Source organism: Rhinoraja longicauda, chromosome 10 (genome assembly GCF_053455715.1).
Source record: "Rhinoraja longicauda isolate Sanriku21f chromosome 10, sRhiLon1.1, whole genome shotgun sequence".
In the NCBI taxonomy this organism is placed as follows: Eukaryota; Metazoa; Chordata; class Chondrichthyes; order Rajiformes; family Arhynchobatidae; genus Rhinoraja; species Rhinoraja longicauda.
The window spans coordinates 7,030,206-7,135,130 of NC_135962.1; the positions used below are offsets into that span (position 1 = coordinate 7,030,206).

The window sequence follows — 104,925 nt, forward strand, 5'->3', positions numbered from 1 at the left end:
ACCCAGTCAATTAACCTACATACCTGTACGTCTTTGGAGTGTGGGAGGAAACCGAAGATCTCGGAGAAAACCCACGCAGGTCACGGGGAGAACGTACAAACTCCGTACAGACGGCACCCGTAGTCAGGATCGAACCCGAGTCTCCGGCGCTGCATTCGCTGTAAGGCAGCGACTCTACCGCTGCGCCACCGTGCCGTCCTTTCTCTTTCTCACACACACAAACAAATATCACTTACTGCTGGAAAAACCATCAACCCAGTGAAAGATGCCTCTGATCTTCATGAAACTAGTATTCCAGAGCCATGTCCCTCAGCAAAATGCCCACTACTGTAAGGCTGGTACCGTTTCAGAGGGACATGTAAAAAGCTGCAAGTCTCGCTTTCCCTCTTGTGTTCACCGCCCTCATTGATAAGTATAAGAAGGCCAAAGAAGTGCTTACACCACCCCTGCCATCACACAGATGCCAACATATAGGTGTGCTGATTGGGCCTGTATTTGACATCCAGATTCAGGAGAAGTTAGACTGGGGAGAACAAAGAGAAAAATGAACAACAACTGAAGGCCTTGAGCCTTGATCACAACTGAATCTTGATGTGATGGAAGAGTGGGCAAAATAATCTTTGCCCCCTCCTATCCAAATCAACTTGGCATGTCCTCTAGGTGGCACTGGAATTTCCGGGTGACTGTACCTAAATGATGCATTAAGATATCAGTTTTATCCTTAACTATGATACTGTGTGGTGTTGGTGACAGACTCCAGCCATTAAACTGCAGGCTATAAATAGTAAATACAATTTCATCAGCTGATTTTACCAATTAAACACTTAAATGCCAACAGTAGTGTCAATTCTCGCCACAAAGTGTTGAAACCTCCAAGTACTTATGACTGATGCTGCCCATTAAACCCATTGGACCATCGTGAACTCTACCCATAAAAGTGCATTGCTGAACCAGAAGCCATTTGTAGCACAGTAAGCATAGAGGCAATGGGGAAACAATTTGGTGTAAATTACGTACCAGGCAGCTGGGTTTTGGATGAGCTCAGTAAGTAAAAATACAAGGTGTTAGTTCTTTAGACACCCAATGCCCAAAAAAAAAATATTGGTGATTCTTCTCCAGTCCAAGTGATTGAGTCCAGAGTTCAAGTTCCATTACAGTTAAACTTAATTTATTTTCTCTAAACCAACCATGGGCCAAACCATATTCAAATGTTAACGAGTTTTAGTGGGAACAGTTTCCACCGCCGGTTTCTAGATAGCACACAAATCAACCAGATGTTCCGCATTTGATGATAACAGATGCCATCCATTAGCCCTCGGGAACAGCAAGGCCGCCCAACTAAATGGTACAATGAAGTAGCATGCTTCAGAGTTAAGATGTCTTTCTGATTCTGGTCAGATGAGCTGGGTACCACTCAATGCTAAAGATATAACTGCTTGTCTGCCAGATGGAGTAGATATCCACCCATCTCGCCCAACAAATGAATTATCTTCCTTTTTGCAAACAGAATCCCTCTTCCTTTTCATCAGGGATAGGCTTATCCTCGATTGTCAAGATCATTCCAATGACCTACTCTAGTGATAGTTCCTCTGTTCCTCTCTTCCCCTCCCCTTCCTAGATCTCCCACTGTCTTCCTGTCTCCACCTATATCCTTCCTTTCTCCCACCCCCCCTGACATCAGTCTGAAGAAGGGTCTCGACCCGAAATGTCATCCATTCCTTCTCTCCTGAGATGCTGCCTGACCTGCTGAGTTACTCCAGCATTTTGTGAATAAATACCTAGTGATACAGCAGGTTCTCATCGGAACACGAAGAATCAGGCACCATATACTCCCATGAAGTGTTGATCAAGCAGCCCTAGATTATGGATTTGATTCGATCCCCAGATCCCCTGACCAATACACTTAAAAATAAATCTAACACAAAAGTGCAGCCCCTACCAGCTCCAATGAATTTTCCACACTTAATTGAGACAAGGTGTTAATCAGGCTGGATGCTGTGGGTATAATCTAGAGAAAGAAGTATGTTCTGTGGAGTTAGAAACAAGCGCTGCGAATAGCAAGGCTGTGGTTACATTAATTGACATCGGGGTTGTCAACTTTCCGGAAATCTAATCATGAGATATCCCTACCATAGTGTGAATGTTGTTGTGTTTTCATTCCACTGTTATTCCCGCAAAAACACATGAGCCCTTCAATTCAGCATTCTTGGTTGTAAGGGTTAATTTTCGATTTCACTTCTTGTTTGGGGACCCACTATAATTTGCCTCTGCCACAACACATCAGCAAGAGATGTGATCTCATTGACCCTTCTCTCTGCATTGGACAAATTTAACAATAAGGCTGTTGTTCATTCATAAGGCTCTCGAACACTGCACAACACTAACCACAAACCCTACCTCAGGAACTATGATCTAACGTAAATTGTTTTGCAGAAACAAGGAACTGCCGATTCTGATTTATACAAAAGGACACAAAGTGCTGGAGTAACTCAGCGAGTCGGACAACATCTGTGGAGAACATGGGTAGGTGAAGGTTTGGGTCGGGACCCTTCAGGAAATTGTTTTGGTTGCTCTACCTGCTCAGTTTTGAACTGCTTGGGTCTGGTTATCCAGCTTACAGGTTATTCATTTCTTGATGATTATATATTTATTTCTAGTCCCTCTCTTCTCCTCCTTCCCAGATCTCCCTCTATCTTCCTGTCTCCACCCATATCCTTCCTTTGTCCCGCGCTCGGTCCGCATTGGCCAAACTGATCTCCCGGTGGCCGAGCACTTCAACTCCCCCTCCCATTCCCAGTCTGACCTTTCTGTCATGGGCCTTCTCCTGTGCCATAGTGAGGCCCACCGGAAATTGGAGGAACAGCACCTCATATTTCACCTGGGCAGCTTGCAGCCCAGTGGTATGAACATTGACTTCTCCAACTTTAGATAGTTCCTCTGTCCCTCTCTTCTCCTCCTCCTTCCCAGATCTCCCTCTATCTTCCTGTCTCCACCTATATCCTTCCTTTGTCCCGCCCCCCCGACATCAGTCTGAAGAAGGGTCTCGACCCGAAACGTCACCCATTCCTTCTCTCCTGAGATGCTGCCTGACCTGCTGAGTTACTCCAGCATTTTGTGAATAAATATATTTATTTCTTGTGTTAGTGAGCTTGCAAAGTTGCAACAAGTCAGTCTGAAGAAGAGTCCTGACCTGAAACGTCACCTTCTTATGTTCTCCAGAGATGCTGAGTCACTCCAGCACTTTGTGACTTTTAAAAGAAATTCATTGTTCTGTTGCTGGTTCAAATGCCAATTAAACACTCTTAACTTTTGAACTCACGAACTGATTGCATAGAACTAAGCAACTGGAGTTCCAGCACTTGCGACAATTAACCTATCTTTTCAAACTAAGCAATGTCAGTTCACAGAACATGCAATTTCAATAAAGAAAAAATACTAACAATGCTAGAAATAGCAGGGTTGGCAGCTGCAGTGAAAATAATGCTCTCGATAATCTACCTGAAACCCTTATTCCACCTTCATCCTCAACGATGTTTTTTTATATGCAATTTATGTTAATTTGTTTCATGATACTTAAAAAAACAGAATTAAAATGTTTACGCTTTCTCGACATGGCACAGCTTTAGGTGTCTTGAATCCAAAGCCTAAAGGTTAAAACCGTCCTCCAGAACTCACACTGCAAACACCAGGAATGCACCAACAAAACCATTTGCTGCTGCACTCAATCAGCCCGCACTTAAGTGGCTCAGTGGGTAGCTCTCTCTCTCTCATTCAAACCCCACTCCAGAGCACTAAAATCTATGCTTACATTTCAGATGAAACCACAAGCTGTGATCTTATCTGCTCTCTCAGGTGAATATGTATAAGAAAATATACAATTCTGAAGAGGAGGCAGCATCCTCAGTGTGCCAAAACATATTCTAAAACCAGCATGTTAAATAGATTCTATGCGCCACTCTGCTGCTTTGCATCTGTTGTTGTGTTTATCATTACTGTATATTGTTTACTCATGTCCGCTTCATGCAAACAAGGAATTTAATTGCATCCTGGTCTGCTGTACATGACAATAGTTGAGTTTAGAGATGGAGCGCGGAAACAGACCCTTTGGCACCCCAAGTCTGCACCGACCAGCGATCCCCGCACATTAACACTATCCTACGCACACTAGGGACAATTTACATTTTATACCAAGCCAATTAACCTACAAACCTGTACTTCTTTGGAGTGTGTGAGAAAACCGAAGATCTCGTGAAGAACGTACAAACTGTACAGACAACACTCATAGTCGGGATCGAACTCGGGTCTCCAGCAATTATTCTTAATTGTTAACTGTATGTTTGTGTTGTCATTTGTGAGCAGAGCACCAAGGCACATTCCTTGTATATGCACATACTTGGCCAATAAACTTATTCAGTCATTCATTCAGCGCTGTAAGGCAGCAACTCTACCCCTGCGCCACCGTGCTGCCCTAAACTAATCCCAGTCTGAGGTTTTTTGGCATTTATGATTGTAGGAAATTGCTGGCCCCTAACAATTTTGTGGGTATATTTCCACCTCAAGAACCACAGTGGTTCACCACCGTCTTCGCAAAGGCAATTAGGGATGGTCAATTAAATGCTGGCTCAGCTTACAAAGCCCACATTCCTTGAATAAATTTGTTTAAAATTGTCATGTTCCTGCATTACATCCAATACTATACTTCAAAAGAGTGTTTTATTGGCTGCAAATTGTTTTGGGGCATTCCAAGATAATTAAAAGTATTATACTAATGCAAGGACCTGAAACGTCACCTGTTCATTTCCCTCCAGAGTGGGAAATTTCCCTGCCTGACCCACTCAGTCCCTCCAGCAGTTTTTTTTCTCATATAAATGCAAACCTAGGATTGGCAAGAATACCTGTGATGTTTCTCAAATGGTAAAATCCTGCTTCACAGGAAAATTAATTTCTCGGAAGTGGCAGTGCAGGACCTCAACCTAAAAACAATTAACATTTAATAGTTAATGCACGGTCTATGTTTCTATGTTCTATGTCTAAATATGCACCTTGTACCATCTTTATTTTGCCTTAAGTCATCTATCCATGAAGCCAAAGCATGGAAGATTGCACCAAGCACTGTTTTATCAATTGTGTCACATATCTGTGCACCGGCTCCTTACATTTATACTGCTAACAACTTGGAAATGGTTAATTGAAATAGTAAAGCTGGATATCTTTCAATGAACAGGAGCCTTCCAAAGCTTTTCCAAATTGCTCAGCCAAAAGCATTTGATCACATCTCTGTTATGTTGATGAAGGATCATATGAAAACTAACTTTGACATTTTGTGCTTACCTTGTTATAACACTATCACAAGAAGGAGCACAACATATGATGATAGACAATAGACGATAGTTGCAGGAGGAGGCCATTCGGTCCTTCGAGCCAGCACCGCCATTCAATGTGATCATGGCTGATCATTCTCAATCTGTGCCTCAGAAGGCAGCGGAGGCCAATTCTCTGAATGCATTCAAGAGAGAGCTAGATAGAGCTCTTAAGAATAGTGGAGTCAGGGGATATGGGGAGAAGGCAGGAACGGGGTACTGATTGAGAATGATCAGCCATGATCACATTGAATCGCGGTGCCGGCTCGAAGGGCCGAATGGCCTCCTCCTGCACCTATTGTCTATCATCATATGTTGTGCTCCTTCTTGTGATAGTGTTATAACAAGGTAAGCACAAAAGTTAGTTTTCATATGATCCTTCATCAACATAACAGAGGAGATGTGATCAAATGCTTCATTGACGTGAAGCAGAAGATATATTCTTAAACTGTGGCCCCTGGATCTGGACTCCCCAACATTGGGAACATGTTTCCTGCCTCTAACGTGTCCAACCCCTTAATAATCTTATATGTTTCGATAATTAGTCGTAGACCACTGATTAGTCGTAGAAAGCACATTCATGGGAGCCAGATACACAATCTTCCCTTTCCCTGTTTTCAAATGACAATTAGTGTAATTTCTAGTGATTTAATTAAGATAATGATGCCAGTGCTGAGACAATGGTCATCTATTTGGGAAGCAAGTAAAAGTAACAATTTGTGCTTACCCTGAGAGCCAAGTGCATAATGCCCCCATAGATCTGGAGTTCTAATTTATGGGAACAGAATGGAAAATAAATCACTGATGCCTCAGGAAACACTTCTTTGTAGAAATGTAGCATTGTGTGGTGGCCAGCTCTGGCAAAAAGCTCTTTATGCTCCTAAGCAGATGGGGCAGTGTTGCCAGCTCTGATTAGACTTATTCCTGGACATTGAGTTACAATCCATCTACCATTGTGCAACAGAAAATGTTCGCTGATCTTCAAATCTCCATTTTACGTTCTAACTCGTTCGGGTGCTGCTCGAGCAATCTCCTTCAGTAATTTACTCACTATGATCGGCACATCTTTTATGTGTCTTATCCAGTCACCTTTTGCCTCCTGTTATTATCAGCAGCACAATTTCAACATTTGCTACAAGCAAACCAGTGGCATCTCTGCTTCCGAGTCAAAAGGTGCTTCGTTGCTCCAAGCACACAATGGACATTAGCAGACAACAGTGGCGCTGGGGAAAATGTGGTTTGGCCTTTCATATGGTTTGTGACAGTCCAACTAACCCATCAGTTGTGCAGAAGAACCATGCTATTGATTGCTAATAACAGTTCATCAGATTTCAAATCATTCTCCAAGAGATTGAATGTAATGGTCATGGTCTGACCACAACAATATATCTTCTGCTTCACGTCAATGAGCATGTTGGATGTTTTATAAGAAAATAACTGCAGATGCTGGTACAAATCGAAGGTATTTATTCACAAAATGCTGGAGTAATTCAGCAGGTCAGGCAGCATCTCAGGAGAGAAGGAATGGGTGACGTTTCGGGTCGAGATGCTTCTTCAGACTGATATTTTTGTTCCCTCCACCCACTGTTCCTTGTTAGTTGACGTTCAGAACTTTTTCCAGTGCCAAAATGTTGATTTCCCCTTTTTCCACACACATTGCCTTACTTGTTTTTTACCTAAAGAGAAATCTTGCAGCTACATGTTATTCTTTAAATATTTCTCTTTCCCAGGGCTGTGGTGATTTGTATGTAATTCGCAAGCTGCTTGTGAGAACACTCACCTTGGGATCTTGTGCATTGCACTACACCGAAAGATCCTTGCAATTTTTCAGCTCGACCACTAGAAGGTGCAGATGTTCCAAATGAAAGGACCTGCGTGAACCAGTGGGCGGAATACATACGAAACATTTCGAAGCAGGTGTACACCGTTCAGCCCATGGGCCAGGTCCAAAATTCAATAAGATCAAGGTTGATTCATTTTTTCTGCATTAACCTCATATTGACTTTGATTGATTTAATGTCTAAAATTATATTAAGATCTTTAATACAATACCATACAATACAATATATCTTTATTGTCATTGTACAGGGGTACAACGAGATTGGGAATGCGCCCCCGTACGATGCAATAATTTAATTAATTTAAACAACAACAACCCAACAAAACAAATTGTAACAGTTTTAAGACAGAATAAAGTGCAAGTAGGGCGGCACGGTAAGTAGGGCGGCACGGTAGCGCAGCGGTAGAGTTGCTTTACAGCGAATGCAGCGCCGGAGACTCAGGTTCGATCCTGACTACGGGTGCTGCACTGTAAGGAGTTTGTACGTTCTCCCCGTGACCTGCGTGGGTTTTCTCCGAGATCTTCGGTTTCCTCCCACACTCCAAAGACGTACAGGTATGTAGGTTAATTGGCTGGGTAAATGTAAAAATTGTCCCTAGTGGGTGTTGGATAGTGTTAATGTACGGGGATCGCTGGGCGGCACGGACTTGGTGGGCCGAAAAGGCCTGTTTCCGGCTGTATATATATGATATGATATGATATCTGTGCCGGATCACTGTGCGATGTGACCATCCGGCTCAGCAGGACCGGTTCATAGCAGCTATGGCCCTGGGGATGAAGCTGTTCCTGAGTCTGGAGGTGCGGGCGTAGAAGGCCTTGTATCGTCTGCCCGATGGAAGGAGTTCGAACAGACTGTTGCAGGGGTGTGAAGTCTTTGTGGATGCTGGTGGCTTTTCTGAGGCATCGTGTGTTGTAGATGCCCTCCAAGGCTGGTAGCTGTGTTCCGATGGTCCTCTGAGCTCTATGGACTACCCGCTGAAGAGCTTTCCTTTCTGCCTCTGTGCAGCTGAGGTACCACACAGGGATGCCATGTGTTAGGATGCTCTCTATGGTGCAGTGGTAGAAGGTCGTCAGCAGCTGTTGGGGTAGACCAGACTTTTTCAGTGTTCTTAGGTAGAACAGTCGTTGCTGTGCCTTCTTGACCAGCGCAGCAGTGTTAAGGCGGCATGACAGGGCTGATGGGGTGACATATAGATGGTGGTGAGTAGGGAGGGGTTTGTTTGGACAATAGACAATAGGTGCAGGAGTAGGCCATTCGACCCTTCGAGCCAGCCCCATCATTCAATGTGATCATGGCTGATCATTCTCAATACTGAGTTGTGTAGCAACCTCTTCTCATGGACGAAAGTGAATTTCTGGAATCTGCTCCTGTGGAGATTTGTGGAGGTTAGATCACTGTGGTTCTTTAAAGAGCTAGTGGATACATTTTTTTTTTAAGATTGGGGAACTTAGGGCTAAAGGGAACTGGCACAGAAGAAGAGATGAGGATTGGGGCAGATCGGCCATTATCATATTGAATGAACCTGAAAGTGCCAAATGGCCTATACCTGTTCCTGTTTTTTTAAACTGCTTGTAATATATTCAATGACTGAGCCTCCATAGTTCTTTCAGTCCTCTGGGTGATGAAAGGAACTGGGGTGTGTTGGTGGTACAGGATTCCCAAAAAGTTAATTTGCAAGGTAGACACAAAATGCTGGAGTAACTCAGCGGGTCAGGCAGCATCTCGGGACAGAAGGAATGGGTGATGTTTCGGGTCGAGACACTTGTTCAGACTGATGTCAGGGGAGGGGGCGGGACAAAGATAGGATGTAGTCAGAGACAGGAAGAAGCGGGGAAGCACGGACTACCTGAAGTGGGAGAAGTCAATGTTCATACCGCTGGGGTGTGAACTGCGCAAGCACAGGCTCAGCAATCGTTTCGCTGAACACCTCCGCTCAGTCCAACTCAACCAACCTGATCTCCCGGTGGCTCAGCACTTCAACTCCCCCTCCAATTCCCAATCTGACCTTTCTGTCCTGGGCCTCCTCCATTGTCAGAGTGAGGTCCAGCGCAAATTGGGGGAACAGCACCTCATATTTCGTTGGGCAGTTTACACCCCAGCGGTATGAACATCTACTTCTCCCACTTCAGGTAGTCCTTGCTTCCCCTCTCTATCCCCTTCCCAGTTCTCCCACCATTCTTCCTGTCTCTGACTACATACTATCTCTGCCCCGCCCCCTCCCCTGACATGAATCTGAAGAAGGGTCTCGACCCGAAATGCCACCCATTTCTTCTCTCCCGAGATGCTTCCTGACCCACTGAGTTACTCCAGCATTCTGTGTCTACCTTCGATTTAAACCAGCATCTGCAGTTTTTTTCCCAGTCAAATCAGTAGTGAGGAAGGCATATGCAATGCTAGCATTTATTTCAAGAGGACTAGAATACAAAAACAGGGATGTAATGCTGAGGCTTTATAATGCACTGGTCAGACAGCATTTGGAGCATTGTGAGCAGTTTTGGGCCCCACATATGCTGGCGTTGGAAAGGTTCCAGAGGAGGTTTACAAGAATGATCCCAGGAACTGTTGGGTGAACATATGATGAGCATTTTTGTCACTGGGCCTGAACTCGCTGGCGTTTAGAAGAATGAGGGGTACTGTCATGATGATGAGACATGATAATGGTATGCAAATATCTTTACCTTTGTATCAGCTGACTTGGAGGTCAGATGATGTGTGTGCTATGTAAGCCAAGGCAGGAGGCCAAGGTCGGCAGAGATAATAAACAATAGACAATAGGTGCAGGAGGAGGCCATTCGGCCCTTCGAGCCAGCACCACCATTCAATGTGATCATGGCTGATCATTCTCAATCAGTACCCCGTTCCTGCCTTCTCCCCATACCCCCTGACTCCGCTATCCTTAAGAGCTCTATCTAGCTCTCTCTTGAATGCATTCAGAGAATTGGCCTCCACTGCCTTCTGAGGTAGAGAATTCCACAGATTCACAACTCTCTGACTGAAAAAGTTTTTCCTCATCTCAGTTCTAAATGGCCTACCCCTTATTCTTAAACTGTGGCCCCTTGTTCTGGACTCCCCCAACATTGGGAACATGTTTCCTGCCTCTAACGTGTCCAACCCCTTAATAATCTTATACGTTTCGATAAGATCTCCTCGCTCCAGTCTTTCAACGTATGACAGTCCCGCCATTCCGGGAATTAACCTAGTAAACCTACGCTGCATGCCCTCAATAGCAAGACATAGAGACTAAGAAATGTAACCTGTAAATATTGTGTCAGTATCATTATTCCACATCAGAGGCGAAGATGTGACAGGGACCTCATTGAAACTTACTGAATAGTGAAATGCCTGGATAGAGTGGATGTGGAGAGGATGTTTCCACTAGTGGGAGAGTTGCGCCAGAGGCCATTGCTTCAGAATAAAAGGACAGATCTTTAGAAAGCAGGTGAGGAGGAATATCTTTAGTCACAGGGTGGTGAATCTGTGGAATTCATTGCCACAGATGGCTGTGGAGGCCGTCAATGGATATTTTTAAGGCGGAGATTAACAGATTCTTGATTAGTGAGGGTGTCAGAGGTTTTGGGGAGAAGGCAGGAGAATGGGGTTGAGAGGAAAAGATAGATCAGCCATGATTGAGTAGACTTGATAGCCTGAATAGCCTAATTCTGCTCCTATAACTTATGAAGGCCAATCTACTGTTTCACAACGTTAACTGTTTGCTGAACCTGCACATTTGTTTTGATGATCCATATTCACCTGTATTCTCACTGCAGCCTACAATACCATTAAGCTTTGTGTAGTCAGCAAACCTGCATTTACTGCATGATCCTTTAATGCAATAGGTTTTGAAACATTAGCCATTGCTGGTTTATTGTCATACCTTGTAATACAGTTTTGCATATTACCATACCCAATACGTGCCTTTGTTGTTTGTTTTGTTCAGAGTATGACTCAGTTATGCCAATTGCCTTTGTTCAGGAAGGGGAACAAAGGCAACGGAAAATTCCACCAAGGACCAGGTTTGGACAGCTGGAGGCAGCTCGGGATTGGCAGATGCTGGTGGACGTGGACCAACGGCTTACGGTTCCATCAGAGATAGCCATCACCACTTGAGGCCTGATCTTGTCCTCTGGTCCAACTCTCAGCGTACGGTGTCTTTTGTGGAGCTCACAGTCCCTTGGGAGGATGCTGTGCAGGAAGCCTTCGAAAGAAAGAAACTGCGATATATAGAGCTTGCAGCGGAGGCAGAACAGTGGGGCTGGAGAGCAAAGATCTGCCCGGTAGAAGTTGGATGTCCCGGCTTCGTGGCAACATCAACTGTAAGACTGATGAAGGACCTGGGGATCAGCGGACAAGCCCTACGCCAGGCCATCAAGGAAACATCAGGGGTGGCAGAGCGGAGTAGCCAGTGGCTCTGGCTGAAGAGGAAAGACCCCATCTGGTCTCCCAAATAAGCCGGCTAGGCAGATGCACAGGAGGGTGGCTCTGGGACGCCAGACGCTAAGCCTACTGGAGACGTCGTGGGCCCAGTCAGCGAAACGTTGATGAAAGTAGGAGCCTACTTGATAACCCCAATGACGTGTCTGCCCAGCCTTTCTCAACATCAGAGGAGTGTAGGCGAGTGCTTAAGCCTCCCATCACCAATGGGAGCAAGTTAAGAGGTGGCACTTTGGATTTTAACATCACGTCCTGTTTTTGGGGATTAAATAGTTTCAATCTTTATATCAAATTCAGTCATATTCTGATAATGCCTCTTAACTGTCAGATTTTCAATGTTCTATCTTATTATAGATCTCTAGATCTAAATATATCTGTATCCTTGCTCTTTTTAGATCAGTATGTGGAGGAACTCTCTGCCCTATTCCATGAATTTGTTCCTCATATTTTTGCTGCTAATTTGACTTTCGCGGGTCTAAATGTAGATTAAAGTTGTGAAACCTTAAATCTCTTAAAATTGTTTACCCTTGTGACATGCACCTCTCATTTATTGGTTGAAACAAGGCCCTATATTACTCGTACAGTCCTAGTAATATTTGTTTCCCATTTGGTTTTGTTACTTCCATCAAATTGATACTGGTAGAAACAAGGACTTGCAGTTGCTGGTTTACAAAAACAGACACAAAGTACTGAAGTAATTCAGCAAGTCAGGCAACATCTCTGGAGAACATGGATAGGTGTTGTTTCAGGTCAGGACCCATCTTCAGTATTGATTTATTATTGCCAGGTGTACTGAGCTACTGTGAAAAACTTTCCATTTCCTGATTTCTGAGCCAAGTTCTTCCCATTCTGCTATTTTTTCCCCATTCTTGAAAATCAGGACTATCTCAGCTCCTTTTCCATTTAGCGTATCTCCTCTAAAAGTTAACCATTTTCTACGTTCCCTTTAATTACACCAGGGTCCCGTTTCCCACATTCCCTTTAATTCCACCAGGGTGCTGTTTCCCACATTCCCTTTAATTACACCAGGGTCCCGTTTCCCACATTCCCTTTAATTACACCAGGGTCCCGTTTCCCACATTCCCTTTAATTCCACCAGGGTGCTGTTTCCCACATTCCCTTTAATTCCACCAGGGTCCCGTTTCCCACATTCCCTTTAATTACACCAGGGTCCCGTTTCCCACATTCCCTTTAATTACACCAGGGTCCCGTTTCCCACATTCCCTTTAATTACACCAGGGTCCCGTTTCCCACATTCCCTTTAATTACACCAGGGTCCCCTTTCCCACATTCCCTTTAATTACACCAGGGTCCTGTTTCCACACTCTCTTTAAACTTTGTACGTTCCCTTTTCCACGATCAATTTATATTCATTAGGGTCCTCCTTCCCATGCTCCCTTGAACTGGTCTAAGCTGCTATGAACCGGTCCTGCTGAGCCGGATGGTCACATCGCACAGTGGACCGGAACAAATCTACTTGCACTTTATTCTGTTTTAAAACTGTTACAATTTGTTTCATTGGGTTGTTTAAATTAATACAGACTAGCTAATTAATTTATTGCATCGTATGGGAGGCGCATTCCCAATCTCGTTGTACCCCTGTACAATGACAATAAAGATATATTGTATTGTATCTAACTAGAGCCCTTTTCCCCATGCCTCTTTATGCTCAGCAGGGCCCCGTTTCTAGCGCTGCCTTATCCCAATTCCCATGCTCCTTTAAACGCACCCAAGGCGTTTTTTCCCATGCTCCCGCTATACTTCCTGAAGCTTTGTTTCCACTGCTCCCTTCAAACACACATAGGCCTAGTTTCCCGTGTTCCTTTAAGCACACAGGGGCCCTGATTCCTGATTCCTGTCATCCCTTTAAATACACCACTGCCTATTTCCCACATTGTCTTTAAACATACTGGATTTACTGGAAATATATTATAATCACTGTGTAACATCTTTTACAAAAGTGTACTGGGGTATCAGTAGGAGTAATAGCCGAAAGTCCAGAAAACATGCCAGTTTGGCACCACCAAGACATCACAGTGTCGGATAATCTGTTTTAATCTAGTCTCTGAAAGTAGTTGTTGGGCATAAATTTCCACATAAATTTGAAATAAATAATTTGCTGTTAAACACACAAATGTATTAAAAAAAAAATTAATGTCAATTTAATTTAAAATTAGACAGCTTCCCCGTCAGGTCTAGAGTCAGGCAGGGTTGCCCTCTCTCCCCTGTCTTGTTCGTCTGTTGTATTGAGCCCTTTGCCGAATCCATCAGGAAGGATGCGAGCATAAGAGGAGTGACATTGCCAGGCAGTGGGGGCACTCAGGTCAAGGCCTCCCTTTACATGGACGATGTCGCCGTCTTCTGCTCGGATCCAGGGTCGGTCCGCAGACTGATCAGCGTCTGCGACCAGTTTGAGTTGGCCACGGGGGCCAGGGTGAACCGCAGGAAGAGCGAGGCCATTCTCTTTGGCAACTGGCCAGACCGATCTTCCATCCCCTTCACCATCAAGCTTGACTTCTTGAAGGGGCTGGGCATCTGGTTCGGGAAGGCTGAGGCGTGTAACAAGAATTGGCTGGAGCGGATAGCCAGGGTGGGGAAGAAGCTGGAGCTGTGGAAGCAGCGCTCCCTCTCCTTCACAGGAAAAAATCTGGTCATCGGGTGTGAGGTGCTCTCGGGGCTGCTGTACTTGGCGCAAGTGTGGCCCGTCCCTCCCTCCCACGCCACGGGGATCACCCGGGCCGTCTTCCGCTTCATCTGGGGGTCGGCGATGGACCGGGTGCGACGAGCCACAATGCACAAGTCGGCAGACAACGGGGGTAAAATCGTGCCCAACGTCGCCCTCATCCTGATGGCCACCTTCGTGTGTGGCTGCATCAGGCAGAGCGTAGAGCCAAGGCACGTGGGCACCAAGTGCCACTACCTGCTGAGGTTCTACCTGTCCCCGGTGTTGCGAAGGATGGGCCTGGCGCAGATGCTACGCAATGTGCCAGTCAGCTGGACATTGCCGCACCATCTGTAGCTCGTGGAAAGGTTCTTCCGGACCAACACCTTTGACCACAAGTCCATCGGGCAGTGGTCAGCACGGAATGTCCTGCAGGCACTGCAGGGGAATGACTCCATGAATCCTGTGGCGTGGTTCCCAGAGCAGATTTGCAAAGAGAGTCTGGAGAGATTTGCAGGGGTCCCTGTCACGATTTATTCCGAGCAGCTCCGTCACAGAGGACTCTGATCTACGGACTGTTCCCAGGGTCGCATTCAGAGACTGACATCGAGTGCTGCTGGAAGGTCATCAACTCGGTGAAAGACGCTCTTTGGTCTGCCCGATCCTTGTTCACCTCCCAGCGGAGCGAGCTGTCCGTCAAGGAATGTTGCTGACTGGGCCCGCTGCAGACTGCAGGAGTACGTGCTGAGGGACGCACTGAAGCTCGGTGCAGCCAATGCCAAGGCCCTGTGGGGGAGGACCACAGTCTAGGGTCCTTCCGCTGCTGGACATGAGGGGCAGGGTGTGGTGGAGAGAGACGCCCCTCCAAATAAGGGATACTGTGTAAATGTCTGTAAATTTGGAAGTGAATTCATGTATCGAATGTGTAACCTCCGGAAATGTCGGATGGGTGTGTTAAAAAAGAAGATGTTTTGTAAATATTTATTACTTGAATAAAGTATTTTTTGATATTTAAAAAAAAAAAAAAATCTTCTCTCCAGAGATGCTGCCTGTCGCCCTGAATTACTCCAGCATTTCGTGTCTATCTGCCCTTAATACTTTAGACTGCTCTCCATCTGCTCATTACCTGGTCATGTCATTGCCACCAGCCCACCAGGTCCTGCAGGAACTGCAGCAATTAGTACAATCAGGTCAACTGATCTCTTGAGGAAATTTTAATTGCTGGACTGGAAAGATGGCTAGTGAAAGGCATAGCAACTTGGGAATAGCAGCAAGAACTTCAGAGAGACCTTATGAACGTGCCACAGACAAGGCCGTTGGGCAGTAGTTGCTGTCTGCCTGTTAAAGCTAGGCTAATTAGCACTCCATCCTCAGCTAACGATACAATAGAACTTTATTTATCCCAGGAGGGAAATTGATCTGCCAACAGTCATGAAACACAAAAAACATCATATATATGAAATTAAAGTGATGAGTGGAAAGGCGTGGGGGATATGCAAAGATTGGGGAGGGGGGAGTCAGTCTCAGTCTAACCCACGACAGAAGGGGGAGGAGTTGTACAGTTTGATAGCCACAGGGAAGAAGGATCTCCTGTGGCGTTCTGTGCTGCATCTTGGTGGAACCAGTCTGTTGCTGAAGGTGCTCCTCAGGTTGACCAGTGTGTCATGGAGGGGGTGAGCTGTGTTGTCCAGGATGCTCTGCAGTTTGAGGAGCATCCTCCCCTCCAAGACCACCTCCCATGAATCCAACTCCGCCCTCAGGACGGAGACAGCCTTCCTGATGAGCTTGTTGATCCTACTGGCGTCCGCAGCCTTCGCCCTGCTGCCCCAGTCATAAAATGGCGGCGCTGCCCTAGCACCTGCGGCTTACCTGCGGTCCGTTTGTCTTTGTGTTTTTTTGTTGTTTTTTGTCTTAATTGTAGTGTTTAGATGTGATGTAGTGTTTTGTGGTTGTGTACTATGGGGGTGGGGGGGACTGTAAAATTGTCTCTTCCGAACGGAGACCCGACCTTTGTTTTCTGGGTCGTGTCTCCATTCCCGCGGCGGCCTACCATCGGCCAAACACCTGGAGCTGGCGGCCTCCACCTGGGACCACCCGGGCTCTGGTTCGCAGAGTCCACGGACCGGACTTACCATCTGCGGAAGCTCGCAGCCCCCTGGGTGGGGGCCGACATCGGGAGCTCCAGCAGCGGCAGCATCCTCACCCGCCCCGGATCGCGGGGCTTGGGTTGGCCCGCCGCGGACCTTTCACCGTCCGGCGCGGCCTGGAATATGCCGCGTGATTTTCTCCGCCCGGTGGGGGCTTCAATGTCGGGATCCCCGACGTGCAACGGCAGCGTCTTCGCCCGCCCTGAATCGCGGGGCTGGGGTCGGCCCGCTGCGGACCTTTCACGGTCCGGCGCAGACTGGAACGTGGCAACTACAACAGCCCGACCGCGGGAGAAGACGGCGGGGGAAGAGAAAAGACATTCTGGCCTTCCATCACAGTGAGGAGGTGACTGGAAGAGACTCACTGTGACGGATGTTTCTTTTTTTGTTTTGTGCTGGTTTGTGGTTGTGTGTGTAATTGCTTATTTTATTGCTCTTATTGTTGGACTGTGGATGACGAAATCTCGTCCAAAAGACTTGTTTTTTTTGGATGACAATAAAGGTAATTCTGATTCTGATTCTGACAGCGACGAAGATGGCACTGGCTACCACCGATTGGTAGAACATCTGCAGCATCTTACTGCAGACGTTGAAGGAGCGGAGCCTTCTCAAAAAGTACTGCCGGCTCTGTCCCACGTACAGGGCCTCAGCGTTCCCGGACCAGTCCAGTTTACTGTCCAGGTACACTCCAAGGTATTCTTACTCCCTGGTAAACTGGTTAACATTTACAGGATGCGGCAATGATGGTCCAATTCTATACTGCTATCATTGAGTCCGTCCTCACCTTCTCCATCATGGTCTGGTTCGGCTCAGCCACCAAGCATGACATCCGGAGGCTGCCAACGGATCGTTCGCACAGCCGAGAAGGTTGTTGACTGCAACCTTCCCCCCATTGACGAACTGTACACTGCAAGGGCCAGGAAGCGAGCAAAATCATCTCTGACCCCTCTCACCCTGGCCACAAACTCTTCGAAGCACTTCCCTCTGGAAGGCGTCTCCGGACTGTCAAAGCAGCCACAGCCAGACATAAAAACAGCTTTTTTCCCCTGAGTGATAGTTCTACTCAATAACCAAAATCTGTAGTCTCTTTTTGGCTCTGGTTTATTTCACCCACATGTTTAGACCGTAATGTTGTATCCTTATTGTTTTGATGTGGTTATGCTTTATTCTTAATTGTTAACTGTATGTTTGTGTTGTCATTTGTGAGCGGAGCACCAAGGCACATTCCTTGTATATGTACATACTTGGCCAATAAACTTATTCATTCATTCATATGCGAGGACTGAGGGTGGGACGAACACTTTTCCCTGGAGGGACAGTGCTGATACAAAACCCTCCCATTAACTCCTCATACCCTTCAAAAATACAGACATACGTGGGATCAGTAAGCAGTAAAACAAGCAACTTCACATTCTGTGCAGGAAGGAACTGCAGATGCTGGTTTAAACCGAAGATAGGCAGAAAAAGCTGGAGTAACTCAGCTGGCCGGGCAGCATCTCTGGAGAAAAGGAATAGGTGACATTTTGGGTGGAACTGAGAGTCGGGGGAAAGGGAAATGAGAGATATAGATGGTGATATAGAGAGATATAGAGCAAATGAATGAAAGATATGCAAAAGGTAATGATCAAGGAAAGGTAGAGCCTACACTGGTCCATTCTTTGCTGTGGGCTAGGTGATAAGGAGTTATACAGACAATGAAACTCAACAGGACAACAGTGAAACTAGTATGATGACTAGGGTGGGGGAGGGACGGAGAGAGAGGAGACGCAACGGTTACTTGAAGTTAGAGAAATCAATAATCATACCCCTGGGTTGTAACTGCTCAAGTGAAATATGAGGTGCTGTTCCTCCAAAATGCGTTTGGCCTCACTCTGACAATGGAGGAGGCCCAGGACAGAAAGGTCAGTATGGGAATGAGAAGGGGAGTTAAAATGTTTCACATCCGGAAGGTCACGTAGGCCAAGGTGGACTCAGCGAAATTATCGCCCGGTTTGCGCTTGGTCTCCCCGATAGAAGTCCACACCCGGAACAGCAGATACAATAGATGAGATTGGAGGAGGTGCAAGTGAACCTCTGCATAACCTGAAAGGATTATCAGATTCCCCGGATGGAGTAGGTATAGAGACAGAAACTGTTCCCTCCCAACTCCCTGGTTAACTCATCCCTTCCCACCCAAACCGCCCCTTCCCCAGGTACCTTCTCCTGCAACCGCAGGAGATGCAACACATGTCCCTATACCTCCTCCCTCGACCCTGTCCAGGGACCCTGACTGTTCACTCTGGGCTTCCTCCATTGTATGAATATTGATTTCTCCAACTTCAAGTAACCCTTGCATCTCCTCTCTCTCTGTCCCTCCCTCACCCTTGTCATCGTATTAGTTTCACTGTTCCCCTGTTGAGTTTCACTGTCAGTATAACTCGTTATCATCTAGCCCACAGCCAACACCAGACCATTGTGGGCTCCACCTTTCCTTGACCACGTCACATTTTTGCATATCTCATTAATTTGTTCTATCTCTCTCTATATCACCCTCTTTATCTCTCCTTTCCCTTTCCCCCGACTTACCAGTCTGAAGAAGGGTCTCAACCCAAAAACATCATCTATTCCTTTTCTCTAGAAAAGCTGCCTGATCTGCTGAGTTACCCCAGCTTTTTGTGTCTAACTTCAAATTATTACAGTCTTGGGGTGCAGTCCATCTGTCCTCTCGACAAACTTGAAAGTTCCTGTTCTGAAAGGAGTCCTAGCCAGGCCAACATTAATCTTTCAAGCAACATTGCTCAAGAAACCAAATCCCTAGGAACTGCACCATTGCTGTAAGACATCTTTAACCTGCGGCAGCTTACAACCCCCGAGGTATGAGTATTGAAGATAGACACAAAATGCTGGGGTAACTCAGCGGGACAGGCAGCATCTCTGGAGAGAAGGAATGAGTGATGTTTTGGGTCGAGACCCTTCTTCAGACTGGGTATGAATATTGATTTCTCTAACTACAAGCAATCCTTGCATCCCCTCTCTCTCTGTCCCTCCCCCACCCTATTTGTACTAGTTTCACTGTTGTCCCAGTGAGTTTCACTGTCTGTATAACTCGTTATCACCAAACACACAGCCAACAATGGACCGTTACCTTGGTCATCATTACTTTTTTGCAAATCTTTCATTCAGTTGTTCTATATCCCTCTATATGACTGTCCTTCTTCCCTGACTTGCTGTTATCAGACAACTGAACCATCCTAACACAACCAGAGAGCAGTGCTGACCTACTATCTACCTCAGTGGTGACCCTCGGACTATCCTTGATCGGACTTTGCTGGCTTTACCTGCACTTAACGTTATTCCCTCATCAAGTATCTGTACGCTGTAAATTGCTTGATTGTAATCATGTATTGTCTTTCCGTTGACTGGATAGCACGCAACAAAAGCGTACCTCGGTGCACTTGACAATAAACTAAAACTCCCAGTCTGAAGGATCTGGACCCTGACCCGCTGAGTTACTCCAGCATTTTGTGTCTATCTTTGGTGTAAATCTTATGGAAACATATAAGATTCTTAAAGGATTGGACAGGCTAGATGCAGGAAATACGTTCCCCACATTGGGGGAGTCCAGAACCAGGGGCTCACAGTTTAGACAATAGGTGCAGGAGTAGGCCATTCGGCCCTTCGAGCCAGCACCGCCATTCAATGTGATCAGGGCTGATCAGTCAGTCTGAAGAAGGGTCTCGACCCCAAACGTCACCCATTCCTTCTCTCCTGAGATGCTGCCTGACCTGCTGAGTTACTCCAGCATTTTGTGAATAAATATTCTCAATCAGTACCCTGTTCCTGCCTTCTCCCCATACCCCCTGACTCCGCTATCCTTAAGAGCTCTATCTAGCAGTTTACTTGTCTACTATTATACTAGTTGAACTAGTCAAACTAGTCTAAGAATAAGGTGTTAGGCCATTTAGGACTGAGATGAGGAACAACCTTTTCACCCAGAGAGTTGTGAATGTGTGGAATTCTCTGCCACAGAGGGCAGTGGAAGCCAATCAGGCACGGTGGCGCAGCGGTAGAGTTGCTGCCTTACAGCAAATGCAGCGCCGGAGACTCGGGTTCGATCCTGACTACGGGCGCCGTCTGTACGGAGTTTGTACGTTCTCCCCGTGACCTGCGTGGGTTTTCTCCGAGATCTTCGGTTTCCTCCCACACTCCAAAGACGTGCAGGTTTGTAGGTTAATTGACGGGGTAAATGTAAAAAAAATTGTCCCTAGTGGGTGTAGGATAGTGTTAATGTGCGGGGATCGCTGGGGCATGGAGTCGGCATTCGAGCCAGCGCCGCCATTCAATATGATCATGGCTGATCATCCACAATCAGTTGTCCATGACAGTTTCTATCAGCATCTGCAGTCCCTTCCTGCTGCTCTCCCCACCCCAAGACTGGACTCACCGGCCACGCCTCGGGCCTTGCTCGCCGCGTCTCCATGGCAACGCGCGGCGGAAGGGAAGGGGCGGGTTCGGCCGCCGGAAGTGTGCATCTCCGCTGGCCCGGAGCCCTGTTCAAGCTCCCCCCCGCCGCCACACCATCCACGTCTCCATGGCAACGCGCCACCGGAAAGGAAGGGGCGGGTCCAACCCAGCCGCCGGAAGTGCGCTCTTCCGCTGGGCCCGGGGCCTTGTTTAACCTTCCCCCTCCCCACCACCACACCGTCCATGTCTCTGGCGATGGCCGCTCTCCGGGCCCTCCGTTACTCGCCGCTACTGACACTCAGCGGGCGATGGCCGCAGTCCGCCATCCGGGCGTTCGCTCCCGGTCACAAGTACTCGAGCAGCCTGCCTGTTATCGATGATGTGGTGAACGGGCTGACGGAGGAGCAGCGACAGGTAAACCAGTCACTGACAGGCAGGTAAACCAGTCACCCACAGGCAGAGGCAGGTAAACCAGGCAGAGGCAGGTAAACCAGTCACAGACAGAGGCAGGTAAACCAGTCACAGGCAGAGGCAGGTAAACCAGTCACAGGCAGAGGCAGGTAAACCAGTCACCCACAGACAGAGGCAGGTAAACCAGTCACAGGCAGAGGCAGGTAAACCAGTCACAGGCAGAGGCAAGTAAACCAGTCACAGGCAGAGGCAGGTAAACCAGTCACCCACAGACAGAGGCAGGTAAACCAGTCACTGACAGGCAGGTAAACCAGTCACCCACAGACAGAGGCAGGTAAACCAGTCACAGACAGAGGCAGGTAAACCAGGCAGAGGCAGGTAAACCAGTCACAGACAGAGGCAGGTAAACCAGGCAGAGGCAGGTAAACCAGTCACAGACAGAGGCAGGTAAACCAGTCACAGGCAGAGGCAGGTAAACCAGTCACAGGCAGAGGCAGGTAAACCAGTCACCCACAGACAGAGGCAGGTAAACCAGTCACAGACAGAGGCAGGTAAACCAGTCACAGGCAGAGGCAAGTAAACCAGTCACAGGCAGAGGCAGGTAAACCAGTCACAGGCAGAGGCAGGTAAACCAGTCACAGGCAGAGGCAGGTAAACCAGTCACCCACAGACAGGTAAACCAGTCACCAACAGACAGGTAAACCAGTCACCCACAGACAGGTAAACCAGTCACCCACAGGCAGGTAAACCAGTCACCGACAGACAGGTAAACCAGTCACAGACGAGGCAGATAAACCAGTCACCCACAGAGGCAGGTAAACCAGTCACCCACAGACAGGTAAACCAGTCACCAACACAGACAGGTAAACCAGTCACCCACAGACAGGTAAACCAGTCATCGACAGACAGGTAAACCAGTCACCCACAGTCAGACAGGTAAACCAGTCACTGACATACAGGTAAACCAGTCACCAACACAGACAGGTAAACCAGTCATCGACAGACAGGTAAACCAGTCACCCACAGACAGGTAAACCAGTCACCCACAGTCAGACAGGTAAACCAGTCATCGACAGACAGGTAAACCAGTCACCGACACAGGCAGGTAAACCAGTCACCGACAGGCAGGTAAACCAGTCACCCACAGACAGGTAAACCAGTCACCCAAAGACAGGTAAACCAGTCACCGACAGAGGCAGGCAAACCAGTCACCCACAGACAGGTAAATCAGTCACCCACAGTCAGACAGGTAAACCAGTCACCCACAGACAGGTAAACCAGTCACCAACGGAGGCAGGCAAACCAGTCACCGACAGACAGGTAAACCAGTCACCCACAGTCAGACAGGTAAACCAGTCACCCACTGACAGGTAAACCAGTCACTGGCAGACAGGTAAACCAGTCACCCACAGACAGGTAAACCAGTCACCGACAGTCAGACAGGTAAACCAGTCACCGACAGACAGGTAAACCAGTCACCGGCAGACTGGTAAACCAGTCACCGGCAGACAAGTAAACCAGTCACCGGCAGACTGGTAAACCCGTCACCGACAGAGGCAGGTAAACCAGTCACCGTCAGACAGTTAAACCAGTCATCGACAGACAGGTAAACCAGTCATCGACAGACAGGTAAACCAGTCACCCACAGTCAGACAGGTAAACCAGTCACCCACAGACAGGTAAACCAGTCACCGACAGGCAGGTAAACCAGTCACCGACAGGCAGGTAAACCAGTCACCGACAGGCAGGTAAACCAGTCACCGACCGGCAGGTAAACCAGTCACCGACAGACAGGTAAACCAGTCACCATCAGACAGGTAAACCAGTCACGGACTGACAGGTAAACCAGTCACGGACTGACAGGTAAACCAGTCACCGTCAGACAGTTAAACCAGTCATCGACAGACAGGTAAACCAGTCATCGACAGACAGGTAAACCAGTCACCCACAGTCAGACAGGTAAACCAGTCACCGACATACAGGTAAACCAGTCACCGACATGCAGGTAAACCAGTCACCGACAGGCAGGTAAACCAGTCACCGACTGGCAGGTAAACCAGTCACCGACTGGCAGGTAAACCAGTCACCGACAGACAGGTAAACCAGTCACCATCAGACAGGTAAACCAGCCCCCAACAGAGACAGATCAGTAACCCAAGCTCACCAAGGACTGGTAACCAGTAGTTGATCAGAGACAGAGATTAGCGACCAGTAGCTCACCAAACCTGTTTTCCCCTCTGGTGGGAATGTCAAAGACCAGAGGGCATGGTTTCAAGGTGAGAGTGGCAATGTTTAAAGCTGCTGTGCTGGGCAAGGGTTTTACCCAGAGATGGTGGGTGCCTTCACTGCTGGGAGTGGTGGAGGCAGACACCATAGTTTTTAAGAGGCTTTTAGATAGGCACATGGATATACAGGGAATGGAGATATATGGATCTTGTGCGGCCAAAGAGATTCAATTAACCCAGCATCATGTTTTGCACAGACAATGTGGGCAGAGATGCTGTTCCCGTGCTGTACATTTCTATGTTCTGTGTCCAAAACAAAGCAGATACAAGTAAGCAGATAACCAGTAGCTAACCAAAGCTCACCAGAGATGGTTAACCAGAAGGGAAAACCAAAGCTCACATAGGACAGGCAACAGTGAGCAGTTTTTGGCCCTATATCCGAGAAGGGGAGGGTCCAAAGGAGGTTTTCAAACATGATCCCAGGAATGATTGGGTTATCAGTCTGAAGAAGGGTCTCGACCCGAAACGTCACCCATTCCTTCTCTCCTGCGATGCTGCCTGACCTGCTGAGTTACTCTAGCATTTTGTGAATAAATACCTTCGGGTTAACATATGATGAGCCTTTGAAGGCACTGGGCCGGTACTTGATGGAGTTTAGAAGAATGAGGGGCGACCTCATTGAAACTTGCCGAATAGTGAAAGGCTTGGATAGAGTGGATGTGAGAGGTTGTTTCCACTAGTGCGAGAGTCTAGGACCAGAGGCCACAGCTTCAGAATAAAAAGACATAACATATAACATAACATATAACTACAGCATGGAAACAGGCCTGTCCGGCCCTACCAGTCCACGCCGACCATTCTCCCTGACCTAGTCTCATCTACCTGCACTCAGACCATAACCCTCCAATCCCCTCCTATCCATATACCTATCCAATTTACTCTTAAATAATAAAATCGAGCCAGCCTCCACCACTTCCACCGGAAGCCCATTCCATACAGCCACAACCCTCTGAGTAAAGAAGTTCCCCCTCATGTTACCCCTAAACCTTTGTCCCTCAATTCTGAAGCTATGTCCCCTTGTTGGAATCTTCCCCACTCTCAAAGGGAAAAGCCTACCCACGTCAACTCTGTCCGTCCCTCTCAAAATTTAAAAAACCTCTATCAAGTCCCCCCTCAACCTTCTACGCTCCAAAGAATAAAGACCCAACCTATTCAACCTCTCTCTGTAGCCTAAGTGCTGAAACCCAGGCAACATTCTAGTAAATCTCCTCTGTACCCTCTCCATTTTGTCGACATCCTTCCTATAATTTGGCGACCAGAACTGCACACCATACTCCAGATTCGGCCTCACCAATGCCCTGTACAATTTCAACATTACATCCCAACTTCTATACTCGATGCTCTGATTTATAAAGGCAAGCATACCAAACGACTTCTTCACCACCCTATCCACATGAGATTCCACCTTCAGGGAACAATGCACAGTTATTCCCAGATCCCTCTGTTCCACTGCATTCCTCAATTCCCTACCATTTACCCTGTACGTCCTATTTTGATTTGTCCTACCAAAATGCAGCACCTCACACTTATCAGCATTAAACTCCATCTGCCATCTTTCAGCCCACCCTTCCAAAAGGCCCAAGTCTCTCTGTAGACTTTGAAAATCGACCTCACTATCAACTACTCCACCTATCTTAGTATCATCTGCATATTTACTAATCCAATTTGCCACACCATCATCCAGATCATTAATGTAAATGACAAACAACAGTGGACCCAACACAGATCCTTGGGGCACTCCACTAGACACTGGCCTCCAACCTGACATACAATTGTCAACCATTACCCTCTGGTATCTCCCATTCAGCCATTGTTGAATCCATCTTGCAACCTCACTATTAATACCCAACGATTTAACCTTCTTAATCAACCTTCCATGTGGAACCTTGTCAAATGCCTTACTGAAGTCCATATAGACAACATCCACAGCCTTGCCCTTATCAATTTCCCTGGTAACCTCTTCAAAAAATTCAAGAAGATTAGTCAAACATGACCTTCCAGGCACAAATCCATGTTGACTGTTTCTAATCAGGCCTTGATTATCCAAATAATTATATATATTGTCCCTAAGTATCTTTTCCATTAATTTTCCCACCACAGACGTCAAACTAATAGGTCTATAATTGCTAGGTTTACTTTTAGAACCTTTTTTAAACAAAGGCACAACATGCGCAATGCGCCAATCTTCCAGCACCATCCCTGTTTCTAATGACGTTTGAAATATTTCCGTCATAGCCCCTGCTATTTCTGCACTAACTTCCCTCAATGTCCTAGGGAATATCCTATCAGGACCTGGAGACTTATCCACTTTTATATTCTTCAAAAGTGTCCGTACCTCCTCTTCTTTAATCCTCCTAATTTCCATCACTACTCTACTTGTTTCGCTTACCTCACATAATTCAATATCCTTCTCCTCGGTAAATACCGAAGAAAAGAAATTGTTTAATATCTCCCCCATTTCTTCCGGCTCAGCACATAGCTGTCCACTCTGACTCTCTAATGGACCAATTTTATCCCTCACTATCCTTTTGCTATTGACATATCTGTAGAACCCCTTGGGGTTTACTTTTACATTACTTGCCAAAGCAGCCTCATATCTTTTTTTCGCTTTTCTAATTTCCTTTTTAAGATTCCTTTTACATTCTTTATATTCCTCAAAAACCTCATTTACTCCCTGCCGCTTATATTTATTGTATATCTCCCTCTTTTTCCGAACCAAGTGTCCAATTTCCCTGGAAAACCACGGCTCTTTCAAATTATTATTCTTTCCTTTCCACCGAACAGGGACATAAAGACTCTGTACTCTCAAAATGTCACCTTTAAATATCCTCCATTTCTCTATTATATCCTTTTCATAAAACAACAATTTCCATTTCACTCCTTTTAAATCCTTTCTCATCTCCTCAAAATTAGCCTTTCTCCAATCCAAAATCTCAACCCTTGGTCCAGATTTGACCTTCTCCATAATGATATTGAAACTAATGGCATTATGATCACTAGACCCAAAGTGCTCCTCAACACATACCTCCGTCACCTGACCCATCTCATTTCCTAACAGGAGGTCCAACACTGCCCCTTCTCTGGTAGGCACCTCTACGTATTGCTGCAAAAAACTATCCTGCACACATTTTACAAACTCCAAACCATCCAGCCCTTTAACAGAATGTGATTCCCAGTCTATATACGGAAAATTGAAATCACCCACAATCACCACTCTGTGCTTACTACTAATATCTGCTATCTCCTTACATATTTGCTCTTCCAATTCTCGTTCCCTATTTGGCGGTCTATAATACACCCCTATAAGTGTTGCTAAACCTTTCTCATTTCTGAGTTCCACCCAAACAGCCTCCTTAATCGAGCCTTCTAGTCTGTCCTGCCAAAGCACTGCTGTGATATCCTCCCTGACAAGCAATGCAACACCCCCACCTCTTGCCCCTCCGATTCTATCACATCTGAAACAATGAAATCCTGGAATATTTAATTGCCAATCGCAACCCTCCTGCAACCATGTTTCACTGATCGCCACAACATCCATTAGAAGGGAGATGAGGAGGAATTTCTTTAGTCAGAGGGTGGTAGATCTGTGGAATTCATTGCCACATGGCTTTGGAGGCCAAGTTAATGGATTTTTTTTAAGGTGGAGATTGACAGATTCTTGATTAGTACGGGTGTCGGGGGTTATGGGGCGAAGGCAAAAGAATAGGATTGAGAGGGAAAGATGGATCAGCCATGATTGAATGGCGGAGTAGACTTGATGGGCCGAATGGCCTGATTTTGCTCCTTGAACTTATGAAAATCGGTGGTGATCATTTAACTAATCGGTAGTTGAACTTCTTTGTTTAATATGTTGCTAATGTGAAGTTCTGGTATGTGTGGTCTGGATGTACCCAATAGGCCAGAATATATAAATAGGAAAAAAATAAAGACGAATGGAATTAGAAGCAGAAATAGCAGTTGTGATATAGAGAACATTTGTTGGGTTCCTGGGCATAACCAGAAGCCAACTGGTGACAAGTGTTCAGCAACTAACTAGAGATTGGTTTGAGTTGTCGCGGGCAAATAGTGGAGGTAACAAATAAAATAAGGTGGATAAGTTGGCAGTACATAACTAGACATATATGAGAAAAACACTGGAAATATTGACTATGGGGAGAGTTACAGATAACCTTGCAGGTCAATGATCGTTAATCAGAACTGGGCAATCACATTCTGATAACCAGATATTTTGTCTTTTTATTATTGTCGTGTGTACCGAGATTCTGGGAAAACCCTTGTTTTGCACGCTATCAAGATAAATCCTATCATGCATGAGTGCAGCAGATCATGCATAAAGAAAGGAAAGAGTGTGCAATATAGTACTACAGCTACTAAGACACTGCAGATGAAAAATGTGCAAGGTCTACAGCAAGGTAGATTGGAAGATCATGAATATATTAGGTTATGAGAGGTCTGTTCAATAGTCTAATAACAGTCAGGAAGAAGCTGTCCTTGAATCCGGTGGTATGTGCTTTCAAGCTTTTGGATCTTCTACCTGACAGGAGAGACGCAAAGAGGGCTATGGTGGTCTTTAAATATGTTGGCAGCATGAAAGTGAGTATAGAATGGGAGGAAGGGGGTGGTGGGAGTCTGATTTGCATAATGGACTGGGGTATGTATTCCATCCCCTTTCTAAAGTCAGTGGCGAGCTGTTTCCTTTTTGCGGGAGAGATTGTTGACTTAACACCATGTTACTGAGCTTTATCTCCATTCTGTACACTGTGTTGTCGTTGTTTGAGATCCGCCCCACTACGGTGGCGCCATTTGCAAACTTGTTATTTATAGGGAGTAAGGCTGAGAATGCATCATCATGGGGCATCGATGCTGACAATTATCATGGAGGATGTTTTATCATCTATCCTCACTGATTGTGGTCTCTGGGTTAGGAATCACAGATCCAGTTGTAGAGAAGGATGCTGACTCCCAGGTCCAGGAGTTTGGAGATATGTTTGGCTGGGGTTGTGGTGGTAAGGGGAGACCTATAGTCAATAAATAGGAGTGTGTAGGTGTCCTTGTAACGTGGATGTTCTAAGCTTGTGTAGGACCAGCAAGATGGTGTCTGCCATGGACCGGTTATGACGGTAAGCATATCAAGGATGTCTGGAAAGTTGGCGTTAATATGCGTCATGACCAATTTCGATGCACTTCTTAATGAGAGATGCCAACAGTAGTCGACAAGGCCAACGATGGAGACAGAGCAAACAGCCAGAAACTAACTAGTGGCCAGTCATTGTCAGTGGACATTGAAACTAAGAGCAAACAAGCAACCACATAGAATACAAGGCCTCAATTGACCATTTTGCTTCTGTTTGTGACAAAGGAGGAAACTATTTGAGTCTGTTGTGTCATTACTGAATACAAATGAGCTATTGAGGATGATCCCACTCAATAGTCTGAAGAAGGGTCTCGACCCGAAACGTCACCCATTCCGTCTCTCCCGAGATGCTGCCTGGCCCGCTGAGTTACTCCAGCATTTCGTGTCTACCTTCAATTTGAACCAGCATCTGCAGTTATTTTCCTGCACAACAGCACAGCGTGTTGCCTTGTAAGTTAGATAATGTATGTTCATTCAGGAACTATTTAAACAGTGTTTCTGTCATCACAAGTCTTTCAGCCAGTAGTATTACCCTTGAATGACAGCTACTTTCCTCCACCTCCACCACCCCCCCCCCCCCCCCCACCCCCACCCCCTAAACCTGAACTTGCACCTATTTCTCCCCTCCACCAATATTCCTTCTTCTGCCTTTACAATTTGAAACTCTTCAATCCCTTTGTCTCACACCTTCTGTTTAATCTTTGGCCATTGTTCCAACATTCTGCCTTTCAACCCCCCCCCTGCCTGTGTCCACCGTGTCCTGCCCTTCCTCTTTCCCAGTTTTGATCTTCCCCTTCTACAATTAGTCTCAAGAAAGGTCTCAACCCGAAGTGCCACCTATCCATGTTGCTCTACAGCTATGCCACCATGCTGCCCTTAGTTTGTGAACTAAACGGGCAGCACGGTGGTGCAGGAGTAGAGTTGCTGCCTTACAGCACTTGCAGCACCGGAGACCCGAGTTCAATCCTGACTACAAGTGCTGTCTGTACGGAGTTTGTACGTTCTCCTCGTGACCGCGTGGGTTTTCTCACAGATCTTCGGTTTCCTTACACACTCCAAAGCCGTCCACGTTTGTAGGTTACTTGGCTTGGTATAAATGCAAATTGTCCCTAGTGTGTGTAGGATGTGTTAATGTGCGGGGATCGCTTGACAGTGCGGACACGGTGGGCCTAAGGGCCTGTTTCCAAGCGGTATCTCTACACTAAACTTTTTAAAAAGTAGACTCCACGGCAAAAAAACACTTCCAAAACAGTTTTCTCAAGCATGGTCTCTAGCTCCCAATTCCCATTAGAACTGTTTCATTGTTGTCTTCTGGTGCGAGCACTCAAGGAGATTTACTTGAATAGATATATAAACCTGAAGGCTATAACAGATGAGTTGATTGAGATCTATTGTGAAGCCATTTATTTGTCTATGCCTTCTTAATTTGGCTGAGGAAGAGTAGGAGTAATTAAGAAATAGGTCATTTGTCCATTTCAATATGTTTGCCATTCACTAAGATCATGGCTGATCTTCTACCAGCACCATTTTATAGTATTGTCTCCATATCCCTTAAATCCCTTTTAATACCCAGCAAGCTATTGATTTGTATGTTGAACAACCTCGGTGATTAAGCTTCCACAGCTGTCTGGGCAGAGAATTACAAAGTTTCTTCATCATCTGAATGAATACATTTCTCCTCATCTCAGTTCAAAATGGCATCCTCCATATCCTGACCCCGTGACCTCTGATCCTCGACTCATTAACAGGGGAAACATTCTTCCTCCATCCAGCTTGTGGAGCCCTTTAAGAATATCAATGAGATACCATCACATCCCAGAAAACCAGACCATTTGGACTGAGTTTGCTCTCCGTACAGCAAATCCCCCTATTTCTGGGACATATAGTACATTTTTGCTGCACTCCCTGTGTATTCTAAGTTAAGGATACACAGTACTCCAGGTGCAATCTCAACAAAGCGCTATATAATTGTAGTAAGGCATCTTTACTCCTGTACTTGCATCCTCTCAAGTCCCCCTCCCATTCCCAGTCTGACTTTTCTGTCATGGGCCTCCTCCAGTGCCATAGTGAGGCCCACCGGAAATTGGCCGCCTAGCAGAGCTGGTTCTTACCCTCAACCACTTCTCCTTTGACACCTCCCACTTCCATCAAACCAGAGGCATAGCTATGGGCACTCGCATGGGCCCTAGCTACGCCTGCCTCTTTGTCGGGTACGTCGAACAATCCCATCCCCGAACTCTACCTCCGCTACATCGACGACTGCATTGGTGCTACCTTTTGTACCCATGCAGAACTCACTGACTTCATACACTTCACTTCCAATTTCCATCCTGCCCTTAAATATACCTGGACTATCTCCGACATCTCCCTCCCATTTCTGGACCTCACCATCGCCATCACAGGAGACAGACTAGTGACGGACATTTACTATAAACCCACTGACTCGCACAACTATCTGGACTACACTTCTTCCCACCCGGTCCCCTGCAAAAAGTCTACCCCCTACTCCCAATTCCTCCGTCTACGCCGCATCTGCGCCCGGGATGAGGTGTTTCACACTAGGGCGTCAGAGATGTCCTCATTCTTCAGGAAACGGGGCTTCCCCTCTTCCATTATAGATGAGGCTCTCACTAGGGTCTTTTCTACATCCTGCAGCTCCGCTCTTCCTCCCCCTCCCCCCACTCGCAACAAGGACAGAATCCCCCTCGTTCTCACCTTCCACCCCACCAGCCAGCGGATCCAACAAATCATCCGCCAATATTTACGTCACCTACAACGGGACCCCACCACTGACCATATCTTCCCATCCCCTCCGCAGAGACCGTTCCCTCCGTAACTCCCTGGTCCACTCGTCCCTTCCAACCCAAACCACCCCATCCCCGGGCACTTTCCCCTGCAACCGCACGAGATGCAACACCTGTCCCTTTACCTCCACCCTCAACTCCATCCAAGGACCCAAACAGTCTTTCCAGGTGAGACAAAGGTTCACCTACACCTCCTCCAACCTCAACTATTGCATCCGCTGCTCTAGATGTCAACTTATTTACATCGGCGAAACCAAGCGCAGGCTCGGCGATCGCTCCGCTCAACACCTGCGCTCGGTCCGCATTGGCCAAACTGATCTCCCGGTGGCCGAGCACTTCAACTCCCCCTCCCACTCCCAGTCTGACCTTTCTGTCATGGGCCTCCTCCAGTGCCATAGTGAGGCCCACCGGAAATTGGAGGAACAGCACCTCATATTTCACCTGGGCAGCTTGCAGCCCAGTGGTATGAACATTGACTTCTCCAACTTTAGATAGTTCCTCTGTCCCTCTCTTCCCCTCCTCCTTCCCAGTTCTCCCTCTATCTTCCTGTCTCCACCTGTATCCTTCCTTTGTCCCGCCCCCCCTGACATCAGTCTGAAGAAGGGTCTCGACCCGAAACGTCACCCATTCCTTCTCTCCTGAGATGCTGCCTGACCTGCTGAGTTACTCCAGCATTTTGTGAATAAAATCCTCTCAATACAAGGCAACCGACAATTTCCTTCCCTAACCGTCTGGTGTACCTGCTATTGGCTTTCAGTGATTTGTGTGCAATGATCCCCAAGAACGTCAACATTGCCCGATCTCTCAATTTAAAAATACTCTACTGTTCTGTTTTGGGCACCAAAGGGGATAACTTCACATTTTTCCTCATTATATTGCATCTGACGCGTTCTTGGCCACTCATTCAGCTTGTCTGCATCCCCTTGAGGCTTCCATAAATCCTTCTCTACTGACAATCCCTTCAAATTTTGTATATCAGTAAGTGGCAAGCTCATTGTTTCTCTTCCTCTCTGGAGACCTGGTTGATTATACAGTAAGTTATGCTATCATCTTTACCACTTGAATATTAAGGATCTTATGCATTCAACAAGGAAAATCGAAGCAGAATTGTCCTTGTAATCTGCTCTATTTCTCTTTTTTCCATTTTATTGCGATTCTTCCAGCCTGAGTTTTCTGTCTATGTGCATGAACGAATGAAACTCTACTGTTTAAATTCGAGCAATAACTATTTTGTTTTGTTCTTTCATTTCTCTTCTAAATAGCTTCGACAGATGGTTCAGAAATTCTGCCAAGATCAGCTCGTTCCCAAGGCCCAGGATATCGATCAGAAGAATGACTTTCCAGAGTTGAGGGTAAGTAAACATGATGCCTCATATCCTTCTCCATCAGTCACTGGTTTATATCTGGAAGTTTAAAAGTAGATGTTAATATAATCCCCTAAAATACCAAACTTCTTTTAAAAAATAAAGTTTTACAACAGAGGTGAAATTGGGTTGAAGTACTTTAGTTTTCAATCAAGAGCTCTGTCTGTATTTCTGAGTTATACCTGTGGCATTTTGCAAAAAGTGCCAGTGATTGTGCTTCCTGCTATGATCTAGATATCTTTTTCTTTCAATAGACAATAGACAATAGACAATAGGTGCAGGAGTAGGCCATTCAGCCCTTTGAGCCAGCACCGCCATTCAATGCGATCATGGCTGATCACTCTCAATCAGTACCCCGTTCCTGCCTTCTCCCCATACCCCCTCACTCCGCTATCCTTAAGAGCTCTATCCAGCTCTCTCTTGAAAGCATCCAACGAACTGGCCTCCACTGCCTTCTGAGGCAGAGAATTCCACACCTTCACCACCCTCTGACTGAAAAAGTTCTTCCTCATCTCCGTTCTAAATGGCCTACCCCTTATTCTTAAACTGTGGCCCCTTGTTCTGGACTCCCCCAACATTGGGAACATGTTATCTGCCTCTAATGTGTCCAATCCCCTAATTATCTTATATGTTTCAATAAGATCCCCCCTCATCCTTCTAAATTCCAGTGTATACAAGCCCAATCGCTCCAGCCTTTCAACATACGACAGTCCCGCCATTCCGGGAATTAACCTAGTGAACCTACGCTGCACGCCCTCCATAGCAAGAATATCCTTCCTCAAATTTGGAGACCAAAACTGCACACAGTACTCCAGGTGCGGTCTCACCAGGGCCCGGTACAACTGTAGAAGGACCTCTTTGCTCCTATACTCAACTCCTCTTGTTACGAAGGCCAACATTCCATTGGCTTTCTTCACTGCCTGCTGTACCTGCATGCTTCCTTTCATTGACTGATGCACTAGGACACCCAGATCTCGTTGAACTCCCCCTCCTCCTAACTTGACACCATTCAGATAATAATCTGCCTTTCTATTCTTACTTCCAAAGTGAATAACCTCACACTTATCTACATTAAACTGCATCTGCCATGTATCCGCCCACTCACACAACCTGTCCAAGTCACCCTGCAGCCTTATTGCATCTTCCTCACAATTCACACTACCCCCCCAACTTAGTATCATCTGCAAATTTGCTAATGGTACTTTTAATCCCTTCGTCTAAGTCATTAATGTATATCGTAAATAGCTGGGGTCCCAGCACCGAACCTTGCGGTACCCCACTGGTCACTGCCTGCCATTCCGAAAGGGACCCATTTCCTGCATCTTTTACATTCAAATCCATGGAGGAAGCCTATTCTTTGTCCACATTTCAAGCGTGCCCTCCTACCACACTCCCCTCCCACCCCGTACCCTATTTGATATACTTCCTTCATTTAATAGTAAGGAGAGACGTTATCTTGGATGCTGTAGAATCTGTATGGGTAGAACTACGAAATAGCCAAGGGAAGAAAACGCTTGGAGTTGTGGATAGACCACCAAATAGCAGTAGTGAGGTTGGGGATAGCATCAAGTAGGAAATTAGAGATGCGTATGGCAAAGGTACAGCAGTTATCATGGGTGACTTTACAGACAAATTGGGCTAACCAAATTGGTAGCAACACTGAGGAGGAGGATTTCCTGGAGTGTATACGGGATGCTTTTCTAAGCCAATATGTAGAGGAACCAACTCGAAGGCAGGTCGTCCTAGACTGGGTACTGTGTAATGAGGAAGGATTAGTTAGCAATCTTGTTGTGCAAAGCCCCTTGGGCAACAGTGACTATAATATGGTGGAATTCTGCATTAAGATGGAGAGTGACACGGTCACTCAGAAACATGGGTCTTGAACTTAAAGAAAGGTAACTGATGGTATGAGATGGGAATTGGCTAGGATAGACTGGCAAATGATACTTAAAGGGTTGATGGTGGATATGCAATGGCAAAGATCTAAAGATCGCATGGATGAATTACAACAATTGTTCATCTCTGTCTGGCTTAAATATAAAATGGAAGGCAACTCAACCGTGGCTAATGGGGGAAATTAGGGATAGTGTTAAATCCAAGGAAAAGGCATATAAATTGGCAAGAGGAAGCAACAAATTGAGGACTGGGAGAAATTTAGAATTCAACCGAGGAGGACAAAGGGGTTAATTAAGAGGAGGGGGGAGGAATAGAGCATGAAAGAAAGCTTGCAGGAAATACAAAAAATGACTGTAAAAGCTTCTTTAGATATGTGAAAAGGAAATGATTAGTGAAGACAAATGTAAGTCCTTTACAGTCAAAAACAGGCAAATTTATAATGGGGAAACAAGGAATTGGCAGACCAGATAAACAAGTTCTTTGGTTCTGTCTTCTCTAAGGAAGACACAAACAATCTCCCAGAAATACTAGGGGACTAAGGATCTAGCGTGATGGAGGAGCTGAAGGAAATTCACATTAGTCAGAAAATGTTGTTGGGTAAACTGTTGGGATTGAAGGCAAATAAAATCCCCAGGCCCTAATGGTGTGCATCCCAGAGTACTCAAGGAGGTGGCACTAGAAATCGTCGATGCATTGGTGATCATTTTCCAATGTTCTATAGACTAGACTAGTTCCTGTGGACTGGAGGGTAGCTATTGTAACTCCACTTTTTAAGAAAATATGGAGAGAGAAAACAGAATTAAAGACCAGTTAGCCTGACATCAGTAGTGGGGAAGATGCTTGAATCGATTATTAAAGATGTAATAGCAGTGCATTTGGAAAGCAGTGACAGGGTCAGTCAAAGTCAGCATGGATTTATGAAAGGGAAATCATGCTTGACTAATCTTCTCGAATTTTTGGGGATGTACAAGTAGAATGGATAAAGGAGAGCCAGTAGATGTGGTGTATCTGGACTTTCAAAGAGCCTTTGACAAGGTCCCACATGAGATTAGTGTGCAAAATTAGAACGCGTGGTATTGGGGGTAGGGAATTGACATGGATAGGAACTGGTTGGCAGACAGGAAGCAAAGAGTAGGAATTAACGGGTCCTTTTCAGAATGGCAGGCAGTGACTGGTGGGGTGCCGCAAGGCTCAGTGCTGGGCCCCCAGTTATTTACAATATATATTAACGATTTAGACGAGGGAATTAAATGTAACATCTCCAAGTTTGCGGATGACACAAAGCTGGGTGGCAGTGTGAGCTGCGAGGAGGTTGCTATGAGGCTGCAGGGTGACTTGGATAGGTTGGGTGAGTGGGCAGATGCAGTATAATGTGGATAAATGTGAGGTTATCCATGTTGGTGGCAAGAACAAGAAGGCAGATTATTATCTGAATAGTGTCAGATTAGGAAAAGGGGAGGTGCAAAGAGACCTATGTGTCCTTGTACACCAGTCATTGAAAGTAAGCATGCAGGTACAGCAGGCAGTGAAGAAAGCGAATGGCATGTTGGTCTTCATAGCAAGAAGATTTGAGTGTAGGAGCAAGGTGGTCCTACTGCAGTTGTACAGGGCCCTGGTGAGACCACACCTGGAGTATTGTGTGCAGGTTTGGTCCCCTAATTTGAGGAAGGACATTCTTGCTATTGAGGGAGTGCAGTGTAGGTTCACCAGGTTAATTCCCAGGGTGGTGGGACTGACATATGATGAAATAATGAATCAACTGGGCTTATATTCACTGGAATTTAGGATAAGAGGGGATCTTAAAGAAACATACATTTTTTAAGGGATTGTACAAGCTAGATGCAGGAAAAATGCTCCTCATTTTGGGGGAGTCCAGAACCAGGGGTCACAGATTAAGAATAAAGGGTAGGCCATTTAGGACCGAGGAAATACTTTTTCACCCAGAGAGTTGTGAATCTGTGGAATTCTCTGCCACAGAAGGCAGTGGAGGCCAATTCACTGGATGGTTAACGGAATCAAGAGATATGGGGAGAAAGCAGGAACAGGGTATTGATTGTGGATGATCAGCCATGATCATATTGAAAGGCTGTGCTGGCTCGAAAGGCCGAATGGCCTACTCCTGCACCTATTTTCTTTGTTTCTATGTCTCCTTTCTTCCTATCTCTCAAAGTGACATCCTTCTCATCTTGAGCAAAAAACACAGTGCTGGAGTAACTTGGCAGATCAGGCAGCATGTGTGAAGAATAGGGATAGGTAACATTTTGAGTTCAGATCCATCTTCAAAGTCTGACTCAAAACGTCGCCTCTGCACGTTCTCCAGAGATGCTACCTGACCTCCAGAACTTTGAATTTTGCTCAATATTTCCACATCTGCAGTTAATTGTCTCGCCTTTCCTTCTTCCTGACCTACATTGAGATAATCTCTTGCATTCCTTTCATTGTCTTAAGGAAATATTCCACTTCTATCTTCCCCATTTCATAAAAAGCATTCTTTTCATATATTATGAAGGTGATTGTTAGTTCATTTTTGTCATAGCTTCATCTTCTCCATGCTGTAAAATTGTAAAAACGATCTCTACCTGAAACAACACCTATCTGTGTTTTCCAGTGATGCTGCCTGACCTGCTGAGTTACACCAGCACTTTGTATCCCATTGCGTAAAATTGGTTATCTGTCAATTTTAAGGGTCTGCCCCACTTCGTCGATTTTTAAGGCGACTGCCGGCGACTGTCAAAGTCGTAGCAAATCGCCCAAAAAACCAGTGACTTTCTCCCCCTACGACAATGTCTATGACAATGTCTACGACGAGCTACGACAACCTACCGCCTAGTCGACGGCAAGCTAACGACAACCGGCGACCCATTCATCGCGACCTAGGACGTCCACCTACGACAGCGACTACGACAAGCTACGACAACTGAAGTCAACCTACCTCCACCCTCGACAAGCTACGACCCTGTCAGGTCACAATTGATGACAACGGTAGCCATTTCATGTAATTTTGGCGCCAAAGGGGTGCGGGTAGTGCCTCCGATCGTTCTGCATCATGGCTTCCAGGAAGCAACATATGATGGCGTTGCTCTTACATCAAATGCAAGCCCTGCTGCTTGCAGCGGCTCTCGCGCTTCAAATACTGAAAAAAAAGAATGGTGATGAGGAAGCCCAAGAAGAGGTCTGTGTGGTTGAAGCCCTTGTCCCTGAAGAGACCCAATGCAGTGCAATGTCAACATAAATGAAAAGAGTTCGCTTTTCAATGCAGTGCAATGCTTGTGTTTGTTTTATTGGTCAAAATAAATGAAATTAAAATGAAAGAGATGCCATGAGAAACTACTCTGAAATACCATAACTTCAAACATCAATCTTTTGTCAAAATGTCCAAAATTTACTTTATTCAAACAAACAAAATTCTTATAAAAGGTGGATGAACGTCGTCAGCACCGGCGACAATCTAAGTCACTGGTGACAACCTGGCGACAAGCTATGACAGTGCCCATGACAGGAGACGATAAGCTACGATCATTGGCGTCAAGCCAGCAGTCGCCGAAAATTTTCGAGCAGGGAGAAAATTCCGTGGCAACCAGAAAAAAGCTACGACTCTTTGGAGACTGCTCATGACCATGTCCGCGACCACCGGCGACCGTGCGGTGACAGCCTAGTCGCCTGTAGTCGCCTTAAAATCGCCAAAGTGGGACAGGCCCTTAAGTCTTCATGCCTTGCGTACTTCACAACTGAGCAATGGTAATATTTTGAGAAAGCCAACAGATAGGCATTTTTGGCAGTCAACTGAACAGTGTTATGCAGGTAACATCTGGAATGTTTAACTCTCAGTTCTCTTGAATGTCACACCATTAACCGCATAACAATTTGGAACTGACTGATCTCCCCAAGTAGACGTCCCTGCAAAATATTTGAAATCCCGTAACCATTTCTGGGGCATGTGCATATCCTTCAATTCTTGACAAAAAGAGCTAGAACTGAATACACCTTAGCCTTTTAAAATAAATAACTTGTGACTGATGCAATACTTAAACCCACATGCTTCACCCTACACAGGAATGGCAATTGTTATGTGGTTATTTTGCACCTGATTTGAGATGATGCTACGTTCAAATGATCTGTTGACCAAGCATTCCAGACATTAACTGAACCCTCCCTTTTGCCCTGTTTCTTTATCTCTCCTTCTCAACTACAGTGATACATTATCATCATATCATATCATATATCTACAGCCGGAAACAGGCCTTTTCGGCCCTCCAAGTCCGTGCCGCCCAGTGATCCCCGTACATTAACACTATCCTACACCCACTAGGGACAATTTTTACATTTACCCAGCCAATTAACCTACATACCTGTACATTCTTTCCATTTGATTTGCTTGTAGCTTTATGGAAACATTCTACTTTTCTCAAACTTTCCCATTTCATAGAGGCATCATTTGCTTTCACTCTTGTTTTGTGGAGGCAATATTATTCTCTTCTTTGGCATCTCCTTCAGCCAGTTAAATTGCCTGGCTATCAGTCCAAGGAATCATTTATCTGCGCTGAGCAATCCTAAGATTCTTAGAATTGCTCTGTGACTCTGCTTCCCTTCCCTCCATGTCTTCTCTCCTGCAAAATCCACAAATCCATGTTTTTCTGAATTGTTATTACATTTTGTACTATAATTCGTTCTGTTATTGTTTTTGTTATAATTACTGTTTGATCCATATCTTTGTTTCCCATTCCTTCAAGCCAGAGAGAGTTCAGCCTGCGATTTTCCATCATCTATATACTAAAACTCTCGTTTGTTATCTTGTTTGTGACTGAACTTCAGCCAAAACGCTACACGATAGTGTGACAATTTTAGGCCCACCTTACTCACCATTGTCACTTTAGTGATAATGCAAGTAGTTTTATTGAAATCGGTGTTATATTTTTAAAGTTATTCACATTTTAAAGTTTAAAAGGAGGGGAGGGGGAGGGGGGAGAAGGGGGAGGGGGTTTGAGGAGAGAGGAGAGAGGAGGGTGGGGGAGGACAAGGTGCTGCACCAATGCAGGAGAGGTTTGGGCCCAACGGGTCCGCTTTGTCTAGTTTAGTATTAAAATTGTTTGACTGCAAATGTCTAAAATAAAGCCTGAACCTCATCACTAGATAATCAACAACATTGCATGTTATGATCATTGCATTTTAAGTTTGCTTGCTGCAAGAGCTCTTTTGCAAACCGCACATAAATGAATCCTGTAACACCGATCTACAGGAAAACTGACACTCCGCTATCCGACTATTCTGAAATCCTAATTCGCCGTCATCTGGCTCCCCAGGTAGTTTTCCTGTGGATACTTTCTGCTCGTCAGGGTCCAGGCCCCAGCATTCCCTTTCAACTAAGCTGATTCTGTGAACTATCGATGATCACATTCTGTAACTGGTCGGTGAGGACTCGGTGGGCCGAAGGGCCTGTTTCCACGATGTATCTTTAAACTAAACTAAACACTCTTAAGTATTTAGTTTAGGTTAAAGATACAGCGCAGAAACAGGCCCTTTGGCCCACCGAGTCCTCACCGACCAGCGATCCCCTCACATTAACACACCAGGGACAATTTTACACTTATACCAAGCCAATTAACCTACAAACCTATAGGTCTTTGGAGTGCGGGAGGAAACCGAAGATCTCAGAGAAGGCCCACGCAGTCATGGGGAGAACGTACAAACTCCGTACAGACACCACCCATAGTCGGGGTCGAACCCGGGTCTCTGGTGCTGCAAGCGCAGTAAGGCATCAACTCTACCGTTGCGCCACCGTGTGTTAAGTTATTAATAAAAATAACATGCAATGTCTGAAAAATCTGCGCACCAGTAGTACGAATTGCCGAGTGTGCTGGAGTATTGGAGTTTTACTGGGTGTTCCAGTATGTCACGAGGTTTGGGTTTCATGGTGAGGTCTACCTGTCAGTTTTATTTATGTCCCTATTCCCTCCTTTTGATGTTTAGGAATTCTGGAAGCAGCTTGGTGATATTGGAGTTCTTGGGATCACTGCCCCTGGTGAGTTACAGCAGCCTCATTTCCCATTGGGTTCACTTTGCTTTTCACGGCAGTAATTTCAACTATTGGCTAGTTTCTGAGAAAGCACTCCTTGCAGAATATGATGTTATCAAGTCATCTAAAGAGGTGCAAAGGCTTTTGCATTTAATCTTGTCTAGCATTTAAATCCAAATCTGGGGGTTCATAGGTTCTAGGAGTAGAATTAGGCCACTCGTCCCATCAAGTCTACTCCGCCATTGTCGCATTCTCAACAGGATTTTTTTGAATGGAATGATGCCCTTCTCTTGGATAGTAAGAATCCCATCGTACTGATTGAAGTTGATTGTCCTGACCCACGTTTCATTCCTCAAACAATAAACAACCACTGCTGGCATCTTTAGAACTATTGCTCCCATTTTAATGTGTTCGTATTCAGCTGACGTGTAATATGTGGGGGGCACTGAATATTACAGTTGTTTGAATGGATTGGCCTGTGTTTTTTCATTTGTATTGTGTTATCGGGTAGATCGTATAGTTACTGCAGTAAGTTTTGGAATAATTAATAATTGTTTGAGTTGTGAGGGTGAGTCACCTCCATAGAAACATAGAAAATAGGTGCAGGAGTAGGCCATTCGGCCCTTCGAGTCTGTACGCACCGCCATTCAATATGATCATGGCTGATCATCCAACTCAGTTTCCCGTTCCTGCCTTCTCCCCATACCCCCTGATCCCTTTAGCCACAAGGGCCACATCTAACTCCCTCTTAAATATAGCCAATGAACTGGCCTCAACTACCTTCTGTGGCAGAGAATGCCACAGATTCACCACTCTCTGTGTGAAAAAAAACTTTCTCATCTCGGTCCTAAAAGACTTCCCCCTTATCCTTAAACTGTGACCCCTTGTTCTGGACTTCCCCAACATCAGGAACAATCTTCCTGCATCTAGCCTGTCCAATCCCTTAAGAATTTTGTAAGTTTCTATAAGATCCCCCCCTCAATCTTCTAAATTCCAGCGAGTACAAGCCGAATCTTGCTTCATCTCACGCTGTCAATAATTTGTTCTATTTCTTCACTTCTTGCCTAGCTTTCCCTGAAGCACACATAAGCTACTCTCCTCATTGTTCCCTGGAGTCGATGTGTGGCTTGCTTGACGAGGTTGGAGGATTGGGTAGTGTTCTTGTTCGATGAAAGTTCAGTGGGCTTCCTGTTTAAGTGATCCCATGGTGTTTTGCAGTTGAGTACGGAGGAGCTGGAGGTGGCTACTTGGATCATGTCCTCGTTATGGAGGAAATATCCCGAGCTTCTGCTGCTGTTGGCCTCAGCTATGGAGCTCATTCCAACCTGTGCATCAATCAGCTGGTGAGAAACGGCAACGAAGATCAGAAGGAGAAATATTTACCCAAGGTAAAGCTGTAATTGCCAAGTTGCTCATCGATTAATTCTCTTTAACAACCTAGCCGCTGTTACTGTAATTAACAATCTACTCCTGCTGGTTTTTATTCACAAAATGCTGGAGTAACTCAGCAGGTCAGGCAGCATCTCGGGAGAGAAGGAATGGGTGACGTTTCGGGTCGAGACCCTTCTTCAGACTGAAGAAGGGTCTCAACCCGAAATGTCACCCATTCCTTCTCTCCCGAGATGCTGCCTGACCTGCTGAGTTACTCCAGCATTTTGTGAATAAATACCTTCGATTTGTACCAGCATCTGCAGTTATTTTCTTATACTCCTGCTGGTTTATCTGCCAATCTTATCTTCTCCATGCCAATTCTGCTATCTGTTCCTTTGTGTCGGTATCTTTCACCATTGCTGCCATTGTGTTAAAGTTCTTGACCTTGTAACAAATAGACAACCACACTAATCGATTTAAAACACAAAATGCTTGCCCACTAACGCCCAGGCGGGAAGTGGCAGAGCCGGCTACTAGTATGTAGCTATACTTGCCAGATCTGAGCACCCACTTGAGCAATAGCAGGAAACAGCTTATTTTTATTATGGAGGTGACATGCAAAATCCACAAACAGATGGCTTTACCATATATGGAATAGACCTGCTCCAAGTTAGCCATCTGAGCTAAACTTTCTGCATAAGTTCCAGTGTTCAAGGTACACTCCAAAGACGTACAGGTATGTAGGTTAATTGGCTGGGTAAATGTAAAAATTGTCCCTAGTGGGTGTAGGATAGTGTTAATGTACGGGGATCACTGGGCGGCACGGACTTGGAGGGCCGAAAAGGCCTGTTTCCGGCTGTATATATATGATGATGATGATGATGATGATAATAGAGGTACACAATAGAGGCAATTATCACATTGGTGCAACCGGACATGAAGGCAGTTTAGGTCCTCGTTACATTGGGACATCCAACCATGTACACAATAGAGGCAATTATCACATTGGTGCAACCGGACATGAAGGCAGTTTCGGCCATTAACATCTTCCATGCAACTGACCACATACACAATAGTTAAGTATCTCTGCAACCAAATTAGCTGTCTGGGCGTGACTTCTGCAGTACACACATATTTTTAGCCACATTTTCTTTAGTCAAGCATCCCATCAACCTCTGCAAGTCAAGGCTAGTTAGCCAACTTTATCATTGTGCCAGTCTTTATATTCAGGGTTCCCTCCAGTCTACACATTTTCATATTGCCGTATGCCCAAGAATATTTAATTCCCCAAATTGATCACTGCAGCCAAGTTTCTACAGTGGCTATAAGGTCAAACCCATTTTTCTAATTTGGTTGTCTTTATCATAGATACAATTGACATTTATAGAATTTTAAACTTAGAATTTTAAACCACTTATTAAGGTCTTTCACCACTTTTCAGAAGGAGACCATTCAGCTCATTTATTTAAAGCTAGCTCCATAAGAACAATCCCATCAATTGCATTCCTTTTCCCTAAAGAACTATAAATTATTCTCTATCACATGTTCATCAACTCCATTTTTTTCTTGAATTGATCTTATTCATTGGTGCAATAATCCTGTCCAGCTTTCAGTCCCTCCCAACAGTAGCTTTGTTATATTTTGCCCAAATGGCTATTTTGCTTTCATGGTCTTAAATTTTCTCTTTAAATTTATACTTCAGGCTGCCTAGGTTTTACTGGACAATGCCAATCCCATTTGAAACAACCCTTTACCACCCCAACTGAGACAAATCTGCATGAGATAACCACTTATGAGGTGTTTGCACAGTAATCAAACTGAAGCAGAACTGAGAGAACCATTCCAATAATCTTTTATGTTCAAATCCTAAGGAGTCTGTAATAAAAAGAGTCTTCTAAGTGCAGCACGGAAACAGGCTTTTCAGCCCAGCAAGTCCATTGCCACCCAAGAAGCACTTAGTGTAATACTAATCCCATCCTTCCCCTTATTATCCTCTCACATGCCCATTAACTCTTGCCAGATTCTACCACTCATCAATGTACTTGGGGCAGTTTAAGCTCCAATTAAGGTCCCCAATCTGCACAGTTTTGGGATTTGGGAGGAAACTTGAGCGTTACAGAACAAAGATGTAATCTTTACATTGACAGTGCCTGCGGTCAGGAATGAATCCGAGCCACTGGAGCTGTGCAACCATGTACCTTCGAACTGCTCATGCACCAGAGTGGAGCAGTTCAAAGTTAAGTTGTTACCAGTTATACAGTGTGTTCTCTCCAATGATAACGCAACTCTACCTAGCGTCATTGTGTTTCAGCAAGAGCAGAGGACTAGGGATGTGAGTGAGGCGACCTCTAACTGTACACTTGCAATGCCTGACTTCATTTTGTCTCTTGTAAGGAGACTTTTGCTACTGCTTTCCTATCAGCAAGCACTGAATGGTGTAAATTCATTGGAAGGTGTGGAGTTCTTTATTGACTTTGCAGGGTAGATATGGAATTGATGGTTCCCCAGGTTGGGATGTCCAAGTCATTCTAGACAACATTGAGAAGAAATTCCTTTAATGAATGTTTGGCATTCTTTACCTAAGAGACTGTGGAGTATCATTTGTTAAGAATATTTAGGATGATGGATAGATAGATTTTTAACTGTTAAGAGTATCAAGGAATGTATGGGGCTAGTGCAGATACTGTAAGTGTGATGAGATAAAGGCTTGTATTTCTTATGTACTCGTGATAACTAAAGTGATAACATAACTGCTGCAAGGTTTGTTCAGTTACAGATTATACATTTGTCTCACCTTCCACCCCACCAGCCTCCCCCTCGTTCTCACCTTCCACCCCACCAGCCAGCGGATCCAACAAATCATCCGCCAACATTTTCGTCACCTACAACGGGACCCCACCACCGGCCATATCTTCCCATCCCCTCCCCTCTCTGCGTTCCGCAGAGACCGTTCCCTCCGTAACTCCCTGGTCCACTTGTCCCTTCCTACCCAAACCACCCCATCCCCGGGCACTTTCCCCTGCAACCGCACGAGATGCAACACCTATCCCTTTACCTCCCCCCCTCAACTCCATCCAAGGACCCAAACAGTCTTTCCAGGTGAGACAAAGGTTCACCTGCACCTCCTCCAACCTCAACTATTGCATCCGCTGCTCTAGATGTCAACTTATTTACATTGGCGAAACCAAGCACAGGCTCGGCGATCGCTTCGCTCAACACCTGCGCTCGGTCCGCATTGACCAAACTGATCTCCCGGTGGCCGAGCACTTCAACTCCCCCTCCCATTCCCAGTCTGACCTTTCTGTCATGGGCCTCCTCCAGTGCCATAGTGAGGCCCACCGGAAATTGGAGGAACAGCACCTCATATTTCGCCTAGGCAGCTTGCAGCTCAGTGGTATGAACATCGACTTCGCCAACTTTAGATAGTTCCTCTGTCCCTCTCTTCCCCTCCTCCTTCCCAGATCTCCCTCTATCTTCCTGCCTCCACCTATATCCTTCCTTTGTCCTGCCCCCCTGACATCAGTCTGAAGAAGGGTCTCGACCCGAAACGTCACCCATTCCTTCTCTCCCGAGATGCTGCCTGACCTGCTGAGTTACTCCAGCATTTTGTGAATAAATACCTTCGATTTGTACCAGCATCTGCAGTTATTTTCTTATACATTTGTTACACGTTTCTGACTGATTCTATTAAATTGTTGTCCCAATTAGTGAGCTGATAGCAGTTAGGGAAGAGTGCCCATGTTCATTTCTGGAGAGCTGCCATTCAGAACAGGAAGTAGTAACAGCTGGAGGATGCTTTCTAACTTTATTAACAATGTACCATCAGTTCCGTAGGGGTAGCAAAGCATGCATAATCAAACACCAGCTGTTAATAACTGCATTGCAAAGTTGAAACAGGCTGACATTATGATCAAATTGCCATAAAGGTTGCTGGAATTTCAACTTGACTGCATGGAGTTCCTCTGTTTTATTTTTGTTCTAAAAATAAGGCTGGTAATCGGGTTAAAATCTCGGAGAACCACAAGTTAGCGACATTTTAAAAGGATATTGACACAACGTACAAGATAGCTGTTCCTGACCTTGACAATGACCCAAAATCTCTTAAATGTGTGGGTTTTTGGTTTATCCATATCAGGATGTGGGTATTGCTGGGAAGGCCGGGATTTATTACCAATCACTAATTGCCATGGGCAAGGAAGGGGTGTGGAGACAGACTATAGGCGTTTTTGATGAAAACAACGAGCTGCACAGTATGCCACTGCTGAGGGACTGAAGGTTCAGTGTGATGGCAATCGTGGGTTGCTTTGTCCTGAATGGTGTCAGGCTACTTTAGTATTTTTGGAGTGCCATTCATCTTGGTAAATGGAGTGTATTCCATTACATTTCTGACATGCCTCGTGAATGGCAGGAAAGCTTTGGGATATCGAGAGCCACAAGTTTACTTGTTGCACGGTACCCAAGCTCAGAGCTGTTTTTTATACGGCTCGGTCATTTGGATTTCTGATCCACGATGATACTCGGGATGTTAATGATGGGAGTCTTGGTAATAGCAATGTCATTGAGTGTCAAGTGTGGGTAATTCGACCCTCTACTTTCGGACAGAAGAAAGGAATCGACCTAAAGCGTCACCCATTCCTTCTCTCCAGAGATGTTGCCTGTCCCGCTGAGTTACTCCATCATTTTGTGTTTATCTGTGGTCTAGATCTTGCTGAATGCTGACAGGCTGCTTCATTTCATTTTCTGAGCAGTTGTGAATGTAGTTTAACGTGTTGCAATCATCAGCTAACATTCCTGCTTATGACCTTGATGGAGGAAGATCCGTAATGAAGCAACTGAAGGTAGTTGGCCTCGGATCTGAGGGGGTCAAGAATTGAGGGTGTTTAATTGTCATATGCGTTAGGAATGGAACAATGAAATTCTTGCATGCTACAGCTTTACAGGCACAATAATGCAACAATATATCAAATAAATATATGATAATCAATAATACAATAAATTGTAGGTAACCACACAATAACAGTGAAATACGTCGTGTAACCTAAGCAAAGTCAATACTAGATGTTGTTGGGCTAGGGTTGTGCAGTGTTGTTGAAGTGCTTGGTCTTGAAGCTGTTGAGTCCACCACCATCCTGTCAATGAAGACAGTTTCGTAAATCCTCAGCTTTCACTTCCTGAGACCAACCTTGTTCTTGCCGGTTGAGAAAAATTCACCTTGTTCTGGCACCATTCAATCAGATTTTCAATTTCATATTTATATTATTTTCATATTTCATATTTCCGATACAGCGCGGAAACAGGCCTTTTCGGCCCACCAAGTCCGCACCACCCAGCGATCCCCGCACATTAACACTATCCTACAACACACTAGGGACAATTTTTTTTTTTTTAAACATTTACCCAGTCAATTAACCTACATACCTGTACGTCTTTGGAGTGTGGGAGGAAACCGAAGATCTCGGAGAAAACCCACGCAGGTCACGGGGAGAACGTACAAACTCCTTACAGTACAGCACCCGTAGTCAGGATCGAATCTGAGTCTCCGGCGCTGCATTAGCTGTAAGGCAGCAACTCTACCGCTGCGCCACCGTGCCGCCTCCTGTAATCGAACTGTAATTTCCCTCCTGTAATCGAACATCATCACCTGTTGTTCGTGAAACAACGGTGGTATTGCCAGCAAATTTAAAGATGTCATTGGACCTGTGACTGGCTACACGGTCATGGTATAGAGAGAGTAGAGCAGGGGGCTCTGTGCTGATAGTCATTGAGGAGGAAGTGTTGGTGCCAATTCATACTGATAGAGGTCTTCCAATAAGCAAGTTATGGTTCCAAATGGCTAAGGACGAGCAGAATCCTTGTTCCCTGAATTTGATGATACATTTAGAGGTAACGATGAAGCTGTATACCAAGCTGGAACTGATGTGTAGGAAAATAACTGCAGATGCTGGTAGACACAAAATGCTGGAGTAACTCAGCGGGCCAGGCAGCGGATGATCAGTGCCCAGCGAAATCTCAACCATTGTTGATCAATTATTGTGAGTCAAGGTTCATACTAGCACATGAGTTGATATGCATCATAACCAACCCCTCAAAGCATCTCATCACAACACATGTGATTACCACAGTGAGTAGTCATTGAGACATTTCACCTTGGTCTTGGGCACTGGTATGGTGGATGTCCTTTTAAAGCAGCGGGGGCCTCATACCGTGGTAGTCATACCGTGGTAGTGAAAGGTTTTGACTTGGTGTGACATCAGTTTCTTGATGTCACACCAAGTCAAATGCAGCCTTGTTAGTAAAAGCAGTCACTCATGCATTGCCTTTTGGAATTCAACTCTGGTCCACATTTGGACTAAGGTTGTATTAAGGCAGATAGCATTGTCAAAACATTAATATATAGCAATGAGCAGATAATGGGTGAGTGAGTGCTGCTTAATGGTGTCACCTTCTTCACTTTGCAGATGATTGAGAGTAGACTGGGTGATAATCATCTGAAACACAAAATGCTACAGGACCTCAGCAAGTCAGCCAGCATTGGTGGAGGGAATGAACAGGCAATGCTTTGGGTGGGACCTTTCTTCAGACCCGAAACATTGCCTGGCCATTCCCTCCACAGATGCTGCCTGACCCAATGACTCCCTCCAACTTTCGGTTTTGCTCAAGATCCCAGCAAGTGTAGTTCCTCGTGCCTTGATAATTAACTACATTGGAATTATGGTGCTTTTTGTGGACACTATAACTAGATAATTTTTTGCATTGCCAGGTAGACAGCATGTGAAGAGAACTTTTTAAAGCATCACCTGTCTAACCACATTGCAACTAGAAATAACTTATTTTTGTTATATTTATAAGTTGTTCTTACAGCAGCTTCTCCTCCGCATACTTGACACCTCACTCCAATTGATCAGTGAAGCAAATTTCCATCTGTTTAATTTTCTCTCTTCAGTTAATCAGTGGTGATCATGTGGGAGCTCTCGCAATGAGCGAACCAAATGCTGGGTCGGATGTCGTCTCAATGAAGATGAGGGCAGACAAGAAAGGTTTGTGGAAGCAATGTCATGATGGCTGGCGCCACAAGACATGGATTTTGAGTATTGCCGTTCGGTATCTACTTTTAAAACTAACCCAGGAGGATAGGATCAAAATTACCATGCAAGACAAGTCTGCACTCTTTTAACACTTCCCTAAGTGGGTGCATTACTAGCAACAAAAAACTGCCCATCAGTTAGTTATACTTTTCTCTCACAGTGTGGCCGTTATGCTATCACAATTGACTTTATTTGTTACATGTCTCCAAACGGTAATTAGAATTGTTATGATAAATCTAGTATGGTCTGCATCATTTATCCACTCCATACCACATTTCAACCCATCCGAAGTTTGTCCACAGCAAATGACGCAAAGTGAAGTTTGAATCAATAATGTCTTTATTCTACATTAGGGCAGAAGTTGCAGATTAGCTGGCATGGCCAGTATAGTTATGTTTGCACAATGGTATAAATTGTAAAATTGTTTTTTAATTCACTTTCCAAAAGCCAGTGGCGAGATCAGTACTTGTTTCCCGTTTCTAGTTGTCCTTGAACTGATGCTGATAAAATGCCTTCCTTGAAAATGCCTTCATTGCATTCTTTTGGGTAAGGTTGGCCCTCCATGCTCTTGAGGAGGGAGTTCCAGGATTTGGACCAAACAACAATGAAAGACCAGTAATGTATTTGGGTGTTTCCGTAAATACGGGTACCAACCTGTGACATGGGTGGCCAAATTTGAAAGTTATTAAATTATAACGAAATACCACAGCATTAAAAATGGGCCTACCTATGGTACTTTTGAGCTAATTTGAGATCAAAATAGACCAAAATTTAATCCATTCAAAATTTGAAAAAAAGAGGGGGGAAAATTATTTATTATTTTTAAATATTTTTTCAAATATAAATAAATTAGAAGGACTATAGTAACCTTTCAGCAAATTCAATGTTAATTTACTCAAAATTTGCCTGGAACCAAAGGCATCTGTGTAGACAGGACCATACTTTCAACAATACATGGTGTTATCTAGAACCCGATCACGTTCGATTACCTTCGCTGCAGTGCACACATTTTACAACAACATAGCAACAAGCAATGAAAGTTTAACGGAATTTAGATTTTAGATTTAGAGATACAGCGTGGAAACAGGCCCTTCGGCCCACTGGGTCCGCGCCGCCCAGCGATCCCCGCACATTAACACTACCCTACACACACTAGGGACAATTTTTACATTTGCCCAGCCAATTAACCTACATACCTGTACGTCTTTGGAGTGTGGGAGGAAACCGAAGATCTCGGAGAAAACCCACGCAGGTCACGGGGAGAACGTACAAACTCCGTACAGACGGCGCCCCTTAGTCAGGATCGAACCTGACCTTAAACATTTCTATAGTAAACTAGAAGCGACATTTACGAGAAAACGAAAAAGTGCAAATTGATTTTTACTAAGCAATGATTCCAAGCAAAAAAAAAAGTAGACACGGCGTTCTTCAGAGTTGGGAGTGCCCGCAACGTGACCACTTGGATACTGTCTCTTATACTGATTTCTGAACTCCCTTGCAAAATGTCGGCACGTTACCCACCACGAGGCCCGCCCGGGTCATTACAATCGCGTGGTTTGAATTTTTTTTTAATCGCGATGTGTGCAAAAAAAAAAACCCGTTACATCATTGACGAGGTCGGAAAACGGGAGGGACGACAGAATTAGACATCGATAAAATAGGTGAGCAAACTAGAGTTTTATTTCATAGAAACATAGAAAATAGGTGCAGGAGTAGGCCATTCGGCCCTTCGAGCCTGCACCGCATAGCAACAACAACATAGCAACAAGCAATGAAAGTTTAACGGAATTTAAACATTTCTATAGTAAACTGGAAGCGACATTTACGAGAAAAGAAGGAAAAAGTGCAAATTGATTTTTACTTGGAGAGCATGGAGGGCCAACCTTACCCAAAGGAGTGCAATGACTTAGGAAGGCATTTTATCAGCATCAGTTCAAGGACAACTAGAAACGGGAAACAAGTACTGATCTTGCCACTGGCTTTTGCAAAGTGAATTAAAAAACAATTTTACAATTTATATCATTGTGCAAACATAACTATACTGGCCATACCAGCTTTCATGATTTAAAGTTTGATTCATTATTAAGCATTTCAATAGAAAGCTTAAACACAAGATATAAACAATTGAAAAGAAACAATAAATATAAAAATGGTTATACTGCTTTTAAATCACACATTTCACACATGACCAAAGGGGCACTGCTACTCACGTTTTGCTGCAGAAACTTCAGGCATCGGAAGACCATCAAATCAGGTGATAAAAGATAAAAATCATAAACATAATCAATTTGGCTTGCATTGGGTTACTTAATTGCAAAATTAATGTGATCTTTCTGGTATAAATTAGCCTAAGGATTTGATGAAATCCTGCTTGAAAAATGTCACAAAAAACGGCAAGAAAACGCAGGGATATGTCTGATATTTTTCTTTGTAAGAACAGATTTATATATTTTTACTTATAGACAATAGGTGCAGGAGTAGGCCATTCGGCCCTTTGAGCCAGCACCACCATTCAATGTGATCATGGCTGATCATTCTCAATCAGTACCCCGTTCTTGCCTTCTCCCCATACCCCCTGACTCCGCTATCCTTAAGAGCTCTATCTAGCTCTCTCTTGAATGCATTCAGAGAATTGGCCTCCACTGCCTTCTGAGGCAGAGAATTACACAGATTTACAACTCTCTGACTGAAAAAGTTTTTCCTCATCTCCGTTCTAAATGGCCTACCCCTCATCGCATTTTGGCTATACGCCATGATCTATACTACTTAAAATACAGGCTATGAAACAATGAGATTATTACATAAAAAAACAGGAAAGTAACCTTGGTTTGTAGACCTTCAGTTTCACTACTGAGTGCTGTATTTACGGAAACACTCACTTCCAAGTTGGGATAATCTGCACTTGGGAGCAGAATCTGCAGGTAGTGGTGTTCCCATGACCCTGCTGCCCTGTCCTCGATGGAAGTGGTCCCGAGTTTGGGAGGTGTATTTGGAACAACGTGGACGAGTGCTTGCTGTACATTTTGTAAATGGGGCATACTGCAACCACTGTGCACCACTGGTGAGGGAAGGAATGTTCCGGGTTTTGTGGAGTCAGCGAATTGTGGACGCAGCCCAGACCATCACTCAAACAAACCTGCCTTCTATTGATTCAATTTATAGCTCAGGCTGGCTGCCTCGGCAAGACCAGCAGCATAATCAAGGACGAGTCGCACCCTGGCCACTCCCCCTTCTCCCCACTCCCTTCAGGCAAAAGGCATAGAAGTTGGAAAATGCACACCTCCAGATTCAGGGACAGTTTCTTCCCAGCTGTTATCGGGCAACTGAACCATCCTACCACAATCAAAGAGCAATGCTGAACTACTATCTACCCCATTGATGACCCTCAGACTATCCTTGATCGGTCTTTGCTGGCTTTACCTTGCACTAAACGTTATTCCCTTATGTATCTATACAGTGCAAATGGCTTGATTGTAATCATGCATTGTGTTTCTGCTGACTGGTTAGCACGCAACAAAAGCTTTTCGCTGTACCTTGGTACACGTGACAATAAACTAAACTGAAACTGAAGAGTGGTGTACTAGTGCCATTCACTCAGGCTGCTTATACCTGGGCAGTGGCAAGCTTCAGGGAGCTATTGGAACTGCAATCAATGGTCTTTACTGAATATTTGTTACAAATTCCAGATGACTGATCAGAAATATTGCAGCTGCCATGGTTGGATTTGAATGTGGGTCTCTGGATTTTAGTATGGTAGTGTAAATGTAGTGCCACCACTGAATCCCTCTTTCTCCCAGTGTGGCATTTCCCACATTGATACTTTGTCAATGTCAGAAGGTAGTTGAGGCCAGTTCATTGGCTATATTTAAGAGGGAGTTAGATGTGGCCCTTGTGGCTAAAGGGATCAGGGGGTATGGAGAGAAGGCAGGTACGGGATACTGAGTTGGATGATCAGCCATGCTCATATTGAATGGCGGTGCAGGCTCGAAGGGCCGAATGGCCTACTCCTGCACCTATTTTCTATGTTTCTATGTCTTATTCAAAGTGAGGATTGTGTTGTAATCCTTTTCAACATTTCCACTTTTCTTTTTGCAGTTCTTTTTAGTTGGCTGACAGCCTACCCCCAAAGATGTGACTGAGTTGACGGTGTTTGTGTTTAGGTTCATTCCAATCTGTTCACACTTTGTCTCTGGAGAAGGCTGATTCTAAATAGTTTCCTTCACCATCTGACATCTATTGAAACTTAGATTCACAGCTCGCATAAGACCTTGGTTGAACCATCGCACTCCAAATACCTTTTGAAATAGCTCCCATCTGACACTTATTCGTAGCAAAATGGGCAAAGGATCCTGAACCATGCAAATAAGTTTACGTTTAAGAACCCAGGAAACGGATTAGTTTTGGGAGATGTTCTTGCATTTAATGTAGCTGGGGTTTAATTCGTCGGTTGGGAACATAGACATCTTATTCGAGCAATGTACCAGTGAACCACGCTAACCAGCAGGGAAGACGTTAGAACAGCAATGGCAGGTATTCCTGGGAATAATGCAGAAGTTGCAGGATCAATTCATCCCAAAGAGGAGGAAAGATTCTAAGGGGAGTAAGAGGCACCCGAGGCTGACAAGGGAAGTCAAGGACAGCATAAAAATAAAAGAGAAGTATAACATAGCAAAGAAGAGCGGGAAGCCAGAGGTTTGGGACCCTTTTAAAGAGCAACGGAAAATAACTAAAAAGGCAATACGGAGAGAAAAGATGAGGTACGAAGGTAAGCTAGCCAATAATATAAAGGAGGATAGTAAAAGCGTCTTTAGGTATGTGAAGAGGAAAAAAATAGTTAAGGCAAATGTGGGTCCCTTGAAGACAGAAGCAGGGGAATTTATTATGGGGAACAAGGAAATGGCAGATGACTAAGGAAGATACAAACAATCTCCCAGATGTTCTAATGGCCAGAGGGTGACGGAGGAACTGAAGGAAATTCAAATTAGGCAGGAAATGGTGTTGGGTAGGCTGATGGGACTGAAGGCTGATAAATCCCCAGAGCCTTATGGTCTGTACTTAAGGAGGTGGCTCTAGAAATCATGGACGCATTGGTGATCATTTTCCAATGTTCTATAGATTCAGGATCAGTTCCTGTGGATTGGAGGGTAGCTAATGTTATCCCACTTTTTAAGAAAGGAGGGAGAGAAAACAGGAAATTATAGACCAGTTAGTCTGACATCAGTGGTGGGGAAGATGCTAGAGTCAATTATAAAATACGAAATTGCGGAGCATTTGGATAGCAGTAACAGGATCGTTCTGAGTCAGCATGGATTTACGAAGGGGAAATCATGCTTGACTAATCTGGAATTTTTTGAGGATGTAACTAGGAAAATGGACAGGGGACAGGGATGTAGTGTACCTTGACTTTCAGAAAGCCTTCGACAAGGTCCCACATAGGAGATTAGTGGACAAAATGAGAGCACATGGTATTGGCGGTCGGGTACTGACATGGATAGAAAATTGGTTGGCAGACAGAAAGCAAAAAGTGGGGATAAATGGTCCCTTTCAGAATGGCAGGCAGTGACTAGTGGGGTACCGCAAGGCTCGGTGCTGGCACCGCAGCTATTTACAATATACATTAATGACTTGGATGAAGCGATTAAAAGTAACATTAGCAAATTTGCAGATGACACAAAGCCGGGTGGCAGTGTGAATTGTGAGGAAGATGCTATGAGGTTGCAGGGTGACTTGGACAGGTTGTGCGAGTGGGCGGATGCATGGCAGATGCAGTTTAATGTGGATAAATGTGAGGTTATCCACTTTGGTGGTAAGAATAGGAAGGCAGATTATTATCTGAATGGTGTCAAGTTAGGAAAAGGGGACGTACAACGAGATCTGGGTGTCCTAGTGCATCAGTCACTGAAAGGAAGCATGCAGGTACAGCAGGCAGTGAAGAAAGCCAATGGAATGTCATAACAAGAGGAGTTGAGTATAGGAGCAAAGAGGTCCTTCTGCAGTTGTACAGGGCCCTAGTGAGACTGCACCTGGAGTATTGTGTGCAGTTTTGGTCTCCAAATTTGAGGAAGGATATTCTCGCTATTGAGGGCGTGCAGCGTAGGTTCACTGGGTTAATTCCCGGAATGGCGGGACTGTCGTATGTTGAAAGACTGGAGCGACTAGGCTTATATACGCTGGAATTTAGAAGGATGAGAGGGGATCTTATTGAAACATATAAGATTATTAAGGGGTTGGACACGTTAGAGGCAGGAAACATGTTCCCAATGTTGGGGGAGTCCAGAACAAGGGGCCACAGTTTAAGAATAAGGGGTAGGCCATTTAGAACGGAGATGAGGAAAAACTTTTTCAGTCAGAGTGTTGTGAATCTGTGGAATTCTCTGCCTCAGAAGGCAGTGGAGGCCAATTCTCTGAATGCTTTCAAGAGAGAGCTAGATAGAGCTCAAGGATAGCGGAGTCAGGGGGTATGGGGAGAATGCAGGAACGGGGTACTGATTGAGAATGATCAGCCATGATCACATTGAATGGTGGTGCTGGCTCGAAGGGCCGAATGGCCTCCTCCTGCACCTATTGTCTATTGTCTGTATCTCTGCCCTTTGTAAACGATGCAACCAAATCTGGAGATTTGTTCAGCCCCATAGATTTCCAATGTTATCTGCATAAACGGAGAAATGAAGATTTGAAATTCTCATGGAGTCGTACAGCATTGAAACAGGAACATCTGGAACAATGTTCAATCCCCCCAGATTTCAACATTGTCTGCATTAACATGGGAATGACAATTAAAAATTCTCTTGGAGCTGTACCGATTTGAAACGGCCCCTTTAGCCTGCCAAGTCCATGACTACCATCCATTTACCCGAATCCCCTTTTTATTTTCTGCTCATTCCCGCCAACTCCCCCACCCCACCCCTCTCCATATACTACGGTTTCACTTACATACAAGGAGCATTTTACAGTGGCTAATCAACCATCCTAGTCACACTTCTTTGGGATGTAGGAGGAAACGGGAGCAGGAATGAGGAGTTTCATGTAGTCACAGGAAAAATGTGCCAAAATTCCATACAAACAACACTAGGGAGTCATGATTGAACCTGAGTCACTGAACCTGAGAGGCAGCACCTGTGCTAGATATGCCACTGCGTGCTATCACTATTGCTAGGGAGAACATTTCTCTTGGTATTTGGACAGTAAAACAAATCGCATAGAAGCTATTACCAGCATATACTGCAGTGTAGCAAGATTTACTGCAATTATCTTCTGCTTATTCTGACTCCAATAATCACTGTCTGGGTCATTTTTGCTTTCTTATTAAAGGTGATTTTTATATCCTCAATGGCAGCAAGTTTTGGATTACCAATGGACCAGATGCAGATGTTCTGATTGTTTATGCCAAGACGGAAATTCATGCCAAACCAGCATCCCATGGCATCACAGCTTTCATTATAGAGAAGGTAACACTTTACTAACTTTTCTCATTGGCTTCATTCATGGAACTGATTCCTTATTACCTTATATTGTAGGAGGCAATTTGGTCTATTAAGTCAATATTAGCTTACAGACTGATCCCATTTCCTCTTACGGGTTTCCCCTGTAACCTCCTCTCATGTTCCCATCAATTCCCCCCGATTCTATCACTCATCTACACACTAGGGGCAATTTACAATGGTTGAATGATCTTCCAACCCGCTGATCTTTGTGATGTGGATGGAAACGGGATGAAGGTGCAAAGGATGCACAACACAAGGTCAGGATTGTAATAGAATCACTGGTGCCATGAGGTACCAGCTCTAGTACTAATGGTGTCAAGTTAGGAAAAGGGGACGTACAACGAGATCTGGGTGTCCTAGTGCATCAGTCACTGAAAGGAAGCATGCAGGTACAGCAGGCAGTGAAGAAAGCCAATGGAATGTTGACCTTCATAACAAGAGGAGTTGAGTATAGGAGCAAAGAGGCCCTTCTGCAGTTGTACAGAGCCCTAGTGAGACCGCACCTGGAGTACTGTGTCCAGTTTTGGTCTCCAAATTTGAGGAAGGATATTCTTGCTATTGAGGGCGTGCAGCGTAGGTTTACTAGGTTAATTCCCGGATTGGCGGGACTGTCGTCTGTTGAAAGACTGGAGCGACTAGGCTTGTATACACTGGAATTTAGAAGGATGAGAGGGGATCTTATTGAAACATACAAGATTATTAAGGGTTTGGACATGTTAGAGGCAGGAAACATGTTCCCAATGTTGGGGGAGTCCAGAACCAGGGGCCACAGTTTAAGAATAAGGGGTAGGCCATTTAGAAGGGAGATGAGGAAAAACTTTTTCAGTCAGAGAATTGTAAATCTGTGGAATTCTCTGCCTCAGAAGGCAGTGGAGGCCAATTGTCTGAATGCATTCAAGAGAGAGCTGGACAGAGCTCTTAAGGATAGCGGAGTCAGGGGGTATGGGGAGAAGGCAGGAACGGGGTACTGATTGAGAATGATCAGCCATGATTACATTGAATGGCGGTGCTGGCTCGAAGGGCCGAATGGCCTACTCCTGCACCTATTGTCTATTGTCTATAAATGTGATATTTCTGTTATTTCTTTTTAATTACTTTGCAAAAATTTCTAAACACTTGTTTTCGCTTTTTTATTATGGGGTATTGTGTGTAGATTGTTGATTTTTTTAAAAAAGGAATTTAATCCATTTTAAAATAAGGCTGTAATGTAACAAAATGTGGAAAAAGTGAGGGGGGCTGAATACTTTCTGAATGCGCTGTATAACATTCCACCACATGCAGTTCCTTGCGTGTCCAATTACAACAATGATGCCTGCTCATACGATCCTCATGCATGTTGTTTTTTTTTTGTACCTGTCTGCCCAGGATACATTTTAATCTCTATTTCGGATACTTGCTAACCTTTTGCTTGTATTTTGAATGTATTTCCCCCTCTCTCCGTCCCTCCTCCACCCTAGCTGTCATACTAGTTTCACTGCCGTCCTGTGGAGTCTCGCTGTTTCTATAACTCGTTATCATGGTTGTGCAGCGGTAGTTGCTGCCTTGCAGTGCCAGAGGCCCGGGTTTGATCCTGACCATGGGTGCTGTCTGTACGCAGTTTATACCTTCTCCCCTTGACCGCGTGGGTCTTCTCCGATATCTTCGGTTTCCTCCCTCGCTCCAAAGACGTACAGGTTTGTAGGTTAATTGGCTTGGTATAAATGTAAATTGTCCCTAGTATGTGTTAATGTGGCGGGGTTGCTGATTGGTGTGGACTCGGTGGGCCGAAGGGCCTGTATCCGCCCTGTATCTCTAAACTAAACTAACATTTTCCCCAACAATGGGATATTGTGGGCTCCACCTTTCCTTGATCATTGTTGCTTTTTGCATTTCTTTCTTTCATTTGTTCTATGTACCTACTATATCTCTCGCTTCCTTCTCCCGACTCTGTGTGAATAGACAATAGGTGCAGGAGTAGGCCGTTCGGCCCTTCGAGCCAGCACCACCATTCAATGTGATCATGGCTGATCATTCTCAATCAGTACCCCGTTCCTGCCTTCTCCCTGTACCCCCTGGGGGATGTGAAGGAGGGTCTCGACCAGAAACGTCACCTGTTCCTTTTCTCCAGAGATGCTGTCTGACCCGACGAGTTACTCCAGCTTTTTGTGTCTCTCTTTGGTGTAAACCAGCGTCTGCAGTTCCTTCCTTCACATTCAGATAATTCTAGCCAGCCCAGCGTGACAAGTGAGGTGCAACAGGTTTGCTTTATTGTCTTATCTCGCTGCATTGCTCCTATTTCTTCATGAAGAAGAGGACAGAGGTAGATATTTCGGATGCATGATCAGCTGAGAGCCACTTGCTCTCATGGGGACAGAACGGGTTTGAGAACCAGACAGATTGTAGTGCAGTTAACAGCAAATCTGCTCGCAACGAAATTGATGCTCTTCTTGGTGCACTGAGTGTTTTGTTTATTTTTTAAGGACATGCCAGGATTCAGCACAGCTCAAAAACTTGATAAATTGGGAATGAGGGGCTCCAACACATGCGAGCTAATCTTCGAGGACTGCAAAGTGCCAGGTATTAAATTGTTCCCTTATTTGAACCTAATTGTGTGATTCATCATCTCTGCTGAAATGGTAGTGGAAGCAGCTTCAAGAACATTCATAGTGGTGCAGCATCAGATTTGCTGCCTTACAGCACCAGAGACCCGGGTTTAACCCTGACCTCAGGTGCTGTCTGTATGGAGCTTGCAAATTCTCCCTGTGACCACATGGGTTTTCTCCGGGCGCTCTGGTTTTCTCCCACATTCCAAAGACGTGCAGATTTGTAAGTTAATTGGCTTCTATAAATTATCCGTCGTGTGTACGATAGAACATAGTGTATGGGTGATCGCTAATCGGTGTATACTCAGTGGCCTGAAGGGCCTGTTTCCAACTGTATCTCTAAATTAAACTAAACTAAACATTTTTGAAAAGGAATTAATCAGTACAATGGCTCTGGGTGAGTGGGAATAATTAGATACTTGAGGAAAACTGGCAAAGACAAAATGGGCTGAATGTCCTCTATTGTATCATCGATAAAAGGGACATTGTAAGATGCCTGTTTCATGCTCAAGCTCGTGATAATGTGGCAAGCAATTGAACCTTAAAGAGTAGGGCAGCCTCTGCCCACCACCACCTCCCCAGACTGATGCAGATAGAATTGATCATGGACCTAGCTGTCAGTTGAATGAATGGATGTATCTCAGTGATCCCATTCTATGCTAGCAAAGCATATTTTTAACGCACAGCTTCAATCCCAGCTTGTTTTGGCTCTTGCGTTAATGATTAAGTCCACTTTGCACAAAGTATCTTCTGAGGATTTGGGCAGGTATCAGCGCAAATCAGTTTGGCTGGGGTCCTGTGTTCTGTTGAAGAATGAACGGGTTCATGGACCTGATCGTGAGTGTGCATTGAGAACTCCCAGACAATGAAATATTCTAAAGGCTTTCTCTGGGATGAATAGTGACAACGGCTTCATTTGTCTTTTGTTCAGTATCCTTCATCAATGTATAGCGGCAATAATGATCCTAGCTTGTATTTTAAAGGTGTGGCATTGATAGCTGCCTGATGTCTATCATTTAATGGTTTCAGTCAACAACATCCTTGGAGAACTGAACAAAGGTGTCTATGTGCTGATGAGTGGTCTGGATTTGGAACGACTGGTGTTGTCTGCTGGCCCTTTAGGGTAAGGAATTACTTCTGTATCTTTCCATATAACACATCTGCTTAGCAATGATGTTATTATATGACATAGGGTATTTGAATATGTACCTTTGTTTCATGTATCTTGTTCGGATCAGAAATTTGTATATTGTTTTCCTACTTATTTTTCCTCATGAATAGGAGACCGTTCAGAGTATTGAGTTCATGCTGCCTCCTCAGGAATTTCTGTCAGTCCCAAACACATTTTCCTGTCCCAAAGACAAGTTAACGGTTAGTTAACACAGCAAGGTACTGTCTAAGAATCCTCTAAATTTCTACTTTCCACCCACATACACTAGGGACAATTTACTGTAGCTAATTAGCTAACTGTTAACTTGTCTTTGGGATGGAATTTAGAAGATTGTAGAAACTTACAAAATTCTTAAGGGGTTGGACAGGCTAGATGCAGGAAGATTGTTCCCGATGTTGGGGAAGTCCAGAACAAGGGGTCACAGTTTAAGGATAAGGGGGAAGTCTTTTAGGACCGAGATGAGAAAGTTTTTTTTCACACAGAGAGTGGTGAATCTGTGGAATTCTCTGCCACAGAGGGTAGTTGAGGCCAGTTCATTGGCTATATTTAAGAGGGAGTTAGATGTGGCCCTTGTGGCTAAAGGGATCAGGGGGTATGGAGAGAAGGCAGGTACGGGATACTGAGTTGGATGATCGGCCATGATCATATTGAATGGCGGTGCAGGCTCGAAGGGTCGAATGGCCTACTCCTGCGCCTATTTTCTATGGTTCCATGTGGAAGAAAACCGGAGTACCTGGCAAAAACACATGCAGACACGGATAAATGCAAATTCCTCATAGATAGTGCCAAAGGCCAGAATCAAATTTGGGTTACTGAATTGCTGAGGCATGGACGATACCATCTGAGCCATTGTTTTGCTTTGTGACTTTGAGAACATTAAGGTGGGGCTGTTATACAATACTCTTTATTCAGTTACTCGGATAACGAACCAAACTCCATTGATTGTTAAAAGCATAACCACTGCGCTAAAAATAGCGGCAATCTATTTATTTTGCCCCAATCTTTCCTGCTAATCTCTCAAAAGTATGGATTAGTAACATAGAAAATACGTGCAGGAGTAGGCCATTCGGCCCTTCCTGCCAGCACTGCCATTCAATATGATCATGGCTGATCATCCAAAATCAGTACCCCATTCCTGCTTTTTCCCCATATTCCTTGACTCCGTTAGCCCTAAGAACTAAATCTAACACTCTCTTGAAAACATCCAGTGAATTGGCCTCCTCTGCCTTTTGTGGCAGAGAATTCCACAGATTCACAACTCTCTGGGTGAAAAAGTTTTTCCTCACCCCAGTCCCAAATGGCCTACCCCTTATTCTTAAACTGTGACCCCTGGTTCTGGACTCCCCCAACATCGGGGACATTTTTCCTGCATCTAGCCTGTCCAATCCCTTAAGAATATTATATGTTTCTATAAGATCCCCTCTCATCCTTCTAAATTTCATTCTGGTTGGAGTAAAGATCCAAAGCTGTCTGCAGCCCTCTGGTGTGCGTTCACTGTATATTTGACTAAAACAGTGGAAGAAGTCTGAAGAAGGGTCTCGACCCGAAATGTCACTCATTCCTTCTCTCCCGAGATGCTGCCTGACCTGCTGAGTTACTCCAGCATTTTGTGAATAAATACCTTCTGAATGTAACGGCATATCAGCTGAACATTTGCTTATCAGTGCAGGCGGTGTGACCTGCGGCTCCATTCTCTCTGAAATAGGAAGAGAACAGTGTGAGATTTCGGCTGAAACTCAAGTACAATATTAAGGCACAGTGCAAATTTATAGTGTTTAAGACATGTGGACAGTTATGTGAATAGGAATGGTTTACATGCATACGGTCCAAACACAGATAAATGGGACTAGCTCGGGTGAGGGTGGATGAGTTGGAGTGAAGAGCCGGTTTCTATGCTGTTTAACTCCATGATTGTCAGAGTTGCCAAACTCCAGATAATATATTAAACCAAAACCGCAACCGCTCTTAAGGCAGGCATAAAACATCCGGCACAATCTCTAAAAAGGATTTCTTACTCCCCTGCACAATATTTCTTGGCCAACAATTCAAACGTGATTGTCCTTCAAGAGTACTTATTGCTGGAAAGTTATTTAGACATTGCAGGACCACTGGCAGAGATGTTGGAATTACGAATAGCCACGGGTGAAGTGCAGTAGACTGGATGTTGGCTAATGTGGTGCTGCAAGGAAAAGCTTAGCAGCTACAGACTGGTGAGCCTAACGTCAGTGGTGGGTAAATTAATGGAGGGGATGTTCGAGGCAGGGTCAGCATGCATTTAGAAATGCAAGGATTGATGAGAGATAGTCAGCATGAGAAATCTTGTCTCACAAATTGATTGAGTTTTTTTGAAGAGATGACCCAAGAAGACTGAGGGCAGTGTAGTAGACATTATCTATATGGACTTTATCAAGGCCTTTGACAATGTACAGCATGGTAGGCTGTTCTAGAAGGTTAGATCACATGGATACTAAATTGGCTTGAAGGTCAGAAGCACAGGGTATCTGGCTGTTAGATTCATGAGAACACAAACAAAGAAACATGTAAAAGCTGTGCAGTACAGAACTGTAGGACATGCCGAGTGGGTCAGGCTGTACTAGTGGGGAGGTAAAGCCAGAGTACGTATTGCAGATGGATGGCCGAATGCTGAACTGACCAGTTTCCATGCACGGAGGAAGTGAGTTATCTGAAATTGTTAAATTCCATGTTGTGTCTGGAAGGCTGTAACTTGCCCTGATAGAAGATGAGATACTGTTCCCCCAGGAAGTGATAGTTAGGTCATCTGAAGTAGGCAGAGATTAGATCCCAGCAAATTGAATCAATATTACAGATGGATGAGCTATAATGTAGATAGAGACTCCAGTAATGTACTGCTGCAGGAGATACCATCTTTCAAGTAAAACATTAAACAAAAGTCCTGCCTACCCAGTCTCCCCCATACCATCTCAACAAGTATCGGGGAGCACACGCTGTTCTGCTACCTATACAACAATGAATAGTGTAGGAAAATAACTGCAGATGCTGGTACAAATCGAAGGTATTTATTCACAAAATGCTGGAGTAACTCAGCAAGTCAGGCAGCATCTCAGGAGAGAAGGAATGGGTGACGTTTCGGGTCGAGACCCTTCTTCAGAATATCCTCACAATGAATATCCTCACCAACAATGGCATAGTACCTTTACTTTCGGGTACTCTTTAGGTAGGAAGCTATTAACCACCGATGACTTGGGAGAAGGTGATTTCAGATGCAGGTCTGGATTCCGTGATGTGCAGCATTGCTTGTTAGTCATCAACGGTTGGTCAATACCAAAGCAATAGAGTATGAAATGCAGGGTGAAGTGGGTAAGTACATGCAAATGGATATTTCAAAATTCAAAATTATCCATTTTGGTTTGGTAGAGTAGGAAGGAAGAATTGTTCTTTTACAGAAGGGAATGTGGGCAGCACAATGAAGCAACCAGTACAGTTGCTACTTCACGGCTCCAATGTTCAATCCTGACCTCGGGTGCTGTCTGCATGCAGAATACACATTCTCCCCAGAACTGCATTGGTTTCCTTTGGAGACTCTGGTTTCCTCCCACATCTTGCGGACATACAGTTTGGGAGGTTAAGTGCCTGTCCCACTTTAGGCGATTTTAAGGCGACTGCCGGTGACTAGGCTGTCGCCGACAGTTCGCCGGGGTGTCACGGGCATGATCGTGAGGAGTCTTCCAAGAATCGTAGTGGATCTCAGCGCGTCGCTGAGTAATCATCCGGAGTGAAATTTCTCGGCAACAGCTGATTTGTCACCAGGTATCATTGCTTATTGCGGGCGCTGTCGCACGCTGTCCCCAGGTTTGCTAGGTTCTCTTAGATGCATTTAGAAGAACATAATATTAAAATAAGTAAAGTCACTTCAAAATACCATAAAATGCTTGTGTTTAACCAATTTATTTACCGTCAGGACATTTGACAGATAGATTGGAGGCGACAGTTTAACGGTCAGGTAAACGTGGGAATTCGTCATGTTTATGGCTATCAGCCATTACATTTAAAGTGGGCTCCCAACCCAGATATGCAACCCAGAAACCAGATCTGCATCTCCCGTACATTTTCATAGAATGCCCACACACTTTTCACAAAAATCCATTTAACCAGTTAAAAAAAATAAAAATTAATACAGCTATTAGTAAACTGGAAGTAAATCCAGTTTATGCCTTGTTACAGTGATGCTTGGTTTTTAAGTAACCCATACAAGATGTTATAGTTCAAAACTCTCAAGTACTTACCGACTTGTCAGTGATTTCAGCGTAAATTAGGACGCCGGAGAAGCATTGACAGAGTGGGAATTTCGCGATGTTTCCGAAGACGGTGTAATCTCAACCTGACTCGGCATTGCCGTGGTCATTGTTGTCGGGTAAAAGAAAAGTTTGGCGATCTGCTACGACTTTGACAGTCGCCGGCAGTCGCCTTAAAATCGCCTAAAATGGGACAAGCCCTTAAATTTGTGTGCTGAAGGGCCTGTATCCATGTTGCATGACTCCAAACACTATGTAAACAGGTAATAAAAAGGAACTGCAGATGCTGATTTAAACCAAAGATGGACACAATGCTGGAGTCGAGCAGCAACTCTGGACAAAATGGATAGGTGAAGTTTCAAGTTGGGACCCTTCTTCGGACTTATAGACCCCCTGGCAGGGATAAAACTAGAAGCGAAGAAAAAAACAGGATAAGTCAGGGCCGGCAACAGATGATTCCCTGATAGGCTGACTGTTGGCTCGAGACAGGTCTGAGCCGAAACGGGACACACGGTTGTGAACTGCGGAACTAGTATACTGACTTTTAGTGGAGGAAGAGGGGCGATGGAGGTGTTTTTGAAGAATTGGAGAATTCAGGCTTCATACCGTTGGGTTGTAAGCTGGAGGTTGGAGTTGGTGCATGTGAACCTCTCTCACTTGGAAGGACTGCTGGGAGCCCTGGATGGAGGTGAGGGAGTAGGTATAAGGGCAGGTGTTACATCTCCTGCAATTGCAGGGGAAGATACCTGGATAGGGGGTGGTTTGAGTCGGATGAGATGGGTGAACTAAGGAGTTGCGGAGGGAGTGGTCTCCGCGGAAGGAGGAAAGGGGGTAGGAGGTGGGAATAATAATTAGTGGTGGGATAACGTTGGAGATGATGTAAATGTCGGAGGATGCATTAAATGCAGAGGCTGGTGGGGTGAAAGGTGGTAACCAGGGGAACTCTGCTTGTTGCATCGGGGGGGGGGGGAACGAAAACAGAACTATGGGACTCAAAAGTGACGTATGTGAGGGACCCATCTATGATAGAAGGGAGAAAGCCGCGTTTAGTTTAGAGATACAGCACAGAAACGGGCCCTTCCTTCCACTGAATCTGTGCTGACCAGCAATCCCCGCACACTTACACTGTCATACACACTAGGGACAATTTACATTTATATCAAGCCAATTAACCTACAAACCTGTATGTCTTTGAAGTGTGGGAGGAAACCGGAGCACCTGGAGAAAACTCATTCAGGTCACGGGGCGAATTTTCCAAACTCTGTACAGACAGCACCCGTAGGCAGGATGGAACCCAGGTCTCTGGCGCTGTAAGGCAGCACTTTACCGCTGCGCCACTGTGCCCTACTCACTAAAGAATGTGGACACCTTTAAAGTCCTTGTATGGAAATCATCATCTTGGGAGCATATGCAACAGAGATGGAGGAATTAAGAGCAGGGGATAGCATCTTTGCAACAGGCAGGGTGGGAAGAAGTGTGATCCAGATAACTGGCCATCTGTAGATTTTAGTAGACGTCGGTCGATAGTCTGTCTTCAGTGGCAAAGACGGAGAAGTCAAGAATGGGGAGGGAGGTGCCAGAGATAATCCAGGTGGAAGCTCATGCATGGCGAAGTTAATGAAGTCCATGAGTTTTGCACAAGTGCAGGAGTTAAAGTTGCGGCCTAGGGCCAGTGTATGCCTGGAGCAAGGATTGTTGAAGTAACCAACAAAAAGGCGGGCATAGTTTGGGACCCATGTGAGTGCCCCCTGGGTACACCTTTAACTTGGAGAAAGTGAGAGGAGTTGAAAGAGAAGTGGTTGATGGGTGAGGGCAAGTTCCACTAAGCCGAAGAGCAAATTAGTAGATGTAAAATTGGTTGGATCTTTGCTTAAGGACGAAATGGAAGGCCTTGAGACCATCCTGGTGGGAATATAGATGGTGCTGCTATAACATGTTTCCATAATGCTAATGAGATATAAGGCAGCTAATGACATAGGAACGAATGTCATGCAGATCGAATTGATTACCACATGATTTCGATCGGGAACTAGAGAACCATCTTAAGGTTATTTTGGAAATTGACAGGCAGGGTAAAAAAAGCTATCTTGGGGAAATAAACAGTCTTGGGGGGGAGTAGAAATAACTGTTTCCATGTAACCTCCCTGACGTAATTGATACCATTGTCTTTTAAGAACACAGTTTTCTAATTTCATCGCAAGTGCCGTTGATCGGGACAGCAATTGCTTCTAATGACATTTTATACAATAATACTCTATTAAACAACGTAACACACAACCATTATTTTTAGCTTGCAATAACAAAAATAAACTTGTAGGTATTAAAAGATTTTTTTTAAATTCTGCGGGAGAAATAATGTTATTATTGTGAGTCTGTAACTGTCTGTTACAGTTAGCCCCCTAACTGCCACGGCCACGAATGTTTTTCTAATATGATTTTCTATAACATGAGTTTCTAAGGATCACAACTGTGGAGTTTTTGTAATCAGAGGGTGTAGATATCCTTATAACATGAGTCACAATGTTACAGGAAAAGCAACTGGATAAGTAAACAATAATGTTAGCCTTTATTATAAAGAGATTAATGTGCAAGAAAAAAAAAATCTTGCCACAATTATGTAGGGCATTGGCAAAAACATACTTGAAGTACTTTTCACGGCATTGCACTCTTAACCTATTTAAAGATGTATTCCTAGAGGGAATGCAACAACATGTCCGGGATGGAGTTGGATAGATGGGGAGAGACTGAATAAAAGACTGGATTAAGAGGTGTTTTTATTCAAAAGTATAACATTCTTTAGGGACTTGTGTATGAAGGAACTGCAGATGCTGGTTTAAACCAAAGATAGACACAAAATGCTGGAGTAACTCAGTGGGACAGGCAGCATCTCTGGAGGGAAGGAATGGGTGATGTTTCCCACTGAGTTACTCCAGCATTTTGTGTCTATCTTTGAGGACTTGATTGGCTTGAACCTGAGAGGATGTTAGCATTGACTGGGCATCTGCTATTGGAACTCTAGAGCAAATCTCAGTGAAAGGATCAGCCTTTTAGAATTGAGGATAGAGAATTCATTGAGGAATGTGAATCTGATTTTCAGAGTTGTGGGCAGTTAGTAATTTACTGAGTAATTTCAATCGAGAGAACAATCGTTTTTTGAAGCTAGCAGAATCAAAGAATATCGAGCACTTGGAAAGTGGAGCAGGCTGAGGGGCCTAGTTATGTCCTTTTATGTTATGATTTCCTGGTAGTTCTGATAGTCCCTGGTCATTTAGACCTGAAGTGTCCATTTTGAATACTCGTGTCTGTGCAGAATCAGTAGACGTGGATAAGAAAGGTTAAGAGATATCCCACTTAATGCGGCCAAATGGGACTAGCATTGGTCAACTTGACCTGAGGGACCTTTTTCTGTGCTGTGTTGTTCCGTTATTCCATCACAGTAGCAAGTTGAGCACTTGTTCAGGTGCACTGAGGCTCCCAAGTGGATTTTGTTAGTGACTTGCTACAACCCCTTTCTTTTATCACTTTATTTTGATTAACTACATTTCAAAAGGGCTTTGAATCATGTGAAACTTTTCCCTGTTCATCAGCACTTTTGAAAGACTAAAATAAATCAACCTGCATTTTTACAGGGTCTTTTATGACCTCTGGATGTTCAGAATGTTTTGCAGTCTGCGATACTACTTTAAAATATAACTTAGTAATTAATGATACGTGTTTTTTTTTAATGGATCTCTCACAATTAATGACCAAGCAGTGGTTTGGCCAGGGATAAATGTTGGTCAGGGCATCAGATCTCCTCAACTGTTCCTCAAATAATTCCACTGGATCTTACACAGCCATCTCGAGGATGGGGGAGTCCTTAGTTCACTGCACTTTATTAAAGGTTGCACCTTGGCATTGCAACTAGTTGTGCTCGGATGATGTGTCTTTGGAATGGGCAGGCACGAGTATTCACCTTTCAGAAAGTGGCGGCGCCTAATGGCTGCGGCTCGCTAGCAGTCTGTTCGTCTTTTTTTCCTTTTTTGTTGTTGTTGTTGTTGTTGTGTGTCGGTGTTGGGATGGGTTTTTTTTTTTTTGGTTGTGTATGTGTGGGGGGTGGTGGTGTGGGTGGGGGAAACCTTTCTCTTTTAGGTCTCTTCCTCACGGCGCGGGGTGCGGCTCGGCCGCGGGGCCTTCCATCGCCCAGTGCGGCTCGGCCGCGGGACTTTTCATCGCTGGTGCGACTTGGCCGCTGGACTTAACAGTGCCCAGTGCGGCTCGGCCGCGGGGCCTTCCATCGCCCGGTGTGGCTCGGCTGCTGGACTTAACAGTGCCCGGTGCGGCTTGGCCGCGGGGCCTTCCATCGCCCGGTGCGGCTCGGCCGCGGGACCTAACATCGCCCGGGACTTAGCTGCGTACGGCTCGGCCGCGGGGCCTTCCATCGCCCGGCTCGGCTGCGAGACGTTTCAGCACCCGGTGCGGCTCGGCCGCGGGGACTTCCATCCCCTTGCGGGGACTGTGCGGGTCGGTCGGGGACGAGCTGTCTGTCCGTGGGCGTGGGGAAGAGAGTGGAAGTTTTGTTGCCTCCATCACAGTGAGGGGGTGTTTGGAGTCACTGTGATGGACGTTTGTGTTGGGGTCATGTGTCTTGTGTTCTTTTTTTTTGTGTGACTGCTATGTAATTTCGTTCGGTACCTTGGTACCGAATGACAAATAAAGCTCTGTTGACTGTTGACTGTTGAACTCAGACCCTTTGGAGATGAAGGTTGCTGTTCACGGAGTTAAGGCCGATGGATACAAGAAGTTTTGTAATAGAATTGTTTGGCTTGGAATGCATTTCAACCTCTTCAATGATGAAAGTGTGAAAAGCTAAGACCAAAGGCATCACTTTCAATAGACAATAGGTGCAGGAGGAGGCCGTTCGGCCCGTCGAGGCAGCAATGTAATCATGGCTGGTCATTCTCAATCAGTACCCCGTTCCTGCCTTCTCCCCATACCCCCTGACTCCGCTATCCTTAAGCGCTCTATCTAGCTTTCCTTGAAGAAGAAAAGGATATTGAAGATCATAAAGTTTGAAGTTGAAAAAAGAGAGAGAGAGAGAGCGCACATTGAGATTTAGTTCAATTTAGAAATTCAGTGTGGAAAGGGCCTGTTGGCTCACCAACCCAACACCAACCATCGATCCCCCGTTCACACTAGTTCTATCTCAATGCACCACCTACACATTAGGGGCAATTTTAGAGAGATCAGTTAACCTGCAAACCAGCGCATCTGTGGATGCCGAAGGAAGCAGGAGCACCTGTAGGAAACCCATGTGGTCACAGGGAGATCGTGAGAACGTGCAAACTCCACACAGCAGCAAATGAGGACAAGATCAAACCCGGGTCTCTGGTGCTGTAAGGCAGCAGGTCCACCAGTGGCACCACTGCATCACCCTGAAGCAATGTAGTTGCATTAGAGACATAGGGGTTCGGCTCTGCTCCACTATCATTTATTATTTTGGTTTTGCTCTGAGTTTCTTGTGGTTTACTTGCAGCATCATGCAGGCTGTTCTGGACCATGCCATTCCTTACTTGCATGTTCGAGAGGCTTTCGGCAAGAAGATCGGAGAGTTCCAGGTAAGGTCGTGCGTAGATCCTTAATGTAATGGATTATCATTGAAAATAAAATCACTTTTCTCGTTTTAATTCATCGGGACATAGGCTGAACTAGGAAGATAAGCAAAATCTGTGGTCCTCGTTATCTTGAGTGGAGCAATTTGAGCAATCAGTTAGTTCCAGTAGTGATAAGATATTCCCAATCATTGTCTTTGATGTTGAAGTGCCCAAGTCTCTCATAGAAACATAGAAAATAGGTGCAGGAGTAGGCCATTCGGCCCTTCGAGCCTGCACCGCCATTCAATATGATCATGGCTGATCATCCAGCTCAGTAACCCGTACCTGCCTTCTCTCCATACCCCCTGATCCCTTTAGCCATAAGGGCCACATCTAACTCCCTCTTAAATATAGCCAATGAACTGGCCTCAACTACCTTCTGCGGCAGAGAATTCCACAGACTCACCACTCTCTGTGTGAAGAAATGTTTTCTCATCTCGGTCCTAAAAGACTTCCCCCTTATCCTTAAGCTGTGACCCCTGGTTCTGGACTTCCCCAACATCGGGAACAATCTTCCCGCATCTAGCCTCTCCAACCCCTTAAGAATTTTATATGTTTCAATAAGATCCCCCTTCAGTCTTCTAAATTCCAGCGAGTATAAGCCCAGTCTATCCAGTCTTTCTTCATATGAAAGTCCTGCCATCCCAGGGATCAATCTGGTGGACCTTCTCTGTACTCCCTCTAAGGCTAGAATGTCTTTCCTCAGATTAGGAGACCAAAACAGTACGCAATACTCCAGGTGCGGTCTCACCAAGGCCCTGTACAACTGCAGCAGAACCTCCCTGCTCCTATACTCATCAGGGAATGCATTCTGCAAATGATAAAGCGATGGTCAGGAGAGGAATTGTGGCAATGTGAGGTATATTGGATCCCACAAAGAGGGCTGCTAGCAAGTGGACAAGAGAACTGAATTCCTCTTCATTGGGGAAATGCATGATGGAGAGAAAAGTGCACGTCAAGAGGAGTAATAGTTAATCAATTTGGACTGGGTAAACTTCTGCATCTTCCCATCTTTGTCCTTCATCAAGTCTCTTTAAAATCTGCTCTTTGAGTAAGCTTTTGTTCAGCTTGTACAATGTCTTTTTTATAAGCACAGGTGTCAATTTCAATCTGATAATGTTCCTGTGAAAACTAAAGAGGCACTGAGTGAATATTATCGAGGGGGAGGTGATAATTCTGGAATGTGTTAAATTCTCACTTTAAAGGATCCAGTTGTTTTCAATTGAGCTTCCAGACTATTATAAACACGGCAAGCCTAGAATTTAAATACTGACTCGTGTTTAAAGGATCTAGGTTCTGATCTCACTCTCCATTTTGGCTTGTTCGTGTTTTGAAATGAGAGCATTTTTCTATGCGTTGCTGTGGTAACTAGAGCATGTTCACCACCTCACTTAACATTAATTCTTCCATTGCTAAGGCTATACATAGAACAAAGCAGTATTGGAACAGGCCCTTCTGCCCATGATGTCTGCTGAATATAATGCCACATCCCTTCTGCCTGCACATGATCCATATCCCTGCGTTCTCTGCAGAGTCACATGCATATCTAAAACCCTCCAATGCCATGATCGTATCTGCTTTCCTTTGACCGTAATCCCCAACACATTCCAGGCACCTCCCACTCTTTTTTATACCTTGTCCCTCACATCTTTGTTAACTTTTCCCTTCTCACCGTAGAGCTATGCCCTCTAATATTGGACATTTCCACTCCAGGGAAAACAATTCTGGCTGTCTACCTCTCGTAATATCATCAACTTCTATCAGGTTCTTAGCCTGTGCTTCAGAGAAAGCAATCACGTTTGTCCAACCTCTCCTTGTAACTAACCCTCTCTAATCTAGGCAGCATTCTGGTAAACTACTTCTTCACCCTCTCCAAAGCTGCTTTCATCCTTCCTGTAATTATGTTGAATTGAGTTGAGATGAGCGAGTCAGTTCAATCATTTGTCACATGTGCATGTGTGTCTCTCACTCCTGACTTTCCTGCAGCTTTTACAAGGCAAGATGGCTGACATGTATACCCGTCTGAGTGCCTGCAGACAGTATGTGTACAACGTAGCAAGAGCTTGTGACGCGGGACACATGAGTACAATGGTAAGGCTAAAAAGAGATATAGAAACTGTCTTTATGTACTGTTATACAAACAACCTCGCTCTCAATAACCACACAATGGATAAATCTATCTAAACAGTTTGCACAACATCTTGGCAACGGTGAGATCATCCCGGCCTAATCCTTTGACTGTTTCTTGGGTTCCTCCTTGCAGGGATTCAAGAGGAAATCAGAGTGAGCTACCTTAATCTGCTTTCCATCAGGCACGGCATAAAATCATCTTCAATTCTCTTCTAATCAGCTTTCAATTTTCAGCCTGATCTGCTGAATGGCTGATGGGGAGGAATGGGTAAACTCACACGATGGTCACTGTCGCCATTTGACATGCAAGTCTGCTGTTGAGGTAGTTCTGAGCAAATGTTCAGGATCTAACAATGCTGTGTCAGGTCTAATGCCCAAAATGTAATGCTGTCCCGCCTTAACCCAAATAAACACCTCCAACTTTGTTTTCTCCGTGCTCATTGAGGGTCTGGTGGAATGCTGCTCCACTCTGCCGCGCCCACACTCCATATTTCTAATGGTCTTGAGTTTGGGCATGACAAGCTAATAGTGAGAGGAAAAAACTTGTACTTGCCATAATCGAAACCATTTTGCCAGGCTCATTAAGGCAAACATCTACATTAGAACTTATACTTGCCATAATTTAAAACCATTTTGCCAGGCTCATTAAGGCAAACATCTACACGAGAACTTACACTTGCCATAATTTCAAACTATTTTGCCAGGCTCATTAAGGTTAGGAGCATAAGTACCAAATGAAATGTAGCACAGTGTGAGACAAAGGAATAGCTGAAACCAGAGGATTTCCCAGAAAAATAATATTTACATTTTGAGAATATAAAGTATAAAGAAGAATTCCTTCAGGACACTTGCATAACGTTTGACACCTGTTTATGGGTCGCTGAGTAAAAATAAAATCCCCTGCATCGGGATTTTCCCTCGACTAGACACATGATAGAAGTTGACAACCTAAGGGTCATGGCAGCCCATCGTGTCTGAGCACAATGGTCAGATGGAAAGGGGGTTGCTGATGCGTCAAACAACATTTCCAGATAAAAGATGAGAACATTTTGAATAATGGTGGGTCTTTTCCACCTTGCAGATGAAATCTTGCAGACTCTTCTCTGCCCTCATTGCTTCTCATTCCACAGGTGCAATATCTGTCTGTCTCTCTCAGCAGACCATGCTTTTCTCCCTCCCTTTAAATGGTTTCCAGGCAAGGCTGTAAAAATATAAGACTGTGCAAGGTAGCGGTCGACACAGACCATTATGACTGGTGGTTAAGATATCCACTCGGCACCTCTTCCTCTAGATGGTTTGAAGGACCAGGTTTTTTGTGCATCGTTACCTTTCTGATTACTTCACAGCCATGTTGTCATGGTCATTGCGTCAGAAAGCATCGGTAAAATAGATTCTCAGGTTGCCCTCTTTTTGCTGATTGTATGAGCTGGCAATTTAACTGATTTTTATTTTCCAACATGACAATCCTGCCAACGCTTTGACGGCACTGGGCCTGTACTTGCTGGAGCTTCGGAGGATGAGGGGGGACCTGATTGAAACGTACCGAATAGTGAAAGGCTTGGATAGAGTGGATGTGGAGAGGATGTTTCCACTGGTGGGAGAGCCTAAGACTAGAGGTCTTCGCCTCAGAATTAAAGGACGTTCCTTTAGGAAGGAGATGAGGAAGAATTTCTTTAGTCAGAGGGTGATGAATCTGTGGAATTCTTTGCAACAGAAGGTTGTGGAGGCCAAGTCATTTGATATTTTTAAGGCGTAGATAGATTCTTGATTAGTGCAGTTGTCCGGGGTTATGGGGAGAAGGCAGGAGAATGGGGTTAGGAGGGAGAGATAGATCAGCCATGATTGAATGGCGGCGCAGACTTGATGGGCTGAATGTCCTAATTCTGCTCCTATCACGTATGACCTTATGACTTCAAAACAACATCACTGAATGTAAAGGGCTCTGTGATATCTCAATATCTGGAAATCTGTTGCAGCTGTTCCTTGATTTAGGAGATGGGTTGCCTTCTTGGAAAACATTTCATTAAACAGTTGTTTCCATATATCAGAAAGGCTGACTGAAACACATCATGGGTCTTTTGGTAGGATGTGTTCTTAAAGGTAGAGAATGGCATTCTATTAATTGTAATAAGAAACAGATTAGTAATTTGATGATACTGCAAAGAATGGCATTATAGCACAAATTCATGAATTGAACTATTACAAGTGGTGCAGCGGTAGAGTCGCTGCCTTACAGCGCCGGAGACCTGGGTTTGATCCTGACTACTGTCTGTATGGAGTTTAACTTCTCCCCGCGACCTGCGTGGATTTCCCCGGGAGCTGTGGTTTCCTCCCACGCTCCAAATACGTACAGGTTTGGAGGCCAATTAGCTACAGTAAAGTTGTAAATTGTCCCTAGTGTGTGTAGGATAGTGTTGACGTACAGGGTGATCGCTGGTCGGCACGGACTCGGTGGCCCGAAGGGCCTGTTTCCACGCTGTATCTCTGTAGCTCTAAACTAAACTACATTGAGTAATAAGTAGAAGTGCTTTGTTTCTTTGTGTTTTTGGACAAAGAAAGAGACATGAAGTTTGGTTGGGAAGTTAAGGGAATTGTATAAGACTAAACAGTTTAAATCCTGACTGTCAAACACTGAGCACACCAGGTAACTCTCGGAGCAAGATCTCATTCATTCCCGTGTGTTTCTTTTTGCAGGATTGTGCAGGTGTAATTCTTTATGCTGCAGAGACAGCGACTCAAGTGGCCCTGGATGGAATCCAGTGTTTGGGTGAGTGTTCTGGGAAAAGACTCGGCTGATCGATCAAGAAGCCAGCACAATTGGAAGCAGAGGCCAAATAATAAGTGGACAGGTTTTATTTTTAAACCTTCGAAAGAGTCCAAGGGAAGGCCAGGGTACACCAGGGAATTATAGCTAAAAGACAGTGAACCTTTGTTATTATGTGAAGGGTGGGGAAAAGTGGTCAGTTTGTTCTGTTTGTGATTTTAATGCATAGGTGGTAAAAGAGAGAAACTTCCTCTGGATGAGTGAGACCCTAACCCCCCCCCCCCCCCCCCCCCCCCCCCGGAGCTGAGGAATACAGGAAGCATTTCTCCACACAAAAGCAGGTGGTTATCTGCATTCTCCTCTGCCACAGTTTAATTGAAATGCAATTAAAAATTGCATTGCTGAGATTGCTAGGATTTTGTTAAGTAGGGGTTTAAGGGATATTAAATCTTGAGGAGTGGGTAAGTGGACTTCATTTGCAGTTTACCCTTCATTTAATTGATAGATGGAAGAGAATCGAGGAGTTGAATGGTCAGACCCTGCTTCTGCGTTCTTCTGAAGTTCGGGAATTGCTGGGAGATAGCTCTAGAGTACTTGAGAGAGTGGAGTTGATTTAATTGGAAAAGGCGGTGTTTGCAGTAATCAAAAGTTATAGCCCTGAATGGGCAGAATTATTTGCATTCAAAATATGTCGGAAGGAACTGCAGATGCTGGATTACATCGAAGATAGACACAAAATGCTAGAGTAACTCAGTGGGACAGGCAGCATCTCTGGAGAGAAGGAAAGGGTGACGTTTTGGGTCAACCCAAAACGTCACCCACTCCTTCTATCCAGAGATGCTGCCTGTCCCACGGAGTTTCTCCAGCATTTTGTGTCTATTATCTGCTTTCAGATTACTTGTCTCTCCAGGTTAGACCTTGAGGGATTTGAAATAAACGTTTTTTTTTTCAAAAAAAGAGCAAAATGCAAGTCCTTGTTGAATTTGGACATTAAAAAGAGTTAATGAATTGAAAAAAAAACAGTTTGACGCCATTTGATATTCGAGCTGCTCTGAGCGAATGAATAAATTGCATAGCTGGCATCAATATCAAATTTTCCATAGAGAACATTGATATTGTTTTTTTGGTTTGGAAGACTGAACAATTCCATAATGATTCCGCAGTAGCAGTTCTGTAAACGTCTGTAATCTTAGTTGCTAATTAGGTGCAGTGTGGTGATGTGTCTGCTCGTGCTCACTCACTGTTTGTGGATTTGCAGGTGGCAACGGTTACATCAATGACTACCCCATGGGCCGCTTTCTACGGGACGCTAAGTTGTATGAAATAGGAGCCGGAACCAGCGAAGTCAGGAGGCTGATCATCGGCAGAGCCTTCAATGCCATTTACAAATAACCTTTCTGCAGAGACCAGGCTTGGCCACGTGCCTCCTCCACCCACAAACCTGTACTGCATTGTGGCAATATCTCATGTTAACTTTAAGGCATATACTTATTTTATTTCGAAGTGCCTTGGTTTCTATCAGGACCACCTTCAATCTGGGAAAAATATAATTTGCAGAGCAAAATCATGGAAGTTGAAACATGAAATACTTGATTAAAATATCAGGGAAGAAGGGAGTTAGTGCAACAGCAGAAACCTTCAATGCAATACAAATTATCGACTTGGCATCATAATTCAGGTCTGTCGATTAATATACCAAGTTGTGTTTTATTACTTGGAAAAAAAACGCAAGTGGCATATGAAAATACCTCCATAGTGCTACATATTTAAACAAGAGGGTTGTTTGCGTTGTTACTGTGTGCACAATCTGTACTCCTTTCTTCTTTGTTGGATCAGATTGTATATATGTGTTCAATTGCTACTGTTTGGAAACGGGTGCAAGCTACTGGTAGGTTATCTTTCTAAAGCAGTAATTAAGATGCAGACTGGCCTACACACCATTCTCTGAATCTAAACTACAAATTCTAACAGTCCTCCCATAACTGACTGTAAGCCAGCGGATGTTTTCACGAGAGTTGTACTGTTTGAGTGCTTTGCAGAAAAGCACTGACAAAAGGATCTCATCCTTCGGAAAGTGCAGTGTCTGCACAACCCGAGGCCTTGAGTTCAATTGCTTTTCAGTAAGTGAATCGGCAGTGCTAGTAAATTTTCTATTCCTGATCAGAACAGATCAATATCAAAAAATCTTGTTTATATTTGGTATTATGCAGTGTGATGTCCTGTGTAACTTTGTGTAAAGTTCTTTCAAAATGTAAGCACTACATGCACAATGTCGTATCTTGGGGTGTGCACAGCTATATCATATAGATACCCTGGATATCAGAATGGACCTTGATTATCAAAACGAATATGAGCTCATTGCGTTGGGAGGAATTGCAGCTGCTGGTTTGCATCGAAGATAAGACACAAAATGCTGGAGTAACTCAGCGGGACAGGCAGCGTCTCGACCCAAAACGTCACCCATTCCCTCTATAAGTTACTCCAGCATTTTGTGTCTATGAGGTAATTGAGGAATGAGTTACATCCCCTTCTCATTCTTCTGCACCGTGGTTACAATTGCAGATAATTCTCAGCTGTCAAATGCTGTTTAAATCTGTGCAATTGCACTGGTCCGTTCATACCGGGGAATCTAATCTTGATGAACAAAGTTCTCTTGGTGGAGGGTTTGCCAATTCTGGTCGGCCATATTCTTGCCAGCTTAATCAGCTGAGCTCCTCCCTGCCATGGATCCGATTCCCCGGCACAGCCATTAAAGCAGTACAACATCTTCATTGAAGATTTGGAAATGAAAAAGGTAATTATTCAATGATTGGATTATTCTTGGCACTTGAGTAAAAAAAAATCCTTTGGTTCCCAGCTCCAAGATTGTACTAATTAATTAATAAAGTGCTCAAAATGAATTGGACAATGAGAAACACTTAAGTATTGCTGTGCTTTTTCTCCTTCTTTGGTTCCCTGACAATGAACCTTTAATACCTGAAGGTTCAAACCAGAAAGATTGTGAATGCCTCAGAAGGCAGTGGAGGCCAATTCTCTGAATACATTCAAGAGAGAGCTAGATAGAGCTCTTAAGGATAGCGGAGTCAGGGGGTATGGGGAGAAGGCATGAACGGGGTACTGATTGAGAATGATCAGCCATGATCACATTGAATGGTGGTGCTGGCTCGAAGGGCCGAATGGCCTACTCCTGCACCTATTGTCTATCACAAATTATAACATTCAATTAACAGATCTTTGATCGAAAGATAGATTCTAAAACCGGTCTGCCAGTGAAGCCGTTGTATAATTTTGACCACTGTGACTCAGGTTGATGATGGAAGTTTTATTATTCTGAATGGTAGTCTCTGTGGGGTTACAGATGTCTCTTGTGGACTTTGGCTGTAAGCTATTCTATCCAGTGATAGCCACATAAGACTGCATGTTGGAGATAGTAGCTGACAGGGTGTTTTAGGGTTGCAAATGTACCGCACTATGTAGTAAAGTTGACACAACATGCGACAGTGCTGGTCTGCCTTTCTCAGTCAATGCATTTAAAAAGAGCTTGTATTTCTGCTACACCTTTAACCAAGTAACGTGCCCAAGCTCCTCGCTGGAGCTTATTAAAATGACACCAACCGTAAAAGAGAATATTAGGCCAGAATTTTCAATTTGCTGACGTTGAATAACTGCTGCCGTTTTACCTGTTTTTTGGGCAGCAAGATTGCACCATGCCATTCCACTTCTGTCTGTCACTCCACTTGTAAGGTGAGAGGGGAAAGATTAAGAGGAACCTGAGGGATAACGTTTTCACAGTAAGGTGGTGGGTGCATTGAACAAATTGCCAGAGGAGGTAGTTGAGGCAGGTGCTATGTCAACATTTTGGACAGGTTCATGGATAGGAAAGGTGTAGAAAGATATGGGCCAAATGCAGGCGGGTGGGACCAGTGTTGATGTGGCATCCTGGTCAGCATAGGCAAGTTGGGCTGAAGGGCCTATTTCCATGCTGTATGGTTCCTAGTTCCTCCTTGTATCACCATGCACCCTTGGAGATGGGGATCTGTTGGCCTCTCCACCAGTAGGCAGACTCCAGTGCTGTTGACCCAGGCAGTGTGGAGATTTCTCAGCCCACATGAGAGTTTGGAGATTTTTGGCTGAGTGAGACCCTGGAAACCAATGGGAAATGGTGGATTCTAAGCCCTCAACAGCACAGAAATTCTCACTGTTGGAAAACCGTTTAAACAATTTCTGCAGAGACAAATTAATAGACAATAGATGCAGAAGGAGGCCATTCGGCCTTTCGAGCCAGCACCGCCATTCAATGTGATCATGGCTGATCATTCTCAATCAGTACCCCGTTCCTGCCTTCTCCCCATACCCCCTGACTCCGCTATCCTTAAGAGCTCTATCTAGCTCTCTCTTGAATGCATTCAGTGAATTGGCCTCCACTGCCTTCTGAGGCAGAGAATTCCACAGATTCACAACTCTCTGACCATTTACCCAGCCAGAGAATTTTATTAAGCAGTATACACAGAAGCTGTGTCTAAAGATTTAAAAAAAAAATCTTTATTCAATTTCCCTACAAGGCAGTTGACATGAAAATCCACATCCTAAAAATGGAGCAGCAAAGAAATGTCATCAAGAATCAAAAACCTTTCAAAGAAGTCCGTTTTTGGAAGTATCTTAGAGGAGGGAAAAATGGAAAAAGGGTACAGGGAAAGAAATATGGGCTTTTCTACCCTCGACAACAAATAACAACTTAAATGCATAGTCATTATTTAAAATACTGCTGATGGAAATGGTCCTGTGTAACTGAGAGGCCTGGGGTTCTAGATAATCAATCCAGCCAGTTTCGATCCATGTTGACTAGGCTTTGGACATGATTACACATCTAATTCATTTAAATAAAATCTATAAACGACACGCATTTTGCTTCTGTAGTTGGATGTCGGAGAGCAGCAGCTTTGTGACATTTAACCATTTTCTCCAATTATAGAAGGGGTTTTCCATACCAATGGATCAGAATAGAATTGGGCTTGTTTAACAGCCACCCGATCAAATCGATTCAAGAGCTTCCTTCCTTCATTCAAGTGTTGTAACACAGGATTATGCATCTATATGGGGGAAGAGCACTCAACTCCTTGTCCATCTCTTCAATATTTTAGTAGTATTTGGAATAGTTCATAGAAACAGAAAATAGGTGCAGGAGGAGGCCATTTGACCCTTCGAGCCAGCACCGCCATTCATTGTGATCATGCTGATCATCTACAATCAGTAACCTGTGCCTGCCTTCTCCCCATATCCCTTGATTCCAGTAGTCCCTAGAGCTCTATCTAACTCTCTTTTAAATTCATCCACTGAATTGGCCTCCACTGCCTTCTGTGGTAGAGAATTCCACAAATTCACAACTCTCTGGGTGAAAAAGTTTCTTCTCACCTCAGTTTAAAATGGCCTCCCCTTTATTCTTAAACTGCGTCCCCTGGTTCTGGACTCCCCCAACATTGGGAACATTTTTCCTGCATCTAGCTTGTCAAGTCCCTTTATAATTTTATCCATCTCTATAAGATCCCCTCTCATCCTTCTAAACTCCAGTGAATACAAGCCTAGTCTTTCCAATCTTTCCTCATATGACAGTCCCTCCATCCCAGGGATTAACCTCACGAACCTACGCTGCACTGCCTCAACAGCAAGGACATCCTTGCTCAAATTAGGAGACCAAAACTGCACAAAATACTTCAGGTGCTTAAAAAACACTTGGACAGGTAGGCTGATTAGTATGGGTGTTCTGGGGAGAAGGCAGCAGAATGGGGTTAGGGAGAGATAAATCTGCCATGATTGAATGGTGTAGACTTGATGGGCCGAATGGCCTAATTCTTCTATCACTTATGAGGTGCTTAAAAGACATTTGGACATTTACATGGAAAGGGAAGGTTGAGAGGGATATGGGTAAACAAATGGGACTAGTTTAGATAGGGCATCTTGGTCAGCATCCCTTAGACTGAAGTACCTGTTCTCAGGAAAGGACACATAAAATGCTAAGAATCAGGCCCATCAACCTGATGGTCATAGAGCCATGCAGTGCAGAAGCAGGCCCCTTGCTCCAACTCATTGATGCTGACCAACATGCCCTATCTAAGCTAGTGCTATTTGCCTGTGTTTGCCCATATCCCTCTCAACCTTCCCTGTCCATGTACCTGTCCAAGTGTCTTTTAAGTACCTGCCTAAACTACCTCCTCTGGCAGACAAAATGCTGGAGTAACTCAGCGGGCCAGGCAGCATCTCTGGAGAGAAGGAATGGGTGACGTTTCGGGTCGGGACTCCTCTGGCAGCTCATTCCACATCGTGATGTCTGGTATTAGGAACATTTGGGACAGGATTGTAAGAAATGGCTGTTTTGGGAAAGCAAACAAGTTACCAGAAATTGCCAATTTGTCTTTCTAAGCCGGGAAAGTGAGAAATTTTGAGCGAAGTGTAGAGGGAAATCTGGACATTATCTGTTCTGACTTGAGGTTCAGCCTTCAGTACTAATTCCTCACTGTGCTAGTGCTAACTCGGGATTTGTTGTATTTATTAATGACGTAGGCAGTGATGTTTAGTGCTGGAGAAATAAATTGAATATGACACCCAAATTTGTGCAACATTAAGACAAAGAGGATCGGGGATGTTTTCGATGTACCAGGTTAATGAACTGGAAACTGGCAAATGGCATTTAATTTCAATAAATTTATTGATGTATATGTTGGTAGTGTCAATACATGTTATTTGCAGGGAGCACAAAGCAGCCAAGAGAAAAAGATCTTGGTGTTATTAGATACAAACCAAAATGTTCAAGACTAATTTAGAAAAGCTATTGTTGAAGGTAGCAAGATACTGGTTTGTATTAACAGAAACATCCTGTATGATTTAATGTACGAGGACAGAATTTTGATCCATAGAAGATCATTTGGGCGTGCAATCTTAGTCCTAAGGGGGATTATACCAAATTTTGGCCCTCATTTAAGAAATGGGGTTAGTGATATGGTGGAAAATTGAGAAGAGCTGGTGAAAGATTTCAAGCTTAGAGAGTCGCAATCACTCCAGTGGGTTTAAAGACCTTGGCCTTTAGTGTGTCATCATCACAGTCTTGGGCTATTCAAGGAAATGAGTTTGAAGATTGAGACCTTAGACCCAGCACTAAATCATGATCCACTAAGTAAGGTCATAAGTGCATCAAACTGCATCTCTGAAATAAAATCTTGGCTTCAATCAAATTTCCTCAAACTCAACTGCAACAAATCTGAAATCATCATCATTGGTCCAAAAACGCTCACCAAATCCACCCAAAACTTCATCCTCAATATTGATGGTCTCCCAGTATCCACCTCCCCTCACATCTGGAATCTTGGAATCATCTTTGATCAAACCCTCTCCTTCGACAAACACATCAAACACATCAAACACATCACAAAGACAGCCTTCTTCCACCTCAAAAACATTGCCCGTCTCCGTCCATCCCTCTCCTCCACAGCTGCAGAAACCCTCATCCACGCCTTCATCACCTCCCGTCTGGACTACTGCAACAGCCTCCTCTATGGCTCACCCTCAAAAATCATCAGTAAACTTCAATACATTCAAAACTCCGCTGCCCGTCTACTCACCCACTCCCCGATCCGTGACCATATCACCCCCGTCCTTTACAAACTCCACTGGCTCCCCATCCCCCAGAGAATCCAGTACAAAATCCTCCTCATGACCTACAAAGCCCTCCATAACCTGGCCCCATCCTACCTGACTGACCTCCTCCACAGGCACACTCCCACCTGCACCCTCCGCTCTGCTGCTGCCAATCTCCTGTCCCCCCCCATCCGGACCAAACTCAGATCCTGGGGGGACAGGGCTTTCTCCATCGCTGCTCCTACCCTATGGAACTCACTACCCCAAACCGTCAGAGACTCCTCCTCACTCACCACATTCAAAACATCACTGAAGTCTCACCTGTTCAGCACTGCCTTCAACCACTGAAGGTCACCTCACCTACTGTCTCCTTTTTCTGTTCGTTTACTTATTTATCTATTTATTCACTTCTCTATGTTCTAGTAATCCCTGTAAAGCGTCTTTGAGTGTTTGGAAAGCGCTATATAAATGTAATGCATTATTATTATTATTATTATTATTATTATTATAAGTGATAGGAGAAGAATTAGGCCATTGGGCCCATCAAGTCTACTCCGCCATTTAATCATGGCTGATATATCTCTCCTTCCTAACCCCATTCTCCTGCCTTCTCCCATAACCTCTAACACCTGTATTAATCAAGAATCTTTCTATCTCTGCCTTAAATATACAAGTCGCAATGATCCCTCCCCTCCTATACACCCTGAGACATAGACTACTTGCAAGAGAACACTGGAGTTACCCTCAATGCTGTCTCTGCCACATCCTCCAACTCCACTGATAGGAGCATCCTTTCAAGATTTCAAGATCAATTTATTGTCACATGTACCGATTAAGTTGCAGTGAAATTTGAGTTGCCATACTAAGTGAAAAGCAACAAGACACACAGCCACATAAAATAAAATTTACCATAAACAACCACCACAGTGGATTCCTCACTGTGATGGAAGATAATAAAGTTCAATCATTTTCCTCGTTGTTGTTGAACCATCCGCAGTCGATCGCGTCGGAATGATCCGAGGCCCTCGCGTTGGGATGATCGAAGCTCCCGCGTCGGGACGGTTGAAACACTCACCGCGGCATGGAGCTCCCGGGTCGGCCTCTTCTTACCAGAGACCGCAGGCTTCACGATGTTAAAGTCCACAGGCCCCGCGGTTGGAGCTCTCCACAGTTCATCCTCGACAAAGGATCGCAAGCTCTGCGATGTTAAAGTCCGCGCCGCGCACGTGACATGAACCGCCAGGCCGGTCTCCAGGAAAGGCCGCCAACTCCACGATGTTAGGCCGCAGTGGGGACGGAGATACGATACGGAGAAAAATCGCATCTCTGTCGAAGTAAGAGATTGAAAAAAAGTTTCCCCCAAATTCCCCCCACCCCCCCACATAAAACAAACCAAGAAACACTAAAACATACTTTTAACACATACTTAAAATAATAAAAACAGTGGAAAGGACAGGCAGACGGTTGGCGAGGCAGCCACTGTGGTGGCGCCACCCGGTGGATTCCCAAACCCACACCCCCAATGTTGGGGCCTAAAACACAAAAGCCCAGCATAAGTGGCAGAAGTGCCATTTCCCCCTCCCCCCAGGCTGCCCACCCTTTTCAGCACCTCCTTACTCTGACCGAATCCAATGGTCCCACATTGACCTCATCAGTTACCTCAGAGCCCACAATACTGGAGTGGAAACAAGTAATCTGTGATCCTGAGGGACCAACTAAGTATAAATTATCACATTAGAGCAGCATTGCTCGACACCACTCAGCACGGGCTGTGTAATATTTCACTAGCAAAAAAATTGCATGTGATGGAAATCTGAAGTAAAAACGAAACACTCCTCAGGTCAGGCAGCATCTGTGGAGCGGAAAACAGTCAACATTAATTAAAACCAACCCCAAATCCCAGGGTCACCACTAGTACAAGGATCCTGAGCTAAAACCAATTTTGAGGAACCTGTACTGAAGGGTTTCTTCTCCGCTATTACCAGAGTCTTGAATGGGCCTCTACTATCTAAGGATGTATTCTTGATCTCCCAATCCACTCTGTTGCAGCCCTTGCACTTTTTTCTCTGTAACTGTAGCACTACATTCTAAATTTGAGGCTGAGGTTCACTCACACCTCCTCCAACCTCATCTACTGTATCTGCTGTTTCAGGTGTGGACTCCTATGTATTGGCGAGACCAAGTGCATGGTTGGCAATCGTTTCGCTGAACACCTCCGCTCAGTCTGCCAAAACCTACGTGATTTCCCGGTTGCTAAACACTTTTACTCCCCCTCCCATTCCCACGCTAACCTTTCTATCCTGGGCCGCCTCCACCGTCAGAGTGAGGCCCAACAGCCCAATTGGAGGAACATCACCTCGTATTTCGTTCGAGCAGCTTACAACCCAGCGGTATGAATATCGACTTCTCTAACTTCAATAGACAATAGGTGCAGGAGGAGGCCATTCGGCCCATCGAGCTAACACGGCCATTCACTATGATCATGGCTGATCATTCTCAATCAGTACCCCGTTCCTGCCTTCTCCCCATATCCCTTGACTCCACTATCCTTAAGAGCTCTAACTCCCGCTTGAAAGCATCCAGAGAATCAGCCTCCACTGCCTTCTGCGGCAGAGAATTCCACAGATTCACAACTCTGTGGGTGAAAAGGTTTTTCCTCCATTCTAAATGGCCTACCCCTTATTCTTAAACTGCGGCCCCTGGTTCTGGACTCCCCCAACATTGGGAACATGTTTCCTGCCTCCAGCGTGTTGAATCGCTTAATAATCTTACATGTTTCAATAAGATTCCCTCTCATCCGTCTAAATTCCAGTGTGTACAAACCCAGTCGCTCCATTCTTCCAACATATGACAGTCATTCAAGTAACCCTTGCTTTCCCTCTCTCCACCCTTCCCCCATCGTAGTTCTCCGACCAGTCTGACTGTCCCCCTGGTTACATTTTATCTCTGTTTGCTTTGTTGTCACCTTCCCCCAGCTAACAATGATCTAGTCTACATTTTCCTTGAGCTCCATCCCCTTTGATGTCTCGTTTTCACAACTTACCCTTCCATACTTCTGTGTGTCTCTCTCTCCTGACTCAGTCTGAAGAAGAGTCGCCCATTCCTTCTCTCTAGCGATGCTGCCTGTCCCGTTGAGTTACTCCAGTTTTGTGTCTATTTTCTGTGTAAACCAGCATCTGCAATTCCTTCCTATACGCTACATACTGCATTAATAGTCAATAGTCTATAGCATTGTTTATTTTGTGCTTTGCACTCCTGTTGTGTTCCTGTTCGGTATGATCGCACACAAAACATTGTTTAATAAACCAATGCCAATATTGAGTCCAAACAGACAATGTCTAGTAGACTTCCCTCTGTGCTTTGCTCATATAATTCCTCATAACAGCTCAAATATCCTTTTTTCAGAACATTTCTAGGTTCCTTGCTGCTATCATGCAGCTATCATGACTGTTGGGGTGGAGCGTGGAGGTGGTGGGAGCAATGCTTTAAAGTCCTGCTAATCTATTCCCACCTATTCATTTTTATTTGTTCGTACAAAAGCGTGTGTCAACTTTCTCTGGATGAAATTGGAAAAAGGTGGTTTATCCGCTGACTGATTCCACCACCAGTCAAAGGTCAGCAACAAAATTCCAATCTCAAGCAGGACTCTTAACGCGAGACATGTCATAACACTCTGATGCGAATATAAACTATTGGTAAATGTATCTGTACAGGAAGGTTTGGAGTTTGCGGAGATACTCTCTATGACTCAGTGCTGTCAGCTGTGGCATCAAAGCCCTCTGAGTGATCTAGATTGTATCGTGCAGGTGGAAATGTGAGTGCCTAATAGAAACACACACACATGGGCCATTAGAAGATGGCACCAACCCCCTGGGGAGTTCAGAAGGAATCAGAATCTTCCTGCCCACCCCTCCTCCAGACACATGGCCAATTCCCTGAGTGTGCTGTTTGTTAATTGCAAATTAATGCAGAAAAAAATGCATTTAGCAACCTATGTACTTGTCAACTTGACAGTGCTCTGCCTGGCAAATAGTTCAGTCGCTCCATTAGTAGCGGAGTCTCCCAAGGCGTGTGGCATTTCAACGCAGCTGGGCTCTGTAGTAGCATTCTTGCCTCTGAGTCAGAAGGTGGTGGGTTAGATTCCCACTCTGATATAGATTGAGCAAGGAATCCAGGTTGACATTTCAGTGCAACGGGGAGGGAGTGTTCCATTGTTGGAGGCGGTGTCTATCGGATGAGACATTAAATCAAAGCACTGTCTGCCTTGCCAGGCGCACACAACATCTCACATCACGATTCAATCAGAGATGTTCTCCACTGTGTCCTAGTCAATTTTCTTTCCATTTGGCCACATCAGTAGATCTAATTATACGATAGCATATCTCGTTTCGCCTTTTTTTTTTGAGGGAGGTTGTTGTATACAAATTGGCTGCAGCTTTTTAGTTTTAGAGATAGAGCATGGAACCAGGCCCTTCGACCCACTGAGACCATGCTGACCATCGATCATCCATTCACACTAGTTCTGTTGTCCCAGGACCGTTGGCTGTGGAGGCTTTGATCGCCCCGACTGCGGATGGTTCAACAGCCCCGACCGGGGGGGAACAAAGGGGAAGATGATTGAACTTTATTACCTTCCATCACAGTGAGGAATGTGGAATCCGCTGTGGTGGATGTTCATGTTAAATTTTATTTTATGTGGCTGTGTGTCTTGTTGCTTTTCGCTTAGTATGGCTGTATGGTAACTCAGATTTCACTGAACCTTAATTGACGGTATATTGACCTTGAAACCATTTCCGCATTCATTCCTTTCAGGAGTCAAGAGTGTTTAATTGTAACATGTACTGACAAATGGAACAATGAAATTCTCGTAGCAGCATAACAGGCCTGTAAACACAGTGCTCTTAGATAACATAACATAGATAACATAATAACTTTTTAAAAATCAATTAAAATCAAACAATATTCGTGTAAAAAGCCCCAAATCCTTAGCACAATCATGACAGTTAGTGTTTTGCAGTGTTCAAGAGCTTAATGGTTGTTGAGAAGAAGCTGTTCTTGAACCTGGAGGCCATGGTTTTCAGACTTCTGTACCTTCTTCCTGATAGTAGGAATGAAATGAGAGCATGGACAAAGTGGTGTGGGTTCCCGACGATGCCGGCTGCCTTTTTTTGAAGCAGTCTCCCTTACGTAGATCCTTTCGATGGTGGGGAGGTCAGTACCTGTGAATGACTGGATGGGGTCTACCATGTTAGTGTAATCTTCATTCCTGGGCGTTCGAGTTGCTGAACTAGGTCATGATGCAACCAGTCAATAACATGCTCTCCACTGTACACCTGTAGAAGTTCAAGAGAGTGTTTGTTGACATACTGAACCTCCTCAATCTTCTAATTAAGTCGAGGTATTGATGGGCTTTCTTCATGATTGCATCGATGTGCTGGGCCCAGGACAGATCTGAAGAAGGGTCTCAACCCAAAACGTTACCCATTCCTTCTCTCCAGAGATGCTGCCTGTCCCGCTGAGTTACTCCAGCATTTTGTGTCTACCTTCAGAGATATGTACGCCCAGGAAATTGAAGTTGTTGACTCAACTGTTGATCTGTCAATGAAGACAGGTTTGTGGATCCTCACCTTCCGTCTTCTAAAGTAAACAGTCAGCTCCTTGGTCTTGCTGACACTGAGAGCAATGTTGTTATGGCACTAGTGAGTAAGAACATTAATCTCCCTCTTATGCTCTGACACATCATTCACAAGAGGCATTTTAATGTGGGGATTCTGCATGCCAGACCACTTGAAATAGCGATGGGACCAAATGGAATCATTTTTTAAAAGTTGCAAGTGAAAAAGTATCTGTGTGAAAAAAGACACAAAGTGCTGGAGTAACTGAAGAAGTCTGAAAAATGGTCCCAAGCTGAAAAGTCACCTATCCATGTGCCTGTCCTCTGCGGAGTTACCCCAGTACTTTGTGTCTTTTTTTTGTAAATCACCATCTGCAGTTCCTTGCTTCTGGTATTTGTATGACTGCCATTTTCAGGAAGGCAGACAAAGGGAGAAATTGAAACCTCCTTGTCGTACAATCAACTGAATAGCCTGATATTTCTACATTCCCAACATCGATCAAAACAGTTCCCTTCTCTAATCAGGTCGTGTGTAGCAAATGTACTTCATCAATCTTCCACACAGTTCGCTAGCATTTCAACCCTGCTTAATGACAGCCTAGATTTCCATCACGTCAAATGCAAATCACAATCAAGCTGTGTCTCCATCGTCCGTGGGGGGAGAGCTGTCAATAAGCCCAAAACAATCAGAAAATAAGCCACAACTAATCCCAAACTGATATAACACTTGATGAATACGGTGCGCAGAAGCTGCAGCGGTGATTCATGCTGTGCTTGCGACAGCCATTCATTGACCTTTCATACAGCATATCCTCTGAGGAAATGTTCCAGCGCTCATTACCCAACTGTGTGAGAGAATGGGTGTTGCTGCGGTGAGGGTTATTTGAAATAGCGACATTTAAACTTTGCCCCCAGGCACCTGGTGTAGATAAAATAAATCATCCGAATCGCTCAATCAAATTCCGACCTGGCCACCCATTCTGTTCCACCTGGAATATTTGCTTCCCTTGATCAGAAATGTCATTGCGTCTGGAGATGGGAATGGGAACACTGGGGCATTAGTTGCATCTAACCGCACACGTCGATGGAACTCACAGGGTGTGAAGCAGATGGAGCAGGCACAAGGAACTGCGAATGCGCCCACCACAGACCGAGGACCCACCTGTAGGCCCAGCACTGCCACCCATAGTGGAAATAAAAGGACGCAGGGCTGGTAAGCAGCTTTTACCTCTTTTATCTACATTTTACCCGTTTGCTTTGTTGTTGTTACCTTCTCCCAGCTAATAATGTAGGAAAGAAAACTGCAGATGCTGGTTTAAATCGAAGGCAGACAAAAAAATGCTGGAGTAACTCAGCGGGACAGGCAGCATCTCTGGACAGAAGGAATGGGTGATGTTTCGGGTAGAGATCCTTCTTCAGAGTTACTCCAGCATTTTGTCCCAGCTAACAACAATCGATTCCACATTTTCCTTGATCTCCACCCCCCCCCCCCCCCCCCTTGTCCTGTTTTCACACCTTACACTTCCTTGTCTATGCATCTCCCTCTACCCTGACGTCGGTCTGAGGAAGGGTCTCGACCCAAAATGTCACCCATTCCTTCTCTCCGGAGATGCTGCCTGTCCTGCTGAGTTACCCCAGCATTCTGTGTCTATCTTCGGGCCGGTAAGCACTGCATCGACGGGGGAGTGGGCCGCTTCAAGCCCTGCAACAGCCTGGGGCTCGGGCCAGACTGGGCGCCGCTCCGAGGCCGAGTGCGTGGACCGGACGCGGCCTGTAGCGGTGGGGCAGTGGTAGAGGACGCCACGCCTACGTGTGGCCGGGCCAGGACTTTGAACGATGAAATGGCGCCAAACATGGCATCGGCATTATATGCAAAATGAATAACTATTTAACGCTTTATTGCACATGTGACAATAAATAAATATCCATGTCCGTGCTGAAATCTTGAATTAAGCACAAAAGTGCTGGACTAACTTAACGGGTCAGGCAGCATCTATGAAGGGAATGAACAGACGACGTTTCCGTTTGGGACCCATCTTCAGACTTTCCAGACTTCAGAGTGTGAGTTGGTATTTTGTCTGCATAGTAATTTAGTAGCCCTTTGTATGTGTGTCCACGTGTGTGTTAAAGTTCATGCATTCAAGAGTGATTTTCTTGCAATTGCTCCAAAACCTCACCATGTGTATGTGTGTGCGTGTGTGCGTGCATGTATGTGTGTGTGCACATAGTAGCTGGTATTCCACGATCACCTCATGTTAAGACCAATATCTGCAGGCATCTTCCATTCTTCACCTTAGTGGAACCAAGTTATCCTTGATTCCGGAATCATCTGTCCTTGCAGAAGAAGTGCGGAAGAAGTAGTTTATTCAAAGATGATCTACCCCCTTTAATTTTTATAGTTATAACTCTTTTTTTATTCTCTCTTCTCAATAGTTTATAGTTTTTTTTTTTTTTTTTTTTTTTTTCATTCTTCTTTATTTTTATTTTCTCCCTTTAAAAATTTAAAAATTGAAGCTATGTAAGAATTTTGTAACAAATTTGTCTTTTATTTCTATCTGTACATATGCTTTTCAAAAAAAAAAAAAAGAAAAGATGAATTGAATTCCTTAAGTAGATTTATTTTTCTGTTACCTGTTCTCAAACATCCCATTTTCTATATAAAGTAAATTTATAACCCTTGCTTAGTTAGACTCCATCCCGTACCAAGCTCCCAGATACACATTGTTCTTTATTAAATCTATCTGCACCTCCCGATTAGCTGACAGCCTGGAATAAAATCATGGCTGATCCAGCGATAGCAATGCTACATCTCTGTCTACCCCAATAACAGTCCTCATTAAGAACTTATTAAGGATATATCTACCTGTGTCTAAAAAAATAATCAGAAATCTTGTTTCACTGACTTCGAAGGAGAGTTTCAAAGACCCAGGACCACTGAGAGTAAAGATGTCATCCCAATCTTACGTGGGCGACCTCTTATTTTAAATAATGCTCTGGATTCTCCCACAAGAGGAAACATCTCACATCCACTCTGTCAAGACATCTCAGGAGTATTTCAATCAATCCACCCTCAATCATTTGAACTCCAGCAAATGTAAACCTAGCCTTTTTCTCATTAAGGCATCGTGCTTAATTCCAGGAATTTATTTAAATCCTTAAATAAAACATCCTTAAATCAAAAGACCAAAACTGCTCAGTACTCCAAATGTGTCCATGAATCATCCTGTGTAACAGTGGTATAATCCTCCTGCTTTGGATTTCAACTCCTCCAGCAAGGAGCGATAACATTCTGTTAGCTTCCCTAATTATCTACAGTACCTGGTTGCTAGCCTTATATGAATCATTGTGAGGTCACCACATCCCTCTGCATCTCAGAGTGCTGCAATCACTCACTTTTTAGATAGTATGTTCTTTTTTAAAAACATTTTTCCTCTCTAAAAGGACTAATTCATATTTTCTATTTGTCATCTCTTAACTTTTTGTGGAGTCATAAGGATTGCAGGTGCTGTTCAGCTCAGTTCAGTTTATTGTCATGTGTACCGGGGGTACAGTGAAAAGCTTTTGTTGCTCGCTATCCAGCCAGCAGAAGGACAATGCGTGATTACATTCGAACCATGTTCAGTGTATTGGTACATGATAAGGGAATAACGTTTAGTGCGAGGTAAAGCCAGCAAAGTTCGATCAACGATAGTCCGAGGGTCATCAAAGAGGTAGATAGTAGTTCAGGACTGCTCTCTGGTTGTGGTAGGATGATTCTGTTGCCTGATAACAGCTGGGAAGACACTGTCCCTGAATCTGGAGGTGTGCGTTTTCATACTTAGAAACATAGAAACATAGAAAATAGGTGCAGGAGTAGGCCATTCGGCCCTTTGAGCCTGCACCGCCATTCAATATGATCATGGCTGATCATCCAGCTCAGTAACCTGTACCTGCCTTCTCTCCATACCGCCTGATTCCTTTAGCCACAAGGGCCACATCTAACTCCCTCTTAAATATAGCCAATGAACTGGCCTCAACTACCTTCTGTGGCAGAGAATTCCACAGACTCACCACTCTCTGTGTGAAGAAATGTTTTCTCAGTTGTACTTCTACAACTTTTGCCTGATGGGGAGAGGGGAGAAGAGGGAGTGGCCAGGGTGCGACTCGTCCTTGGTTATGCTGCTGGCCTTGCCGAGGCAGCGTGAGGTATAAATGGAGTCAATGGAAGGGAGGTTGGTTTGTGTGATGGTCTGGGCTGTGTCCACAATTCTCTGCAATTTCTTGTGGTTTTGGATGGGGCTGATTTACTAAAGAAGACAAAAAGTGCTGAAGTAACTCAGTGGCAGCATCCCGCTGAGTTACTCCAGCACTTTGTGTGTTTTGCAGCCTTGTATTTGACCTCCTCAGAACTTGCTTTACTTCATATGTTTGTGTCATCAGCAAATCCAGCATTCATCTCTATGGTGCCTTCATCCCAATCAAGTCAAGTCAAGTCTATTGTCATACTAGACCAAGTGGACCCGTTGGGCCCAAACCTCTGCTGCATTGGTACAGCACCCTCTCCTCCACCTCCCCTCCCCCCCACCCCCTCCTCCCCTCCCTTCCCCCCTCCATTCCCTCCTCCCACTCCCTCCCCCTCCCTCCTCCCCTTTCCCTCCCTCCCACTCCATCCCCCTCAACCCCCCTTGTCCTCCCTCCTCCCCCATCCCTCCCCCCCTCCCTCCCTCCCTACACCCTCCCTCCCTAGGAGATGGATTTAAACTTTAAAATGTGAATAACTTAAAAAATATAACACCGATTTCAATGAAACTTCTTCCATTAGCACCAAAGGGACGATGGTGAGTATCTTACACACACTGGGGACAATTTACAATTTTGCTAACTCATTTAACCCACAAACCTGTACATCTTTGGAGTGTGAGAGGAGACCAGAGCACCCAGAGAAAACCCACTTATTTCACAGGGAGAACGTACATATTCCATACAGACAGCGCCCATGGTCAGGATCGAACCCGGGTCTCTGGCGCTGGAGGGCAGCGGCTCTACCGCTGTGCCACCGTGCCGCCCACATTCATTTCTCATTGTTCACTTTCTGAGCTTGAACATGTCTCCACTCTGACACCAATATTACTGTGGCCAGCTGCAATGGAAGGAAATCAGAAGATGTTAGCAGGCTCGGATCCTATTCATTGGAGCGCAGGAGGATGAGGGGGTGATCTTATAGAGGTGAACAAAATCATGAGAGGAATAGATCAGGTAGATGCACAGAGTCCCTTACCCAGAGTTGAGGAATTGAGAACCAGCGGACTTAGGTTTAAGGTGAGGGGGAAAGACTTAATCGGAACCTGAGGGGTAACATTTTTTTTACACAAAGGGTAAGTGGTGGGCGGGTGGAACGAGCTGCCGGAGGAGGTAGTTGTGGCAAATACTATCGCAACATTTAAGAAACATTTAGACAGTTACATGGATAGAATAGGTTTAGAGGGATATGGGACAAATGCAGGCAGGTGGGACTAGTGTAGATGGGACATGTTGGTCGACGTGGGCAAGTTGGGCTGAAGGGCTTGTTTCCACACTATGACTCCATGTCACTTCAAAGATTAATTGGTTCATGATTTCCCTTGCACAAAACCATGTTGACTTTTCATGATTGCCTTAAAGTTTTCAATGGGTTCGTTGAGTATTCCCCGGACAATATCTCACATTTTCCCTGTAACAGACGTTACAATAACTCTGTTTCCTGTTTCCTGTCTCCCACCCATTATGATTAGAAGAGTTTGCCAATCTAGAGACACCTTCCCTAAGTATAGAATTTTGTAAAATTAAAATCATCTCTCCAGCCATATCTGGTAGCCAAACTAGTAGAGTTGCTGCAATGCTTCCAAGACAGCCCCCAACACAGGTGACTATTTTAGTGCGTTAGCCACGGAAGCAGATCTACAAACTCATATTACAAGTGCCCCACACTCTTAAATTTCTATTCCTGCAGCAACATTTTTTACGTTAACTGTGATCTTCTTAAACTCCTCTCAGATCTGTCCGTCCTTACTTTGCTACCTCTTTGATGACCCTCAGACCATCCTAGTTCAGACTTTGCTGGCTTTACCTTGCACTAAAAACGTTATTCCCTTATCATGTATCTATACAGTGTAAATGGATCGATTGTAATCATGCATTGTCTTTCTGCTCACTGGATAGAACGCGACAAAAGCTTTTCACTGTACCTCGGTACACGTGACAATAAACTAAACTGAACTGAACTGATTTCTTTTAAGACCCTTCACTGAAGTCCAATAGGCCCCAGAGACACCTCGACCTGCAGCTCCAGCAATTTGCTCAGTGTCAACACCCTGGCTATTGTCATTTTCCTGAGTCCCCTCTCTTTTAATTCCTACTAGACCAAGTGGACCCATTGGGCCCAAACCTCTCCTGCATTGGTGCAGCATCCTCTCCTCCCCCCTCCCCTTTCCTCCCCTTCCCCTCCCCCTCCCCTTCCCCTCCCTCCCCCTCCCCCCCACTCCATCCCCCTCAACCCCCCTTATCCTCCCTCCTCCCCCCTCCCTCCACCCCCCCCCCTCCTCCCTCCCTAGGAGATAGATTTAAACTTTAAAATGTGAATAACTTAAAAAATATAGCACCGATTCCAATGAAACTTCTTCCAACAGCACCAAAGGGACGACGGTGAGTAAGATGGGCCTAAAATTGTCGCGCTATTGTTGTGTACCGTTTTGGCTGTAGTTCAGGAACAAACAAACAAACAAACGAGAGTTTTAGTGTATAGATTTCCAGCATATTTCTTGTACGTTCTACAATGAAGACCCATGCAAAATAGCCCCTGAATCATCTTCCTTCTCCATGTTTTACATTGCCTATTTTCTCTTAATACTAATTCCCCATGCACATTTTCCAAAGAGGCTGGCAATCACTTCCTCTGCAAATCTTTTCATCATTAAAATATCTATAGAGACTCGTCATATCTATTTTCACTTTTTGGCCAGATTTGTCTCATACTCTTATTAATCTTTTACTCATTCTGTGCTGTTTTTTTAATATTCCAATCTTCTGATCCATCACTCAACTAGCTATTATTCCACAAATGAATTATCTTCATCTCACAATGAGATTCCAGCTTATTGCAAGGAGGCAATGTACCATATAAAAATTACCTGCTAGTTTTTGATTAAGTTCCAAGCAGTAATTCCACATGGCCTGTTCATAATATATGAACACAATTGGAACTCTTGGTTTGGATTGTGGCCAGCTCATTTATACATTCCCATCTACCCATTATTCCGTGGGTATAAATTATCCAAGCCGCTTGATTATATTCCAACCTGGACACTGATGTGTTGCTTGGAGCTCAGAATGTGATCTCAAGAATGAGAGCATTAATGGGATTGGTGTTAAATGGGGCATTTTATAGCGTTTTATGCATAGGTAGATCCATTGCTGACAACGCTGAGCGTACAAGTGGGATCATTCACGTGAGGATGGCCATCACACCAGTGACGTCGCGCCAGACCTGTGATGTCTCATCACAATGGGAGTACAGAGAAGTGACGTCACTTAATGGTGACATCGCTGTTCATATGTTCTCGGAGTAGAATTAGGCCATTCGGCCCATCGTCCACACTGCCATTCAATCATGACTGACCTATCTTTCCCTCTCAACCCCATTCTCCTGCCTTCTCCCCGTAACCCCTGACACCCGTACTAATCAAGGATCTGTCAATCTCCACCTTAATAATATCCATTGACTTGGCCTCCACAGCCTTCAGTGGCAATGAATTCCACAGATTCACCACCCTCTGACTAAAGAAATTCCTCCTCATCTCCTTCCTAAAGGTACGTCATTTTATTCTGAGGCTATGACCTCTGGTCCAAGATTCTCCATCCACATCCACTCTATCCAGGCCTTTCACTATTCGGTAAGTTTCAATCAAGCCCCCCCCTCATCCTTCCAAACTCCAGCGAGTTCAGGCACAGTTGTCATCAAACGCTCTCATACGTTAACCCACTCATTCCTGGGATCATTGTCGTAAACCTCCTCTGGACCATCTCCAAAGCCAGCACGTCCTTCCTCATATTTGGGGCCCATAATTGCTCATATACTCCAAATGCGGTCTGACCAGCGTCTTATAAAGCCTCAGCATTACATCCATGTTTTTGTGTTCTAGTCCTCTCAAAATAAATGTTAGCATTGTGATAGCCTTCCTTTCTACCGATTTGACTTGCCAATTAATCTTTTTGGAATCCTGCACCCGCACTCCCAAGTCCCCTTGTACATTCGATTTTTGAATTCTCTCCCCATTTGGAAAATTGTCTACGCCTTTATTCCTACGACCAAAATACATGACTCCACACTTTGCTACACTGTATTCCATCTGCCACTTCTCAACCCACTCTCCCAGCCTGTGCAAGTCCTTCAGCAGAGTTCTTGCTTTCTCTACACTACCCGCCCCTCCGCCTATTTTTGTATCATCTGTTCAGTGATATCACGCCACAAGGGCCTCGTGACCTCACACATATTGTGCTATCTCCCCTCAGAGACATGACATCACAATGGCATCACATCACAATGGCACCATGTTGCAGTGACATCACAATGATGCCACTCGGCGATGACATGACATCACAGTGACACCACACGGCGATGACATGACATCACAATGATGCCACTCGGCGATGACATGACATCACAATGATGCCACTCGGTGATGACATGACATCACAGTGACGCCACGCGGCAATAACATGACATCAGAGTGATCCCACACGGCGATGACATGACTTCGCAGTGACGTCACACGGTAAGGACATGACCTCACAGTGACGCCACACGGCGATGACATGACATCACAGTTGCCCCACACGGCGATTACATGACATCACAGTGACCCCACACAGCAATGACATGACATCACGGTGACGCCACACTGCAATGCCATTGTGCCAAGGAGCCTGCTCTCTCTGTTACTGCTGCCTCTGCAACACGGACATCCCAACAGCTCAGCTTGGACAGGCTAACGCTGAGCAAGCTGACTGAGTTTAGTGATGAGACGTAGGGCGCCTTGACTCCCCCAGCACAGTGTGTGTAGCCATTGCCCAGAACAGGCAGCATCTTCGCCTTGGTAGACACAAAATGCTGGAGTAACTCAGCGGGTCAGGCAGCATCTCGGGAGAGAAGGAATGGGTGACGTTTCGGGTCGAGGCACTTCTTCAGACTGAAGAAGTTCATAGGTTCTTTGAGTCTGAAGAAGGGTCTCGACCCGCAACGTTACCCATTCCTTCTCTCCCGAGATGCTGCCTGTCCCGCTAAGTTACTCCAGCATTTCAACTTAAACCAGCATCTGCAGGGTTTTTTTTCCTAAGCATCTTCTCCTTATCCTACAGTCTCACTAATCACCCACCAATGGACGTGATGGCAGCTGCTGTCTCCCATGGCTGCACAGCCCTCCAGCCCAGAGATTTCTCTGTGATAACAAGCTCAGTGCATTGTCCCTTGCTATTAAGTTGTGCTCCATGGTGGACTCTGGTCATTGCACTGTCAGATGAAGTTCAGTGGTAATTCTTGCTATTGAGGGCGTGCAGGGTAGGTTTACCAGGTTAATTCCCGGAATGGCGGGACTATCATATGTTGAAAGACTGGAGCGACTAGGCTTGTATACACTGGAATTTAGAAGGATGAAAGGGGATCTTATCGAAACGTATAAGATTATTAAGGGGTTGGACACGTTAGAGGCAGGAAACATGTTCCCAATGTTGGGGGAGTCCAGAACCAGGGGCCACAGTTTAAGAATAAGGGGTAGGCCATTTAGAACAGAGATGAGGAAAAACTTTTTCAGTCAGAAAGTTGTGAATCTGTGGAATTCTCTGCCTCAGAAGGCAGTGGAGGCCAATTCTCTGAATGCATTCAAGAGAGAGCTAGATAGAGCTCTTAAGGATAGCGGAGTCAGGGGGTATGGGGAGAAGGCAGGAACAGGGTACTGATTGAGAATGATCAGCCATGATCACATTGAATGGCGGTGCTGGCTCGAAGGGCCGAATGGCCTCCTCCTGCACCTATTGTCTATTGTCTATTGTAATCCCTGGCTATGAGTTGTGCTGATGGGCTCCGCCCGCGCTGGACTCTGAGTGCTGTGGGTGCTGGATCAAGCTCATTGGCGGCCTCTAGCTGTTGATCTGGTGCAGGCAGACTGGAGGTGGCAGCGGCTTCAGTCACATCCACAGGCGCTGATGCCCCCCAGTTGAACCCCATGACTCAGTGGGGTGTGGCCACATTGATCGCCCCAGCCCGCCCACCATCTCCCCACGTCCCGCCCGGGCAGTCTGTCTCTCCACGTCTGGCCCTGTGCAAGAATGCAGCAGAGGACAGGCCTCCCTGCCTGGGCTCCTGCTACAGTCACGCCCAATCCACTTTATTTATAAATGCAAGGCACGGTTTGTACTGTGAGTGATCGGACGTAATAACCGAAAGCACCATAACAAATTGGCACTCTGCTTGGAAGAGCTAAGCAAAAACTTGTGTAAACATATTCTCAGGTCTTGCCGTGGCTCAATACTTTGCTCATCTAACCCTGTTGATCATATTCCAGCTTGTAGCTCTCTCCACTTCTTCATCATGTGAGGCCCTTGCCTGTATGAGGTGCAACAAAGGTGCGGCGGTTATGTCAATAATCCAGAGGCCGCCTCCATTGCCTGAGTGTGGCCACACACAAACTCGAGGAACAGCATCTCATATTCTGCTTGAGGGTATCACAAAATGCTGGGGTAACTCAGCAGGTCAGGCAGCATCTAGGAGAGAGGGAATGGGTGGCGTTTTGGGTCGAGACCCTTCTTCAGACTGAAGAATTCATATTCTGCTTGGGTAGCTTACAACCCAAAGGTTGAATTCTCCAATTTGTAGGTAACCTCGAAGATAGACACAAAGCCTCTGAAGAGGTATCTCCACCTGAAACTTCACCCATTCCTTCTCTCCAGAGATGCTGAGTTACTCCAGCATTTTGTATTTATCTTTGGTGTAAACCAGCGACTGCAGTTCCTTCCTACACATAAGGTAACCTCTAACAACACCCCCCCACCACCTTCATTCTCCTCCACAGCACCCCTTTCTCCTCTCCCCCCCCCCCCTCTGCAATGCCCCACCTAGACTCAGATCAATTTCTCCCCTCCCCCTCCATTCCTTCCTCTGGCTTCACAATTTGTAGTCTTCAATTCTTTTGTCTCCCACTTTTCTTTTCATCTGTGGCCTTTGTCCAACCATCTGCCTGTCAACCCCTCCCTCCCCCCCTCACCTGTGTTGACCACTTACCTGACAGGCTTTGTCCTGCCGCTTCTTTCTTCTAATTTTCTCTCCGCACCCACCCCACAATTAGCCCGAAGACTCAATTAGTCACGGATGAATGTCTCCATAATCGGGAACATGCAGACATCCCCCTGTCCATGCTCTCCAGAGATGCTGCCTGGCCCGCTGAGTTACTCCAGCACTTTGTCTCTTTTTCTTTTTGTAAAACCAGCATCTGCAGTTCCTTGTTTCTACTATCCAGGGGCCCACACTGATAATGCATGTTCAAATCCCATTGAGGCAGTAGTTTCAACTCGAACAGACAATAGACAATAGGTGCAGGAGGAGGCCATTCGGCCCTTCGAGCCAGCACCGCCATTCAATGTGATCATGGCTGATCATTCACAATCAGTACCCCGTTCCTGCCTTCTCCCCATACCCCCTGACTCCACTTTCATTAAGAGCTCTATCTAACTCTCTCTTGAAAGCATCCAGAGAATTGGCCTCCATGGCCTTCTGAGGCAGAGAATTCCACAGATTCACAACTCTCTGACTGAAAAAGTTTTTCCTCATCTCCGTTCTAAATGGCCTACCCCTTATTCTTAAACTGTGGCCCCTGGTTCTGGACTCCCCAACATTGGGAATATGTTTCCTGCCTCTAGTGTGTCCAATCCCTTAATAATCTTATATGTTTCAAGAAGAACCCCTCTCGTCCTTTTAAATTCCAGTGTTTACAAGCCCAGTCACTCCAGTCTTTCAACATACTTCGGGGAATGAACCTAGTGAACCTATGCTGCACGCCCTCAATAGCAAGAATGTCCTTCCTTAAATTTGGAGACCGAAACTGTACACAATACTCCAGGTGCCAATGTTAATGGTCTGGAGTTTACAAACGACTTGTTTGCAGCGACGATGACCAGTGAAAGCTAGCGACTCATCCCGCTCACTTAGGTCTCTGGCATGGAGGAATCCAGCCGTCGTTCCCCAGTCAGATCTGCATGTGACTCCGAGACCACGACAATGATGCTGGCTCGTTCGTAACCCAGCAAACCACTCCGTTGCTACGGGCAATAAGCACCAGGCTTGACAGTGATGATCAGATGCCGACAAAAAAGTATAAGTTATATCCTCGCTTGAAACACGCTAAAGGGCATCTATTATTTAACACTGTGTTTAATCAATTTTGAATCACTTTGATGAGATTCTCGTCTCTTACTCTGGCCAGCTAGTCTATGTATTAAACCATCTGAATCCCTCGATTAGATTCCAGCGTTCAACTCACTCGTGTGTGTGTCTGTGTGTGTGTCTGTGTGAGTGTGTGTGTGTCTGTGTGAGTGTGTGTGTGTTTGTGTATGTGTGTGTGTGTTTGGGTGTGTGTGTGTGTGTCTCTGTGTGTGTACATGTCTATGTGTGTCTGTGTGTGTGTCTGTGTGACTGTGTGTATGTGGGTTTGTGTCTGTGTGTGTCTGTGTCTGTGTGTGTGTCTGTGTGTATGTGGGTTTGTGTCTGTGTGTGTGTGTCTGTGTGTGTGTCTGTGTGTTTGTGTGTGTGTACACATGTGTCTGTGTGAAGTCTCTGTGTGTGTGTGTGTACACATGTGTCTGTGTGTGTGGTCTGTGTGTGTGCACATGTGTTTGTGTGTGAGTGTGTACACATGTGTCTGTGTGAAGTCTCTGTGTGTGTGTACACATGTCTGTGTGTGGGTGTGTGTGTCTGTGTGTGTTTGTGTGTGTGTGTCTGTGTGTGCCTGGGTGTGTGTGTGTCTGTGTGTGTGTGTCTGTGTGTGTCTCTGTGTGTGTGCGTGTGTGTGTGTGTGTGTGTGTGTATGTGTGTGTGTTTGGGTGAGTGTGTGCCTGTGTGTGTAGGGACACAGGGATTGGTCCAGACCATCAAACCCTCTGATTGGTAGAAGAGGTGAGGTGGTGCGCAGGTAAAGGGACTGGGCAGTCTCGTTTAGTCCTCCGAAGGAGACAGTAAGATTTATGGTTGTCTATCGTTTGGTGCATTGATTGTCACGGTTGTTAATGTTATAATAAACGTCTACCTCAACGTACTTCGCCTACGACTCGCCATAGTGGTGACCTCGACGTGATCACAGATCACCAAGATGTCCCATCGGGAGGCATCGACACCAAACGCAGTCGGCGTTCATCTGCCCCCGTTCTGGGCCCACCAACCACGCCTGTGGTTCGCCCAAGCGGAGGCAAAGTTCCACCTCCGGGGAATACAGGAGGACGTGACCCGGTTCTACCACCTACTGAGCGTCCTGCCGTCGGAAACGTCCGCACGGGTCGCGCAGTACGTCACCGAGCCGCCAGAAACCGATAAGTATGCGGGCCTCAAGTCGCTGCTGCTGAAAACCTTCGGCCGCAGCCAACAACAGCGGGCCAGCACACTCCTGCACTTACCTGAGCTCGGGGACCGACCGCCGTCGGTCCTCATGACGGAGATGATGACTCTAGTGGGAGAACACACCAAATGCCTCATGTTCGAGGAGGCATTCCGCGAGAAGATGCCAGAGGACGTCCACGTAGTCCTAGCAGACGTTACTTTCGGGGACCCGATGGATTTCGCAGAAAAGGCGGACGCACTGCTCGCGGCAAAGGCGAGGCGCCCCGGGTCAGTAAATCGGGTTTCAACACAGGTGAGCGACCGACCGCACGGCCAAGATGGCGCCCATCCGCCCGCCACTTTTCAAAAAACCCGCCAAGCTGCAACGTCGACGGCGGCCATTTTGAAACAGGCCCGCGACACAGAAACACACCAGCGTGGCTGGTGTTTCTTTCATAGAAGGTGGGGAGCAGCGGCACGCAACTGTAGAAGCCCCTGCACATTCTCGGGAAATGCCTCGGCCGATCAAATGTAGAGGCAATCTCGATCGGCCAGAACCATCGCCTCTACCTGGCGGAGCAACATACGGGCGCCGATTTCCTCGTGGACACCGGGGCGATCGTCAGCATTGTGCCCCCATCCTGCCAAGAAGCGCGATCAGGTAGGACCGGCCCCCCACTCATTGCGGTCAACGGCAGCCCTGTCCGTACCTACGGAACACGGGACATGTCCCTGTCCTTTGGTTCCAGGACCTACAACTGGACTTTCATCATCGCAGATGTACGCCAGGCAATCCTGGGCGCGGATTTCCTTTGGGCTTTCTCGTTAATCCCTGACGTCCGCGGGAAGAGCCTGCAACCGTCGTCCAGTAGCGTTGACCCCCCCGCTCCTTCGTTTTCCGTGTCATCCAGCCCGACCGTCCAGGCCGTCACTACGACCTCCGACCCGTTTGCTGCGATACTCGCTGATTTCCCGGAGCTCCTAGTCCAGCGATTCGACACACCTGCTGCCAAGCACGGAGTCGTACACTTCATCCCCATGGAGGGACCGCCTGTTTTCGCCCGAGCCCGACGCCTACCCCCAGATAAGCTGGCAGTCGCTCGCGAAGAGTTCCTCACTTTGGAACGACTGGGGATCATACGCCCGTCAGACAGCCTGTGGGCCTCACCGTTACACATGGTCCCAAAAGCATCTGGGGGGTGGAGACCATGTGGCGATTACCGACGTCTGAACGCCATCACCACGGCTGACCGATACCCGATCCCGCATATTCAGGATTTTTCTGCCAGCCTAGAGGGTGCTACGGTTTTCTCAAAACTGGACTTAGTCCGAGGGTATCATCAGATCCCGGTTCGCCCCGCAGACATTCCTAAGACCGCCACCATCACCCCGTTCGGGCTTTTCGAGTGGCTGCGGATGCCTTTCGGCCTCAAAAACGCCGCCCAAGCGTTCCAACGTCTCATGGACCATGTGGGTCGGGGTATGCCTTTTGTGTTCATATATCTGGACGATATTCTCGTGGCAAGTCGGTCGGCTCACGAACACCGGTCCCACCTGCACTCCATATTCCAAAGGTTGCAGGACCACGGTCTGATCCTACACCCGTCCAAATGCCAATTCGGACTATCCTCAGTAGATTTCCTGGGCCATCGGATCACACAGGCAGGTGCCGTTCCCTTGCCCGAGAAGGTGGCTGCTATCCGCTCTTTCCCTTGCCCCGACACTATCAAAGGGTTACAAGAGTTTGTAGGCAAGGTGAATTTTTACCAGCGCTTCGTCCCGGCGGCAGCCCGGATCATGCGCCCCCTTTTCCAATGCCTCGCGGGTAACCCCACCGAGCTCGTGTGGTCCCCTGCTGCCGACGCGGCTTTCGCGGCAGCCAAGCTGGCCCTCGCGAACGCCACCATGCTCGTCCACCCGCGCGCCTCTGCCCCCACCGCCCTCACCGTCGATGCCTCCGGCGTGGCGGTGGGGGGCGTCTTAGAACAGCAGGTTAACGGCCTCTGGCACCCTTTGGCCTTTTTCAGCCGCCAGCTTACTCACCCCGAGATAGCTTACAGTGCCTTTGATCGGGAACTCCTGGCCCTCTACCTAGCGATCCGTCATTTTCGCTATTTTTTAGAGGGCCGCTTTTTCGTGGCTTTCACTGACCACAAGCCACTGACGTTTGCTTTTTCGAAGGTTTCCGATCCGTGGTCGGCCCGCCAGCAGAGACACCTCACTTACGTTTCGGAATTTACCACCGACGTTCGGCACATTGCGGGAAAACTAAACGCCGTGGCGGATGCCCTGTCCAGACCGGCGGTTTCCCCGGTTGCCGAGGTAAGTTCCGGGGTGGATTTCCAGGAGCTCGCGGAGGATCAGCGCCTGGAAGACACCCTCTCCCTGTACCCCCACACCACCTCGGGGTTGCGGTTGGCACAGGTAGCCTGTGGTCCCACGCGTACTAAACTCTGGTGCGACGTTTCACTGCCGCGCACCCGACCAGTAGTACCCACTTCCATGCGGCGCCAGGTTTTTGACAATATTCACGGCCTGGCACATCCGTCCATACGGGCCACTTCGGCTCTGATTGCGGCTCGATTTGTCTGGCACGGGCTGCGGAGGCAGGTGGTCGCCTGGGCCCGCTCCTGCATTCCGTGCCAAACCTCCAAGGTTCACCGGCACACTCGGCCCCCCGTCCAGCAGTTCACGATCCCCGCAGTCCGATTCCTCCACATCCATGTGGATCTCGTCGGCCCGTTACCCCACTCCAGGGGCTACACCCACCTCCTCACGGTAGTCGAGCGGTTCACCCGGTGGC

General features: G+C 45.4%; 1 protein-coding gene across 1 annotated transcript; it reads left to right on the forward strand.

Moving 5' to 3' along the window:
- Positions 1–21,023: 21,023 nt before the first annotated feature.
- ivd (isovaleryl-CoA dehydrogenase) lies at positions 21,024–78,202 on the forward strand. Its single transcript, XM_078406162.1, has 12 exons — positions 21,024–21,298; positions 32,781–32,870; positions 40,746–40,797; positions 42,010–42,179; positions 49,106–49,199; positions 56,559–56,695; positions 59,191–59,287; positions 60,343–60,436; positions 70,274–70,355; positions 72,378–72,482; positions 75,216–75,288; positions 76,544–78,202. The coding sequence occupies exons 1-12, from the start codon at positions 21,128–21,130 to the stop codon at positions 76,675–76,677; spliced, it is 1,299 nt and encodes a 432-aa protein (XP_078262288.1). The 5' UTR covers positions 21,024–21,127; the 3' UTR covers positions 76,678–78,202.
- The last annotated feature ends 26,723 nt before the right edge of the window (positions 78,203–104,925 follow it).

Bases quoted from the DNA above. Each gene is read 5' to 3' on its own strand.
- ivd (XM_078406162.1), top strand. From the start codon at position 21,128: ATGTCTCTGGCGATGGCCGCTCTCCGGGCCCTCCGTTACTCGCCGCTA. The intron at 42,180-49,105 runs GTAAAGCTGTAA...TTCTCTCTTCAG, and splicing joins AGGAGAAATATTTACCCAAG to TTAATCAGTGGTGATCATGT. The intron at 60,437-70,273 runs GTAAGGAATTAC...GTTTACTTGCAG, and splicing joins TTGTCTGCTGGCCCTTTAGG to CATCATGCAGGCTGTTCTGG.